Here is a 144,179-nt window from a genome sequence, read left to right on the forward strand (position 1 = left end):
TGGGTGCCTACAGTGTCCCTTTAAATGTGATGTATGGGCGTTTGGGCTGTGTATGAGTGTGTGAGTGTATGTATTGTGATGTATGGGCAGTTGGGCTGTGTGTGAGTGTATGTATTGTTATGTACGGGTATTGGGCAGTTGGGCTGTGTGTGAGTGTATGTATTGGGTATTGGGCAGTTGGGCTGTTGTTGACTGTGAATGATGCACTTCCTTTCTTTTGGTTCTTTACTTCCTGTTCCTGTTGGCAGTTGGTGGAATGTTCGAGGGATTTAAAAAAAATGGCGGCTGCAGAAACCCTGTGTAACAAGGCTGCAATATGAAGATCCTGTCATATATTTATTAAGCCATCCAATCAGGAATTATTGGCTGATTTGTACAAAACATCACAGTGGCGATGAGGCTGTAGAACCCTAACTGACATGGCAGCCATTGGCACTATAAAGGACTTTGATCCTGACTCGGATTTATGGGCATCTTGGGTTGAAAGGCTTGAACAATATTTCACAGCTAATGATATTCCTGACAATAAACAGGTCGCTGTTTTCCTAACAGTAATAGGAGCCAGAACGTATGATACGCTAAGGAGCCTCTTACACCCAGAGAAACCTGCCAGCAAGCCATTGGCAAGCCTGATTACTCTGTTAACTAGCCATTTCCAACCAAAACCACTAGAGATAGCAGAGAGATTTAAATTCTATAAAAGAAGACAAGAGCCTGGTGAACCAGTTTCAGAATATGCCATTGCGTTACGGAAACTCGCCAGCACCTGCTGTTTTGGGGACTACCTACCCACTGCTCTGCGAGACCAGTTTGTAATGGGCATTGCAAGTGATGCAGTGCTAAGGAGACTGCTTACAGAAGAAGATTTAACATTTAAAAAGGCAATGAACATGGCAAGCATTATAAAACAAGCCTCTAAGGATGCTAATCTATTACACAGCAGACTGGACAACACACAGGAGGCAGAGCTAGACGTTTTAAAATTAGATGCTAGAGCACGGAGTATACCACAGGGAAAGAGACTTTCAAAACAGGAACATTCACATTACAAATGTTATCGCTGCAGAGCTGCTACACATGTTGCAACTACATGCAGATTCAAGGATGCCAAATTGCCAAGTGTCATGCTTGTGGTAAAATGGGCCACCTACAAAGAGTGTGTAAATCCACAGCAGAGAGAGGCAGTAATCGCTTGAGAGACAGAGCAAAGAATGCCTATAGAGTACAAATGCAGGAGTCTTCTGAGGATTCGGATGAACAATTTCCTGTCTGAAATTTAAAAATATATAAAATAGGTTCTAATCTGGCTGCATTCACAGTTCAGGTTGTTGTAAATGGAAAGGAACTGACTATGGATTTGGACACAGGTGCAGCTGTATCAGTGATTTCTTTGACAGACTGGAAACGCCTTAAAATACATAGGCCAATAATTCAGACAACAGCGAGACTGCAGACATATTCTAAAGAGCTGTTAATACCAGTGGGTTGTGTGACAGTCACAGTTACATTCAACAAGTGTAAGAAGAAACTACCTCTCTATATCTTAGCGAATGGAGGACCTCCACTTTTTGGTAGGGAGTGGATAAGGGCTCTCGGGATGCCTCAAGTGCATAAGTATCCATGTCATGTGTTGAATGAAAATCAGACCAGACTTGACTGGATTAGGGAATTACAGGAAAAGTATGCACCAGTGTTTGATGGCCAATTAGGGACTGTAAAGGGACAACAAGTTTCCTTAGAATTAAAGGAAGGAGCAACACCGAAGTTTTTTAAAGCAAGAAGTGTGCCTTTTGCTCTAAGGGCTGGAGTGGAGGCAGAATTGAGGAGATTAGGAGCTGAATATCATCAGGGCCGGCGCTACCATTAAGGCAGACTAGGCAGCCGCCTAGGGCGCCCCTTGGGAAGGGGCGCCGCCAGGAGCGCCGGCCCCCCTAATGCTGCAGCCGCCCGAGCGCTCTGCAGAGAGCCTCAGGCGGCTGCAGCTTCGCCCGGGCTGGTGCGTCCATGAGGGCGCACCGCCCCGGGCGCAGCCAGAGGAGAGGGGCTGACAGGAGGCAAGCGCTCAGCGCTCCCTCCTGTCACTCCCTCACTGTAGCGTGGCCGAGCCCTGTATGATCCGCCGGTACAGGGAGCATTTGTCTCCTGTACCCGGCCGGACTAACAGGAAGTGAACACTGAGTGTTCACTTCCTTTTAGTCCGGCCGGGTACAGGAAACAAAAGCTCCCTGTACCCGCGGACAGTACAGAGCTCGGCCACGCTACAACATAGGTAGGGGAGGGTGGGGGGAATAAGGGGGGGCTGAAATAAATGGAGAGGGAGGGAGGGGGGAGAAATAAATGGAGAGGGAGGGAGGGGGGGAGAAATAAATGGAGAGGGAGGGAGGGGGGGAGAAATAAATGGAGAGGGAGGGAGGGAGGGGGGGAGAAATAAATGGAGAGGGAGGGAGGGGGGGAGAAATAAATGGAGAGGGAGGGAGGGGGGAGAAATAAATGGAGGGGGGGAAATAAATGGAGAGGGAGGGAGGGAGGGGAGGGCAGGAGAAATAAATGGAGAGGGAGGGCAGGAGAAATAAATGGAGGGAGAGGGAGGGAGGGGAGGGCAGGAGAAATAAATGGAGAGGGAGGGAGGGGAGGGCAGGAGAAATAAATGGAGGGAGAGGGAGGGGGGGAAAATAAATGGAGAGGGAGGGGGGGAGGAGAAATAAATGGAGAGAGAGCGGGGAGGAGAAATAAATGGAGAGGGGGGTAGAAATAAATGGAGAGGGAGGGGGGGGAGAAATAAATGGACAGGGAGGGGGGAGAAATAAATGGACAGGGGGAATAAATGGACAGGGAGGGGGGAGAAATAAATGGACAGGGAGAATAAATGGACAGGGAGGGGGGGAATAAATGGTATGGGGGGATAAATGGACAGGGAGGGGGGGAATAAATGGACAGGGAGGGGGGGAATAAGTGGACAGGGGGGGGATAAATGGACAGGGAGGGTGGGGGAATAAATGGACAGGCAGGGTGGGGGGAATAAATTGAAAGGGGGGGAAATAAATTGACAAGGTGGGGGGGAAGTAATTGACAGGGAGTGGAATTGACGGGGTTAGGAGGGGGAATCAGAGTGGGGAGGGGAGAAGAGAGTGACAAGGGAGGGGGGAGAAGAGAGGGACACGCAGGGGAGAAGAGAGTGACAAGGGAGGGGGGAGAAGAGAGGGACAAGAGGGGGGAGAAGAGAGGGACAAGGGGGGAGAAGAGAGGGACAAAGGGGGGACAGAAGAGAAGGACAAGGGGGGGACAGAAGAGAGGGACAAGGGGGGGAGAGAAGAGAGTGACGAGGGGGGGGGAGAGAAGAGAGTGACAAGGGAGGGAGAGGGGGAGAAGAGAGTGACAAGGGAGGAGGGAGAGATTGACATCCATCACACACACACAATGCACCCCTTGCACACAGAAAAACACACAATGCATTACACACACAGACACACACACACACACAAGCAATTCAACCCTTACATACAATGCATCCCTTACACACACAGAAACACAAAATGCATTCCTTACACACACTCAATGCACCCCTTACAGGCGCACACACTGCATCCCGTACATACACAGAAACACACATTGCAGCCCTTACACATACAAACACAGATTCACACACATATCAGGACATCCCCTACTCCTGTGAACAAACTATTTGGTGGAACATGAAGGTGGACCCTGGGGCCCAGACCTTGAGCTGTGTAAAGGGCCTTTAAAAAATGGAGCTGCTTTCCGTTCTCCCAGAACACAAACAGCCTCCAGAGATCCGGTTCTACACCAGACGAGTGGAGCCAGACTGCAGCTAGAGCCCATCACCATCCTCATCTGATTGTAAGTAGGCAATCTAGTATATTATTCGTGGCACTAATCTCTAATTTACCTCACATTAAAGGGACACTTTAGTCCCCAGAACCACTGCAGCTTAATGTAGTGGTTCTGGTGTCTATAGCCTGTCCCTGCAGGCCTTTTAATGTAAACACGGCAGCACTGCAGCACTTGCGTTAGTTAACATGGGGCATTGTGAGGGGTGGGGGGGCGGCAAACTTGACTTTTGCCTAGGGCGGCAAAAATCCTTGCACCGGCCCTGAATATCATCTCCCGGGTTCACAATAGTGAGTGGGCTTCGCCCATTGTTCCTGTGAGAAAACGAAGTGGGGAGATACGGATTTGTGGGGATTTCCACATGGCTCTTAACACAAAGCTTAAAATAGATAAGTATCCCCTTCCTAGGGTAGATGATATTTTTGCATCATTGGCAGGTGGCAAGCAATTCACCAAAATTGACTTGAAAAATGCATACCTACAGTTATTTGCACATCCAGATTCTCGACCACTACTTACGATTAATACCCAGCGGGGGCTATTCAGGTATAACCTTATGGTTTTTGGCATTTCACCTGCACCAGCTGTCTGGCAGCGAACAATGGACAAGCTGTTAGCTGGAATTCCTGGGACACAGTGCCTGTTAGATGACATGCTGGTGACGGGTAAATCAGAGGAGGAACATAAACAGAATGTAGAGGCAGTTTTGCAAAGACTTATGGAATATGGATTGAAAGTGAATTTGGATAAATGCCAATTCATGCAGGATCGTCTTGAATTTTGTGCTCATGTAATTGACAAACATGGGCTGCATAGAACAGATGTGAAGGTTAAGGCATTACAGGATGCTCCAACTCCACAAAATGTGACACAACTAAGGTCCTATCTTGGTCTGTTAAATTATTACAACCGTTTTTTGCCAAATTTAGCTCATGTCCTGTACCCTTTACATCGTCTTCTAGAGAGTAAATGACAATGGCGCTGGACAGTAGAATGTGCTTCAGCTTTCCATAAGTTTAAGCTTTCCACTAAAGACTCCAATACACCTCAAGTCATTCCAAACAAGAGCTCAGGAGTTATCAATTCGAGATGGCTGCTTAGTCTGGGGAGAAAGTGTGGTTATTCCTTTTGTGTTACAACAACAGATTCTTGAAACTTTACATGCAGGTCATCCTGGCATAGTCTGCATGAAGCAGAAGGCAATAGGTCATGTATGGTGGACAACCATTGATGAGGATATTGCCCGTTTTGTTTCAGGTTGCACTGGTTGTGCACAAGCACAGCGTGACTTGCCACATGGCAGGGGCGGACTGAGAACCCTCAGGGCCCCCGGGCAAAATAAATCAAGGGCCCCCTTACAGGCCCCACCCATACTCCGCAGCAAGCGCCACCCATGTCCCGCCTCCATGCACCGCCTCCAGCCACACCCTACACAATCTTTAGACACAAGGAACAAAAGTGCAATAATCCCTTCAAGGCCCCAGTAGAGACTACAATTGAGGGCTAATGGGCCATGGAGGGGGGTCTTTCTAGCAGAGGCTATCTCAGTGTCCTTTAGAGAGTCTAATAGGCTTGGAAGGGGTTCTTTCTAACAGAGGCCATCTCAGTGTCCCTGCTGGAAACAGTCGCCTCCAGGCCCCAGTAGAGACTACAATTGAGGGCTAATGGGCCATGGAGGGGGGGGGAGTATTCTAGCAGAGGCTATCTCAGTGTCCTTTAGAGAGTGTGTTAGAAATAATTTCTTCCAGGTCCCATTAGAGACTACAATGGAGTCTAATGGGGCCTGGAGGGGGGTCTCTCCAACACTCTGGTTCCTATTCACAATATAGCAACACAACATAGCTCGCTGATACCTAGGCCAAGTTGGCTCCTCTTACCTTAATTACTGTTGTTGGCTGGCAGTCTGTGGGCTTGCTGGAAGGCTGTGGGCTTACTGGCTCCGGCTGGCAGGCTGTGGGCTTGCTGGCAGGCTGTGGGCTTGACAACTTACCTGGGGTCTGCTGGGATATGAGGCTGTTGTAGGGTATAGGAGCAGTGGTGCAATGTGTAAGGGGTGCAGTGTGTGTGAGGGGGTGTAGTGTGTGTGAGGGGGTGTAGTGTGTGAATGTGTAGGGTGTGTGGGGCAATGAGTGTATGAGGGGGCTGTGTATGTGTGTGGCAATGTTAGTATGGGGGGCTGTGTGTGTATGGGTGGGCAGTGTGTGTGTGTGTGAGGCAATGTGTGTAAATGTGTATGGTGTGTGTGGGGGCAGTGTGTGTGTATGGGGGGCAGTGTGTGAATGTGTATGGTGTGTGGGGGTAGTGTGTTTATGGGGCTAGAGTTCACTCTCACCACTGCAACCACCACTGCAACCACCAGGAATCCCTGGTGGTCACAGTGTTGAGAGTGAACTCTAGCCCGTAGCTCCAGGGCTAGAGTTTACTTTCGCCAGAGCCGTAACGTTGCCGTGGTAACCGCGGCAATGATCTGTGCTCGTGCAAGAAGGACCCAGAGGAGCTGCAGGCTGAGCTCCCGGGTCCTCTCTTCCTCCCTCCCCTGCCGGCTGCCCGCACGGTGCCTGCGGACAGGGGAGGGGGCAATTGCCCTCCTCTTACTCCCCCCTACCCCTCTTCTCACCCCCCTCCCCCTATTCTTACTCCCACCTCTTCTTACTCCCCCCTCTTCTTACCCCCTCCCCCTTTTCTTACTCCCCCCTCCCCCTCTTCTCACTCCCCCCTCCCCCTCTTCTTACCCCTTCTTACTCCCACCCCCACTCTTCTTACCCCCCTCCCCCCTCTTCTTACCCCCCTTCCCTCTTCTTACTCTTCCCTCCCCCCTCTTCTTACTCCCCCCTTCCCCTCTTCTTACCCCCTTCTTACTCCCCCCTTCCCCTCTTCTTACTCCCCCCTCCTCTCCTTACCCCCCTCTCTCTCTTCTTACTCCCCCTCCCTCTCTTTTTACCCCCCTCCCTTTCTTTTTACCCCCTCCCTCTCTTCTTACTCCCACCCCCACTCTTCTTACCCCCCTCCCCCCTCTTCTTACCCCCCTCCCCTCTTCTTACTCTTCCCTCCCCCCTCTTCTTACTCCCCCCTTCCCCTCTTCTTACCCCCTTCTTACTCCCCCCTTCCCCTCTTCTTACTCCCCCCTCCTCTCCTTACCCCCCTCTCTCTCTTCTTACTCCCCCTCCCTCTCTTTTTACCCCCCTCCCTTTCTTTTTACCCCCTCCCTCTCTTCTTACCCCCCTCTCTTCTTACCCCCCCTCCCTCTCTCTTCTTACCCCCCTATTCTTACCCCCCTCCGTCTCTCTTCTTACCCCCCTCTCTCTTTTTACCCCCCCTTTCTTTTTACTCCCTCCCCTCCCTCTCTCTTTTTGCCCCCCCCTCCCCTCCCTTTCTCTTTTTGCCCCCCCTCCCCTTCTCTTTTTGCCCCCCTCCCCTCCCCTTCTCTTCTTGCCCCCCTCCCCTCCCCTCCTTTTCTCTTTTTGCCCCCCTCCCCTCCCTTTCTCTTTTTGCCCCCCTCCCCTCCCTTTCTCTTTTTGCCCCCTCCCCTCCTCTTTTTGCCCCCCCTCCCCTCCTCTTTTTGCACCCCTCCCCTTCTCTTTTTGCCCTGCCTCCCCTCCCCTTCTTGCCCCCCTCCCCTCCTTTTCTCTTTTTGCCCCCTCCCTCTCTCTTTTTGCCCCCCCCCCTCCTCCTCTTTTTGCCCCCTCCCCTCCTCTTTTTGCCCCCTCCCCTCCCTTTCTCTTTTTGCCCCCCCTCCCCTTCTCTTTTTGCCCCCCTCCCCTCCCCATTTTGCCCGCCCTCCCCTCCCCATTTTGCCCCCCTCCCCTTCTCTTTTTGCTCCCCTCCCCTTCTCTTTTTGCCCCCCTCCTCTTTTTGCCCCCCTCCCCTCCCCTTCTCTTTTTGCATTACAGAAACTATTTGCAACATTTGACTTGCCCAGAGTGCTTGTTTCAGATAATGGACCGCAGTTTGTTTCTGGACAATTTCAGACTTTTTTCAAGGAAAACGGTATTCGGCATCATCGCACAGCACCGTATTATCCTGCTACTAATGGTCAAGCAAAACGTTTTGTTCAAACGTTAAAGGGTTTTCTGAGAAGTCTGAAAGCAGAAGGAAAGAGACCTGAACATCATTTGTCTGAGTTCCTTCTACAGTATCGAAATACACCTCATCCAACCACTGGACAACCTCCAGCATGCCTTATGTTAGGCCGTGAACTCAGGATAAAGTTGGATCTGCTAAAACCAGAGATTCAACAAATGGTTATCCAGCAACAATCGAAGATGCAAGTCGGAAAAGCAGGCCGTTGTTACCAGACAGGGGATTCTGTTTGGATGCCATTATGGGGGTAATTCTCATTCTTGGGCTATCACACCGTCTCAAAGGTAACATTACTAATCTGGCAAATTTCTATTTGAAAATGGAACGTTCTATATTTGACCCTGTAACTTTCCAAAACACCATAAAACCTGTTAATGGGGGGTACTGTTGTACTCGTGAGACATCACTGATTAGAAATATGTGCATTTTTTTGCAGTAAAACCTAACAGTATTATGACATTTACAGCTAAAATGTGAGGCGGAACTACAAATTTAAAAAAAAAAAAAAAATTCTCACAATTTTTTAAATTTTATTCATAATAAATTATGTTTCATATTTAAATATTTGATATGAAATGAAAGCCCTGTTTCTCCTGAACAAAATGATATATAATAATGTGGTGGAATCTCAGTAAAAATAAATTTACTAGGACAAGATTGCCATGTGGCATATGTATAAATGGTGTATCAGTTAGTTAGTTACACGTAGCTAAGATACAATCAACACCGTATTGAGCAAATGCAGGAATGCAGAAACTGAAACACTTCCCCTCCTCCATTGTTCTGGGTGAGCCATGTGGTCTAACAAGTAAGGGAAGTTAGGCTTTGTTCAGATGATTGTGTAAAGAATATATGTGGGTAGAGTTAACTATAGGAGGAGCTACATGTCTATATCATGCATTTACACAGTCAGTTCTGGGCTCAGATCTTGTTGTATTTTGGTGACATAAGTCCCTCTGAGCCCCGGTCGGTGAATCGAATAAAGAATCTCTTCCTTCCTGAAGAAACCTGTGTCCACTTCTCTGTGCTTGGCTTCCGTCAGTTTCTCCGGTATCATTTGGTGCATTGGGCCGGGAAGCTCATCGTTCAACGGTAGCTGAGAAGCAGAGGCGTGAGACGGTCTATCTTTGCCCACGTTCTCTACGGCTGCACCCCTGAACTTCTGCGTGGACCTCCCTTCGTCTCGGCGCCACTGGTCTTTTGTCCAGGAGATCATCGGCCTCTACGTAGTAAGTGCTGGGGTGTCCCCGTCGATGAGTGTGAACCCAGGTTCAGGAACGAGGAGGTAAGACAACTGCTGTTCTAGACGGCAGACCCACTAGGGGTATACCGATTGTGCGGTAGGCCCATAAGGGGTTAAATCTGTGTATGGAATCTGCCCCCTCTGTCGGAGGGAAGGAGCGAAGGCGCACCGCTCAATCGAACGCTCTTTAGTAAGACCGTTTGATTTGGTTTGGAGTCAGGCGGGGTTCTGTGTAAATAGCCCTAGCCGGACACCGGTGTCTTGTCTAGACTAGCGTTCTAGGGTGTATATTACGTTCGCTAGGTCGGAGGGACCGGGAGACTAAGCGGCGTCTGTGTAAATTCGGTTCGCTAGCTCTCAACCTATCTTGGCTAAGTGGGAAGGCGTGTAAATTTGGAACCCACTAGATTTTTGATAGAGTAATAGACTAAGAGGCGTCTGTGTAAATTCGGTCCTCTAGTTCGCTATATGTGGTGCTTGGGCAGTGTGGCTAACCAAAACGGGTGTATATAGTTTTAGGTAGTCCATTCAAGGTACTGGCCAATAGTTTAGTTGGGATTGTAAATGTGTTAAAGATTGTTTAGTAAAGTGTATATCTTGTTAGATAGCGCGAGCTCAGCCGTCTAGCGAGAGTGTTAATAGTGTGTTGCTGTATCATAGTGCACGGTACCATAACCCTGTATATTTACTGACACTGTATATAAGTACTAATCATTGTCGTCTAATGCATGTTTAACACCATAACCACTAATAATTGTATTGTGACCTTAAATTGTGCTTTGACTTATGCTAACCGTACTGTAACCGCTATTTGTAAAAGACGATGTTACTGGGGTGTGTTATAGACGGGTAATTTATATATAGAGAATTATAGCGTGGGTGACTGTATAGTTTCGCCAAAGGGCATAATATTAGTTACTTAGTGACTGGTGTAACAGCTGTGTGTGTACGGGAATTCCCTGTATGTTTTGTTGTATGAGTTTGACCTAGTAACTGTGCCACATGGCGCTGTTGCCAGGGAAACGAGTGTGACTGTTGGAGGTGTGTTTGTTGTGTTTCTTTGAATTAGACGCTCCGTTGCTAAGTATGGCAGCGCCGGAATTTAAAGATTGTTGATCCCTTAGAATGTATGCTAAATAACTTTAAAAAGGGATATACTGTGTGTGATTTTGGGGACTACCTTATGTAGTAGAGAATGACCAGTTTCCATATTTTGACTGTTAACACAGTTTGTGTTACTAGATGGTTATCAAAACTGGTCTGTCCATCCCCAATGGAATCTGACCCATCTGACCATCCCTCAACTAAATTCTTTAGCAAAAACTGGTGCAGCTGGTATGTCCCCCTGTGCTCTAATTGTCTCTGGCTCTCAGATGCCTGTCCCCTCCTTTTTCTGTGCCTACCTACCCCCCCCAACTGGTTCTTTGTATTCAGTTTTATTATTAGCAGTCAAAATTGTGAGGAGAATTCTTAATAACAGTAACTGAATCCACTGAAATCAGATAATTCTCAGCAATTACAAAACACCATAACCACTGAAAATACCATAACCACTGAAAACACCATAACCACTGATAATACCATAACCACTGATAATACCATAACCACTAAAACACCATAATCACTGAAAACACCATAACCACTGATAATACCATAACCACTGATAATACCATAACCACTGAAAACACCATAACTACTGAAAACACCATAACCACTGATAATACCATAACCACTGATAATACCATAACCACTGAAAACACCATAACCACTGATAATACCATAATCACTGAAAACACCATAACCACTGACATAACACTATAATTACTGAGCCTTGTGTGCCTTTAGTAACAGTAAATTAGTTTTGAAATACAACTGGATGAAATGGTCAATGGTATAGGACGCTGGAATACACTTTTACCATTTTTGGTTACTGGTCAGGCTCCTCCTAGCCCTGTCCGAAACATTTTGTTAACCAAGTTACTGACCAGTAAAATTAATTTATCCATTTCCACCTACCTCACCACTCCCCGACCGGAACCTATGACTAAACAACCCTATCTAAGTCCCACCCTAACCTGACAAATGACCGGTGCCCTCCAACTTTGACATTTACAAATGCCACTGCAGCTTACCCCTGGTCCCCCACACATTGATATTAATGGTCAATTACAGTTGGCAGACCCTGTATTTGTTTATGTCCCTTTCACCATGACTGATCTGTTTAATTGGAAGACCCATAATTCCTTTACGAAAGCAGACGAGTCACCTAGTGCTTTCTATGAGAGATTGCTGGAGTCATATAGATTATATACTCCTTTTAATCCAGAGGCCCCTGAGAACTCTCGAATGAACAACTCAGCATTTGTCAGCCAGACCCAAGGTGATATCAAAAGAAAATTGCTAAAGTTAAAGGGATTTGTAGGAATGTCCATATCACAGTTAATGGAAATTGCAAGTCAGGTGTATATGAACAGGGAGGTGAATAGAGGAGTTGAGAATAGGCTGAGTAAGGGAGGAAGTAGGAATCACTGTGAGTATTGTAGAGAGGAAGGATATTGGAAAAGTGACTGCCCACAGAGGGAATATAAAGCAAGTTATAGATAAGACAAGAGAGAAGGTTACGAGATGGTTACAGAGGTGGCTATAGAGAACGTCTTGGAGGGAATGACAGTAGTAACAGAGGAGGTGTTCAGGGAAGTAGATACTATTCCCCTACCCAGAGATTAAGGGATAGAGAAGATAGAGATTTTGTCGGTCTGGCTGACACTGTCATGGAAGACTATTGATACCGACTGGGCTCCATCCCCCTTTAGCCGAGTGCAGCCTATGGTCGATGTATCAATAGAGGGAAAGAGGAGCTCTTTCATGATTGACACTGGTGCTGAGTACTCTGTGGTAACTAACCTAGTTGCTCCTCCTTCAGGAAGACTATAATTATGATAGGAGCTACTGGGAAAAGCGCTGCTAGACCAATTCTCAGGAGTCATACTTGTATTCTAGGAGGCCATTTTGTTAAGCACCAGTTCCTATATATGCTGGAGTGTCCAGTTCAGCTTCTAGGACGAGATCTATTATCAAAGCTTCAAGCCCAGATAACTTTTAAACCCAACGGATCAACGTCTCTGAAGTTTAATAGATCACCAGGCATAATATCAGTATCGGTGCAAAGGGAAGAAGAATGGCACTTCTACTCTATAATAACAAATACAGACCCTAAGAGTGATGAATCCTTATTTGACATTTCAAGAATATGGACAGAGAATAATCCTCCAGGACTTGCTCGCAATATTCCACCAATACACATTGAATTAAAGCTTGGAGCGTATCCTGTTAGCCTTAGTTAGTACCATATATTATAGAGGGCTAAGGAAAATATACAAACCTATGTGGATAAGTGTGTAAAGTACCTGTGAATATTTATCCACCTGTTCATTCTTACCATCCAGGGGATCAAGTGTGGATAAAAAAATGGAACACTGTTCCATTAGGTTCCAAGTGGAGAGGTCCCTATGTTGTTCTTTTATCTACCCCAACAGTTGTAAAGGTTGTAGAAGTGACTCCGTGGATTCATCACTCTAGGGTAAAAAAACCAGCGGCAGATTCCTGACAAGCTACCATAGATCCAGAGAATCCTTCCAAGATCCAGTTGAAGCGTGTGACCGAGTTGGATTAAAAGTGGTTTTTGCGAAGATAATATTGTTAAAAGGGAACATCAACAAAGATCTACAAGTGAGTGTTTTTGACGGCCATAATAACGCCTGTCCGCTCACCAACGTGTTATTAAAAGCCAGGAAAGTCTCGAAGGGACCCCTGTGAAGACGAGCAGAACTCCATTCCCTGCAGCCCTTACATCCTGGAAGCTGAGGTGCCATCGCACGGACGAAGACTGAGGATGAAGACGTCGAAAGAAGTGCTTTTGATAATGTATATTTTTGTGTCTTTTTATATTCAGGAAGGTAGAGGTACTGACACACCTAGCTGTGAGGTTTGCATTAAGACTACTATAACAGGTAACCATATATCCCAGACCCTAATTTGGCATTCACAATATGAGTGTAAAGGAGATGTATCAAGATGTAGATACCTAAATATAGAATATAGTGTGTGCCATTTAGGAGTAGGAGAACCTAGGTGCTTCAGTCCAGAGTATCAACCCCGTACAATTTGGTTGACTCTCAGGAATGGAGATCCTCGGGGACCCTAATTAATAAGACGGTATTAGAATTCGTATATTCTTCAGGTGTTCTGCTATTTGATGCGTGTAAAGCGATATCAAGTGGTAGAAAGCCGTGGAATGTATGTGGGGATCTTGGATGGGAGAGGACGTATGGGTCTAACGATAAATATATTTGTCCCAGTAGTAAAAATAAATATGTAAGTCCTAGATGCCCAAATAGAGATTATAACTTTTGCCCATATTGGTCTTGTGTGGGGTGGGCAACTTGGGGACAGACAGCAGACAAGGACATGATTGTGACTAAGTTGCCTACCAGTCCATACTGTAAGTCTATGGAATGCAATCCAATCCATATACTTATAAATAACCCCGACAAGTTCTTAGATAAATATGGTAATTTATTTGGGTTTCAAATATATGGGACGGGTTTAGACCCTGGGACAATATTGTTTATAGGGATAGAGACTGATACGGTAACCTCCCAAACTCATCAAGTATACCATTCTTTTTATGAAGAGATGAGTATAGATAATAAGATCCCCCATAATGCTAAAAACCTGTTCATAGATTTAGCCGAAAGTATTGCCGGTAGTCTTAATGTTACCAACTGCTATGTGTGTGGAGGTACTAACATTATTATTATTATTATTATTGCCATTTATATAGCGCCAACAGATTCCGTAGCGCTTTACAATATTTTGAGAGGGGGGGGATGTAACAATAAATAAGACAATTACAAGAAAACTTACAGGAATAATAGGTTGAAGAGGACCCTGCTCAAATGAGCTTACAGTCTATAGGAGGTGGGGTATTAGAAACATTAGGATAGGAAATATCAAGTAGGAGTGAAGCAGAGCTGGAGGAGAGAGCAAAGCACTATCCCATAGGGACAGGTATGTAAGGGAGAGATTACTCTGGGAGGCCATACGCTTTCCTGAAGAGATGGGATTTAAGGCCCTTCTTAAATGATTGAAGACTAGGGGAGAGTCTGATGGCAGTAGGCAAGTTATTCCATAGGAGAGGAGCCGCCCGTGAGAAGTCCTGCAAGCGTGAGTTGGCCGTACGGGTGCGAGCAGCGGTCAGGAGGTGGTCGCGGGCAGAGTGGAGGGTACGAGGAGGGGCATACCTCTGGATCAGTGAAGAGATATAAGAGGGGCTGGAATTGTTCAGTGCTTTAAATGTATGGGTTAGCACTTTGAATTGACTCCTATAGGATACAGGGAGCCAATGTAAGGACTGGCAGAGGGGCGAGGTGTGAGAGGACCGACTGGATAGGAAAATCAGTCTAGCTGCAGCATTCATTACAGACTGTAGCGGGGCAGTACGGCTTTTGGGGAGACCAATCAGGAGAGGGTTACAGTAATCCATGCGGGAAATTACTAGAGCATGGACAAGCTCCTTGGTAGCATCTTGCGTAAGAAAGGGGCGGATGCGGGCTATGTTTTTGAGTTGGAACCTACAGGACTTGGCAACAAACTGGATGTGAGACTCAAAGGTGAGACCAGAGTCAAGTATGACGCCAAGACAGCGCGCTTGTAGGGATGGACTTATGTGGATATCACTGACTTGAAGGGAGAGTGAGAGAGGAGGATCAGTATTAGGAGGAGGAAAGACAAGGAGTTCAGTTTTAGAGAGGTTAAGTTTGAGAAAGCGTGACGACATCCAGTCAGAGATGGAAGAGAGGCAAGCAGTGACACGTAACATGGGAGACCAATGGCCTTGGGAAGCAAAGGAGGTAATGTCCGGTTCTGAGGCAGTTGACCAATTAATATCTACACAAGCCGATTATCATATGAGTGTTAGAGGTAAATCTGAGTGGAGATTAAAGACCTCCATCATAGGTTATGTTTGCATAGCAAGGAAAAGAATAATGTTTAATACATCTGTAGGAGAATTGACTTGTCTAGGGCAAAAAGTTTATAATGATAGTACAAAAGATGCAACTTGGTGGTCGGCTTCAAATGTCTCAGAACCACCTAACCCGTTTGCAAGTTATGCCAATTTAAAGGATGTGTGGTTTGACCTATCTGCTACATCTAGTTGGAAAGCCCCAGCAAATTTGTACTGGATCTGTGGTAAGAAAGTATATTCGGAGTTACCACAGGACTGGGAAGGGGCATGTGTATTAGGTATGCTCAAACCATCCTTCTTCTTGTTGCCAATTGAAACAGCAGAGACCTTGAGAGTTAAAGTTTATGATGTGAATCATAAAAAGAAGCTAGCATCCTTGAATGTAGGTAGCTGGGAAGATAATGAGTGGCACTGGCTACCTTAGCGCTCTTTATTGCCAATAGGAGGGATGTAATATGTGAGGGAACTGGTTAACAGCCAAACTGTATGCCCATGAAGTGTTATTGTATTCTAATACAGGGATTCAAGCCTCATTCTACCATTAGGCAATTATGGATTCCTCTGTAAAGCACATAGCCTTCTTACCAGGTAAACCAGTTGGGCTGTTGATAAAGTCCTCCATTCACTTCCAGTGCAAATAGAAGGAGGTGTATGTGGAAAGTTCAATCTCAGCAACTGTTGTCTGCACATAGATGATGAAGGGCAGGCAGTGGCTGATCTCACAACCCACATGGCTAAACTGACGCATGTACCGACTTAAGCCTGGAACGGGTACAATTCTAGTAGTTGGTTTGGAAGTAGGTACGAGCAGCTTGGAGGGATCAAGACATTGGTAGGAGGCGTCATGTTGATTATAGTGTGTCTCTTTCTACCATGTTTGGTTCCACTGGTAATTAGGTCCATACAGAGTGTCATAGAGAGCACGACAGAAAGGAAACCAGCTGCGCATGTAATGGCTGTTTGCAAGTTTGAACCCTTAGCCCAGAGAGAATATATTCAGAATGAGGAGTGCTGAAGGAATTTGTAAGGATGCTAAGATGCTTATGAGGTCTGTTCTGATTCATGGCAACCTGAGGTGTAAGCAAACTATGGTTAAGTGATGCATCTGGAATTGTGAAATATCAGAAGCATCAAAGGGGGGAATGTGGTGGAATCTCAGTAAAAATAAATTTACTAGGACAAGATTGCCATGTGGCATATGTATAAATGGTGTATCAGTTAGTTAGTTACACGTAGCTAAGATACAATCAACACCGTATTGAGCAAATGCAGGAATGCAGAAACTGAAAACACTTCCCCTCCTCCATTGTTCTGGGTGAGCCATGTGGTCTAACAAGTAAGGGAAGTTAGGCTTTGTTCAGCTGATTGTGTAAAGAATATATGTGGGTAGAGTTAACTATAGGAGGAGCTACATGTCTATATCATGCATTTACACAGTCAGTTCTGGGCTCAGATCTTGTTGTATTTTGGTGACATAAGTCCCTCTGAGCCCCGGTCGGTGAATCGAATAAAGAATCTCTTCCTTCCTGAAGAAACCTGTGTCCACTTCTCTGTGCTTGGCTTCCGTCAGTTTCTCCGGTATCAATAAGTGTGGGTGCACTTAATATGAAAGAGGCTAATTACGGTTGAACAGACATATAGCGCAAATTCTAGTTTTTGTTTACGTTTTGTTTTGATCAGAACGTGTACTATTGACTCCGTCCTGAAGGGGTTAAGGATCTGTGCCACTGCAATTGACTTCTGTAAATTCCTCTGAAGAACATATGCCTGGATTTAGTGTGCTCTCATGCAAGATGTCAGCGGCTTTTATTCATTTGTGGAGTAATTGTCATTTTTTTTTATTCCACAATTATCAGAATGCTAGTTACAGGTGAATTTCTCATACATGAACTACCTACATTTCTTATAGAAATCCATGCGTGTGGTTTTATGGTTTCATGGATTAGGGTCTGTTTGTAAGGCTTTCTCAATCCCTCATGGACATGAAAGACCAGGAAGTGGAGCAAAGCTTCTTATATTTAATTCGTTTATTTATTTTTACATTTTTCATCATGCAGAAAGAAGAAAATCAGAATACTATGTCATGTACATGAATGTTTAACTGGTGCCTGTAGTGTTATTTTAATAATAGATGTCATCTAACCCCTCCTCTCTCTCTCCCTCTTGAATTTTAGAACTAGTTATAAAACACATTTATGATGATTTAAAACAGATACAAAAGAACAGTCAATCAAGGAGAATAGAATATTCCTCCCAAAGAACAGGCAAGGTGCAAGCTACCTGCCCTATTTATATATTTATTAAAATCGCCCTGGAAATATATAATACAGTCCAGACCCTTGAAACAAAAGGAACAGCATGAATGAACAATGGTATAGCTAAATGAACTCCCTAATGATCGATGATATGTCAAATGAGTAATTATATAATGGGATATGCAAACTCTCAGTAATCATAGGGTTAACAATTGTCTGTATAATAGCCAGCGAACAGATATTAAATGTGTCCAGTTTGAGAATGTTTGTAGCTGAGAATTCCTCATTAGAACAATATGTCAAAGATGCCTTAAAGTTCCGACAGATGTCAGGTAGTCCTTTCTCTCTGCAGGTGTGAGTCACTGGTACACTGAAGCTACACTCACCATTGCATCCTCCCTATCCAGAGAGATGGGGTGGGAAGCAGAATAAATTATCCATCTTTGGTACACTGATCCAGCAACATTTCAAGGCGCAAAAGAACTGCATGCAAAGTTGCTCAAAGCTAATATTATTAATCATCTTAACCGTTTTACATAATGCTCTTCTGTTTAATGTGTGTGGATGAGTTACTGATGTATTTAACCCATTTGTAACAGGAGAGTAGGCAAATCCCATTACATCACAACAGGCAAGTCACAATTATATCATGGAGGGGGTTACACAGAAGAAATAAATAGATTTAGAAAGAATGGATATGTATACAGAAAGAAAGAAGATAATTATATAGTCAAAGCCAATTTGATGACTGGCATATATTGAGTTAAGCCAGTTCTATAGTTAAAATAGCAGTTGGGGGAAGGGACCCCGTGATAGCACCCCACATCACCTCCCACACACCATACTATATAGGCTTTGCACGCATGTATAGAGATAGCTGTAGTTATATGTTTATAAATAGATACTAGGACTGAGATGCGTTTTATTTATATAGATGTATAAATGTAGTTCACAGGCTCCAGCCTGCAGACATTGCACTTTCCTGGCTGTTCCATTCTAAATGGATACTGTATCTCAGGTGATGGATTTAGCAGTCAGTGTACCTAGACCCCCCAGCACATTGTGCCCCTGTCAGTCTGGATAAGGGGGCACCCTGGGTTTTAGGATCCCTGAGACGGTGATTCAGAGGAACTGATGTCACAGTGTCACGGGGTATGCAGCCTGAATGGAAAGGAGAGGAGGAGGGCTCTGGGAAGAGGAGGAGGGTGCATGGTGATACAGCAGGACAATACCAGGCACAGAATAACATACCAAGGGGACACAGTGCGCTATCCTATTCATTGTTGAGAGACACTATGTCCGGCCCATAACCCCAGCTCCATCTCCAAGCTGGACTCAGGCCTCCAGCCTCCATCTGTGCCATAGAACCCTGCGGGGTGGGTGGCCCGGCCGGACAGCCTCACAAGTGTTTGCAGGAAGCTGAGATCCGCGGGGCACCCAGAGCTGCCGTCCCCGCCTCCGCAGGAACACTGCCGGCCGCAGCGGGCGCCCAGGGCACAGGGATCCAAGCCGGCCGGCTCCTCGCCCTGCTCGACCCCATGGACTCCGTGTTCGGCGATGATATCAGCATCATCGCCCAGGAGACACTGGCCCAGGGGGAGGAGGAGGAAGAGGAGGAGGACTGGGTGGACAGCCCAAACACTGACCAGTCTGGGGACATGTGCTCCGCATCGCACTTCGCCCTCATTACTGCATACGGCGATATCAAAGAACGTCTGAGTGTTCTGGAGCGAGAGAACGCGACGCTGCGGCGGAGACTTAAAGTGTATGAGATCAAGGTGAGTGTGAGTGAGGGCTGACAGCCATCCATAGCAGTCTTCATTCCTCTAGCAAGCAGGGATATTTAACCCTGCGCTAATGGTAAACAAGGTAACTTTTTATTAGTGATGTCATAGTATGACCTGTCAGATGACGTGTATGTGAGGTAGCTATGGCTTGATGGTCTGCTTTGCACTTGGGTACCAGAGTAGCGAAAGATACCGACCAGTTACAGGGCAATAAAACCGCAGAAATCACATTAAAGGGCGCTGACTGGTGGTAGGTTTAACTATAAAGTATTTTGACAGCTGAGGTGTGTTGGGTATACTGGTAATAAGGTTAATAGCACTGGAATGGTAATGTTTGTTTATATAAGACGTTCTATAATAAAACAGTGAGAAATACTTACAGGTACAATTAGTGGGATATCCTGTACTAGGGCAAGTTACAAGACTTCTCTTGCTGGATTAGAAGTACTGTAATAAGGCAACTAGACCAGGCTGTTTGAGTGTTAGAAGTCTTGTTATATATTTAAAAGTATTGGTATTGTACAGCGCTGCAGAATTCACTGGCACTTTATAAATAATAATATATTAGAGGGTATAACGTTACTGGACAATTAGAGGGTACAAGGTCCCGTAATAAAGTGGCAAGAGTTACTACTAGGCTATTAGATGGTTCAACATCATGTAAAAGAGCGGTCGTTGGTACTATACTATATAAAAAAAAAACATTCTGGTTCCAAAAAAAAAATATAGATTTTTTTTCATTTACATTTTAGCTCCTTATTAGTTTTGATTTTTAAATGAAAATCACTACAAATTTACTCTTGTTCTGTGTCAGTCTCCATGGAGTGGTTCCTCAATCAGTATTTATGACTTTAGTTCAAAACGATGCTCGTTCAAAAAAGCTTTCGGGACTTATCATGCATGTGTGACAATGGGATGCTTCTCATAGAGAAGCATGGAATCCTGTGAAAAGCATATACATAGTTTGTCGGTATCATGCCGTGTTTGACCTTTAATTTTTTAAAATTCTTATGGTGAAAACAGCCACTAAAGTCATGTCCTCTGACAATTGTAAACAACATTGTTATAGAACATCTTATATAACCAGACTTATTACGTGTATACTCAACACACTTCAGTATGCTATCACTTTACTTTATAGGTAAACCTACAACTAGCCAGCACCTTTTTATGTGATATCTGCTGTTTTATTACCCTGTAACTGGTCGGCATTTATTGCTTACTTTGTACCGAAGTGCAAAGCAGACCACCAAGCCATAGCTACCTCATAAGTCATGTGACAGGTCATACTATGACATCATTAATAAAAAGTTACCTTGTTTACAATTAGTGCAGTGTTAGGTATCTCCTGCCCTTGGCTCATGCCTGCTGGATGAATACATTTACAGACAATGGTTTGTATTGGCCCAGAATATATTTGTATAATATTATCATATTCTCTCTGAGGTGTGATTTTTTCTAAACTAAACACGCTTCAAATTGTTATCTTTTATTCATAACTAAAATCTTCCATTCCCTTTATTAATTTTGTAGGCCACCTCTGCACTTTTTCTAGTGTCATTATCCTTCTTTAGAACAGGTGCCCAATAGCAAACGCACCCTGTAGAGATGCATTGGCGATGGAGATGCTGATTGGTACAGTGTGGCAATGGCTGCGAATGCACACTTAGTTCCACAGCTCCTCCCTATGGGGAAGCATTGGATTGTGTGAGATGATCAGGATTTATAAACTCACGGAGGGAATAAACATAATTAAAACTGCGCAGGGCAGGTTTTATACCTTGTAACTATACGGTATCTCACTCTGCTGTGACACAGTGTATATTATGTATCCTATAACTTTCCTGTACCTCTCATTCTACTCGGAAACTGGGCTTCCTGTATCTTTCACTGCTCTAGCACAGCACACATTATACATTGTGTAATTGCACTGTATCTCTTGCTACTCTGATATAGAACATATTATATAATTTATAACTGTCCTGATACTATACATATCAATCGTAAAACTGTTGTATATATTTGCTGCTCAGATACAGCCTGTATTATAAATCTTATAACGGTCCTGGTTCACTCTTTGCTGACACAGTGCATATTGTAAACCCTATAACTTTGCTCTGGCTCTCCCTCCTCTGTTACTGCATATTTAAATTATAACTGTGTCTCCCAGCCATGTTATATTGCATTGAACACTCAGATTAAATCCTACAGCTCTTATAACACTAAAAATGCTGAGTACCCCCTACTGTTCTCATGTTTAGACATCCTGTAAAACATCAATGAGCCATATCCGGCAGCTATAAAGCATGAGCTACTATACAATGATAATGAGACATTCTAAGGACATTAGTGTTAGAAGCCTAGTAGTAGAACAGTGGTCATTATCAGAAAAGGATGGTTGCTAAATAAATTCTTATTTGTAACAGTGCTGTAATAAGCATGTGGCACCAACACAGCAGTTACATGGTCGGCGATAATTGTAGGATGTTTATAGGATGAGCAGTGTATCAGTAGTGTAGTCTACTGTTGTAGGCAGCTACAAAGTTGACAGTCTTGTAACATCATATTGATATGCGGAATCAGGTAAACAGGAAAATATAGTAGATTTATAATGTGTAGTAATGCAATATTGGAACAATAAATATGTAGGCTTGTGTAGATAAGCAAATGCTAATAAAGAACTTTAATACTATTGAAAATTGTCTAATAGGGCAAATCATGATATTTTATGGATGTAGGACAGGCAGGAAGGTCAATGACAAGTTCAAGGTCAGGATGATGTGGGCCTCATGTAATCAGTAAGTGATAGATGTAGGGCAGGTATAAGATGAGTTACACTATGTTAAAATAATAATAGGCATAGGGATAGAGCTATTTGATGGGGTATAACAGGGTAAAGAAATGTCAGATGTTGCAATAGATTGGTGGTCACACATTTTTAGATCTACAGAGGTTATAACATAAAGGAGTCCTATAACTGTTTGTAGGTTTAGGGTTAGAATAAATACAGTGAAATGACACAAATCAAAAGCAAGTGATAGTCCAGTACAGGCTAGGATGGCTGATAACAGAAGCAGCATGGGTTACAGGGCAGTTATAGGATAAAGGATTATGGAAGTATTGTGGGTTGCATGGCATTAAATAGTTTGCAATGGAAACCTGGCATAGAGTACCTGTAGACTCATTACAGAATAAAATGAATTTAATGTCATTACACATTGGCACTCAGTGTTGAATAGTCTTGAATGGTATCCAGAATATTGGGGTCAACTCTTCAACATTTTTCCTTACTCCATTTTCTGCAATAAATAAGGTGAAAAGGGGGTATGGGGGCTACTACCTACTTTGATAGATTAGAAAACATTGATCCTGATACTCGTTTTCAATCGGAAATGTAATCAAACCAGGTGCCTAAAATATTTTAAGTATAAAAAAGTGGGGAAAAAAAACGATTTATATACCTTATACTGCAGAATATCTAGCTCAACCACAACAAAAACCAAATTATACTCTCACTACATACACAAGACCCCCAAAAGTATAGTCACAAATTTCCATTGCCATGTAATATAACTGCAAATCAAAATACAAAAAAGAGAGAGATCTCTGTTTTCATTACTTTTAAAATGCACTCCAAGTATACAATCGAAATTTCCTTCTGGCAATTAAATCATACCATTAAGTCAGTTTGACTAAAAGTATGCAATCTGTCTAGGAAGTCTTCAATAAATGGGGTGTTTGCGAATGAAGTTAAGTAGAAAATAAAAGTATGGTGCTTTGTAAGGTTTTCTCTAATTGAAGTGTACCGTGATAAAAAAAGGTTGGGAACCACTGAGTCGAAGGGCAGTTTAATTACAATTGGCCATTGTTATGCAGTAACACATTTAGGAGTGACTGTGGTATGATGGAAAGTAATAGAGCAGTAATCATTATGATACTCTTTGCAAAATGCAATAGTGAGCAGTGCACATTATTTTGTGTAAGATTAAAGTAATGTTAAGAGCAGCTAGAAGTGAAAGACCTTTCTAGAATGTTGTGTTTGAATAGTAGAATGATGAGTATAGCATCAGGGATCATATTGTAATAGACAGCATTGGTGGTCATTGCCTTGCATGTTAAATGGACTCTGTAGGCACAGCAATTACTTCATCTCAGTGAAGTGGTTATAATGTTTGGAGTTGGTGTTGACCTTCCATTTACGCATGTTTTAATGGTTTAATGCTACAGGAGAGCCTCTAGCAGCCCATCCCATCCGTGCTGCTTGGGATGATGATGAGGAAGCATAAGCCTGGACCCCAATCAGGGCCAGATTAAGAGCCCAGTGGGCCTGGTGCTGACAATTATGATGGGCCTATTTACAGGATCTTATCAACCAAAAACACTAAAACAATCATACCTCCCAAGCATCATGTATCTGATGGAGATGGTGTTGGAGGGAAACTCAAAGGATGCAGCTATACAAAAACACATACTCTATGCTAATCTCTCTCTAATTTATGCTTTCATCTTTCAAGTAAATCCATATCCCCTAACAGCAATGTCCAGTGAAGCAGGAAGTCAATGTGCAGGGTAAAAAAGTATGCCACTGGCGCCAATCACGTGACCAGACCTGCCAAAAGGGATGAACATGCCCCAAAAGGGGGCATTGTTTGTCCAAAGAATTGGAAGGCCAGCCTGGCATGAATGCATGCCAGACTGCCTGCCAATGATGCAGGCTGTCCAACTAAGGGCATACTATGCAGGCAGCACCCTGAGATTGACATAAATGCATCAAATGATGCACCTACTCCACACTTTCTCAGGACTGTCCCCTAGCACTCACATGTCCACTTGTGTCCTTACCTTCTTACTAGCAGACCGAAGTTCCTGGTATATAGTCTGAGACAGAGAAAATGTGTATGTAGTGAGTGTAGAAGAAAGGGGACATGCCACAGTGTTAGAGAGATCAAAGTTTGCATTATCTAAACTTATTTTATTGTCAGCCAGTCCACACAGGTTTTGTTCTCATGCATCCCTCTTAAGCTTCCAAACTTAAAGGGACACTATAGTCACCAGAACAACTACAGCTTATTGTATTTGTTCTGGTAACTAGAATCATTCCCTCCAGGCTTTTTGCAGTAAACACTGTCTTTTCAGAGAAAATAACTCTGATGGGCACTCCTTAGATGGCTGCTAGAGGTGCCTCCTGGGGCAGTACTGCCTAGTGTGCAGCACCGCCATTCAGTGTCTCCACCCTCTGCATGCAGACGCTGAACTTTCCTTTATAGAGATGCATTGAATCAGTTTCTCTTCATGAGGAGATGCTGATTGGCCAGGGCTATGTTTGACTTGTGCTGGCTATGCCCCTGATCTGCCTAGTTGACAGTCTCAGCCAATCCTATGGGGAAGCATTGTAATTTGCGCACACCACCACTTCTGATGATGTCAGCAGACAGAGTCAGTTCAGAGGCAGACAGGGACAGAGCCAGCAGCTGCATACTTGAATACAAGTAAGTTAAGAGTTTACTATATTTAGGGAGGCAAGTGGGGGTCAGGGGGGGCTAAATTGTGGTTTTAACATAATAAGGTCAGAAATACATGATTGTGTTACTCACCCTCTAATGTTCCTTTAAGCAAGAGTATGTGAAGAGTAGTTAGGGTTGCCACCTTTCTTGGAAAAAAATACCAGCCTTATACAGTTGAATAATTAATTAGTTATGCGTGACATCACATGATGTAAATCACAAGGAGTGACATAAGAGACAATTCTGTAAAATCAACAACAAACTACTCACAGTTTGATTCTGCTGTATAGATGGATTGCTCCCAGTGTCTCCCTGTCTCCCAGTGTCTCTGTCTCGCAAGTCACCCAGTCTCTCAGTGTCCTTATGTATCACAGTGTCAGTGTCCCCATGTCACCCAGTCCCCTAGTATTCCAGTGTCTCAGTGTTCCCATTTCTCCCAGTGTCCCCATGTCTCACTGTGTCCCCATGTCACTGAGAGACCCAGGGACACTGCGACACTTGGGGACACTGGGAGACATGGGGCACAGAGACACTTGGGGACACTGGGAGACATGGAGACACTGAGTCACTAGGGACACTGGGAGACATGGGGGCACAGACTATGGGAGACTAGGGGACACTGAGACACTAGGGACACTGAGACATGGGGACACAGACACTGGGAGACTAGGGAACACTGGGAGACATGGGAACACTGTGTCTCTAGTGTCTCCGTGTCCCAATGTCCCTATGTCTCACAGTGTCCCCATGTGTCTCAGTGTCCCCATTTCTCTCAGTGTCCCTGTGTTTTTTTTTTTTAAATGGGCATATTCCATGGGCCTTGGCCTGGAGCTGCAGCTCCATCAGCCCCTATGTTAATCCGGCCCTGACCACAATGGTTGGCAGTGATTGGTTTTGTGCATTAGCTAACCACTTTCAGACTCTCACAGCAGCCCCTTGCTTTTATGACTTGGTATACCTAGAAGGAAGTGTGATCTCTGCCTCAGCCATACCTCTAACGGGGGCTGGATTGGACTCTGGGTAGCCAGAGGTATTCATTGTTAAAATGTTCAAAAACTATTTAGCACTGAATAGAGGGACAGCACCACGGGACTCCAAGCACTGTTACCAATTTAGTGAGATGAAATGGTTGAAGTGTCTAGAGTGTCCCTTCATTGAAAACAGTAGCTGTACAACTGTTTTTTTTTATTTATTACTTTTTTTGGTTTATTCCCAGTATCCTATTATCTCAGAGTTTGTGGATGATCAGAACTTTTCTCCATATGACTCCAAAGAAAATTCACTGCTAAGGACGGAGGACTCACAACATGAGGTGAGTAGAAAGTGGCCAGGTATGAAGTCCTTCCCCTATAAGCAACCCGCTAGGAAATAGATTTTATCACAAGATGCTTTAGACCTCCTTCACATGATATACAGTCCTATGCAAGCTAACATATACAGTATTTGTCTGAAAGCATCATAACTACACATTTTAATAATTACAGTTCACTCCAGTGTCAACTAGTAGTAGCAATGAAGTAGCAAATACAATGTTCCCTCCATAGTCAAAGTATGAAACATTTCTGAAAATAAATTTCTGTTAGAGGAACACTGCAGACTGTAACTGTTTAAATGCTTTATAATAAACAGTACATTAAAGGCATTCTATAGACATACCGAGCATTTAATCTCAGTGAAGATGTCTGGGTGCCATGCTTCAGTCTTTTTATCATCAATCAGGAAGGGTAGCGGGGAGGCGGAGCAGCAGCAGAGTCCCGCCGGAAGTAAGGAAAGAAAATCTTACTTATACACCTACATACGTTGGGGAACACTGAAGTTAGGAATTCATGTTTGCATTCCTAATGCAATAGTGTTTAAAAAAAAAAAAAAACATAGATAAGAATGCCTCTCATTTGTTTTTTTTTCAGCCAAACCTAATCCATTGTTTTCATTGGGCATGCTGTACACAAATCATTAAAACCCTCTGCCCGTCAAAGGCTTGGGGGCTATTCAGAGTATGTCCATTTATACCATGAATATAATTGCTTGACAAGCTAATAACCGCTTCCATTTTTCATGAATTAAACTACTTACTGCTGCTCATTCATTTGGCTGCCGTACATGTTCTGTCATAGTAAGCTGTGAAAGAACGTGTCACTAACAAGTTATTTAACATGTCACTAGCTTTTTTTAGGCGACATCATTGTGAACTTCTGCGATGTTCACAATGAATCGGATGAAGGGAGGCAAAGATGTAAAGCTTCTTGAATCAAAATCTGTGCAGAGAGTATAAGTGGCTATAGTGCTTGGCGTGTCTTTTAAAATTCATCCTGCCTGTAACAAGAAATGATCTATTAAATAATGCAAAAAAATAAATAGATGGATGTCAGTCGAAGAAAGTGACATTGGGATGACCCAATGTTGGGGCTCTCAACCTGCCCACCAAAGGGCAAATGAAAAATGTATAATCTTTCTTTCATCTTCATCTCTCCTTATACAAACACAACAATACGAAGGGCACACAGTGCAGAATGAGAGTGGTTTCAACTGCAAGAGTAACGTAGAGAGAGCATTGTGGTAAGGAGGCCAGGGTCCCAACATGCTTTGCTATGTGCACAGGTTGAAGAAATGGGCAAACGACTACCAGGTCCTCTCACCCATAAGTACAGCTGCCACATGGAAGCAGCTCAGCTCCATGCTGCCACACCACAGAGAGGAAACTGGGCTGAAGAAACAGATGGATGCATTATTTCCAGCTCCAGTGACAGCATCTGGTCAGATTAGAAAAGGCACAGCGGATTTCTCACAAAGGCAGTCAGGCAACGCTACAAGAGGCAGATAAAAGGATATCACTGACAACCTCATCGTCTCCTGAAATTAACTCTTTCTCAATCTTCTGTTGCTTTTTATTCTGTTTATTTAAATATTTATTTTTACTAGGTAGCTTGTAGATTCACTGCAGATAAGTCTGTATTTAACCCCCCACAGACTAAAATAAAAACTGTATCTTTCTCATAGAAAAAGTAAGAGTATTCTTTCCCTTTATGAACCTATAAACATTTTTTTCTTTTAATGGGCAAATCAAGAAAAGGACACTTACTACAGGTTTGTTGCCTGAGCTAGCCTTGCATGAGTTAAAAAACCAACACTTCAGGAAGGAGTTTGTAAGTGAGAAGATCAAAGACACTTTAACAACAACTGTGTGATGTTTCGCTGGATCTGAACACCGTGGCCTAGATTTGTCAATCTCTAACAGTAGGGCTCTTCTGAGACTGTAAACTTCTGACACTTCAGCTTCTTCCCACTTCAAATCCCATCAGGCTCAGGTAGCTGTTGAGGTTTGTAGTCCACAGCAGCTGGGATACTGATACCTGTCTATCCCTGCCCAGTGGCAAAATAATAGCACTCACAGTGTTTACAGGAGCATCAAGACCCGGTAGTAGTTGTGACTTTGCTCGATTGTTAGTTACTGAAGTAGTGGCTACAACAGATCTACAACAGATGTGTTTGCAAACAGTAGCTTCATTTCACCAGAACTCGAGGTATTGCACATATGTACACTCTCCCCTGCTACACCAGCTACAGAAATGAACAAGCAGGAGACACTAAAAATAGTTCCCTATAAGACACACATTTATCGGGGTCACTACTATCCTGTTCAAGGTCTTGTGGACAAATGTGGGTTAAATGTGCGCGCATAGTATCTTTTACAGATTAGATTTACTTTATGCGACACTATAATCACCAGAACAACTATAGCTAATGTATTTGTTCTTGTGAGTAGAAAATGCAGTGTTTACATTACAGCCTATGGATAACTCCACTGGCCACTCCTCAGATGGCTACTAGTGGTGTTTTTTGGTGCAGCCAGGTCCATTGACTTGAAACTCTCTTAAAAAAATAACACCATATATACAAAGTTACAAAGGCTGAAAAAGAACTTGCCCTTCTTATATATGTTACTTCTGTTGACCTGTCTAGTTTGGAACTCTACATCTTTGCAAATAATTCCACCAGATAGATCTCCATTTCCTGAAAATCCATACTTTCGTCTATGTAGTTACAAATTGCAGATCAATAACTGCTTCTGACAATTATTTTACAGCTTCAGGAGAACCAGGAGAAGGAGGAACAGTTGGGAGAGATGGTAAGAGCGTGTGAAAAAATGTGTGCTGAAAGAAGTGAGCTGCACGAGGAGCTAAGCGAAATGGTAAGTAATGATAAGCTGAGCTTGGGGATGGTGGCCGTTGTGGAGATACAGAAGAGCTGAATGGAGAAAGGGGATCTGAGAATGTGTGTAATAGATTACATGATAGCAAGTGTGGAAGAACAGAGTCGATCATGTTAGAGGAGTGGATGTGGCCTGCTGGTACATTTAAGTGTTGCTTGCAGGGTTATTCAACATGAATTTCAAATTTAAGGCCATAGTAGCCAATTTGGAAATATAGCTGACATGGAGATATTTTTTTTTTTACAGTTGGAATATTATGGCCATAAAGGAACATTACAGCATTAAGAATAAAAACGTATTCCTAACACTATAGTGTACTACTCCTAATTTAGATTTTGGGGATGTCTACAAAACGGCAGTAATTTACAGTGGAGGACTGTTTGGAAGGAGAGAAGTAGGGGTAGGTGATATACTGAATGTGTGATAGAAGAAATAGGAAACTGGTAAATGTGTAATAGGAATGGTGAGCTACTGAGTCAAAGTAAGAAGTCGAGAAGCTTTAGTTTTAGACTCAAACACAGGGGCCCTTTATATGCTGTTAATACATTGTTTACATTTGTTACAGAAGGGTCTCGTTCTGACCCATGTGGCACATATTCAGTCGCTGGAGCAGCAATTGCAGATGTGCAATGAGCCACATCCATTTCCGGGCTCTGCTTTGTCGGATCCTGACATGCAGTACTTGTCACTACATCGTGGACCAGACATGTCACATGGTGAGACACGGGAAGGGAAATCATGTAAGAGTTAATTAGACTTGGTTAGTGTGACTCTTGGATAAAAAAAGAAGCCATATATAAAATAGCAGAGGACACTTTAATGGCAAGTAAAGGAAGGACAAATTCAAACATTTCCATGAGGTGACATCACAATTTTCAGTAAGTAATTTTTCTTGCATACAATCTGATTCATGCCTTTGAAGTAAATTGGAAGATGTAACAGATTGTATTAATCCCTAGATTCCCTGTTCATTAAACCTTACTTAATTGAATACGGTAGGAGTTGTTTCATTTTATTATGACATTCAATTGGAAGGATTGCCATGTGACATTACATGACCACTGAATGAAGATACCGATACTAGAGTTTTAGCTGGAAACGTGTTATTTTACAGTTTTGTAAAATTATACCACTATTACAAGGGCAGCAGGATATGCTGATATTAGAAAGAATTCAAAACATAAACAGTCTCCATGGAGGCATTCTGATATAGAATCCCCCAATAGTTGCTTACGTTTATTTATATTTAATATAATTTTTTCCTTGTGCCAAATCTCCATACCTGGGGGCATCCATTTTGTCCTTCTATAGCCCTTCTTTTGAGTGATGGATTGTGGGTAAATTAGCTTAGTAACGGAAATAGAACTTTACTTGAAGAAAAACTGGCCCCTCAAAACTATGTTTTAATATAATAATCATTCCATCAAGTTATTAGAGGAAATAGATTTGTCCAACCTAAGGTGCATGCACATGGCTGAGGCATCCTGTCATATGCTAAAGGTAGAGATGAGGTTTTTTTTTTGTTTTGTTTTTTTATTGTTTTTTTACATTTACTTAAATTTAAAATAAATCTAATTTCAAAACTTGATGAAAGGATTAATCTGTTAAATATAGTTTTGAGATCACAGTCGTCGTTGAAGCTCAACCCATTGACAAAAGTTGTTGAACATCACGCTTCCCATGAGAAAAAGTAGATCCATAAGCAAAGTGGCAGAGCTCCTTTAAAAGCCATTATTTGGGGTGTTTGGGTAAAAAAAATATTTTTTTTTTGAAAGGACAAATGAAAGTGTCTTACAGGATTAATCGGAAGTTTGATATTACTGTCTGAGTATGATTATGGCAGTCATCAGTGTTACTATATTATGCACATATAGTTCTTAGCTTCCAGTTTTTTTCTCTAGCACTGTGAAATATAATGAGAAGAGAAGAGAAGATTAACCAGCACCCTATTGCTGTACTATATATGCTGCTCTAAGGCATTCAAGTGATCATTATCACAAATAGATACATCCTTTGAATAGTTAGGTTCTTTGGACAAATTATTTAATTCTATTCCGGATTTGTTTGTTACACCAGCCTAAATAATAGGCACTGAAATGGAAAGTTTGTATCCAATAAGGAAAACTTGAGCTTTAGATATGTGTCCGTAGAGGTTATTCTGCAAACAAGTTCATATACTTGTGTATGAATTTCTCTAACCCCAGTTCTAGAACACCAAATGAGCTGGCAAGCCCCCCGTAGTCTGGACCTGCAGCAAGACATTGGAGCCCAGCGGCGAGATGCAGAGCTTGAGGAGGCCAGGAGGGATCTACAGAACGCTCAGCGTAGAGAGAAACAACTAAAGGAAGATATCCTGCATCTTGAAGAAGAGCTGAAACAGCTACAGGAGGCACGGGAGCAGGTTAGAAAAGTTCCTTATTATTCATTTAACAGTCAAGTCTACATAAAGTTATGCATCGGATGAGGAGTGATTTGCACCTCCTGTCTTTCAGATGCAATATAGCAATTTGTTGTGTAGCAATTTTTGGACTATAACTACATGCTAGGATTTGTAGTCTGACAATGACTTGTCATGTCCGGGTCTTGTTTGCCATACATCCTGCTGTACGTCTCCATTGTTCTGGTGCGTCATTGTCCATTGCATGCGTATCATTTTAGCGCACCTTACACTACTCCTGCGCATGTTGCTCCGCGTGTTTGCAGAGTGTTCATTTCACTCTATATCCATGCTGAAACAAAGAAGAAAGCAATAGATATAACAATTTAAAATACGGTTATTTGTTTTCATGAGAAATTTGTTTACTAGGGAATCTCCTCATTTGATGGAACCATTGGTATGGCTTACTTGAAGTTTGTATTGTGCTACTTCACTATTGCAGTGCTATGTTTCTTTCCGCACTAAGCTTTTAAATAGCAAAACAAGGGACTTCATAATTCACAGCTTAGTAGACATGACCCACTAGTGAAAACCACATTTATTGAAAAGTATATAAACCTACAGACATTTTGGGACTCCTGTCCCCTAAGGGCATAATTGCATTGAAAAAGGGACAGGAGTCCCGAAACATCTGTTGGTTTATATGTTTTTCCATAGATGTGGGTTTTACTCGTGTTTTACATAGTTACATAGCTGAAAAGAGACTTGCGTCCATCAAGTTCAGCCTTCCTCACATATGTTTTTTGCTGTTGATCCAAAAGAAGGCAAAAAAAAAAACCAGTTTGAAGCACTTCCAATTTTGCAACAACCTAGGAAAAAAATTCCTTCTTGACCCCAGAATGGCAGTCAGATTTATCCTTGGATCAAGCAGTTATTACCCTACATTGAAAGATTATATCCTTGAATATTCTGTTTTTGCAAGTATGCATATAGTAGCTGTTTGGACATCTGTATGGACTCTGATAAAACCACTTCTTCAGGCAGAGAATTCCACATCCTGATTGTTCTTACAGTAAAAAAACCTTTCCTTTGCCTTAGACGAAATCTTCTTTCTTCTAGTCTAAATGCATGACCTAGTGTCCTAAGCTGTGCATTATGTTATCCCTTGTGTTGCTGTTTGATATCACTGCTGGTGGAGCTATAGAAGTGTTTTTACACATTTGTTGCTCTAGTTAAATTATGTATTCACTGTTTTGGCACTGCAGTGGCCACACTCATAAATAGTATTTCTAAGCTTTTAAATGGTCGGAATTCTTGTTGGAAGGCTCTGTGGCACGAGTCAGAACTGCATTTCTAAAGAAGTCCTTGCGGTGTAGCTGGATTGCAGCCTGAGAGAATACCTTTCCTGGCTATATAGCATACAGTGGTAGGTTAGCAATGCATTACAAATGTTAAGGTCCAGAGCAGGAAGATAAAATGCAATATTTAGACACAGCAAAAAAAGTCAAAAGGCGGTGGTCTAGGTAAACCATGAAATAGTTTGAGTCTGACAGGAAGGAAAATTGTATGATAAAGTTAAGCTAGGCAAAAATTTCCACATGGACCCTTGAATGAGCTGTTCAGCCTGTCCCAGTAATTTCCCGCGGTCCGTACTCTTACTAGGTTTATAGAAACACGGACTGACGGAGTAGAACTGAGTAAGAAGATCCAATCCAGGACGCTTTTACCCTACCATATGAGCTTTCTACTCCTGAGAAGAAAGGAACTCATTATTAGGTATGGGAAAAGATGCTTGTTGTTTGTTATAATGGGGGCGTTAAAGTCAGTACATGTGAAATGGTAATGTGTTCCGGTGGCATGTCTTAAATGTGGGCATCTGTCCTGTTAGTGGCTTGAGGCTGTGACATGCAGATGGTTGGGTATGATGTATAGATTTGCAGTTGTGGTGGACATCTTTGGTGAGCTCTGACACAAATATTGAGATCTTCCAGATGCCAACAGTATTCTGGCTCTTTTGATCAAGTTTTTTTATTTAGGATTCATGTGATAAATCAGCCAAACACACCTGAGATGTACACGTACAAGTACTGTAATAAAGGTTCCTGTAAGTAACTCATGATATGTCTAGAACGCTCTTGCTTTCAGTGCTACTCACATACAAAACTTAGACAGGAAACCAGATCCCATCCAAGGAACACCAAAACATGAATACCTGTCCAAGCAGTATTAGATGACATCTGGTTTCCAGTTTGTTCCATGAGATGGTTTAGATGGTTTAGATTTATGTAAACATCAGTATCACCTGTCAGATTTCTGACAGGTGTTAAATCAGCCTTTCATCATTTTGAGACTTGTAAAATTAGTACTGTTAAAGGGATACTGTAGACACCCAGACCACTTCAGTCCATTGAAGTGTTCTGGGTGCCAACTCCCATCACCCTTTACCCTGCAATTGTAACTATTGCAGTTTTTATAAACTGCATTACCTACCTTGCAGGGTTAAGTCCTCCTCTAGTGGCTGTCTACAAGACAGCCACTAGAGGAACTTCCGGGTTCTTAGACAACTTTTGGTTGTCTAATCCACTTAAGACGTTCTCACGCTTTGCATGAGAACCTCCAGCGTCGCTGGAATCTCCATACGAAAGCATCGAATAATGCTTTCCTATAGGGAAATCCTAATGCGAGCGCGGCTATTGGAGGAGCGTGGGCGGAGCGGTTTTAACCATTTCAGCGACGTCGGATGTGGGGTGGGAGGGGTTTGGAGCACTCCAGGATTCTACAGTGCCAGGAAAACGGGTTTGTTTTCCTGGCACTAGAGAATCCCTTTAATAGTCAATTGCTAATTTGGCTAAAATATTTAACTGAAGCTAAATTACTGTGTTATGTTTGCTTGTTTTTTCTTTTAGATTATACTTCCCTCACCCTCTTGCCTCTAGCCCTTTTCTTGTGTATAACTAAAAAAACTAAGATTAATTTCCAAATTATATAAACAAGGGGAAATAGCGGGGCAGTGCCACTTTAAGTAGAATAATATTGTATAAAATTAAATTACGGTACTTATATCTCCAAGCAGTAGGGCCTCAAACAAGTGCAAAGCCATTTGAAAACACAACTATTTCTATCAATTCAGTTTAGTATCAAATTGCAAGCAGATTGATATTGTCATTAGCATTGAGTTGCATCATATTTTTCGGATCATTGGCGACTGTTATTGATGTAAAACATGGCCACAGAGTGATATAGGCAGCCAATCAGAGATTGTGATTTGCAAATAATCTCCCAACATCCACTGTGCAAGAAGCAGGGAGTTGGTGTTTATTTTAACTCTGTGCTGGATGTTCCCAGTGTTTGTTTCAATTTTCTGATCATTTGCACTTTTGTGAAGAACAACAAATGATTGAATTCAACATGAATTTCACAATTTATAGCCAAAATGAAACCATAGCTGGCAGCACCACCAGATATGTCATTCAAACAGCAGGACTTTTGGTTCCAGTTTGATATTGATATAGGGCTTACAGTTTCAAGTTTATTAGACCAGGGTTTAGGCAACCATCAGCAGTTGTTGTGTTGGTGTTGTGATGCCCTATTAGCATTACGGCTGTAAGAGCATTATGGGAGATGTAGTCCACAACATCTGGAGTGCCAAAGGTTGGCCTACCTCTGCACTAGACCATCCCGTAAACAGCTAAAACAAGTGACAATAACAAAGTATAAGTTGGGTTACTCACTGAACAGTTTGCCAATTTCAGCATTTAATATACCATTCCTTAGTGAATTTTCAAGATTCCCAGTTAAGTTAAAGGGCCACTATAGTCACCAATTCAATTATATCTTAATGCAGCATTTTTGGTTTATAGATCATGCCCATGCAGTCTCACTCCTCAATTTTCTGCCATTTAGGATTTAAATCACTTTGTTTATGCAGCCATAGTTACACCTCCCTGCATGTGACCAACACACTCTTTCTAAACACTTCCTGTAAAGTCATCTAATGTTTAAACTTGTTTTATTGTAAATTCTGTTTAATTTAGAATTCCTTATCTCCTGCACTGTTAATAGCGTGCTAGACCTTGCCAGAGTCTCCTGTGTGTTAATAAAGTTCAATCTACAGAGAATGATATTAAAATTTTTAAAGAAAGTTAACATCTGATTAAAAAAATAAACAATTTTTCATGCATCCAGAAAGGTGTGACTAGGGCTACATAAACAGAAACAAATGTCATTCAACTCTTAAATGACAGATAATTGAGAACTGAAACTTCAGAGGCATGATCTATACATAAAACTACTTCATTAAGCTAAAGTTGTTTTGGTGACTATAGTTTCCCATTAATTACCCAAACAAGTACCAGTTTATTAAATAAACCAACCTCAGAAATACGATTTACACATAGAAACATTTGTGTAAAGTTTAAAATAAATGATTTAGTATGTAATAGCTATTAACAGATATACATGCCTTCCAACCATCTCTCATTTGGGAAAAAGCCTAAATTCTGAGTCCTTTCCTGCCATCCAGATCTTTACCTCTGGCGCACTACATTCTGCCCATACTAAAGCAACAGCAATTTGCGCATCAGCTGTTCCTTTTTTTATTCATAACCAGGAGCAAACAGAGAAACACCGGTGCACAAATAAATCACATGTAAGTGTGCAATTGACTATTGTCCCCACAGGCACAACTGTAAAATGGAAGCATTACACATTAACGAAAGATTATATGCTTCACATACATCCGAATATCAGTATTCTTAGTTATACCAGAATACAAGATTATAGCCTTCTAATCACATAACTAAGAACAAATTCTAAAGCTGGACAGAACAAATATATAGAAATATGTTAAAGGTTTCAGTATTTACTATAATACATAAATATTATAAAGAGCCATACCATTAATTCCATAATCATTTAGCAGGGACAAGTCAGCCATTTACACAGTACAATTTCCTGCTAGATTATAAATAACATCAACCTGCTAAGGCAAACAATAGGCAAATGTAGGTAATCAAATAGTACCTATTCAATCTATATTTCAGGAATGTGTAGCCTGCAAAGAATACAACACAGAGGCATAACCAAGACCCATTTTAACAAGCAGAAATACTTAGCACAAGATATGATTTAAGAGAAACCTGCAAATTATGACAAAAACAAGTTAACCCCTCCCCCATAAAAAACAGGTCAATCTGCAGGGCTCCAAAAATGATAAAAAATTATATATTCTGGTTCAACCCATTTGGTGAGAAAGTGTTTCAAATCTTGATCCAGGAAGTCTCCCGTTGCCACATGGGTGTGATCACCTCCCCTTCTAAGCAGTGGTATAAAACAATTGCAGTAAATTTCAGTGTTGTCAAAGGGTGAGTTCTCCATTTTGCCTACAGTCTTCTCAGACATTCCATCTCTAAATGCTGTATTTATAGCTGATCTGTGACCACGGATGCAGTCTCGAACAGTCAAGTACGCCTTTCCAACGTAATGAAGCCCACATGGGCAAGTTATTTTCTAAACGTCATATTCCGATAAACCGGTAATGTAGTGATTGATTTTACATTATTTATTTTTGTGTGGGTGTACAACATATTTGGCCTGAATCATGTGGCCGCAAATCATGCAGCCACTGCAACAATAACAACCAGTCTTATCAGATATATCACGTAGCCAGTTCTTCTCGAGTAGCTAATTTATGGAGGATGTTTAAAATGTATTTGGCAACATTCTACAGCTAGAAAGAATGTTCCAGTTTGATTTAATAAATTCAGTAGTGTATCTCATTTTAAAAACAGGTCTGCACACACAATTCTCTCCTTCTTTATGACATTTCCATTATGGTCCTCCTTATGAAATGTTTGTTTTGCTCATTGTACCTGTGTCTATAACAAGTGTGCTGTATATGCCCTTGTCAAAAACTGATCCATCATTTCTTCAAGTTGCTTATGTGCCGCAGATGCATCTGAATTGTTACGAGGTACACAAACAAATTGTGTAAAGGGGATTTAAACACTTTCGGAGAGTAAAAAGTTTTTCCTTGTAAAACACAATTTCTATCTGTTTTTTTTATTCTTTATTTTGGCAGGTGATATATGAAAATACAGCAGTTTCATTGTATCACAGTATATAAGCATGTGCAGTATTTGCAAACAATGATGTCTAGTGTGTTCACTTATTTTTTGTTTAAATGATAACTATCGGTAGATGAGTGGTGCCCAGGAGCCTGGTGGTGGGTAGTCGAAGGGTAGTCCTTCGTGTAGGCTAGGAAACATGAGACTATGTGTTCGTGGCATTAGTGTGTCTCCTGGGTGTTGTGTGGCCTCTAACCCATGAGGCTATGGGGGGGGGGGGGAAGGGTATTGTAAGCTTTAAACCCCCTATATCTTTTGTGGCATTTATAGCTATCTATCTATTGGGGTTGTGTTTGTGTCGCTATAGCAGCACTTGGTGGACCGCCATGTGGCGGTTGTATGGTTATCAGTGGTATCTAAGCATAGTTATGCACATGTAGGTAACATGGTCAAACGTAAGTAATGCGTAAAAGCAAAGGATGTAACTAAAACAAAAACAGTTGGTTCTTTTCCAGACTTTAGGTTTTTAAGTCAGTGAGTCCCGTTCGTTCCCTGGCACAAAGTGAGTGATTGTCCCATTGGTGATTGGAGCTCGTCGATGGGGTTGCTTCCCCTATGCCCAGGGACTGAAGGAAGACCTGATCCTTTGTGGGGCTTGTTACTCGCAGGGCCTTTCCCTCTCTGAGGGTTCTCGGGTAAGTCCAGCGGTAGGCTAGTCCTGCAGTTTGTAGAGCTGCAGTTATGGGTTTCATCGATTTTCTCCAAAATAGGGTGGGCCTGCTGAGGTCTTGAAAGAGGGTAATGTTGTGTGTTTCAAAGTGGAGCAGGGTTTTCCCTTTAAGTGCCGTGAGGAGCCTTTGTTTGTCTGCAACGGTTTGACAGCACAGGATTATGTCTCTAGGTGCCGTAGTGGGCGCTTGTGAGGATTTTGTGATGCGGTATGCACCATCGAAGGTGAATTGTTTGGCGGATTTCACAGTTAAGATGGTTGCTAACAAATGCCTTATGAAGTGGGGAATTTCTTCTAGGGGGAGCGAGTCTGCTACCCCTCAGATTTTTATGTTACGCTGCCTTCCTCTGTCATCCAAGTAGTCCACTCGTGTGGATAGTGAGGTATGTAATGCTCTTAGTTGCTGGACAGATTCATTCAGGGTAGTCATCCCTTGATTGAGATCCTGTATGTCCTCCTCAGTAGCCTGTACCCTGTCAGCCACTACCTGCACCTCTGTCTTGACCACATTCAGCTCTGCAGAAAACATGTTTTGGAAGTGCATGAGTAAATTGTGAATGCTCTGTGGATGGGGCCGTTCCGTTTGCTATGGCTGGGGCCTCAGGTATTACTATTCCCGCCGTGGGTGGCGTTGGAGTAGCCTCTAGCTGTGTAGCTGTGATATCTCTCGTGCGTGCAGGGGCCGCCAGCATCTGGCCGATGTCTTGCCTGTCTTTTGGAGTAGGTGGAGTGGGCTTTTTGCACACCATGTCTGGTTCTTTAGGGGTTTGTTGTCAGGTCCCGCGTTTTTGCCACTCGTAGGGAAAATGAATGGCATCTGCCTGCTCGGGGCTGCTTCCCCTGTATGATGGTGACGTTTTTTCGCCTGTTAGACTCTCAGTTACGGGGATTTTGTTGCTTTATTTGGTGGCGTGCTCGGAGCTCAGGGAAATGGCGTCTGGCTCAGTGTGCTGCTTAGCCACGCCCCCTGTTTTTTTTTTATTCTTTAGTTATCTTATTCCACATTTGAGTAATGCAAAATATTACAAAAGAAGCTATAATTTCAGCAGCCACAAGTATGAAACAAGAAGCATCATGCCATAGTACATACTTTCAATATGTAACAAAAGCAGCCGGAATATATTCAGGCCCAACAATGGGGGTGGGGGGGGGGGGGGGGGTAGGCGAGGACTAAAGATTATATTAACAATTTTCAACTGTCAATACTATAAAAAGCATAGATAATAAACTGTCAGATCAGGTATTACATACAGCCCTAAAAATACTAGAGAGATATCATATCATATATGGGGCAACATCTCTCATATCATAGAGATACTGAATATTATGTTACCCCATAAATATGAAAATGGAAAAAGGAAAAAATATTATAGCAATCATTGGTGGTGATATTTGATGGACCCCTGGAAGTTTGTTAAGCTTGTCGTGCCAGGATGCAATAATTGTGAGTGGTAATAAAAAAAAAACAGTCAGGTCACCGCTGAGGTGGATAAGTGGGGTGTGAACAATGGGATTTTCGAAGGATCGAAGTGGAACAGACCTGCCCCAACGACCTCTGGTGACTCATGGAGGACCAGCTTGCATAAGTTGTGGGTGTTTCCTTGGAGTAAATAAGAGCACTCTCTGTATACGCCATCTGTAGGGAATGTACCTGATGGAGAGGTGCTGTTAGATAGGCATCAGGGACTGGCACCATGTAAGTGAGTTCCTCGTTAGATTGGGAACAGCAGCAGTGTAGAGCCTTTAAAGTGATTCAGGGTTTTTCCCCTCACTGCAACAAGGAGTAGAGCCTTGTTATTAATCTAATAATGAGGTCTTAGGTTAGGTGGGTGGTGGTGTATTCACATGTTTGACTTGTCTGGGCGATAGTAACAACATTCAAAGTGGCCTAATAAAGTGCGATAGGTCGTCAAGACACAGTTTCTCCAGTAAGCCACTAGTCTTTAAAATGTTTTTTTTTAATTGTAACCTCTCCTCTGATCCTCCAGAGCATCCACCTTCGCAGTGGTTCTAAGTTGTTGCTGTTATTTTTTTGCACAATGCTGAGATCCAAGAAATGAATAATTTCAGTACTAATGTCATGTCTCACGAATAGGAAGTGAGTCCGTATTTTCCATAGCTTTGACAAAGGATGTCTCCTGACAACACCAAATTATAAAGCAGTCATCTATGTACCACCTGTAAAGTATAACATGGTCACCAAAGATTTTTTTTACATAGATTTTCTCGAAATCATGCATAAAAACATTAGCATAGGAAGGCGACATAGATGCCTCCATTGCAGTTCTAGTGTGCAGTACATAAATCCTATGTTCAAAGCGAAAATTGGTTATTTAATAGAATCAGTAACTTTTATTCTGCCTCCATGCTAAAGTCTTGGGGAGTTAACATATACAAGCTGGATACATCCATAGAAGCCAGGAGTATGCTGTCTTTAGGTAGTTCAACGTCTTTAAGGAGCTTATTAAGGGAATAACTACCCCTTAAACAAACGTATGTGTTCTTTATTGGTTCTTGTAAGAAAATGTGAATTGTTTAACAAATAATTATTTGTTGGATTGAGAGGCATCATCTCAATATCAATAAGTATCCCAGTAACTGATTCAAAATGTATAATTCATAACACAAATTCAACCACCTTTGTTCTCCAGGGGGACCACTATAGTGGGATATTAAGACAATTCTTGCAATGCTTTCTTCTGTTTATATGTTAAATTGTGTTCAACCAAAGACCTCGTAGCAAGGTATTCATTTGATTGAACCTATATCATTCTCTGAAAAGTTTCTGAAGAAGAATTAGAGTAACTTAAAGTTACTCTAAAGTAAAGTTCCCTTAAATTTGAAAGGCGTTTCAATAACTTCCTTTTTGTTTCTTTGATCCGTGAAAAAATTCTTTAACTCTCAACATTAGATTCAAGATGTATAGTTCTACTTGCCACTCAAAACATTTTACTGTATTAGTAGGTACAAAATTAAATCCCAATGATAATACTTCTTTCTCCATGTTTGTTATTTTATGAGTGGACAACTAAAAAATGGGGATAATTTTGTTGGTTATTGGTGGTTTTATTATTCACACTTCTTGATTTGCCATCTGTTGGATTATTTGCACATGTGGTGCACATACTTCTTGTGCTACAGTTGAAGTTGTATCCTTGTCTTAAAAAATCACACTGAGTTTGCTTGGTGTTTAAATCTCCCCCCTGATTCAACCTTAAAGGGTTACATTCAATTTCAGTGGCTTATAGAGATTCCACCAAACTCTGATCCATGGTATATTGTGTAGGCTTTTTAATCTTTCTGGAAGTCTGTCTCCAAGTGGGTTGAGAATGTGAAGTGTTGTTACCAGCGATACATCTCGCTCATAATCCTCAGCTACTTTAGCCAATTTTTGTTGCTTAAATAGCAATAAATCATTCTTTTTAACTATCAATGTTCCTGTAATTTGGATGTAATTGTAGTATCAAATGTAGCAATGATAGGTGCTTGCATCTCCTCACATTCTGCTATTTCTTTACAAATCAATCTTAATTCATCTTGAACATAATCTATAGCGATAATCATGAGATCCAAGGAGATTCAATACACCAATCCATTTCCGACGTAGAGCAGGTTTATGTTGCCCTAGGGTTGGGATATTGTCTATACGTAAATCTCGTGGACTCTTTCCTCTATAGTAGTCAGATCAAAAGTGACCATGTTGGTCTAAATCAATTTTCCTTTTATGAAGTCTCGCCAATTCATGTGAAACATCCCTCGCAGTAGTGGTAGATAGAATATGTACTATATATAATAACTTGCCCGTGTAGAATTCATTACATTTGAAAGAGGTGTTAGAGACTGCATCCATGGTCACAGATCAGCTCTAAATACAGGATTTCGTGATAGAATGTTGAAGATGCCTGTGGCCAAACATCTTTTTAGAAATCAAATACTGACAACACTGAAATGTAGTGCAACTGTTTTGTTACCACCACTTAGAATGAAAGATGATCACTCCAGTTTGTTGTTGCAAGGAGATACTTTCTGGATCAAGACTTTGAACTTACTCTCACCAAATGGGTTGAATGAGAATATATAATTTTTATAATTTTCGTAGCTAATACACTTTTTTTAGTGTCGATTTTTTTGTCGATGGACCTGTTTTTTTTCAACTTATATATGTCCTTTTTTAATGTTTCTGTTAATATTATATCTTGTAATAAGTATTTCTGCTTATGAGTGTTATCGTGGGTCTTTGCGAAATTAACATTGAATCAATGTTTTGACTCTTAATTAAATTTGTCTAATTGAATATTAATACCTTTAACATATTTTTCTTTATTCTGTACAGCTTCTGAATTTGTTATTTAGTAATATATTCACTATATTCACGGGAATAGTATTCACTATATTCACGGGAATATTCACTGGTGTTTGGGTGTATGGGAAGCATTGAATTCTTTGGTGATATGGTTCATCTCACAGTAGTTCCAGTGGGAACAATATTCAGAAGCACAATTGCATGCAATTCACATGTTCGTGTGTTCGTTCTTGGTTTGGGGGCATGGGACGCACACAGAGATATACAGTAAGAAAGTAATTGTTCAATTTGTTACCAGGTGTAATGGTTTGTATGGTATACACAGTATGTCCTAGATTTTTTGGCATATATTTTTTCTTGAGAAAGGACCCTATGAGGTTCAAAACATTGACTTACCTTTTGCGTATGGAAATGGAATAAAAACAGAGGTTAGATTCTTGCACCAAACCCTATGAGTCCCAATGTTCTTTAGAATATTTGGAGTTTTATATTCCTTATGTGAGGGCACCCAGGATATATATATATAAATGTTTGCATCTAAAAGCGGATTGGTGTCATTTTTTTCTGGCAGCATCATTTTGGTGTCATCAGAGTTCCGGGCTGGCTAATTTGGATGAACAGAATCTAATTCTAATTCTAATCTAAATTCTAATCATTGGTCAGTTGATTCTCTTGATCCAGTTGAATGACATCTGGCTTTGTAAATGCTGCTTCAGAGGACCCTTCATGGCTGGCATGATCAAATAAGAGGGCAAATCAACGTAAACTGGTATGCCCAATTACCAGGGAATGGTGCCAGGGTAGTCCTTTTATTACAGCCATTACAACGGGCTATTTGATTAAGGCAATGAGTCTTGTGTGATTATACACAAGTTTAAATCTAAGCTGTACTATTGATACCTAAAAGTTTAAAGTTGCTGTCTTCCTTTAACATTTTTTTTGTATACATGAATGATTCTCAAAGCGTGACCTTCACTAAGTGCTTTAATTCCAATATTATGATTTATAGTATCACTAAAGATTGTGCTGTAAGATTAGCTACTGCTTGAACTCCATTTCTAAGCATGAAATTTAACAGAGCACTGGTAAGATTGTAAGCAGGACTTACACGAGCAACATGCTTCTATTTGCATTTTATTATAATACCGCGCATGCTGTGTGTATGCATATGTCTGCCTGTCATTACTTAAGTGTGTTTTGTCACTCAGTAGGTTTCACGTGTATAGATGTGCGTACCATAATATAACTTTGTTATAGCTGTATGTTATCATATCATAAAGTATGTGTCTGTATGTCTGCATATAATGATTATTCATATGTCATATTAATGTATAACGCTATAGATTATAACACACTGTGCATTTATATATGTCTATGTTCTTATATAACATTGGATTTAATCTCACAGTGTGTGTGTATTGCTACATTTTATTGTATAGCTCCTCCGCATGCTATGTCATACTGTGTGTATTTATCAATCTGCATGTCTTATAGTTTAGTTAATTAATCCACTGCACTGCATAATGTTATTTGCCAAGTCAGAAAATGTGGAGAAGTGACAAGTAAATTGCAACTTTTATGCCAATATAGCCAAATTGGTAAAGAACAAAGAGTTGAAGAATGTTTTAAATTACATATATTGTTCTAAAATGCAATTCCCTTATCAATTCTCTGAAATTCTCAGTCCTATTTTGTCAATAAAAAAACAGTTACTAAGCATTTTTAATCCCAACATCCAGTACGTTATTTCAGTTTAAAGAAACCAAAAAACTTTCCCATGTTCAACCGCTGTCTGCATCTTCACACTACTCACATTTGCCTCCACTGGTACCCACTACCACTTAGGGATCCTTTTCTAGTTTGGTCTGTAAATATCAGCCGTAAACTGTTATTACCAATAGCCAGTTGATATTTATGGCAACAAAATACTGATAGGTTTCTAAGGTTCACCCCTGCCTTGAATGTCTACACCCTAGAAACATTTACCTGAGATGGTACCATCCATAGCATTGAATTTACTATTTTGAAAATGAAAAAAAAAAATTTGGTGATTGAGGAAAAATAATTGGCCTCTTGTACATTAAAGGAATTTATGTCAATCATTATTTTATTGTAGTTTTAATTGGAACAGTACAGAAAGCAAATGGCATTTAAGACATTGAGCGGTTTACAACAGTGCAAGCTTCACGTTCGAACATAGGTGGAGAGGTACTTTGCGCTTATTTGTTTTTTTTTCTCCTCCATATTCATTTTTTATAGGGGAGTAAACAGTGTACATTGTGAATACAAATATAACAGATAACATTTGCGTTTCGAATCGAAACCAGTGTGTTGTGTTCATGCGTGTGTCTGATTCTCAGTAATTAGTATAGCATACAAGTAGGCGTCGAGAATCTAAGTAGCAGCGCTAACCACATGAAGTGCTCTTTCCTTTTCTTATCTTATACCTTTCTTTTCCTTTCCCCCTTATCCTCCAAACTATATGTTTATAAACTTCTCCTCAACTGAGCCTCTGTATATCTTTCCTTGGGCTATGTCTCGTGTCCGTCTCGTTTTGGCGAACTGAGTCACTACCTGTCGGTTCATGTGTCAGCTTTCCCGTGTATGTCTGCCGTAGGGCTTAGGTTCCCTTACGTGGTAGGGCTTATGTCGGGTCCTACAGCCGTCTTTTTTGTTGATAGGCTAGGGTATTGCTTCTGTCTGTGGGATCTTGATATCCGTTATGCCTCTCGTGTTTAGCCTGTTCGCCCTATGCCCCCGGTCGGGCGGCCCTGTTATAGGGCTCATGATCCGCTGTAAGTGGGTGTAGCTCTGAGCCGGCAATCCGGTATAAGTGTTGTTTTCAGGTGCGGCACTGCGGCCTATGTCAGGTGTTGAGCAGTGGTATATTCAGTAAGTGAGGTGACTAATGTAGTATCCATGGAGGTGTGTAGTGTTTTGGTTGAGAAAGTTGGTAGAGTATAAAGCAGTGGGGAATAGGTGGGGGGAATAGGGTAGGTCAGGTTGGTATCGCTGCCTCTGGTGCTGAGGCGCCCCCACGCATCCCCCCAGAGTCCGGCCCGCCGCGCCCGTAGTCTAGAGGCCCGTCTCTGCAATCGCCAGCCCCGCCTCAGTCTGCGTTTCATGTCCGGTCCTGGCCGTGTGTCTTAATGGTTCAGACTGGTCTCCAGAGATAAACGTGAGCCATGGGGTCCAGGTCTGTAGGTAGCGTTCTGTTGTTCCACGGAGTTGTTCCCTTCCGCGGATCTCCTCAGCCTTGTCTAGCCAGTGTTGGAGGGTGGGCACTCGGGTAGTCCGCCATCGAAGTGGGATAAGCGTTTTGGCTGCATTTAACAGGTGCTTGGTGAGTGATTTTTTGTATTTCGAGAGGGGCATCGGGGTGTGGTGGAGAAGCATCTGTAGGGGCTGGAACGGGAGGTCCGTGTCTAGGATTTCCTTGATCTGGGTGTGGATTTGCCGCCAGTACGGGGCTATTTCGCTACATGACCACCATATATGGAGGTCTGTTCCCACTTCACCTTCGCACCGCCAGCAGATCGCTGGGGCATCCGGGATCATTCTGTGTATTCTTTCCGGCGCCCTGTACCAGTTGGTCAGCAGTTTATAATTTAGTTCCTGTTGTTTGGTGCACATAGAGCTTTGGTGTGTTAGCATATGGATTTTCGTCCATTGGGGGGCCGACAGCGTGACTCCCGTGGCCTCTTCCCAGCGCGCTATGTGCTTCAAGGGTTCAGGTGGAGTTGAGGTCAGGAGCATTGCATAGAGGGTTGATATACCCTTGATCATGTGTGTGCGTTTCGTGCAGAGTTTTTCGAATTCTGTCAGGGGTCTATGGAATAAATGTCTTCCACGTTGGGATTGGTAGAAGGTTTTGACCTGGAAGTATCTGAATCTCTCCAAGCCCGTCGGTGTCTTGTCAGGCAGCAGGTCTAGTTGCTTCAGCGAGTGTTCTGTACACCACTGGTGCATGTGTGTCCAATCCGAGTCTCCAAAGGCCTTGATATCTCGGGGTGTAAGACCCCCGGCTAGGTCTGGGTTATACGTAATCGGGGTCAGAGGGCCAGGGTTGGTAGATAATGTTAGCTTAGTCCTGGCTGAGTGCCATATTCTTAGGGTTGCTCCAATGAGCGGGTGGTTTCGGATTCGAGCGCCCGTCGGCGGGTCCCCCAGCCACACCGCCGCCAGGATCGACCCCTCCATCTGGCTTCGTTCTATGTGTATCCAGCTTTTACAGGTTTTAGGCACATGCAAGTCTACTATTCGGTGTAGATGCGTTGCTCTGTAGTAGTCCGTGATGGACGGGAGACCCACTCCACCTTGGGCCTTAGGTAGTCGGAGGTGTGATCTTTTCAGCCTGGGTGCTTTAGATTGCCATATGAATCTAGCGATGGCCGTGTCCATGGTTCGGAAGAAGATCCCCGGTATGTTTATTGGGATAGTCTGGAAGAGATAAAGGAGTCGGGGTAACAGATTCATTTTGATTGCATTCATTCTCCCAAACCATGAGACACAGGCTAGCCCATCTCGCTAGGTCCGCCCCCAACTTTAGTAACATCGGTGCGAAGTTGTGTGCGTACAGCTGGTTTAGGTCTGCCGAGAGCCAGATGCCTAGATATTTGAGTTTGGCTTGACACCACGTAAAGGCGTATTGCTTTTTGAGATGTGTGGTCATCGCCTCTCCTGTAGAGATAGGGAGCGCTTCAGATTTATCTGTGTTTTAGTTGGAGACCTGCCCATATTCAGCAAAGGCCCTTAGCAGATTCGGGAGGGAGACGATTGGTTCGCTGACGAAAAATAGCATGTCGTCCGCGTAAGCGGCTACCTTGTGGGCCTGTCCGTGTAGGGTAAATCCCCCCACTCCGCCGTCCCGTCTGACCGCCCCCAGGAAAGGTTCCAGGGAGAGGGCAAACAGGGACAGCGGACACCCTTGCCTCGTCCCTTTGCATATTTGTACCGGGTCCGAGAGTGCCCCGTTGATCCTGATTCTGGCCGATGGATTCGTGTATAGTGAGGAAATCCATGCCATTAGATGTGGGCCGAACCCCATGGCCTGTAGAGTCGCCTTCATGTATCTCCAGTCCACCCGATCAAAGGCCTTCTCTGCGTCGGTGGAGAGCAAGAGAATCCTTTGCGTGGAGCGCTTCGCTGCATGGATGACATTTAGGGCGCGTATGGTGTTATCCCGTGCCTCCCGACCTGGGATAAACCCCACTTGGTCGGGGTGGACTAATTCTGGTAGGACTCCTCCTATGCGTGTTGCAAGTACCTTCGTAAAAAGTTTTAGATCCGCATTCAGGAGTGAGATTGGCCTATAGCTCGCACATTTGGTAGGATCTTTGCCTTCCTTAGGAATGACAGTGATCGTCACTGATAGGGCATCTCTTGGGAATGCGCCTCCGTCAAACAGGGAGTTCAGACCATTCAGGAGTTTGGGTAGAAGCACCTCACCGAACACCTTGATGTATCTCACCGGTAGTCCATCTGGGCTGGGGCCTTGTTTAGCTTAGATGTCTTCAGTGCCGCTTGAAGTTCTTCCAGTGTGATGGGGGCTTCTAGTCTGTCTGCTTCTTCTTGGTTTAGAGTTTTCGTGATGTGTTGTTGTAGATAGGTCGCTGTTCGTACGTATTTTCGGCAACCAGCGTCTGTTGCATCTTCGGATGGTAGGTTGAACAACTCCTTGTAGAAACCAAGGAATGCGTCTGTAATTTGGTCCGGGAGCTGTGTAGTTGTTTGTGTCCTGGTCGTGATTTTAGTAATGTGGCACATTCGGCGTCTTTTTTGGAGTGTTCGGGCCAGTAGTCGGCCGCATTTACCCGAGTATTTGTAAAAAAAGCGGTGGGCTTTGCGGATGGTGTATTGTAGCTTGCGGTGAAGGATGTCTCTCAGGGCCCGCCTGGCCTCCAAAAGTGCTTTGTAGCTGTTGTCTGACAGAGTGGCTTTGTGCTTATCTTCCAGATCCGCGATCCGTGCGGTCAAGTCCGTTACCTGTCTTCGCTGTTCCTTCTGCCTGTGTGTGCACATTTTAATTAGCTGCCCTCTGATTATTCATTTGTGTGTTTCCCACACCATGAGGGCTGAGGTCTCTGGGGATTCGTTTTCCTCGAAGAAGGTGGTCAGCGTCGTTCGGAGTTCCACGACCGATTCAATCGCCATTGACGGCCTCTCGTGCGATACAGGGGGGATCTAATCCGGGTCAAAACCGGGGAGTGGTCGGACCAGCCCATTGGGCGGATCTCCGTTGATAGCAGCATGGGCAGAAGCTCCAGGCCCATGAATATGTCGTCCAACCTGCTATAGGATTGGTGTATCGGGGAGTAGTAGGTGAAGTCCCTGCCACAAGGGTGGAGTACTCTCCAGCTATCTATTAGGCCCGCGCCCCGCAGTTCTTTCCGGATGTCTCGTAGGCCGCGGGGCGGGAAGGAGCTACATTTAGGTCCCCTGCCACTATCAGGAAGCCCTCTCGGAACCCCTCGAGCTTATGCAGCGTCTTCCTGAGGAATCTGCTTTGTCGCGTGTTGGGTGCATAGATGCTGGCAAAGGTGTAAGTGCAGCCCGCTATAGGGCCTTTGACAAAGAGGTAGTCTATCAGGGTGTCTGCACATTCAAACGAGACTGTATTCGCGAACAGTATCGCTACGCCCGCCCTCTTGGCCATCCTGTGATTCGCGAAGAACCTCGTTGGGTATCGCATGTCCCGCAGCGTTGGGCCCTCAGCGCCTCTGAAGTGGGTTTCCTGTATAAATGCGACGGAGACCCTCTCAGCCCAGAGTGAGCGTAGCAAATGCGATCTCCGTTCGGGCACATTCAGCCCCCGGGCGTTACTTGACCAGAGGTGAAGAGGCGCGGGGGCAATCCCCATCCCTGCAGTCTGCATGTTGGGGGAGGGGAGGTGATGGGGAGACGAGTAGGGAGGGTGGGGTGAGGATAGAGTAATGTGTCAAGCCCTATGTGGGCTTGCGGTGATTCGACACCTGTGGTGGGGGCGTCGTGTGGACACCCTATCAGGGTAGTCCACACCCCCCCTACCAGAGCTAGTGAGGTGCCCGTCTAGGGGTACCCGGCCCGGGGAGCGGTAGCGCAACGCGCAACCGTTGTGTGTACCGGGTGATATGGCGCGTATCGCCGGTGTGAGTATAGCAATGTTTTTGTGATGAGGCACCTGTAACAATGTGCAAAGTCCCGTTTTGTTTTTGGGGTCAGTATAGGTGACTAGTTTTCTCTGTTATCAACATCCCAACCCCCTGGCCGATAATGCCAAGGCTTTACGGGAGGCATAAGGTTCTCGGTAGGTCGTCTGCGGTTAGTCGCTACGGGGTTGCGTGCTTGTCTGTGGTCCTTGCCAGGGACCCGCTCCCACCCAGGGAGTCCCAAGATCCTAAAGGTGCACCCCCACAGGAACATGTGAGGGCGGGGGGGCGCCCTTTCGTCTGTGTGTCCCCTCTCGCGCTAAGCCTGCTATGGCCGTTGTGTACCCTCGCTCATTGTCCGCTGTGTCTGGTGCTGGGGGTCAGTCGGGTTCCCTTAACGTCTCGTCAGGCTGTGTAATTCTGCATTATATTACTCAGAAGATTATAATAATTCAGTGGGGAATATATATTAATTTGCAAATTGACAGTTAAAAGATAAATGTAATCAAAAGGAGCTACATAGCCAACAGGCGGATTTACTAATAAATATCCACAACAAAACACTTACTCATTTATTGAAAGTGAATGTTTCCTAATCCACTTACTCTTATTTACATGATGCAAAGATTTACTCCAGTATGCCCATAATTACCTACAGGCATATCTCTGAGAAATGGGCTTTAGACCACAGGCAATGAGTATGATGTATATATTTAAATAATTTTCAGAAATCCTTTAAGAAATGCTTTACCAAAATGTGCTGAATTATGTTTTATTTTAAAACTAATACTCAATTAGTATGCTGTTACGTGCAGCAGCATATAGTTCCCAATCGACTTCAACATCTATATTGAATGTTGTTATATTATCTCACTTAGACTTCAATTGTTATTTCCTTGGTACAGCTCCGTGAATTCCTGTTTGAGGTTGCTTTACTTTGAACATAGGGTTGGAATTAATGTTCCGTTAGAATGTCATAATCATTACATGCAGTGTCACATTTGCAGGGTGCAGTGTAGCATAACAGTAGATACACATTATGGTAAATTAGGGAGGCTTAGTGTTAATGTAAGGGTTCCCATCCCACTCCTCAACGGACCATTAGTGGATCTTCAAGAGTTGGATGGGAACCACTAAGGCAGACTTTGGAAATCCAAATGTCGTGGACTACATCTCCCTTGATGCATTGCCAGCATTATGGCTGTAAGAGCATTATGAGACATGTATTCCACAACATATGGCTTCACCAGCCCTAACCCTATTCCACTAATATGCCTTTACTTGATTTGAATCCGTCTTTTTATTTCTTTCAGGATTTTTTGTTGTTGTTGCAGTTTTTCTTATAATAATGCTTCTGTTGAATGAAACATTGTGTTAATGTTGCTGTACGTAACAGACATTTTATAGAAGAGATTGTACATATATATGCAACATGGGTGGGAGTAAGGTCATAATGGTTAGAATGTGGGTGGAAGTTAGTGAGGCTTACATTAAGCTACTCCAATTTGCTTTCTACGGCTCCATTAAAGGTATCATTCAGACAAAATGACTAATCTAATAGGAAATTCGCCATTACTGACTAACCATGGATTGCCATGGATTTTGTCTGCTTTACTATACAGACAGAAAATAAATTGCCCTTTTTTTTGGCTGTAAACATTTTTATCTTCTATCATCTGTAAATTGTGATTGATTGATTTATTTCAGAATTATTTGCACTGCAACTTGAGTTGTCCTGATCAGAGGTGTAGTACGCGTCAAATATGCATTAGTTCAAGCACATGGTTACAAGCTAATGCTTGGATCAGTATCCTTTTGTTGTCTACACTCACTGATCTGTGCTTGTGCTCTGAAACTACAATGTCTAGGAGTGACATTAAATACTGTATATTGTGATGATACTGCATTGCGTAACATACGTAAATATAGAGTTCTCAATGTAGTTTTGGTACAAAAGAGTAGCCTTTGTATAAAGTAGTGCAAGGTGTAATTACAATTTGCTGTTTAGATTTGTTACTCTTGGTTATATTGACAGCTTCATATTGGACTAGGTCCATTTCATATTTCACTCTGAGGCCCAATGTTCTGTGGAGTGTGGGGTGTGTGTGGAGGGGTGTCATTGCTTGGTTTTGCCTCTCCTGGAGGGTAGTTGCGTTGTGTTGGGTGGTGTTGTCCTAGTCCTCCGTTGTCGCGTGGTCTGGGGAGTGGTGTGGGTTGGGTGTGTAGGTCTCTGTTTAATGGTGTTTAGTCGTGATCCGGTGGTGTGTTGTTGGGGGATGGGCGTCGGTCTGGCTCTTTGTCTTTGTTGGTCGGTGGTCCCTTGATGCATTTCGGGAACTTTGTGGTTAGGTTGGTATGCGTAAGGTCGTGTGGTGGGGTTATGTGTAGGCTCCACCGAGGTCCGTCGTGGATGGCGTGTTGTGGGGTGGTTCGAGGAGGGTGGGAGGTGTAGTTGTGTAAGTGTGTGGTGGGTGGTTGTAGTTGGGGGTGTTCGGGGAGGGTGCGAAGGTGGACGTTGGGGAGAGAAGGGGGAGGAAGGGTCGAGGAAAGATTGTAATTATATTTTTTTTAAATCATGTATATTGATTTTCTTTACAAGTTTTTGAGAAAAGGCCACTTTTTTATCTGCCTGTGCAGTCGTGCTGTGTCAGACTCTACTGTTATCTGACCAACTGATGCTCAACCTAATTTGCGTGCTGCTGTGACAGCTCTGTGTGAAACTGCAGGTATGTTTTTTTTTTATTATTAAGCAATTTTATTCACATACATGCATGACCGTTACAATGAGTAGAGTCGGATGAGTTGCGACCTCTTAACAGAAAAAAAACAGCAGTTATAAGGTATCATAACACAATATCTTTGACCGAAGTCACATCATTTCACAATTACTATTAGTTACATGTAGTGAGGTTTTTGTAAAACTTGAGAGGGTAAACATTGGGGGGGTGGGTGGGAAGGGGGAGTGGGTGGGCGGGTAGCGTCCCGGGTCGCATTATTCTGAAAGCATTGGTCTACACTGTGTCTTGGGAGTGATGACTTTGCATTTGTTTGTCATGTACTTGGGGTTACACCATTGGCGTCACTTCCTACCGCCATATTGCCCACCTTGTGGGTGCTTGATGATTGGATTGTTTTGGCACATTTGGGGTGGAGTAGTGGCCGGGGTTGGTTTGAGCATTATACCCTTCTGTTTAAAGGGACACTCCAGGCACCCAGACCACTTCTGCTCATTGGAGTGGTCTGGGTGCCAACTCCCACTACCCTTAACCCTGCAAGTGTAATTATTGCAGTTTTTCATGAACTGCAATATTTACATTGCAGGGTTAACTCCACCTCTAGTGGCTGTCTATTAGGCAGCCACTAGAGGTCACTTCCTGGGTTCTAGCACAGGTTTCCTGTGCTAGAGCGTCGCTGGACGTCCTCACGCTGTGTGAGGACCTCCAGCGTCGCTCAAAACCCCATAGGAAAGCATTGAAATGATTTTTCAATGCTTTCCTATGGGGAGACGTAATGCGCATGCGCGGCATTTCCGCGCATGCGCATTAGGTCTCCTCGGCCGGTGAGCGAGATTAGTCTCGTCCACTGGCCGACGTAATCACTAGGAGGAGCGTCGCGGAGGCGGAGACAGCGGCGAGGGACATCGCCGCTGTCCCAGGTAAGTGACTGAAGGGGTTTTCACCCCTTCAGTAACCGGGGATTGGTGGGTGGGAGGGAGAGGGACCCTCCAGTGCCAGAAAAACGGATCGTTTTTCTGGCACTGGAGTTTCCCTTTAAGGAGCTGTCTTAACAAGTTTCACATATGTGAGCGCGGCTGTCGGCGTTTGGCTGGGCCCAAATCCTTGGTGGGGGACTTGTCAGTGGCCATTATTTCATTCCATTTCTCCCAAGCTATTCTCCAGACTTTGGATTGTTGGTTTGCTGCTTGTCGGGCTGCGCACTCATAGATTTTGTTTTGATTCACTAGATTTATGCATTCTTGTATTGTTGGGGGTTCTGTATTGTGCCATTTCCTGCTTAACAGCATCAAAGCTGTTACATTTATTTGATAGGTTAGGTAGGCCATTGGTTTTGTGAGTTTTGCTGGATACATATGTAGTAAGAACGTTTTTGGGTTATGGGGTAAAGTAAATCCTGTAGCCAGGGTCACTAAGTCGGCCACTTGTTGCCAGTAACATGTTAGTTTAGGACAACCCCACCAGGTGTGGATCATGTCTCCTAAGTTGTTGAGGCATCTCCAGCATCTGTCAGAAACCGTAGGGTGTATCTTATGTAACCTCTTTGGTACTAGGTACCAGCGGTAGAGCAATTTTTTTGAAAGTTCTATGTGGGATGAGCAGAGTGTCAGTTTTTTGTTGGTGACAAATAATTTTTCCCAAGTTTTGTCAGGGATGTTGAGGTGTAGCTCACGTTCCCAGGATCGTATAAATGGTAAAGTTTTTATGTTCTCTTCTTTATTTAAGCTTGTATATAGTAGTGATATCGTTTTTTTTGCAGGCATTTGTGTAGTCATAACCCTTTCAAAGGCCGTCAGCCGCAGCTCACTCACATTTTTTATTGATGGTACATAGTGTTTGAGCAACCATGCTCGTATTTGAAAGTATGAGAATTCTGCTATGCTTGGTAGGCCATATTCATTTTGTAAGTGAGAGAAGGGTACAATTTTTTTTCCCTGTGTCAATTGCGTGATACATTTGATGTGGTGTCTTTCCCATATGCGTGCATTAAAATTGGGGATTTGCATTTGCAGGGTGTTGATCGTCATGGCAGGAGAGCATGTCTTTGCCCCGCATATAGTCTTCCTGTGTGTGTCCCAAATGCGTTTCGTTAGGGCCGTTGTTGGTAACAACGCCATGTGTTTGGGTCTTAGAGGGGAGGGGGGCCACATGATGGAGAGGAACTGTTGTTCTGGTTTCGTGCCGGATTCTAGTGCTACCCATTGTGGGATTCTATCTTGTGTTTGTACCGTTATCATAGGGTTTATGTTGGCTGCAATGTAATATCGTTGGATGTTAGGCAAGTTCATGCCTCCCTTGGCGTGGGTTTTATACATCGTGGTTATGGCTACTCTGGGTCTTTTATTCGCCCATATGAATTGGTTCAGTACTTTTTGGTTTTCCCTAAAGAAGGAGAGTTGGACTCTTATGGGGAGGGTTCTGAATAAATACTGGTATTTAGGGAGGATCACCATTTTCACTGCGGCTATTCGGCCTGACCATGAAATAAACTTTTTGTGCCAACCCTGAAGAAGCGCTTTTACCTGAGTTTGTAGTGCTATATAGTTCGCTTTAAAGAGCTGGTTGGTCGCTGTTGTGAGTTTGATGCCTAGAAAGGTAAGGTGATCTGTTCTCCAGTCATATGGGAATTGAGACTTTAGGGTTTTCATCCTATCAGTATGGGTGTTTATGCACATGGCCTGTGTTTTGGTGATATTTAGTTTATAGTAAGAGCATTTACTGTAGGCGTCTAAAGTGGTTGCGAACTGTTTTAGGGAGGTTTCGGGATTGGTTAACGTGAGCAGTACATCATCCGCGAATAGCGTAAGTTTGTATTCTGTTTGCTTTACTTGTATGCCTTGTATCTGTGGGTGGTTGCGGACTAGGGTAGTTAGAGTTTCCAGTGCTAGTATGTACAGTAGGGGGCATCCCTGTCGTGATCCATTAGTTATGGTTAGCGGGTCAGAGATAAATCCGCTTGTGGTGACCCTAGCGGAGGCGTTACTGTATAGTGTGGATACTGCTGCTAGGAACTGTGGTGGGAAGTGGAACTTGCGTAGGACCTCCGCAAGGAAGGCCCAGTTCAGCCTGTCGAAGGCCTTTTCTGCATCCAGGGAGAGGAACACACTGCTTTCCCCTCCCCGGATGCAGTGCATCAGGTCCAGCACCTTTCTGGTTCCATCCGCCCCTTGTCTGCCCTTCACAAATCCCACTTGGTCGTCGTGTACTATGGATGGTATTATGTTTGCCAACCTGTTTGCAAAGATTTTCGCGAACAACTTTATGTCAGTGTTTAATAACGATATGGGTCTTAAGTTTTGTCCTTTAGTAGGAGGCTTGCCCGGCTTTGGTAATGCTGTTATGTGTGCAAGTAGCATCTCTTGGGGTGTGTTGCCTGTCTTTAGCATTGTTTGGTAGGCTCTCAACAGGTAGGGCCCTAACGTATTGTGGTAGGTTTTGTAATATATGTTTGAGAGCCCATCTGGGCCTGGTGACTTCCCCATGGGAAGAGCAAGAATCGTGGTTGTAATTTCCTCTACTGTGATGGGTGTTTGTAAAGAGTTGTATTGTTCTGGGGCTAGAGTTGGTAACTGTACTAGTTGCAAGAAGTTTGTGATATCTGCCTTACTTGGCTGGTGGATGGAGTTGTCCATGTTGAGATTGTAAAGTCCTGAGTAGTATTTTGCTAGCTCATCAGCTATATGTTGGGGGTTATATATTTTCGTGCCATCTGATCGTGTGAGGAAGGGGATTTTGGCTGTTTGTCGTTGTTGTCTGAGTCTAGATGCAAGCAGTTTCCCTGCTTTGTTACCCTGGGCGTATTCTCTAGTTTTTAGTTTCTGCATCATATGTACAGTTTTTTTGAGGTGCCACTCATTAATTTGTGCTTGCGTTTGGTCTATTGTGGACTGCAGGTCAGGAGATGGAGAAAGGAAATGCCGGCTGGTGGTGTCTCTTAGTTGTCTCAGTAGCGTCATGAGCTTGGCGTGGGTGGTGCGTTTTATGTGGGCTGCTCTGCTAATGAGCAACCCCCTGATTACTGATTTGTGGGCCAGCCATTGTGTCAGTGCTGTGCTGTCTGGGGTGTCGTTTATTACAAAATATTTTTGCAGTTCCCTGCGTAGGTCCAGTTTGAATTGCTCATCCACTAGTAGGGATTCGTTGAGTTTCCAAGGAGTTCTGCCTCTGGTTTGGAACGTGTTTGTGAGTGTTAGGGTTAGGGGGGCATGATCCGACCACAGTATATCCCCGGTTTCGCATTGCGTTGCTCGGAGGAGTGTCGGGGCTGAGATCAGTATGTGGTCAATTCTCGAGTGTGTTTTATGTACTTGGGAGTAGTGAGTGTATGATCGTTCCCCTGGATGTAGCGTACGCCACGCATCATAGAGGCCAAATTCAGAGAGTAGTTTTGTCATGGCTTTACATTGTGTTGGCCAAGTTTGACGTCTGTGTGTTTGTGGGGTGGCTGAGGTATCTACCTCTGGGTCAAAGATATGGTTGAGATCTCCACATAGTAATATTTGTGCAGTTTGTGGATTGTCTAATTTTGAGAGTACTTTATGGAGGAAATTCCTCTGATTTGCATTAGGGCTGTACACATTGGCTATCGTGTATAAGGTATCATTAATTTTGCAAATCAGTATGACATATCTGCCTTGGCTATCCGTGTGAAGTCTGAGCAGTTCAAATGATTGTGATTTATGGATTAGGATGGACACACCTCTAGCTTTGGATGTATGTGCAGCATGGTATTGCGTGGGATAGTCTGTGGTGCCAAAGGATAGGATCTTGGTTTTAACGAAGTGTGTCTCTTGGATACAAAGAATGTCGGCTTGTGCTTGTTTTGCATCTCTCAGTAGCATCCTGTGTTTGTGAGGGGCATTCAATCCCCTCACGTTATGCGAATATATATTTAACATTTGGGAGTTTGGGGTTAGGCCTATAGCCTGTCTGCACCGTCTTCCCGTGGGGGTATCTGGAAATGTGCAGGTTTTGTGTTGCCTGTCCTAAGCTATATGTTTGGGTGCGATTTGCCCCCTTTATGCTAGTTCTGCTCTGTTTTGGGAGTGCCTTGTGGCGTGGTGTATGTTTCGCTATTTTTGTCAGTATGGTAGTGCGACCCATGTCGGAGCTTTGCATGTTGTTTCCAGGTTGCATGTCCCGGAGGGGGGGAAGAGAGGTGAACTGTGGTGGGGGTGCGGGAGGGAGAACTAGGGCTATGTACAGATCATTCCCCTTGCGGGGCGCAGTGTCAACCTCTTGCACTGCGGGGTTAGGAAACAGTGTTCCCTATGGGTGGCTAGTGAGCTATTTAACTCCTGATTATTATTTTATGGGCATACAAAATTTTATCTTTAGTCTGGTCGGGGATCAAACAATAGGCTCAATCAGGTATCAGCCTCCTGTCCATGCTGAAAGACTGTCGCGCCTTTGGTTTTGGAGGCAGTTAGGTCAGAGAGTCTTCCCCGTTTGGTTCTTGTACTAATTTTCCTTATCTAATCCTGTCATCCTCATGCATCTACTCCCGTTATTCTCTCTTTTATTTTCCCTATCTGTGTTTTAATGTCCCAGTGGTTCTTTCCATGACTTTCTTGTATAGTATAGCAGGCATGTTTAGATAGGGGATTGGTGTTGGTTTTCCGTTAAGATTTTTTTTTTTCGGGTGGTCTCCGATGTGGAGTATCCCCCCCCTTTTTTTTTTTTTTTTCAGCTCATTATCAGCTGGGGACTTATCAATTTCACCCGTGTAAGGACCTAGGGGGGGTGAAGGGGTCGGGGATTTGATTCTATTGTATACTTGTCTGCCCCGCTCCCTGGGTGTGTGGTCACACCTGTGGGTTCCTTAGAGGTGACCTCGCATTATATCTCTGGGGGTGTTGGTCTATTGGTATGGATAGTACGGATCAAACACTTTCTTTTACATATATCGTACATATACAATAAGCAAGTAGTATACACACATAGAGTACTAATACAGTGGTGGTACCTTGTCATTCAATAGTAGAAATAACATTATTTTATATTCTATGCATGCTTTCAATATGTGTCCCCCATCATTCCCATATAGTAGTGTTGTAAATCCTCTTTTTTTTTTGGAGTACCTTAGTTGTTACTATTATTTCCCCCGCTTGTAATAGCTGGTGTAGGCTAGGTCAGGGTAGGACCTGTTATGGTTGGTGGGTAGAGGGCATTTGACGAATCCCCGTGCTGATTCAGGGTGCCTTGAGTGGTACCAGGTTCAGAATTCTGGGGTTAGTGAGTCTATCTGGCATCCACTAAATCCCAGGTTTATTTCGTTATAAGTGAACTCACAGTGAATTGGGGGCTACTTGTGTGGTTTAAACCATGGTGTTTAGTTACTTAATCTGCACGGTATATGCATTTATTTGCTTCTGCCCCTTGGAAACCTGCTGTTTAACCCTCAATAGGTGGAGGCTATTTATAATTGCGGAGGGGGCATGGTCTCCCTAGGCCCTCGGCACATGAGGCGTTATTGGATTTCGTGCCTGATTGCCGTTATTTGTTTTCACCTTTGTGGGGTACACTGTATATATAGATATATAGTATTTATTTATATTAATTTTTTTTATTTTTTATTAATTTGTTTGTTTGTTTGTTTTTTTATTTTATTTTAAAACTATGGGTATCGTATTCGGTAGGGGGTCCCCTTTATCCCTGCATTTATGCCCGCTTCAATGTTATTATGACAATATGCTAATATTTATATACTTTTACATCATGCATAATTCGTATCACAGGTGTCATTTGAGAACCTCTAGGGGCGGCTATACAATAAGTAAGCTGAAGAGATACTTGCGGTACCAGGAGTTTGCACGCTCGAGGAGCAGTCTCTAATGTCTATTTTTTGTGAGACTTTTTCTTGTGCCAGTCCAATTGCAGCTTTTTGGGTTGGGAGCCGGTATTCTCGTCCGGTAGATTCTCTATGCCCCAGGATTTCAGCTGGCGGAGGCCTTCTTCCGGAGAGGTGATGGAAATCAATGTCCCTTCTTTGTGTATCAGCATTTTGACGGGGAATCCCCAGCGGTACCTTATCCCGTTAGATCTGAGGGTTTCTGCAATCGGGGCAAATTCTCGTCGCTTGCGGAGTGTAGCCGTGGAGAGGTCCGTGAAGAGCTGTACCTTCGGGTAGTCATCCGGTGGTGATTCCTTATTTCTACTTGCTCTGAGGATATGCTCTTTTATGTGGTAATAATGAGCTTTTAGCAGGACGTCTCGTGGGGTAGTGTCCGGCAGGTGTTTAGGCCATGGGACCTGGTGCATTCTGTCCACCAGGAGCATATCAGTGGGGACATCGGGGGCGTATGCGTGGAGGAGGCCTCTAATGTAGGCCGGTAGGTCTGCTGGCGAGACGCTCTCGGGCACTCCTCTCACGCGGATGTTGTTGCGCCTCGCCCGGTCTTCCAGGTCCGCGAGCTTCGCTTCAGTTCGTTCTAATCTCGCTCCCAGGTCTTCCACATGGCCAGCCAGATCGTTGTGCGCGGAGGTAAATTCTTCCATTTTGTTTTCTGTATTAGCCGTGCGTTGGCCCAGTTCTTTTACATCCCTGTGGAGGGAAGCCATGGAGGTTTGCCAGGATGTAATCAATTTTCTGGACAAATCTTCCAGTGCCTTCGTGAGATAGCTTTTAGTGAGGGTCCCCTGTGGGTCTGGTAAATCCCCACCGTGTTGCAGGGTTTCTGTTCCCTCCATGCCGTCGCCATCTTTGTCTGAGGCCTGTTGTTCTGTCTGGTCCGGCATCGGTTTTTGGTTGAAAAAAATGATTTTGTCTGCCTTGGTAGTAGACTTCTTCGTCTTGTGTTGAGACATTTTCAATAATTAGTCTTTTTTCGCTTTTTGTACGCCCGGATGGGTTCGGATTCTAAGCTCTGAAGCCGGAGCTGTGGTTTATGCGTCCACCATGCTCGGCAGCTAGCCACGCCCCCAAACTGCAGGTATGTTGAGCAGTAGCCGGTCATTTAATAGAAGAGTGTGACCCAACATGGCTGCTCAGCCAGATACAATGTGACATTTTCTCAAAAATCAATATACTTCATTTAAAAAAAAAAAAAGTTTAAATGTAATAAATATTTAAAAGCTGAGAAGTTACAATTTGATGGCAGTTGTCCTTTATGCTCACTGTGTCCCTTGTAGCCTGAAGAGCTGTCTGACATACTTGCATACAAATCATTATTGTAGTCCTTGTAAGTGACTATTAGCTATGTTTGCATCCACAGTACATCCGCTACCTTTATTATGTGTCAGGATCCTTCAGCCATATACAAGCACCATTTTCAAACATTGTCTGATCCATGGCGCTTGATTCCAAAGGAATCTAGGGATGAGTTTTTCCTAATTTTTTTTTTTTTTTACATATACTTTATTTAAAAATACAATCTTTACCTTTCGCAACTTGATGAATGGAGGTGACCTTTCAGCAGGCCTTTAATTGCTGACAATTTAGACATTGAACAAGGAGGTATTTGTTATGGCTTCTATAATTGTAAACACTACATGCATTGGCCTTGATTTTTATATATTTTTTGGATTAGCTTTTTAAATTATTTAATATTTTTTAAAAAAAATATTAAAATCTAGAACAAAATGCATATAAATTAATATATAACAAACTAGTAAAATATTATTCAATATATTAAATCATTTTAAACGTTTATCCAAAAACATTAAATCTGGATCAATATTAGTTAAGGCTCAGGTTCACCTCATTTATAAAAATCACTGGAAAAACAACTGGAGAAGTTCAATCTGCTCTACGTGGACATATGAAAACCAACATTTTTCTAAATTCAATGTTTTAGTCGCCTTCTTGGCTCTGTCTTTCTGGACTTCTATAAGTTTGTTATGCTGTCAGGCGATACATGAATAGTGCTGACCACAAATATGTTGAATTCATATGCTACCAGAGGAAATCGATTTGTAAATCATGCCGTACTTGTTACTGTGTGGGAATCATGACCAAGTGTCAGCTTTATGTTTTAGGGTTTCTTTATTTGTAGAACTTTGCATGTAACTTCATACACTTATAGACACTTTGTGTATCATCGGCTACTGCTTTGCAAACCATTCTAAGCATGATTTGTTGTTTTGCTGTTTCTGTGTGTGATGGTGTGTCGCTCTGACTGTGATCGTAGTCCCTTGTGAGTTGTTACATAACTCGGCATGCAATTCCCATATGTTACTATGTCACATTCCTTATGCTATGCTATCACTCAGCATGCTTGATACTGTGTCATTCTGCGTGTTATTATATCACTGAAAGTTATACTTCACAGTGCGTGTTATTAAATCCTTGTGCTGTTCCATGACTGGTTGGTTTCCTGACGTGTCCATGTGTCACTATGACTCCAGGAGCTGGTGACAGGACAGACGCAGCGTGAGATGGCTTGGCTAAAGGAGGTTGGAGATGACCAGTAAGTGAAACCTTATTTTGTTTTTCTTGAGTACAGAGCTGTATTCTGTATTTACATATATCTATATAACCTGGGTAAATCCTTTATGAAGACCCTAGCAAGATAGTGCCATCCATAAAATGTGAGATTATGTAACTATTTATCGTAAACGGACACTTCTACTATGTAAAACATTGCCATTTCAGAGAGACACATTATTTACATTTGGCCAAAAAACACACCTAAGAGCTAAAAGAGGCATTCCTTTTTACATCCTTCGATCTTTGAAGCACTTCATGTTTGACCTCATCACGCACAGCATTCTCATGCCAAACATGTAATGCTTCTCATAGAGAAGCATTGAACTGGCAGAGTGCATAATTGCTGCACGTTTGACATATGTCCACAATACTTCTTTTAGAAGCATCTGATTTCAGAGCAAGTCTGTGTCTGTGCTGGATTACATGTCATTTTAATTGCATTTTAGAATTTTTTGTGTGGCTCCATAATCTAATCTAAAAAAAGCCGCACATCTGACTTAAAATATATTTATTTCTAACATTAGAACGTTCTTTTCAGAGGCTGAATTTAACTTCATAATTCATGTTTACAACATTATGCTTGTAAATAATTCCCTGTAATTTAATAGCTTTTTCTGTCACTATATATGACACAGATGTAATTTTTTAATAAAGTTTATTTGTGCCACACCACCTATCTCAGACCTCCTGGCATTAGCAAAATCAGTTAGCCAGAAGGTATGATTGATACTTTTACCTACCTTTGTGACAAATTAGTAACTATTTGCCCACATGACTTAAATTCCAATGTGTCAGCCTGCTAGTCAATGTTTGACTGACTGTGTTCATCATAATTCAGTGCTTTTGGTGCAAACATACCATCTCTTTACTTGGACAAGGTACAATATGCTGAGAAATGGCACTGTTTACATTTGTCAGAGAATAGGACTCTAATTAGACAAGCAACCACTAGAGGCCCTATCTCCTTAGCACCTCCTTGACAGCTTTTCATGTACAGCATCAGCATTCCTAGCATGATGATGATGATAAATGTTGTTAGGTCCCAAGGTCCCAAAAGCTCTGTGAGAAGCATTGGACTGGACAGAGATCATCAAGGATGATCTCAGTGGAGGTGGAGTGGCTCTTGAGAGGAGACTGTCCTGAGAATTGGTTACAGGTAAATGTAATGCCTATATATATATATATATATATATATATATATATATATATATATATATAATGCATTCATTGTTTACACATTTTATTTCATTTTTACAACAATCTTTGATTTTTAAAAACTTGGAAAATTTATTAAAATAAAAAACTGAAATTTCACATAAGTATTCAAACTCTAAGCTATGACACTTAAGACATCAGATTTATATGGATTATTCAATTGATTGTACATGATTTGGAAAGGCACACACCTGTCTATATAATGTCACACAGCTGTAAATGCATGGCATAGCCCCCCAAAAAATAAAAATAAAATAAAAAAAGACATGAGGTCAAAGGAACTTCCTGCATAGTTCAGTGAGAGGAATATGTCTAGGCACAGATCTGGAGAAGGATACAAAACATTTCAGCTACATTGAAGGTTCCCAAGAGCACAGTAGTCTCCATAATTCTTAAATGGAAGAAGTCTGACCAAGGAACTGATGGTCACTCTGGTTGAGCTCCAGGGGAGATAATGTGTGGGGTTTCCAAAGGACAACCATCACTGCAACACTCAACCGATATGGCAGACTGGCCCGATGGAAGCCTCCCCTCATTGCAAGACACATGAAAGCCTGCTTGGAATTTGCAGAAAGCTCCTAAATGATTCATGTACTGTGAACAACAAATTAGTTTGGTCCATAGTGAGTGTGATAGGTCCCCATTTGATGTACAAAGAGTCTCCCCTGCCAATACCTCTCAGGAGTATCACAGACAAAGCAGACACAAACTCAATTTCGAATTACAAGGCCAAGAAGGGCTGTATGTAGAGCTAGTAAACAATGAGTCCTGAGTGAGTTGGGGGAGCTGAGACAGGGGAACCCTTGGAAGGATTAAGCATTCCTGGCAGGCAATAGGCACTGCAGAAAGAAAAGATAGACGGAAAGGAGTGGCAGGCCGCTGGCCTCAGAGCAAGGCATGGCAGTCAAAAGAGAAGAATAGTGTGAGAGAAGAAGAGAGGCGTAGAGAAGGGAAAATAAAAATGAGCGAGGGAGAGCAGTGATCTTTCATATCAGTTTTACTCAGTCAGTGCAGCAGAAGCACCTCCAGTGGCAGCTTTACTGAGAGGACTTAATCCTGCAATGTACCATTGCTGTTGTTCAAAAATAATTGGTCTAGGTGCAGTGTCCCAGTCCCCTTAACCCTGCACTTTATTGAGATGAAGTGGTCTGGGTTACTGCAGTGTTCCTTTAAGTCCCTTTATAAGATTATGTTTTACTTTACATTAACTATAGACTGGATAGAAGCTATTGTTTTTACTAATTAGTGGTTAGATTAGTATCCATTAGTATGAATAAATTCATATAAGTTCTAGATGGGAAATACCTAATTTTAGGATATTCACTTTATAACTTTTAGTTATGTAAACTAATAACTGTACATAATTTTTTTGATAGCATATCTTCAATTTTTTTGTTTGTAAATATATTTTTATTGAAGAATACAGATTGTAAAAATAAACAAAATTCATCAAATTATACCACAAAGAAAAATACTAAGAAACTGAGATCAAAGTGGGATACGCAGAATCCAAAATCAAGATCATTAAAACACTGAGACTCGCAGGACTCTAATATTTTTTAAATAATAAATGAATGGTTCGCTTTTAATGTACCTCCTGTAAGCCAGCTTAAAGGGAGACTCCAGTGCCAGGAAAACAATCCGTTTTCCTGGCACTGGAGGTACCCTCTCCCTCCCATGCGCATTAGGTCGCCCCATATGAAAGCACTGAAAATGAATTTCAATGCTTTCCTATGGGGAAATGAGCGATGCTGGAGGTCCTCACACAGCGTGTGCTAGAAATCAGGAAGTTACCTCTAGTGGCTGTCTAGTAGACAGCCACTAGAGGTGGAGTTAACCCTGCAATGTAATTATTGCAGTTTATAAAAAAAACTGCAATAATTACAGTTGCAGGGTTAGGAGTAGTGGGAGTTGGCACCCAGACCTCTCCAATGGGCAGAAGTGGTCTGGGTGCCTGGAGTGTCCCTTTAACTCATTACCTCAAGCGATTACCCGTTCCCTTCTGTATGTATCACAAGTAGGTATCATCTATGCTATGTGGATAAACCCTAACAATCAGTCCTTGTGCTAGATGTCCCAAAATGTGCTACCTGGTCTTCTCCGCACTCCACAGCATCTTCCCATTACCAAACAATTTGGGCAAGGCGTCCTTAGCTTTGCGTTAAGTGAGATTCCTTGTGCTACATGGTCAGGGTCCGTGCACAGTGTTTCAATTGAGGTGAATTCACAGAGCAATAAAGGGTGGTGTGGAATAAAGGTGAGAAAGGAGTTGAGAAACTCAGTCAGTTATGTGTACCTGAATTGCATCATAAAGGTGGATGTTCTATCTCCAATTAGGGTGGCTAAAGATTTTATTCCCTCCCTTTGTATTACATGGTGCACCTTGGGTAATGTGCGACCCAGGAGTTGTTGGAAAGCACTAGCCTCTAGTCCTAGCCTGAAAGACGGGTTATATACCAGGGGCAGCAGTGGTGATCGGAATGTCATGAGCTCCCATTGGAAGGCCACACTTTGCAGTACCTGTAAGGTGGTCAAGATAAGTGGGTGAGGAGCCTCACATTTTAAACTGTGCATAACAAGGCCACTAACGGTCTGCCTACTTGCGTTTTCTCCACCTCCTTCCACAGTTTATGTACCTAATAGTTTCTGAATCACAGTTGCAGTGGAACGGCAACCACTTGTAAACACAACCTTCCCAGGTGCCTGAGAGTGATACAGGAACCTGGGAGATCTATGAGGGCATGGGTGCCTTTATTTACAGAGGAAGTAAAGAAGCCAGAAAGGAGCAGGCAGGAAGTGGAGTCAGGCGGTTCGATGGTCAGGGTTGGCAGCAAAGGAGCGAGGTCAAGAGTCAAGCCAAATAACAGAAGACCCTGAATAGAGAGCAGGACGTCAGAAGCCAGGGGTCAGAGACAAGAAGCGTGGTCAGGGTCCAGCGGAGCGCTATCCTAGCCCAAAGCCAGGACTGAGACAATGGCTAGAAGGTCAGCCGGCATTTGGAGAAATTCTATCAGAGGCGGGGTCAGTCTGAGTATGTGGGCATTCAGGTGTTTCTTGTGGCCCTGAGACCTAAGATTTCTCCCCCACGTTGTGTCCCTGGAGCTGATAAAAACGCTGGATGGCTGGTTGTTGGGACAGCTCTTAACTTAAGCGGCCATCTTATATATCATATATATATTGGCTGTCAGTATGGCAGCCACTAGAGGCGCTTCTGCTCCACTGACCGAATACTTGGATATGGATATATATATATATATAATAAATAGATATATGTGTAATAAATAAACATAATGATTTTCTCACCCCTCCTGGGTGGTATATTTATTCCTCTTTCTCGGGTCCTCTACCAAAGGCCTGGGAGTGTGAGAGTTCTTGTTCCTAATACTGCACTCTTCTGGACAGCGATCTCAGATGTTCCGCCTGGAATCTGTTGAAGCCACACCACACTGACCCGAGTGCTCCTATCACAACTGGGACTACTACTGCCTTCACTTTCCACATGCTTTCTAGCTCTTATTTCACTCCTTGGTATTTGTCCTTCTTCCTGATGTTATATATACATATATGCACACACAATATACATTAGTGTCCCTCCTGTGGCAAGCATTAGTGATTAGCGTTTGTATATACATGTGAATGTGTTGTGAGGGAAAGCTGTTATTCACTCTTTTAACCAGTAGATGGTACTGTGTGAAAGGAGTGATGCATTTTCTTTGTTATTACATGGAATGTCTAGGTTACAAAATGCATATTAAAAAAACAAAAAAATAAATATGTATTTACTAGTTTTTCAAAATTACATTCTTAAATGCTAAAGTCATCTCTTTTTTTTGCTATAAAACTTGTTTTCAATGTCCTTGCCATTCTGTGCAATGACCAGTCACATGCGTCTCAGCGACATCATAATATAACATACTATTATATTAAAAACACTTACTCAAACAACATCAATGGTTGGGGAATTATTTGTAAGGTTGTTAGTGGATTATATTAAGATTTTGAACAACAGTTTCCTTAGTGGTAATCACCCTAGTTTATGAAAGGCATATCATGCCATAATTGATTTCTTTGAAGAAGACAGATGTTACAGTGAATGTGATCTATTTGGATTTTGTGAGGTCATTTTGTTTAGTTCATTAAAACAGGCTACTGCTGAAAATGAAAGCAATTAGAGAGTAGAAAGTAGTTTTTAATAGAAACATTTGGACAAACGTTAAATCCCTCTGGGTTTTGTCCAGGGCCCAATGCTCTTAAATCTGTTTATTAAATCGTAACCCCTTAGAACCGAAGGGCGTACTATTACGCCCTATTCTAAGCGGCTCTAAACGCTGCAGGGCGTAATAGTACGCCCTCCTTTTTTTTTTACTTACACGGTCGCCGGTGATCCCATGCCGGCGATTGCGGTTGGGGGGACTCCCATGGAGTCCCCCGCGGCAGATCCTGCCTCCTGCAGCCCCCCCGCCATGTGAGAGTGAGGTCCTTGCGAGGACCTCACAATCACATGGCCGGGTTAGCTGACTGCTGCATTGCCAGCAGGGGGACTGCCTGTAATGACAGGGAGTCCCCCTGCTGGCTGGAAATAAAATAAAATTAAAAAAGTGTAAAAAAAAATATATATACTTAGATCATATATATAGGTGTATTTTACTATTAATATATATATATATAATTATATATATATATATATATATATATATATATTAATATCAAATCACACGTAGACTGATACTGGTTAAATATATATATAATTATTGTTATATATTCATATATAATATAAAAAAATATGTAAATACGTTAAAAAAATAAAATTAAAAAAATAATTAAAAATAAATAATTAAAAAATATATAGATGTGTTATTATATAGATGTGTTATTTCGTTCTAACTGTATTGTGATATTAATATATATATATTTATATCAAAATACACGTAGAACAAAATAATATATATATCTATATACATAAATATATATGTATATATCACGTATATATCACCATACCTATATATAAATACAAATATTTTTTTAAAATTACATACGTGTATATATACATATATTAATTCTACACATATATTTATGTAATATTTTTACATAATTAGGTATCCTAATTAATTACAATTAGCGGGACCTGCCTGACAACCCATGCCGAAAGTATAGGGAATTTAATTTGCTAGCATTATATTTAACCCTATAACTTTCCAAGACACCATAAAACCTGTACATGGGGGGTTTTACTCGGGAGACTTCGCTGAACACAAATATTAGTGTTTCAAAACAGTAAAATGTATTACAACGATGATATCGGCTGTAAAAGTGACGTGTTTTGCATTTTTCACGCACAAACATCACTTACACTGACAATATTATTGCTGTGATACTTGTTACTGTTTTGAAACACAAATATTTGTGTTCAGCGAAGTCTCTCGAGTACAACAGTACCCCTCATGTACAGGTTTTATGGTGTTTTCAAAAGTTACAGCGTCAAATATAAGGTTTGTGTTTAATTTTTTTCACATAAAAATTTGCCAGATTGCTTACGTTGCCTTTGAGACCCTATGGTAGCCCAAGAATGAAAATTACCTCTATGATGGCATACCATTTGCAATAGAAGACAACCCAATGTATTGCAAATGGGGTATGTCCAGTCTTTTTTAGTAGCCACTTAGTCACAAACACTGCATTTTTTCACACACAAATACTAACGCTAACTTTGGCCAGTGTTTGTGACCAAATGGCTACTAAAAAAAGACTGGACATACCCCATTTGCAATACCTTGGGTTGTCTACTATTGCAAATGGTATGCCATTATGGGTGTAAATTTAATTCCTGGGCTACTATACAGTCTCAAAGGCAACGTAACCAATCTGGCGAATTTCAATTTCAAATGTAACGTGCTATATTTGACCCTGTAACTTCCCAAAACACCATAAAACCTGTACATAGGGGGTACTGTTTTACACGTGAGACTTTGCTGAATACAAATATGTGTATAAATAAAATATGTGTATTTTATTGCAGTAAAAGCAAACAGTATTATGACATTGACGGTTAAAATGTCATGTAGAACTAAAAAAATTAAAAAAAAATCTTATTTTCTCCCATTATTTTCATATTAAATTATGTTTCATAGCTAAATATATGATATTAAATGAAAGCCCTGTTTCCCCTGAATAAAATGATATATAATAAGTGTGGGTGCATATAATATGAAAGAGGTGAATTACGGTTGGACAGACATATAGCGCAAATGCCACGTTTTGTTTATGTTTTGTTTTGTTCACGTGTACATTTGGCTCAGTCCTTAAGGGGTTAAAATGGGTACGAAAAGTCAGTGTTGGTAAATGACACCAAATTAGATAATGTCTGATAATACTTCTCTTCAGATGGATTTGGATAAATTAGGTGACTAGAGGGCTTGAAAGTAGCAGATTAGAATCGGTATAGAAAGTCATGCATTTTGGGATTAGGAACCCCCTTTCACTGTCATTATGCACTTAGCAACAAGGGACATACACTGTTCGTCCAAACTGATTTTAAAAAGCTGGTCTAAGCAACATAAGAAATGTGCTAATAAACTGTGGGCTATTACTGGGTGTCTCACAAAAAGCAAAACATTCTGGAACTGTGATCTTCAGGACAACCATCATTGGTCCCTCCAGTTTTAACAATACATGCCACAATGTACCATTCATTACTGATTGGATCAGCACCCAAGCTATAGTGCAAGGATCACTGACCTTTAACTGGGCTTCCTGATCACCCTGGGAGCCAACAATTAAACAGTGTATTGTTAGGGCTAAATTGGGTCATAGTGTTTTGAGGCTAAAAAGGACATCTTCTTTATTAGTCTGAACAACACAGCTGAGTACTCTCGTTTAGCATTTTAAACCATTAAACACTGTTTAAATTGAATAGAAGGACAGCACCATGGGACTCAAGAAACTATAACCACATCAATGTGATAAAGCTGTTACAGTGCCTACACTGTACCTTTAAATGGAATCCTAGAACTACTGGGCATTTTAATAATCAAGCTTTAGAATTTAATCTATTTTGAGTTTATTTTCTATAGTTACACTAGTTTTGTAGAAATTATTATAGCAAAACAGTGAAAACCTTTTGGATCCTCCTTTCCAATTTTTTTTTAAATAGTCCTACTTAAAGCAGATCTGCTCCACTAAAACAAAGTAGCCCCTGTATTGTCTTATGGTATCGTTGGATTGTGTTGGAATTTCAATGACATCTCAATGCAGTCAACATGAGTATGCCATATATTTTAATGTGATTAAATCCATTCCATAGTAGGTTTCCAATACCCATGTCATTCTGCAGAGAGCTACAGAAACACTTCAAAAGGGAAAAGGCTAACTTACTGCTTTTTCGTGTTATACTCATTTTGAAACACTCAAACACTATGGCTCTCTTCTTTTGAATGCTGATACAGAGAATTACAAAGAAATTAAACTCTCAGCTACTTGTAAAGAACACTTCAAACTCACAGGTTGTAATGTCATTGTTACTTTTGTGGTCTTGTGGCTGAGAAGTGTGTAGATCTGCATATGCCTAAAAGCTTTCTTCAATGGTGCATGATCACCTCGAAAGACCAATGTTTTTGGATTTACGGCTTGTTTTGTAAAGCAGTGCTTATTTATATGTGTGTGTATAGGAAAAAAGGTATTTGGGGGCACACACAGAACATGCATTTCTTACTAGTAATGCGGTAAAAGAAAAATATATGCAAAATACAGACTAAAGGAACTGTGCACGCAAAACCGTCTTAAATCTTCCAAAGCTACCTAAATATCACAGATTTTTTTAAAAATATGATTATTTACTAGCATAATTTATTTTTAAGAAGCCTTGTAAGATTGAATACTGTATTTGTGTGTGTATATTTATGTGTATATATATATATATATAAAAACACACTCTGTTCATCACCTTTTTTCATAGTTCTGTGTAATTTATATATGTAATACTATTATATGTTTGAATAGTAATATATAGAATTATATAAGTAATACTTTAAAATGATATAGCAAATATAGTATAATATAAAACAATACATGTGTAGCTATTAGCACATTTCTATGTTGCTTAGCCAGTATGTCATGTATGTCTGACGCCTCTGCAGTGTCGGGATTAGCCACCACGGATATAGATCAATATGTAGGCAGAGTTGCTTCAGCTAACATTCTGCAAGATCTTGTTGTTGTCCTGTATTTCCCCACAGGACACAATTATCATTGCAAAGCATTATGATCACAGGTGCAGACACACAATGGCCTACATGTTCCAATATCGCATTCTCAGGTTACTCAGAAGACTCATATGAAGAAATACTATAAAATACTACTTTATTTTTAAACATTTCAAAAAATCAAATGTGCGTTATATGACATAAAACACATTTCTAAAGACTTTAGATAGAGATTTCCTGACAACTTCACCTATATGACATTAATAGCTTAAGTGATAAATTGGGGAGGGGAGTGTGAAAATAGGTGTGATATTATACATTAGACATGATTTATACAAGTGAAACATAGAGGGATTTTTTTTTAAAATCCGATATAAACCGTGAAGCTTTCATTCAGAAAGGAGTGACAGAGCGAATACTGAAGCGAAGTGTCCTTTCGTATGATGTGTAAGTACATTCTGGGGCAGATATGAGTAGGTAGCAAGTACAAAGTTATACACCGTCAAAATGGTGACTGTGTGTGTGAAGCTTGAAAATTTAATGTTCATAAAATACTGTACATGCAAATTATGCATACATATATGTTTTTGGAACTAAGAATTTGGTTATGCGAATAGATCACACTTTCTGGTAACTAATAGAATTTGAGAGTTTATGTTTTTATTAAAGCGGAAAATGTATCTGAGCAGAAATATACACAGCTAATATATAGCTCTGCACATCCTCTTGTCTGGCGTCTGAGTCTGCTAAGTATATATATATATATATATATATATATACATATACACATGTGTGTGTAAAACGAAGTCCTATGCTGTTAGTAAGGCCTTCAAAGTTAGTCACCAGGGCTGAAGGCACATTTTTACTCACCAATGGCTAGTAGCCCTCTATGTGTATGTAGGTATAATAGTATGAAACATCTCTAAACTGCAAAACCTGCAAAATATATATTAATTATTGTATTACTTTTAATGCTGTTTAAAAAAAAATAGTAGAAATATAATACCCTGGGACATATGCCTCTGATGTTTAAGTTAAAAGTGTTTTCATTTACTAGGATTTTGCAAGTATTGTGTGATAAATGTTAGTTAGTACATACAAATAGATATCTAATAAAATAAATAGGGATTGAGGCACTTCTCATCAAAACAAATATATATATACACACTTACCCAGGTTTGTTTCTAGTACATTATTTAATAAAGTTAAACGCTACCATCCATGCTCACATAATTTAATAAATGTGATTTATTGGTGAAAATGTCAGCTGAATGAATGAATCTTTATTTCAGTCCTGTTTTGAATCTGTATTAAAATGATAAAACAGGGACCAAAACATAGATTCCGGTTTATCCACTTTTGCAACAACAAACCACATTTATTAAAAGAAGCCTACGAGTGTTCATTGCTTCTTATATTCTGTATGTAATGTGTGTGCACATATTCATGATTATACATTTTCGATATGGAACAACATGCACACAGTGCTTACATAGTTTGTGGCGAATGAATTCTCAGAGTAACAATCTGTCTGTGGCTGTTTTTGTGAGTTGTATCTGCCCAATGCTCCTCCATAAACCTTTATCTTAATTCACTTTGCTGTGGTTGAAAGCAAAATCAAAGGAGCATAGCTAATTCTGCTGATATCTAGTAAAAAAAAAAAAAAAATCTGACATTATAATTTATGTCATTACACTGGAATTATTTTAATGTGGACTATCAGAAAAAAATATATTATACAGGCCTACATAGGCCAAAATATTTTTTTAGAAATATTTATGCACATAAAGGGGCACTGTCCTTTTTTTTCCTTTCGGTATTCTTCTCTGTGTGCCTTTTGTAGCTTAATAAATATAAGTAAATATAAGTAAGCTCATTGAGCAGGGGCTTTAACCCCACTGTTCCTGTGCGTCCATCTTGTCTGGTTTCAATTACTTGTCTGTCAGTCCACCCATTGTACAGCGCTGTGGAATCTGTTGGTGTTTTATAAAAATCAATGATAAATAAAGGCACGTGGTATCTTTTTCTTCCTTGTGCCAGGCATCACAGTTTTGCTCTCCACTGTCCATGATGTCTGCAGTTTGCCCTTCCGTGGGATTGATTTTACTGATGGATTGTGGGTAAATTAGCTTAGCAATGAGAATTGAGATTGCATACTTGTATAAATCTGCATTTGCTTTATTACTAACATGTTTATTACTATGTAAAATGTAATCTTTTGCTCAGTTTATTTTATATATGCAGGCAAAAATAAGAGCGTCTCTCTAAAAAAAAAAAAAACATTCCATCTTTATCAAGCTAGTAGCATCCCAACCAGAAATATATATAAAAAAAAACAAAAAAAAAAACTGACAATATTGATTGTAATCTTGTAGCCATGTTAAACAAAGCAACTGTTGAATTTTTCAATTGTGGCTAGTACAATTAAAACTTTATTATGAGATGCTGCAATACTCCTGTTATCTTACATCTGCATCAGAGGACTGCTATGCTAAATGATTTATATATGCAATTTAGCATATATATATATATATATATATATATATATATATATATATATATATATACACACGTTATTTGCAAAACTTTACATTAGAGTGTGTATTCAGAGATAAATATACTTTACAAAAAAAAAATTATAAACTGACTTACTGAAAAACAATTCACGTTATATTGATAACCAGTTGATAACCCAAACTCTCCCAAACTTGTTTACAGAGAATAGGAGGACGATTTACCAGTGCGCACACTTTATATATATATATATATATATATATATATTTACTTTTTTGAGCAAGTTCCTCGTCACAATTGCTAGAATTCACCTAGACTTGCTTATAATCATTGTTATGTATCTATTGTTTGCTCATGGCAAAGAACCACAGGATGTGTTCTATCCTTATAACTTAAAATAAAATAAAAATAATGCAAAACCTTCAGGGCCGGCTTTAGGTGTGTGCGAGCTGTGCGACTCACAGGCCGGCCCGAGTCATGTGCAGGGGATTAGTAGAATGGGAGCAGGGGTTTAGTAGAATGGGAGCAGGGGTTTAGTAGAATGGGAGCAGGGATTTAGTAGAAGGAGAGCAGAGGTTTATGTAGAATGAGTACAGAGCTTTTGTAGAGGGTGGCAGTGGTTTTGGTGGAGGGGGAAGGTTTTTAGTGATATTATGTGTACATTGCTGTATAGTTGATATATATAATGATAGCATGTGTTTTGTTAAAGGGGGAGAAAAAACTTTGTAGAAGGGTGGGCAGGGGTTGTATTAAAGGGAGAGCAGGGGTTTTGTAGACGGGGCAGGTGTTTTGGAAAAAGGAGGGCAGGGTTTTTGTAGAAAGGGAGGCGGGGGTTTTGTGGAAGGGTTTTGTAGTAGGCGGAACAGGGCTATTGTAGAAGGGGCAGGGGTTTTGCTGAAGGGGGGGGGCGCCATATGTGGGACTCACACAGGGCGTCTGATCACCTAAGGCCGGCCCTGAAAACCTTAATGTTGGCCACACCATGAAATGTCTTAATTATACATAAAAAACAACTAATTTCTAAACTGTATAGGCAGGCATAAAGACCCATAATATATAATTATATGGAGTTATAGTCTGAATGTATTTACCTGAAATACATACAGTGTGTGTTAGTTATAACACTGAATGGCATATATAACTTGCCTATTTATATTATTCTATTGAGAATATATAAGCAAAATAACAGATTCTGTAATATTTTTTTTGGCCTGGTGCACTGCGCAGCAAAACCATACACACTTTGAGAGAACCACGTAGCATAGGATATCAGCCTTTATAGATTAATATCTTAAATCCTTGTCCTGGGAAAGTTTGAAATAAACTGAAACGCCCACCTAATATTTGAGCTAGCCCCTAGAGTGCTGTTCTCTCGATGTGTGTGTGTATATATATATATATATATATATATATATATATATACTAGGCTTTGAAGCTAGTTTATATTTGAGAGATTGTGTGTGTGTGTATATAAATATATATATTTATTTGTCTGTTAATGTATAAAGTGTACCATCTTCTGTACTGTCTGCTTGTTTTTTTTTTCTCTCTCCCCCCTCACTCTGATCTTCAGAAAGATATTTACAACCCTCTGCAAGAATGTTGTCTATTTTCTATCAAACCTGTGTCTTATCTGCACTCATGTCGCTTTAACCCTGTATCACAACTCAACTTTGAATTCTATGTGTCGTCTTGCTCAGAAATACTTCAGACTTGAAAAAGGGAGGTTCTCCTGAAAGCATGTCATTAAAGAATTATGTTAGTCCAATAAAAAAGGAATTACAAGGTATACAAATTGTATCTGTTTTTTTTACATGTGTGTATATATATATATATATATAGTAAGAAGTGTAATGGCACTCACCCTTGCTGGTAATACAATGTTGAGTTTTATGCCCTGGTGCACTTCCACGCTGGTTATATACAATGAAAATAGAAAAAAGGTTGCACTCTTGGGTCTTTCAAATAATATACAAAGTGTTTAATCCATCAAAGGGTATACAGAAAAAATGACAGACGTTTGAGGACCTTGAGGAAGACCCGAACAGGTCGAAACGTCGGTCATTTTTTCTGTATACCCTTTGATGGATTAAACACTTTGTAAGAGTGCAACCTTTTTTTCTATTTTCATTGTGTATATATATATATATATATATATATATATATATATATATATATATATATATATATATACACACAATCTTTCAATAAACTATAAACTAGCTTCAAAGCTCACAAAGTAATGTTTCAGTACCCCGACCCCCCCAACTCCGATTAATTTCCCTGATTTAAAAAATAATATAATTATATCTTGCAATTTGATGTTTGTTGACAAAAAAAAACTTTTATAACATTATAGAATAATTCTACAACTATACTAGAATTTCAGAATAAAAGTAAATATATCCAACTGTGCAATGTGATATAGTAATCAATACATTAATGTTTGATACATATAAAATGCATCATGTGTATGATTCTGTCTGTCTGTCTGTCTATCTATCTATCACACTCAGATCTTCCCATTATTGTTATTGCAACACCCCTACCATTGGTAATAGGCAGTCTGCCCACGTAATTTATTTTAATGGTCTTTTAATAATATCCCCTTTCTATGACTCTACTGTCAAAGTTCCCCCCATTAGTCATATCCCCCCATTAGTCATGCTGCCCACCTTTGTCAGTCCCACGGATCTCCCTCCCCCACACTGTGGGTTTGCTCGGCACTGCGCAGCTGGTTTCCTGAGCTGCAGTTGCAGTATTTATTTCTGTGTCCCTGGCTGTGTGACAGCAACAGGAGCACATCTCAGCAAGAACAAACTTACTTATACACGTCTAGTGCTCGCTGACTTGGTAACTCAAAGCCAGACTTAGGGACAACTATAGAGCTTAGTAACGCTTATGCTCTTATGATGATAAATTGTACAATGATTAATATGCAAGGTAAAAATTATTATTTATTTTTTTTTACAAAAAAACAAATAGCAAGCAAAATTATGCCCAGGTCCACCCACTGATATCACAAAAACATTGCCTTTAAATCAGACAAGCTGTTCTTATTAACAAGGCCTTGCTTCACTGTCTAATAGAAACAGCCCACTTATGCATGTTCTTTTAAACTGTGACCAGCCTTTTATTGTTGGAAACAAAAGTGAGAAACGCTTGCTCAAAACATTGGAAACCACTGCCAGCTTCTTATTTACCTGTGATCACGAGTTTTATTAAAGGGACACCATTGTCAACAGAACAACTACAGGTTAATCTATAGCCTGTCCCTGCAGGCAAATTAATGTAAACCCTACCCTTTCAGGAAAAAGGCAGTGTTTACATTACTGCCTAGAAACATCTCTAGTTACTGTCACTCAAACGGCCACTATAGGTGCTTCCTGGGTCAGTGCTGCACAACATGCTGCACTGATGTTCAGCATCTACATGCTATGCATGTAGGTGCTGAACTTTACCCATAGAGATGCATTGAGTAAATGCACAGAAAGGTCAATGCACAGATGGGGTACTTACCTGATCAGTGCTTTGTGGGTGCTCAGCCTCTTCCAACGTCATCCGATGTGGGGAACTAATACATATGCACCATGAGTGCATTGGTCCCTCCATAAAGGAAAGCCTTGCCTCAGTGCTTTCCTATGGATATTTTAATGACGCTGGATGTGAGGATGTCCAGCGTCCAGGATGTGGTGTGAGGACGTCCAGCTTCAGGCATCTTAAAATCTGGTAAGATCCCGGAAGCGCCTCTAGTGGCTCTCTGGTAGAAAGCCACTAGAAGCTGTCTTAGTACTGTAACGTTACATTGCAGTTTCTCAAAAACTGCAGTGTTTTACATTGCAGGATAAGTGGGACAGACACACTGCACCCAGACCACTTCAATGAGCTGAAGTGGGCTTGGTACCTATAGTGTCCCTTTAAACTGTTCAAAAATAGTTTAAGAACACTGAATGGAGGGACAGCGCCAGGGGACTCCAGGCACTATAAACAAGTTAATGATCTGATATTTAAATATATTAACTATAGTTCTAGTGTCTTTTTTAACTTTGAAAATTGGCAGATTTTACATATTTGTGTTTTAATTGAAGGCCTTGTTTTACATACTGGGAAATTCAGCCCTACAACTATGACTACAGCAATGACCTGTGAAGAACATACTGGTTTCCTGGCAGCCCTGTCTTTACTACCTGTTTGCCCTGACAGTACACAGTCTTACTAAAGGGTACGCTTATGCGAAATTGGTATTCTAGCTCAGCTTATTCTTTATAACCATTCATATAACTAAGGTAAACGTGTAATATCTGCTGTATCATTAGCATCCCTTTAAAGTGAACCTGTTGTGGAAAAATTCACTTACCTGAAATCACTCCCATATACTTTGAATAAACCATATATCACAAAGATACATGATGTATTCATCGTAGAATATATTGTTTTATTCAATTTTCCATCTTTCCAGTGCCGCTTACTTGGTGCTATTCTTCATGTAACAACCACCTCCGAGACGTTCTTTGCTCAGCCTAGCAGTCTTCTTTGATTTGCCCTGCTTGGGGATGTATTATACCCAAGCAGGGCAAACCTTCTCAGTGACACTTTGTTGCCAGCGTGCCAATGTCAGAACAGATTGACATCATGTCACTCCATTCCTATACTCTCTAGCTGACTTTAGATGCGCCGGCTAGGGAGTTTCTATAGGAACCACAGCGCATATGCTCTGGTTGCAATTGGTGGACAGCAGAGGGACCTGGAGGTCTTTTCTGCCCTCCCTTGTCAGTCAATGCCTCGACATGCCTATTGTTACATGGTTTTTTCTTCTAATTTATACATGTGCTAGCACAATGTATAGATAGAATTTCATGCTTAATCTAATGAGCATACAGTATATATTCGAGTATAAGCCGACCCGAATATAAGCCGAGGCCCCTAATTTTACCCCAAAAAACTGGGAAAACTTATTGACTCGAGTATAAGACTAGGGTGGGAAATGCAGCAGCTACTGGTAAATTTCTAATTAAAATTAGATCCTAAAAAAATTATATTAATTGAATATTTATTTACAGTGTGTGTATATAATGAATGCAGTGTGTGTATGAGAATGCAGTGTGTGCGTGTATGAGTGCAGTGTGTGCGTATGAGTGCAGTGTGTGTTTGTGTATGAATGCAGTGTGTGTGTGTATGAGTGCAGTGTGTGTGTGAGTGCAGTGTGTGTGTGAGTGCAGTGTGTGTGTGTATGAATGCAGTGTATGTATGAATGCAGTGTGTGTGTATGAGTGCAGTGTGTGTATGAGTGAAATGTGTATGTATGAGTGCAGTGTGTGTGTATGAGTGCAGTGTGTGTGTATGAGTGCAGTGTGTGTGTGTATGAATGCAGTGTGTGTGTGTGATGCAGAGCCTTGATGGGGGGTTGGCATTTTTATTATTTTTTTATTATTATTTTAATATTAATAGTTTTTTTTGTTTTATTCATTTTTTTATTATTATTTTTTATTTTAGTATTATTTTGTAAAATATTATTTTATTATCATTTATATACATGGCAGGGAGGGGGGCTCTCACTCCCTGGTAGTCCAGTGGCATTGGCAGTTCAGTGGAGGGGGGCTGGCAGAGAGCGTTTACTTACCTCTCCTGCAGTTTCTGTCAGCTCCCTGCTCCTCCGCGCCGGTCCGGTCTGCTTCCTCTGCAAGTCCCAGTGTAAGTCTCGCGGCCGCGCTATGACCCCGCGGCTCTCGCGAGACTTACAGTGGGAGCTGACCGGACCGGCGCAGAGGAGGAGGGAGCTGACAGGAGCTGCAGGAGAGGTAAGTAAATGCTCTCTGCCAGCCCCCCTCCTACACAGCCCCCAGTCTGTATTATGGCAATGTAAATTGCCATAATACAGACATTGACTCGAGTATAAGTCGAGTTGGGGTTTTTCAGCACAAAAAATGTGCCGAAAAACTCGACTTATACTCGAGTATATACGGTAAGTTGTTTGGGACAAGACAGGATCACTTTGAATGCGTCAGTAGACTCTATGTGGTTCAAGTTATCATTCTATATATTTGATTGAAACATTGACATAAACAAAGTATCATTTGTTGATTATTGCTGGAGAATAGAACTGCAAATATAGGCACTCTCCTTCCAGATCCTTACTCTCATACTATTAGGTGTTTCTATGTAACAAGAATAACACGTGAAGTTGTAAAGCACTGTAAAAGTAAGTATTCTTCATTAATAGTAATATTGAGCCTCTGTTTATTATTATGTACTCCTACTATATAAATAGGAGTAAAGGTGTGTGTGTGTGTGTGTGAATTTGTGTGTGTGGGGGTGAGGGGTTTGTAGCAGTGTGTCTGTGAATTAGAGTGGTTTGTTTGTGTGACGCTTGTGATTCTAGTGTTGTTTCAGCCAAAATAGTACAGTGCACGGATTTTGACAACTCTGTCATTTTCAACTTAATTTTGAAAGATAGTTTTCCAGATTTCCTAACCCACTGTTTAGTGCACGGTGACTGGAATACAGTTTATTAATAATAATCTATATTCATAAATTAATCATTTATACTGAATGTGACTGGGAAAACGGATTGCAAGGAAACGGATTCTTCATTGAAAGGAAACGGATTGTAAAAAAAAAAAAAGTTTGCTAAGAATTTATAAATTTCTCTGAAATAAAAAAAAATAGATATTTATAGATGTATGTATATCCTGCACTATACATACAGAATAGAGGAGGGTGGGTATACCACTAGCCACGTCCATTGTATATGTGTGTAACCCACAGATAATGAGGCAGATACACATTTAACCACAATAGCTTTAGAAAAAGATGCAAATGTTTTAAGCTTTGTATGTATATGTGGATATATATATATATATATATATATATATATATATATTATAATTGAAATGTATCCATTAGCCCCAGAACTACCCTGTGAAAATCAACTCATCAAGCACTTACTACAAATATGATTAATTAAGGAACCATAATCACTACAGCACTGCATCCCCACCCCCATTTATGTAATTAAATAGTTTTAGAACTGTTTTACTTCTTACGTGAGGTCCACCACTCATTGCTCCCTGCCTCTACTACAGCCTTTAGAGAGCTTTCTCAACTTTCTTCCGTGGCGTCTCTAGGATTCATTTACAGGGGGGGCACATGGTGGGCCAGGGACAAAAGTAGGAGGGCACATTTAACCCCGCCCTCTCCGCAGTTTGACCCTGCCCCTGCCGCATGTTAAGCCCCGCCCCCGACGCAAAGTGTTGTTTTTTTTTGTTTTTTTTTTATAATCCCTGGTGGATAATTTATTATTTTCCACCAAGGATTATTAAAAAACAAACACATTTCCCTTGATACAGTCCATACACACACACACAGACTGCTGAGTCCTTACACACACAGAGACACAGACTGCTGACCATACACACACACACACACTGCTGAGTCCATACACACATACAGACTGCTGAGTCCATACACACACACACACACACACAGACTGCTGAGTCCATACACACATACATACTGCTGAGTCCATACACACATACAGACTGCTGAGTCCATACACACATACAGACTGCTGAGTCCATACACACATACAGACTGCTGAGTCCATACACACATACAGACTGCTGAGTCCATACACACATACAGACTGCTGAGTCCATACACAAACACACACACTGCTGAGTCCATACACAAACACACCAACTGCTGAGTCCATACACACACACAGACTGCTGAGTCCATACACACACACACACTGCTGAGTCCACACACAGACTGCTGAGTCCATACACACACACATACAGACTGCTGAGTCCATACACACACACAGACTGCTGAGTCCATACACACACACACTGCTGAGTCCACACACAGACTACTGAGTCCACACACACACACACACACACTGCTGAGTCCATACACACACACACTGCTGAGTCCACACACAGACTACTGAGTCCATACACACACACACACACAGACTACTGAGTCCATACACACACACACACAAGCTTCCTCACTAGCAGACAGACAGACAGAGACACACACACACAAGCACATTAAGCCTACCTGTCACTGGAGCCTGTTGCTGGGGGTCAGGCAGCCATCTTCTATCTTTTCCAGCAGCAGCACTTACTACAAATATGATTAATTAAGGAACCATAATCACTACAGTACTGCATCCCCACCCCCATTTATGTAATTAAATAGTTTTAGAACTGTTTTACTTCTTACGTGAGGTCCACCACTCATTGCTCCCTGCCTCTACTACAGCCTTTAGAGAGCTTTCTCAACTTTCTTCCGTGGCGTCTCTAGGATTCATTTTTAGGGGGGGCACATGGTGGGCCAGGGACAAAAGTAGGAGGGCACATTTAACCCCGCCCTCTCCGCAGTTTGACCCTGCCCCTGCCGCATGTTAAGCCCCGCCACCGACACAAAGTGTTGTTTTTTTTTTTTATAATCCCTGGTGGATAATTTATTATTTTCCACCAAGGATTATTAAAAAACAAACACATTTCCCTTGATACAGTCCATACACACACACACACAGACTGCTGAGTCCATACACACAAACAGACTGCTGAGTCCATACACACACACACACACAGACACACAGACTGCTGAGTCCATACACACAAACAGACTGCTGAGTCCATACACACACACACACACACACACACACAGACTGCTGAGTCCATACACACATACATACTGCTGAGTCCATACACACACTGCTGAGTCCATACACACATACAGACTGCTGAGTCCATACACACATACAGACTGCTGAGTCCATACACACTTACAGACTGCTGAGTCCATACACAAACACACACACTGCTGAGTCCATACACAAACACACCAACTGCTGAGTCCATACACACACACAGACTGCTGAGTCCATACACACACACACACACTGCTGAGTCCACACACAGACTGCTGAGTCCATACACACACAGACTGCTGAGTCCACACACACACACACACACAGACTGCTGAGTCCATACACACACACACAGACTGCTGAGTCCATACACACACACACACACACACACTGCTGAGTCCATACACACACACACACTGCTGAGTCCATACACACACACACTGCTGAGTCCATACACACACACACACACACACACACAGACTGCTGAGTCCATACACACACACACTGCTTAGTCCATACACACACACACACACTGCTGAGTCCATACACACACACAGACTGCTGAGTCCATACACACACACACACTGCTGAGTCCATACACACACACACAGATTACTGAGTCCATACACAGACTGCTGAGTCCACACACACACACACACACAGACTGCTGAGTCCATACACACACACACACTGCTGAGTCCATACACACACAGACTACTGAGTCCATACACACACACACAGACTACTGAGTCCATACACACACACACACACACAAACTTCCTCACTAGCAGACAGACAGACAGACACACACACACACAAGCACATTAAGCCTACCTGTCACTGGAGCCTGTTGCTGGGGGTCAGGCAGCCATCTTCTATCTTTTCCAGCAGCAGCATGGGCTGCTGCTTAACGGCGGGGGTGGGGCTTCTGTGCAGGAGGCGGGGCTTCGTTTGGGGGCGGGGCTTGTGCCGGGGAAGATGCTGGGTGCTGAAAACACCCAGCACTGTTCCAGCTGCTCAGTCCTGCATTCCCTCTGGCTGTCACACACTGTTACAGCCCGAGGGAATAGAATTGAAGCACATGGCCAGCAAGTTGCTGGCATTTGGGGGGCCCAAGGGGGGACACAGCAAGATGTGGGGGGGGCCATGGCCCCCCCATAGCGACGCCACTGACTTTCTTGGCTGTTCAGAGAAGGCTGAAAGTTGCACTTGGTGGATCTCAGGTAATAAGTCAAACAATGAAACTACTCAGTGTGCAGCACTGGTGTTCAGCGTCTCCAAGCTCTGCATGGAGGCAGTGAACGTTCCCTATCTCTATGAGGAGATGCTGCTTGGCACAGTGCAGTGTTTTGCTGCATGTGCAATAGTTTTACAATGCTTTCTCATAGAAATGCACTGGATTTGCTGAGACCATCAAGTTTCATGGTCTCAGCCATGGAAGTTGGACAGTTGCAGCGTGGGGAAAAGTTGAGTAAAATCACCTTTTCAGCACGATCGTAGTGGGGCCAGTCACCTAAACAGCCACACAGGACTACATGTTTGTATATCGGACTATATGTTTGTATATAGTGTTCTTTTAAGTGTAGCTAACTTGCACATTATACAATACATGGCAGTGAGAAACCTAAAGAAAGCTTTACATAGATTAAATATTGTTAAAGGTTTACTATAAAGGGAGTATAAACACTATAGTTTGCTATAGAGATTATGCTGCTTAGAGTGTAGCACCGATTGGCTGAGAGGCCCAGGTTTTGGTTAGCCCAGATCAAATTTATATTTATTGAACACATTTTTTGAAAGCAGCCAAGGAGGGGGCAATCTCCAGGAGTGGAGAAGATTGCTAGCTTATATAAAACCATTGCTGAACAGTTTTAGATAAAACTGAGGGACTGCACCTGGAAGTTCTAGGCAGTACAACCATTACGGAGAGCAACAGCAATGTTGCTTAGACTTCTCAACTAAATGTTCTCGTAGCTGCCATTTTGTTCAGCATTTGACCACCATATTTGCTTCTCTGTTACTTTATCAGCAAAGTTTCACACATAAAACCTATGTATCAGTTGTCTATTGCCCCAGCCGTTAATTGCATCTTCCATGCATGCAAGTTTATTTTACATTACAATCTATTGTGCTTTGTGTGAAAATATATATATATATTATGTCCGCCTTTACTTCACCAGGTGAGGCCTGACATAAAAATGGCCACATTTCACAGTAAAAGCTAATGAATATACAAACTATATTCTCCTGGGATTTTTTTTTTTATAGTTACGTACTTAAAAACTGAGCTTTTTAAAGATTGCTTTTTTAACCCCTTAAGGACACATGACATGTGTGACATGTCATGATTCCCTTTTATTCCAGAAGTTTGGTCCTTAAGGGGTTAAACTTGTAGTACAGCTACAACAAAATAGTGTAATCTGTAGGTAGGTTGCAGTAATAGGATCAGTCTTTGGTATAAGCAAAATCAATTTAAGCATTGTGTGTTGTGTAAGAGTATTGTCTGCAGTGCTTTAACTTTTACAACAAAAATGCAGATGACAAAATGAGATTGCAACTGCTTCGTAACATCTAACATCTGATATCTGTCTAAAGATCAAGGCAGAGACAACAGCAACAAAAAATCTTGAAACAAAAATGTAAATATAATACAAGCAAAAATGAATATTTCTAAATAGTTATGTAATGGGGAAATACAGGGGGAGTATTACAGTATCTGTTCTGGGCAGATATGCTTCTTTGTTGATTTGTAAAGATAATATACTAAGTCTGGGCCAATATTTAATTGGGCATGAGAAAAAAAGTACATCTAAACAACAAGTACATCTTCGTAGGGATATTAGCGCAAACAATTAGAGTTAGGTGTTGCTAGGTATCCATCAACTAATGAATTTACGTAGCATAACAGTCCCAATGAAATGTAAAATTTCCAATATTTAAAACAAGGGGTAAAGAGATAGAGTTCTAAAAATAAGTAAATAAGTAAGTCAAACATGTATTTGTAACGCTATGGTGTTAGCCTACCTATATAGATTATCGGGTCTTCCAAGAACTGAAAAAAACAAACTTTTTAACTTTTACCTTATTAACCGACCATGTACGGCAAATCATATCAAGCTGCACTAGTTTGCATCTCCTCTTAGAAATGCATTTAGTCACTGTAATTATTGAGAGTGTTCAGCTTCTCCATGCAGAACATGGAGATGGTGACTGTCGGTCCTGCAGTCAGGATGCAATCAGCCAGGGTGCACTTCTAGTGGCTGTCATAGTAACATCCACTAGAGGTGCTGTTAGGCAGCAGTGTAAACACTGCTTGTTCTCAGGAAAAGGCAAAGTTTACACTGCTGAGGCTGCAGGGACAGGCTGTATGTCTCAGAACCACTACATTAAAGGGTTTCCAACCCCTTTTCAAATTTGTTAGAATAATGGCTCTTTGGCATTATTCTATAGGAACCCCCTATAAAAACACTGGAAGAGTGTTGTAAAAGAATGTTAACTCTCGGCAATCCTTGGCCCCCTCTCATCTGACGTCACAGGAGCCGCATAGAGAAGCTTTTGATTGCACATACTCTGAGCCAGCGAAGGGAGTGTGAGAGGGACGTGTGGGATCAAAAAGTATATTACGGAGATGATAGGGAGGAGGGAAGGCTTCACTCAGTATGGGGAGGGGAGACAAGCTCTTCTCCATTCCTGGCTCTGCATGAAAGGGAAAAGTAGTCTGTAAGCAATGTGCACTGACGACAGACGTAAAATATGCACAGAGTCTACATTAGGCCGCCCAGAACTCGCCCCTGGCACATAAGTGCCAATAACTCAGGATGGGCAGTGTTTAAAGCAGAAACACTACACATCCAGACTCCTACCACAATGACCACTTCAAAACAACTTAATTGATGTGTTGTTTTAAGGAAAGATAATACTTTAATTCTTTGCTTTTATTTTGATCCAAATAATCATATCTAATCAATGTGCTGAAAAATACGTAGAGCCCTTTCTGATCATATAAACTTCTTAGTGGCTGAAAAATATGTAGAACCCTTTCTGATGAGCCAAACTCTGTAAAATATGTTCTCAGCCTGTTATTGATTCAACATATTAAACAGATAGAGATATTTTCTATTCTTTTCTGGTTGTTTACTTTTTGACATTTTTGGTGCATAGATAATTTCCAGAAGCCCCAGCCCTTTGTGACTTTATCTTGTCACAATGATACTACCCCTACATGTAGAACTTAGGCCAAAGTACAAGAAAAATAGGATAGAACATAGTACAGGATATTACATATTATAGTTATATTAACCCCTTAAGGACACACGACATGTGTGACACGTCATGATTCCCTTTTATTCCAGAAGTTTGGTCCTTAAGGGGTTAAAGTATAGCGTGGCCGTTCATTAATGCATTTTTTTTGCCATAAATAGACGTGTGCTTTAAAGCGGGCAGTGTCTAACATGCTGCCAGAGGAATCCTAGAGGCCTCTCCCTCCTTATCAACACAACGCAGCATAAACAAGAACAGCAGAATGCCTCGCCTATTGGGTAGATATTGTTACACATCTTCAACAATCTACAAGAATAGTACATCGAGGGAAGACAATACAAAACCGGGCCACATGGTGCTCAAGTCAAAAGCTTACATGATGTAAAGTATAAAGGTGTTCATGTTTAGTGTCATGACAATCTCCTACATTTTCTGGCAGAGAGACATAACACTATATGAGCTACCTGTTTATAACCTCCCCTTAATCTATCATAGTCCATAGATTGTCCTAAGAATGAGATGAGACTGAAAATAGGTCCTTTTTCTTTATAATTTCACTCCAGTTTAAGTGCGCACTATTATTCTGTGATCAGCACAGGCTGTCACATTAACGTACAGAGCTGACATAACTGAGATATGGGGTTAGGGTTTTAGAGGTGAGGTTGGGGTTTTGTCATTTATCTGAGGTCTAGGTTTGATCAGAGCTCTAATGAGGTCAAGGCTGAATAAACAGAGTGATGTATAATAAACTCAGTGCTAACACTAGAAGCAACATTTTCTGACACGTGGAAAATATCAGAACAGAACTGAAAAACGAATATCACTATTTTCGTTTACCATCTCTAGGATGCAAGTAGACACTCGTAGCTTATATAAATTGTCTGTAAGGTAAAACAAGGTTGAATGGCCAATGTGAATAATATGGAGGGCTGTCTATTATTTTCATTAGTCAGATATATTTGGAAAATTAGTTCCTAAGTAGTGGTGCCAATGGAAATCTAGAGGTGTATTCTTTGGTGATACACGGGACCACAGACTCTCTCAGATGCACTCATTCAGATAAAATATCCATGTATACAAACACGTTGATAGATACATATGACAAATGAAACTCTATGTGACTCCCCTACGTATGGATCTTAGATGACTACCCACTGGTTTTCATTCAAATGCTCCTAGTGCTACTGAGCTGTTCTCCCCATAGATAAACATGAAAAGCTATCATGATATTATAATCATGGCATTTGCACATGTGACATCAACATTGCCTTGTGCACATACACATGCTCTCTGTTGTATGCTCAACTCAGTGATTCTCCAATACAATTATACAGGAGACCATTGATTTGCCGACAGTCAGGCAACTATCTCTTTGTAGCTTCTGTATTCATAACAAGACATTATCTACATAATGCAATAAATGCACGGGGCCACGTATCCTTGAAGGATCCTTCTAAGAGGATCTGGCAAATTCCAAACTACAACATGCATAAATGCACAATATAGTATTAACATGAGTATTTATAAAGAGTGATTATAAAGAGACCTCTATTGCCCTTTTGAACATAGTAATACATACATAGTGGTGATATTGTAAAAACAAATACCAACATTTGATAACTCTCTTACGTTTAAATAAAGTAACTTTCACTTCATTTTAAAAACGCTACTCATCAGTTATAGTTTCTGTGCCTTGGTGAGAGTTTCTGGTGAAACCAATTTGCTAAACATAAATAGCCAAGTTGGCAAAAAAAAAAAAATCCCCAGTTCCCAAGCTCGACTGAATTAGAACTTTTTTTCCAACATTGCAGTGTGTACATTATGAATGTTGGTTGCCCTCTACAAAATTAGTAAGGTGAATCAAAAATTTTAGTAATGAAGAAAGAAACTAAGTTTGTTCTAGGAAAAAAGCATCACAGAGGGGATGTAACAAAATTATACAAAAATATTTTGGCCCAGTAAAAACTGCTTTCTGATTACCTGTTTATTAATCGAACACTATAGTGTTAGGAATACAAACCTGTAAACCCTTTTCTTTTTTACTTACCTCTTTCCCGTGCTGAGGCCCCCTTCTCCCGCGATGTCACAGTGATGGTGGGACCTAATGTGCATGCATGCTGCTCACTGCACGCACATTATAGCTTCAACATTGAAAAGCATTGAATCAATCAATGCTTTCCTATTGGGAAATTAGAAGATCTTAGATGTCCTCGTGCAAAGTGTAAAACTCCAGTAGGGGCCTGAAAGCGCCTGCCAGAGGTGAGTTAAAGGGACTGTCAGGGCTCCGCGGGCAGCGGTGAGGGGAGGCTGCAATCCTCTCGCAGCACTCACCCTCGGTCCGTCGCTACCCGCGGTCCCCTCTCCCCTTACCGGTCAGCGAGCGGCATCCTCTCTTCTTGACACGCCACTCGCGTCCTCCTCTCCTCCTCCCAGCGGCAGCATGTCTAACGCTGCACGCTGGGAGCCGGCACTGTTATCAGAACGCCGGGGTCACTCACGTGACCCGCCGTTAAAGCGACAGTGCAACAATCACAGTGGGGGGTATAGATATCCCCCACGTGTGTTTGTTAATTCTGATTGGAAGTTATCCAATCAGAATTAAGATAAGGTTATAAATACTTACCTTTCCTGTCTCTCAGTGCCCTGTTGTGGTCTTTGCTTTATAGTATTGATTCTGAACGTGTGCTTTCTGGTTACGTACTCTCTGGCTTGTTATACTGACTTTGTGACTTTCTCCTACCCTTTGACCTCGGCTTGTTTCTCGTTATTCTGTTTTCTGGTTCCCCTTACTCGGCTTGTCTCCTGACTATTCTGTGTGTGCTTAGCCCGGCCACTCTAAGGACCGGTACTGCACACTTTCTGTGTGTGTGTCTGTGTGTGTGTTAGCGTGTTGGGGACACTATAGTCACCAGAACAACTACAGCTTATTGTATTTGTTCTGGTGAGTAGAAGAATTCCCTTCAGGCCTTTTGCAATAAACAATGTCTTTTCAGATAAAATGTGGTGTTTACATTACAGCCTAGTGATAACTCCACTGACCACTCCTCAGATGGCTGCTAGAGGTACTTTCTGGTGCAGTGCTGCACACTGTGCAGTACTGCTATTCAGTGTCTCCACCCTCTACATGCAGACACTGAACTTTCCACATAGAGATGCATTGATTCAATGCATCTCTATGAGGAGATGCTGATTGGCCTGGACTGTGTTTGACTTGTGGTGGCTCTGCCTCTGATTTGCCTCTTCGACAGTCTCAGCCAATCCTACGTGAAAGCATTATGATTGGCTCACAGAATCACTTCTGATTATGTCAGCAGACAGCAGGCAGGCCAATGACAGAGCCAGCAGCTGCAGACTTGAATACAAGTAATATTTTACTATATTTATGGAGGGTTGGAAGGTGGGGTGGAGGGTTGATGGTGATTTTAACATGTTAAATACATGTTTGTGTTCCTGACCCTATAGTGTTCTTTCAACCCTGCAATGTAATCATTGCGATTTCTTAGAAACAGCAATGTTTTACATTGCAGGGTTAAATAGACAAGGACACTGCGCCAAGGCACACTATAAGCATCTAGTTGATTGCCAATAAATATTACTAGATAAACATGGCATGATTTAGTTTATTTAGTTAATAGTGAATTTAACACACACTGTATTTACATTTCAAAGTAAAAATTTTCTACTTGCAGTATCTTTCTTCCTATGTATATTTAAATGCTGTATGTATCAATACACATTTTATTTTATATATATTTATATATATATATATGTATATATATATATATATATTATTGTTTTCAGTATTTTAGTTAATGTGTGCTGTAACAGCTGCTTTATCGAAGGAGAAATCTAATTGCAATTTGTAGTCCAGGAGATTTTTATTTCTTTATTCTTAAAGTCACTTAAAATTGGGTTTTGTAAGCTGTCCATGATTTAATTCCTAGTGAAGAGACCCCAGAGATTCCAATTGGCAATCAATCCTTATTGCTTATCCTTTTTGCAGCCTAGTGATCATAGAACAACCATAGCAGCCAGTACCATTGTCTCTATATACAAGTCTAAATATAAAGGAGGCACTGATACAAAATAGTTTATCTGATTGTGGTCAGTGAAACATAATGTATGAACTTTTAGCTGGCAGTCTACTAGCTGTTTATCACACTAAATCCAGAATGCTAGAATATGGTGTGATTCATATAGTTAGTGCCTGAAAGATTGACATTATATACATATATAAACATCTCTAGACTGTAAGCTCATTTGAACAGGGTCCTCATCAACCTATTGTTCTTGTAACATTTTGTAATTGTCTCATTTATTGCTAAATGTCCCCATTTTATCATATTCTAAAGCGCTACAGAATATACTGGCGCTGTATAAATACCAAAAATAATAATAATATATATTATTATTATTATTTTATTTTTATTTTATTTTCTAAAGTTAGTTATTTTTTTTCAATTATCAAACATATGTTACAAAGGGCTATGTATATATTTTCCCCAATATATAAAAACATGTTAATGATGATAGAGCCCATTTTGACTTACCACTCCTGATTTTACTTGAATTTACCTGAATTTCCACTTTACACGCTTTTGTTAACCTTTTTTTTTGTTTTTTTGCTTTTGTTAACCTTTTTTTTTGTTTTTTTTAACAAGATGCTCCATTCTCATTAAAATTTTGTTACAGATTTATCAAATTACATTATAATCATTATGTTAATCATAATAATCATACAAAGCTAAGCCAGGGAAAATATTTTTAATGGGGGTTATAAATAAAGACATAGGCCATTATTATATAAAATGTGTTGTGTTCTGAAAAGTGGTCGTAAGTATTAAAAGTCGGGCAGTAACTGCGGAAACCACGTTGCAGGCTCGTTGCATTGGGGGCTTTGTTCCTCTTCCCCGTTCGCAACACTTTTCAACACACGACATGGTTCATGAGTCACCAATGGGATGTGACTGCTTGTTTCCATGGAGATTGCCCCCACTTTTAACACTTTTGAAAACTATTTTAAAACAGAACACAAATCTCTCCCACCGTTTCATTTTTCATTTCACTGCATGCTTTCTCTATGCTAACTGCCAGGTGCAAAAGGGCTAACAAGCATTGAAAGGAAACTAAGATGGAGGCACCCAGTTGCAGGATAAAGAGGTGTGGATTTTTGCATTTAAAGAACATTATAGTCACCCAGATCACTTTATCTCAATAAAGTGACTTTGGTGCAGTGGTCCTGTCCTTTTAATACTGTAATGTAAAACATTGCAGTTTTTAGAAACTGAAATGTTTACATTGCAGGGTTAAATCCACCTCTAGTGGCTGTCATACTTACAGGTACCAGAGGCGCTTCTGCATTGATTGAGTAAAATTCAGTCATGTGACGTGGAAGCCAATAGGAAAGCATTGAATACAATGAACCAACAGCGCTGCTCTTCTTCTGGGCCGAGGCCAGGATGGACACTATGCCCATCAGCCACCCACAATCCTGTGGCACTGTCAGTGGAGCTGGAGTCTCGCAGGACTTTTACCAAACCACTGGAGACAGACAGTTGGTGGAACACATGCTCATACGCCAGCCTGGGCTTGGGTTTCCTTGAAGCTGTCATACTCCTGTATTGACCCTGGCGATCCAGGGAATTTCCTCATGTGGGCAGAGGACGACGGAGGAGCCTTGTGGAAATTTTCACCTGGACACAAAACTGTCTCCCATCCGAAACTCATCAGTGTTATTGGCTGAATCATGGCCAATGACTCTTGTCAAACCTATTAAGCGCAACTATAGTTTACTTGTTTCCCATTAGTTAGGAAACGTTAATTTAGTTTTTGCTTTGTTTACAGAATCAAATGCCGCTTCCTCTACCTAATAATAGGATGCCCTGCCTCTATCTATATAACTTACATAGCATTGACTTTTACCTGGTGGTATTTCTCAGACTGTCTACCTAGACACAGAACCTGCTTATGTTATATTAGACAGTTACTACTAATCATACTGTCAGTTAGCATAGCCGGATTTATTTACTGTTTCCTATTATCTTCCTGCTGTGCAGTACATGGTATATTTCTTTACAATTTTAAAACGAAGGCTGACTTCGCTAGGAGGTCATTCCTATGTTTTTGTCCATGCTAAACTCTCAACCATAATGGCATTTATGTTGTAACTCATTTTAATTGTCATGTACCTTTCAATAAAAAAAGATACCATAAGACAGTAGAGATTATTTTGTCTTATGTATTTTTCCTGGCAGATGAAATACTAGGAGCTGAAGAGAATGCAGTTGATCAAGATAGCCACAGCCGCGTGGGGACAGGTATCCGATAGGGGCAAATGTAGTTAAAAATGACAGGATTTGGTGAAAGGCTGGATATAGAGCATAACAGTGAGTCCAGAGTCAAAGATAACACAATGAAAAAGGTTCAGGAAGGAGAGTGTGATCAACAGTGTAAAAAACAATAGAGCGGTCTAAACGTATTAGTAGTGTTATTCATAGTTGGCTAGACCATTAGTCAAAACTTCAAGAGGGTGGGGTAATGAGGAGAGAGTCATAGTTGATATAATGGGTCAGGATTGTTAAAAACAAATTGGGAAAATTGATCAGGATAGGTACAAACAAGTAGTTTAAGAAGGTTTAAGGAAATGGGGATATAAGATAGTAATTAGATGGAGCAGTTGGGTTGAGAGATTGCTTTCTTTTAGGATAAATAGGATAGTATAAATAGGCTTGACAATGGCATGTTTAAAGGAAATGAGGACATCGCCTCGAAAAGGAGAGCAAATGTGTTAAGCATGGCACAAGGGAGAAAGTTTTGATAAAGTGCAAGGGAAGGGGATTTATGGAACAGGTGGTGGGGCAAGAGGAAAGGAAACATGCATACATCTGCTCAGTAACTGGGGCAAAGGTCTGAAGAGAAAGAGAAGCAGAGCTGAAGTCAGGTTGAGGGGGGTGGGGAATAAAGCGGAGGGAATTATTTTGTTTCAAGTGAAATTTTCAAATACATTGATATAAACTAAAATTTAAACAGAAGTCTTTCGAATAAAAAGTACTAGAAAAATACATTAATTGTGAAGATATAACATGAGGACTAATATGATTTTTTTTTATAGAAAGAGTAGTAGATACGGTACATGGAATAACCTTTCCAGTGGAAGTAGTAAATGCTAACAGATTATTGTTGTTTTTTCCCCCTCTAAATAATTAATCTCTAACAACAACTTTGGAGTGTCAAAATATATAGAAGTAGAATATATAGGTGCATTATAGTCTATTATATTCAAAATATAAATATAAAATATACCCGGCATAAAAATACAAATGGCAAAAAAAGCGAGCACTAGAAGAAGGCTTATTGCCAAAACGCGTTTGCTGAATTTAGTTGTTATATATTTGTTCTTTATTTTATTGACTCCTGGTAACTAACTATAGTGGTGAGTGGAACTCCAGCTTTTTTTGCCATTTGTATTTTTATGCCGGGTTCCACCCCCATAGTACCTTGAGCTGTTTTATATTTCATATTATATTTTCAATAAACCTTTTTAACCTATTTGAAGTCCCATTGCCATCCTCTACCACTGCCAGTGGAATTGTTAGCCTGTATTGGCACCCAAGCTTGCTATACAGAGCCTGGTACGGCTCTGGGAAATGTAAGTGGTAGTCCTACGCCTGTACACATTTTTGCTATATATACAGTTCACACTATGTTGTGTTTTATGTTTATATTTTAGGTAACATCTTATTGTACTTCATATGGTAGTATTATTTATATTTCTACTCTCACTGAGTTGGCTGTGTACACTGATATAGTGTATATATTGTTTGGTTTCTTTGTTTATTGGTTTTTGGGAAGCACAATTATATCAGTCACACTGCCTATTAGCTGTTGTAGCTATAATAAGGATTTGTTTTTTTTTAAATCAAAATTGTGAAGCGCCTACACACTATTTGTTTACATTATACTCTCTCACAGAGTTGTTTGAAAAGTTCAACCTCGTCGACTTAAGCCTTTTTAGTGTACATTTTACTATGTAACTCTGTAATCAGTTTTCTGTTTTTTGTATGATTGTTTTACAAACACATTTATATTTACATGTATTTAATATTCATTTTATTTGTGTTGCTGGTAACAGAACTTTGTGGTCCCATCCTGTTATGGTAGACTAAGACTGTGTGGCTCTAAGATTTCCTGGTAGGTAGTACGTGACTATCCTCCGTTTCCAGGAAGCAGTCCGAGGTGGGCATGTAATATAGAGGGCAAAATCAGGAGGTTATCTTCAGAACTTTGTATTATGATTCATTTCTGGAGAATATGCACATCAATTAATTTTTTTTACAAAGGAATTTAGTAGTGAACTAAATAAAAGACCCCCTCCTTCTCTCATTTCCCTCCTTCTCTCATTTATAATAACATTCAGCTCATTGAACCTTCGTCTCCCACTCCATCCTAGGCCAACTCATGATGAAAAGATAGTATCATACATGTTCCAGCCTCCCCCGGGCAGAGATTCAATGTAAAGATAAAAACAGTAGTAGTTTATTCCATTCAATCTAAAGGCGTTTAGTCTGGTTAATGCCAGGTCTGTGCCAGGGTAATAAAGTGGAGAATGATTTTGTTAAGACATATTAAAGATACTGATCATTTTATGTATCACCATTTTAGAGATAGGTCAGTTTGCAGGTACCAATCCAAACCTATAAAAGGAAAAAGGAGGGAGGAAACAAATACCAAAGTTACATTCTTAACTCAAGTTAATGAGTGTATATGTCAACATCTCTCCACTTGGATTTGCATTTAAGCTTTTGGATCCAATGAGCTCTCCACAAATAAAGGATGATTTATCACATCCTGGCCCCGCAGACTGGTTCTCGTGCCACTTGCAAATATACATATGTGCTCAGGACTAGATTTACTTGCTGCCAATTTCCCTCCCCCATCCCACACACAAGCCACCCCTCTCCTATATAAAAAAATATATATCTATCTATATACATACACACAAACACACACACACACACACACACACACACAGATGCCATTAGAAACCACAGGGTCCCCTATAAAAATTGTCTGCCCCCACCCCCATTTAGATACATACCCCTTGTCAAACACACAATCTTCAAGAATACACAGAGAAACACATGGCTGGACACCCATACACATGTATGTGAAAGCTGCTTGTGGTGTTGCAAATGTGGGGAGAAACTGCTTGTGGTGTTGTGTGTTTGTGGGGTTGCATGTGTGTGTGTGGCTGCTTGTGGGGCAGTGTGCACAAATACATAAGACATGCACCAATAGACAAATACAGACACACAGTCATATATCCACATGCATATAAAGACACACACAAATGCAAACATCCACTCAGTTACATGTGCACTCACAGGTGCACACACACAAATACACACTCACAGATACATAGGTGGAATAAAGTGAGAATGAAATGTGTGCTTTACAAATAAAATTAGCTCCAAAACCTCATCCTCTAATAACCCATCTTTAGCACCTGCAAGATGTGGTTGTAGGTAATGCAGGGATACTGTGTTCATGGTTCCCTGAAATGATCATAGCTTCTTTGCACAGCAACCTTTATACTCTACTGGCATGGGGGCAATATATTTTAAAAGATACTAGAAGGTGCCATCCAGAGATCTTCTCCTGCTTCCCTGCCCCACATTACACACCCAATGCTAACTCCCTGTAAAGAGAATAACCTATATCTATCTGTTTTGTAGTCTCACTCCCGCATGGGTCCAAGTAAAGGTGTGTGCTTCAAGGTCCTTCCGGGGAGGAATACATGGTCTCAGGCTTGAGGTTACTTTACAAATATTGAGGCAGTAGCAGTCCACTAATTGTTGGAGGGTCAGCAACCAGAAGCCCCTCCCTCTACTGTAAGGACAGAGGGAGAGAAGGTAGGGCAACGGCTCTAAAGCCCTGCAGCCTACAGGGTTTCGTCATCTCTTTGCATTTCATGCTACAGCTTGAAACCACTCCCACATAAAGGCCATTGGTCACCATTGTGCTCTATGGCCTGTCAGGGCTTGCGCCCCACGGCATGATAATCGGCTGATCAGTGAGGGAGATCCCCCCATCACTCATACTGCCCCAAGGCCGTGGCTTCAGTGGCCTTGTGGGAAATCCAACCCTGTATGTAATATATGTACAGTTTGCACTCAGACTCCTGCCGTTTTTTTGGTATATTATGTGACTCCTCTGGGTTCCAGTTTTAATCTAAAATGTGCATAATAAACAAAAAATAACATATAAATGCTACCCACTCGAAAAGGATCAATAGCATATAGGATTATCATATATTTAATCACCTTTAGAAAAGTATCGGATCTTTCAAATGGAAATGCAAAAAAAATTATTAGGGATGTGCATGGGCAAAACCTTTGGTTCGGTTCGGCACTTCCGAAATTCGGGACTTTGGCAATTAGCATTCCTTAACCCTACTCCTAACCATACCCCTAACACTAACCCCTAAACCTACCCCTAACCCCACACCTAACTCCATCCCTAACCCTATCTCTAATCCTAACCCTACCCTAACCCCACCGATAACCTAACCCTAGCCCAACAATAACTCTAACCCCAACCCTAGCACTACCCCAACCTTAGGGCTAGGGTTAGATTCCTGTCATCATTCCCTTAATTTTCCCTCCCTCTCCTGTTTTGCCAGTACTTCCGAAATTTGGGACTTCGGTAATTCGGTTCGGTTCAGCACTTCCGAAATTCGCCACTTTGGAAATTCGGCAATTCAGCAATTCGGACATTCGTAAGCATCTTTAAAATCGGACAAAAACGAATTGCACATGTCTAAAAATTATTATAAAACCTGATCTATACAGTTTTAGCCATTGTGTCACTTTCTTTAAGTCCATTGACTGCAGATCCTGCAACCTTTGGCATCTTCACATTCTGCATCAAAACAGCAAACATTAAGCTAATGCATCTCAATTGTCGCGCATGCGCAATAGCCCCTCTCAATGCTACCCTATAATGATCTCAAGGGGGGCAAGTAGTGATAAACAAGTGAAGTCTAAAAAAAAAAATATATTGTCAGTCCGTAAATAGTGTATGTAGCATATCTTTATAAATGTGAATTTTTTTATTGTGATTGCCCCTTAAGCATTGATCATCAAAGGTCCTTGGTTAGGACAGCTAAGTTCCTTCCCTCTCTAGGACAATGCTTAGAATGTCAGTCTTGCTTTGTTTCACCCACACACAAATATTGACTTTAAAACAATCTTTGGACTAGTCACTATGAGCCAGAACTTTATAGGGTTATTTAGGTACACAACTATTTTATGCTATTTGTACATAAAAGCATTTCTGAATCAACAATGCACATGATTACTATAATATGCTTTAGATGTAACCACACAATAGCAAACCACAAGTCGCATTCGTTGTTTCTCACAGATCGCAAATCTTCTACAACGCTACACCTAACAACCAAAATAAACCGAGCCTCTCTGCCCCTAATTATTTCTTTTTGGGGGGTTGGGTAAGGTTGGTATCAATCGTGTGTATTTTTTTTTTTTTTTTTTTTTGAATTTTTTATTTTTGCAGTGCATAAGATGTTACAGCGTTTCACGGGGTACCCCAAAGGCATTCCTCGTGTTATTCATACAATAATTACATTGGGGTATACGTTTGTACTTGCACAATTTTATGTTAAGGTTGCGTACTGACAAAAAGATATACAACGTTATTTAGTTAGTTTGCTAAGACAAAAATCGCTTGTTCAGGATTGCTCCTAAGTAGCTCACCCGGGGAGGCAGGGTACGTGTTTTAATTACAGGCAGCGTGTGGGAACAGTAGACATTATGGCTTAAATCATGGCTATTACAGGCAGGGTATGAGAGCGGGCTGCGTAATGGTTTCAGCAATGGTAAGGTGTCTTGAGTGTTAGCATGGTGTGAGTTTTGTGAGTAGAATGTAAACGTTATGCTGTGGTCAGAAATGCAGTATGTTAGCTGAAGCCTATTAAATCCAGGCAATTATTTACTGCTATAGTATATCATAATCATAATATCACCCAGTCCGTTTGAAAGTTCATACAGCAACATGCGCTTCAGGGGTCCGGTGCTGCAAGGGTGGCAGTGGATCTATGGTTAGCCCATGCGATCTTCAGCCCGACGCGGTGTTAGTGTCCCTGTAGGCTACGGTACCTCTTCAGATGTGTCGTGTAAGCTTGCCTCTGTGAAATGTCGAGAGGAGCAGTCTCCGCGGTCGGCATTGAGGGTTGCCTCTTCTGGCATGTGGCTCCCTTCGGTTGGCGGCAGAGTCGTAAGTATAGAGCTGAGTCTCTGCGGGTTGGTGTCTCCGCCGCTCCGTGTCCGGTAAGCCTCCCTTGCTGCCTGTCTTCTCATCTGTGTATTGCTCTGGCAGGTGAGAGGTCGCTTGGCGAACTGTGAGAGAGTGGGGCCGCCGTCTTCTCATGTTTCCTGAGCCCATGCTTGTGTGTTACCTTACGTGCACGTGGCAGTCGCCATCTTGTGCGATGTGGTCGGGCCCTCAAGTGCATTTGTGGCGCCTGTGTGCTCGAGCTGCTATGCCCCCGGGCGGGGACCGGGATCACCCCCCCGGTCCATAGGGGGGGGAACAGGGCCGGGTCCACTCAGGTTCGAGCCCCAGGCTGGGTGCTGTGTGGCAGGATAGTGATGCGTCGGCCGTCCGCACCACTCACCGCGGGAGAAGGCCGGGTATCGCAAACCTCTCCTCCAGGGGACTGTAGCTTGAGAAGCCAGCCTCTCCCTGGCTCCAGCAGGTCCTCTGCTTAGGGCACTACAGTGGTCGGTCAGTTCCAGGCTTAAGTTTGAGTCTTTCTCGGCTTTTTGATGCTAAAGCAGCAGGAGCTCCTTCTGCCTGCGACCGTCCAGCTCGGCGGTCCGGCCCCGCCCCCCAATCGTGTGTATTTTGACCATCTAGTATTTAAGTATGGTTTTACATTTTCAACCAATTTAATGTGTCTTAACTTCTCCTGACATTTTGCTTATGTTCTGTTATACTCACAGCCAAGTCGTGTGCGATGGAATATACTTTACCTATGTTCTGTACCGTGGCTACTCTATTCCAAGAGTTCAAGCTATGTGGTTCTCCACAACGAGAAACAGAAAATGTTTTGAAGGTTCATTAACGACTGAAACATCTCAATAATTTTTACCACGTGGCTTAGTCATAGGACCAGCGGGATCATTACATACTGAAATATCTTATGCATTTCACCCAGCTGGATTAATAACATATGGGTGCGCTAAGCATATACAATATTACTGCCCCTCGTGACCTTTATATACATTTTCTATCTGTAATAAACTTTGGAATCCTGAGTATAAGTGTAAGTAATATTACAATTGTCATTTCTTTAATCAGGGTGAACCTGGCATTGGCCTATACTGAGCTGACAGAGGAACTGTACCGTCTAAGAGACTTGACAGCCCTACAAAGCCGGATTCTACGGGAATTGTTGGAGGATCAGGCAGGTAAGCAAACATGAACTCGGTTTATAATGTGTTGGATGTCAAATACTATTAATGGTCTGCACACAGAAATTATGTTTTTTTTTAGCATTGCTGTTTGAATTTTTATTTTTTTTTTTAAACTGTGACACACAGCCAATCTTTACGTAGCCGTTTCACTATTTAACAAGGACACAAAATGAAATAATCATTTGTTGAAACTTTTTAAAAATGCTGCCAGGAACTATTTTCTTCCTCTTCTTATGGGACATGAACAAAAATGTCTTTGTGACTCCCAAATATAAGTAGTGGGACGTTTTAAAAAGTGATTAAAAGAAGATAAGGAAAAGAAATGTTTGGGGAAAAGCCTTGTTGGCTGAGGGTGGAGATAAAGTCTCTGCTAGCTGGACTCCCTTTGATGTTCTGCCTCAAAGATCAGACAATTAGCTGCCATACCTGGATCCTACATGTAACATTTGGAGAGTTATTAGATATAAAAATAATGTTTACAGATGCAGGGTCCTGTCTATGTATAAAATGCATACATTGCATAGAAGTAGTACACAACATATTATAGTGGGGATATTCAACTTTGAAAAACAAACATGTGCTAAATACCTAGGATACATGTCAGGACTATACAATAGTATGACAAGGAGCCAAATATGAAGGGTGTTAATGAAAATACCATACAACTAACTGATGCATACACATTTATAAGTAATGCAAATTATGTTGATCATATAAGACCACATAGGGTTCCACACAATTATATTCCTTCATATTATTAATCAACCTAATGGATATATAAAATGGGTTTTAAGTTAACATATATTATTTGATATATACGTGGAATGAGTGAAATGTATTTTCAGAATTCTTTATTTTCCCTTTTCAGGTCAAAGACAATCTCCTCCTCTCCGTCATTCCCCTTGCCCACTTCGCCACTCTCCCTCTTCTCTCCGTCACTCTCCATCTTCACAGCGACGTTCCCCTGTTCCTCAGTGCCCATCCCCAGTCCTCCAGAGGAGGTCCCCTGTGCCCCAGTCACCAGCCCACCAGCGTCTTTCTCCAGTGCCCCCTTCTTCTCCTTCTCGACGATCCCCGGTTCCCACTTCCTGCCCTTCTCCAGGTATTGCTGAGGCCTCATACCCTAAGCCACCCACCCACCAGGCAAAAGCATCCTTCCAAGCACGCAGAAGTTATTCTGAGATTAGCGAGACCACCCTTTACCCACGTGCACCACGCTCCCTCTGGATGCCAATAGGCACTGCCACCCTTCCCAAGCAGCGCTCCTACAATGAGGGATATGCTGGCAGCCCTCCTACTGTACCTTGCTTTCAAGACCCCCCGCAGCAATCCTCTGACGAGGATGAGTGGAGTCCCCCATCACCCCCAAGTCCGGAGCCTGGAGCTGTGCGCTGTGCATCGTTTTGTGCTGGGTTTCCCATCCCTGATACGACCAACAGGAGAATGTCAGCATCGTATTCCCGTGCAGAACATGCACAGTCCTGGCCCTCCATCAATGTGAGAATTATTTGGGAAGAGGGAAGAATTATGAAGGGTATAATACATTGAATGGAGATTCACATTAGAGAAGATAAGGATCATGGAGGAACTATGTAGATATTGTCAAAATTTTTGGATCTGTTTTTGTTTCTTTCCATTTTATCAGTGTATATAACCTATTGGCTGTCTTTTATCTCTGTCTCTCTATATTTTCCAAGTGATGTCTGTCTCAGTATTTTCACAATTCTATCATTGCCTCTTTCTTCCATTGATCGTTATGTCTACTCTTTATCGTCTCTCAGTCCTTTCTAACTTCACTTTCTCCAACAACAAAAAAAATGTTTTATTAATACACTGTTTTTGGTCAGAGTAACCTTTACTGGCATGGTTTCCCTTACCCCTCCATAGAAAAGAAAAAAAAGAATAAAGCATATACGTGTCTTGACATTGCCTAGGCCAAGTTGTTGTAGGCCGATCTTCCTCTGGTGATGTAATTTCCCTTCTCTGCAGGGGAAAGGGTATCAGGGAGGACTGGTTTAGGGACTTGACCATCTGTCACCAGCATACTATACCTGTTGACAACGTATGGAAACTATGCACAGAATTACATTAGAACAAGAGTTCCAGACTTGGCTACATCTCAAGCAGCAAAGGGCTTTAACGCTGCAGGTGTGGCATTTCTCAGTGAAACTCTACTCATAAAGACTCCAAGCACCATGACCACTTCAAATCACCGAAGGGGTCAAGCTACTTGAAGTATTGCGATAAAGTGACCCTGTAGGCAACATCCAGACCACTTCATCTCATTGAAGTAGTTTGAGTGAAGTGCCCCTGTACCCTTAATTCTGCAATGTAAAACATTGTAGTGTTGGACAAATGGCAATGTTCACATGAATAGGAGTGAATAGTGGTATAAGAAATGTGCTAAAACATTCTGAGATCGTTTGTGTTCTGTTTGGTTATCACATGTATCACACTGTAGTGGAATAACCATGTATCCTTTTCTGCAGCTGCTGATGGAAACCATGGACTCGGAGGTTAGGAGTTGTCCTCTCTGCCAGCTTGCCTTCCCCGTCGGCTACCCAGACGACGTTCTCATCAAACACATTGATTCCCACTTGGAAAACAGCAAAATCTAAAATGTAGTCAACAGGTAACTCTCTAGGCATTGTGGAACTATGTCTTCCATGATACTTTGTCATCCTTTGGCAAAGCATCACTGGAGATGTACACGGAGAGAAACATATTTTCCAATCCTTGGTGTAGATCCTTTCTCTTGATTTGAGATGCCCCACCTAAATATGCAGACTCTTCTTCCTGGGATGTGAGCAGCTACAATTACACTAGCACAGACACTGACCACAATAATGCTACACAGTATAGCCTGATTATGTATACAATGATGTTGAGTACAACACTCTATAGTGATCCTGTGTATGTGCACTAATCTTGAACACACATTGCTGTAATATACCAAGTACCAACATACGGATAACTACCATGCCACGCTTTACTGTGATCGAGTACCTCTGTACACTGTACACATGTTGCTATATAATGATTCTGAGTATCTCTATATTATGATAGTGAAACTATTGTAGGGTATATTGATACTGAAAATCTACATATACTGTTAAAAAAACTGCATTAATGACTCAGAGTGCCTCTTAACAATAATGCACACAGTGCACTGTACAGTGATTTTGAGTATCTCTATACACGAACAATGAAAGTGCTGTGCTGTTTAAGTATGTGGAGAATCTCTGTACACTGATCATGAATGCCCTGCACTGTATGAGTGTCTTGTAGCTCGATGCATCCTCCATGCTCTCAAATGTATTCTCTTTTTTTCATTCACACTATCCTAAATCTTGGGAAGGAAAAGGGTCTATCCTGTGCCTGCCTCACTGTTCCTTAGCTTCTAATTTTTAAGGGGTGGGATAACAGACATCTCAGAGTGGCAATCTATGGCAATCATGTGACCTCGGGGAGCCTGACCTTCCAATTCCATAAATTGGACTCAGTTGATTCCACCACTTCCTACTTTTGTGGCGGCCATTTTGAAAGCAGAATGAGGATGCACCTGGACAAAAATTGGTGGACAGTAGAGACAAATGCGATGAAAAGACTTTATAACAAAATAGTGAATGTGCAATTAAAAGGACTAACTGCACCCTGCACCTGTTACCCCCTCGATGCCAGACCAACCTGCAGTGCATTGCTGAGAAAGTATTCCATAGCATGCAGTAAATGTCTTCACTGGGTTCTGGTATGCAGGGGGTTAAACAAAAAGCTTCCTGATGGGAGTCACCTCTCTAATGTGTTATACCTCAGCCCCTAACTCATGTCTATTATATTCCTATATACATACATATATGTTTAAATATATATGTGTGTATATACACTGAAACTGCATAATAATGTCTGTATTCTTGGCTCTGCTGGTCTAATGTCTTCCCACAATGTATGTTCCAGAGCCGCTGTGAGCCCGAGCGGCCTGCAGAGTAATGCTCTGAGCAATGTGTTCTTTGCATGAAACAGACCTGATATTCTGCATGACACAGATGTTCTGCTCTGCTCTGCAGTGCACTACTTGCTGTTCTCCCTTGCAGTTATTTGTGTTACGTATTGCCTTGTGATATACCACATAATACTCCATTTGTGTGACACAGAAATGCTGATCTGTAGGACATGTTGCTGTTTACTGCTGTCACATGCTACCGAGCACACTATAAAGTTCAGCTGCGCCAAGTAACATGCTGCTCTGCAGGTCATGGTATTGTGCAAAGCATAACATGCAGCATATTAGAAAACTGTTCTCTGAGTCCATGTGACATATCTGCAGAGCTTTGTATGATATGCAGCTGAGCATAAAGTACTGATCTGCAATACAATGTGACATGTTATTCTGTGGTTCAGTATAACATGGTGCTCGGCATTACTTTGTGATGAGCTTCTCAGAACGCTATGTTGCTGTGCAGTATGATACAAAACTATAAAGTGTTCCTAAGTGCTATGAAACAAAAATATAACATTCTATGTTAAAGTGTTGTGTGACCTGCACGGTATACACCGCCTTGTAAATCAATGTGACGCACTGCTCTGCACAATACACTGCTCTGTATTCCTATGTGACATGGTGCTCTGCATAATACACAACACTGCTGTGCTGTGTAGTATCCTGATGTGTGAAGTATGCTACTTTGTAGTCCTGTGAGATCGGCTGTTCTGCTGTCTTACAGGACATGCTGCTCTGCAGACCCATAAAACATGCTGCTCTGCAGGCCGCTCATTTCCTCTCACAGGTCTTTGCATATTTCTGTCCAGTGTAAATTAATAAAAAGTGCTTTTTTTATACTACAAAGTGTGTTGCTCATTTCCTGCTGATCCCTGTGTCTCGGGGTATTTTACCCACTCCACGTAGTAGATCTCTTTTGTTTTGTGGGCACTCTTATCTATATTTACTAAAGCTCTATTATAATAGCAATAAAACCACAGCCGGAGCAGAGTGAGGCTTCTGCGAGGATCATGGGGTGCAGAGGCAAGATAGGTGGAAAGGAAATGGGCAGAAGAGTTGAGATGTAGTCTTTTGTTTATTATTTGTTTGGCTAGCGGGGGGTAGGTGGGAGGAGGATGTGGGACCATGACTGGTTTTGCTTGAGAAATTGTGGTATATCTTTGTTTATCTGGGGAAAATTAGAAGGTTTTGAAAATGTGTCAGGTGTTTAACAATGGGAGATATAAAGCAGGGTTAAAAAACTGTTTTCAGGAATAAGGGATGGGGTAGAATATTGAAGGGATATCGCAATTATAGAGTGTGGTATATGCAAAGGGAGGGGGTCAGAAAAAAAGCGACAGAGATGACAGCGTGTGGTAGGCTTGTGGTGTATGTTTCCTCAACTAGAGACTCAGAAATGAAGGGTATATCAGTAATACATTTTAACTCTTTCCCTTCAACAGTGTATAGATTGGATGTACAGATATATTTGAAAGATTGCATTTTTTTTTTTTCATTTCTCTCCCTCTTTCTTTTTTTTTTATTGGACATTTATTAATTCTGCCTTTTGTCAGCCAGGGTTTGTAAGTTGTTCCCACCTGTATGTGGTATTCACGTGCTAGCATTGTGAAATCAATCGAGCTTCTAGACGTGGTTAGATTTCACAGTGGGAGCTCATGAATATCACATACAGCTGGTGGACACACACTGTTGTGTATAGAAAGCACCAGACATTATATTGTATTTATATACTGCCAGAATTAAATCAATCAATACCACAGGAAACAGGGTGATTAATAATTGATTTAATTCCTGCAACACAATATGCATATAGAATAATGTCTGTAGTGCTTTTCATGCACAGTCCCACAGCATGACACATTCCCATGATCCCACAACAGTGGTGCTATCTGTCAATCTTCCTAACATTTCCTAGTTCTGGGGCAGACAACCTTCGGCATTCCAGATGTTATGGACTACATCTCCCTTAATGCTGTTAGCAAAGATAATGCTGGCAAAGCATTAGGGGACATATAGTCCACAACATCTGGAGTGCTGAAGGTTGCCTACCCCTGTCCTAGTGAATAATTAGGCGACATTAAGCATTTTAGAGATACATTATGTGGTGCATGCAGAACATAAATGACAAATATTCTTAACGTCATTAAAACAATAGACTGATAAATACTAAAGGTTCCATCAAGTGTTCAACGTAAAGCCAAACACACATACAACCTACATTTAACCTACACATTCACATGTTTATTCACTAACCTCCGAAGTGCAGCAAATCATATCTGAATGTCACAAATAGTTAGTTAGTCTGCTAACTATAGCTGATTTGGAGATTTTTTTTCCAGTGACCTTAGTTTACATTGAAACAAGTAACATTTCAGTTCTCTGCAATTCCAAGTTTAGTCAATAAATCTAACCATAATTCAAAGTGAATTTAAGGCCAAAATAACAGAACTAAAAACATAGATTGACTTGGAGAATTTTCACCATTTGGCTACTTTGCCCTAAAATTTAAAATTCACGACAAAATTTGAAGTGTTAAAGGACCACTCTAGGCACCCAGACCACTTCAGCTTAATGAAGTGGTCTGGGTGCCAGGTCCTTCTAGGGTTAACTAATTTTTTTATAAACATAGCAGTTTCAGAGAAACTGCTATGTTTATCAATTAGTTAAGCCTTCCCCTATTTCCTCTAGTGGCTGTCTCACTGACAGCCGCTAGAGGCGCTTGCGTGATTCTCACTGTGAAAATCACAGTGAGAGCACGCAAGCGTCCATAGGAAAGCATTATGAATGCTTTCCTATGTGACCGGCTGAATGCGCGCGCAGCTCTTGCCGCGCGTGCGCATTCAGCCGACGGGGAGGAACGGAGGCGGAGAGGAGGAGGAGAGCTCCCCGCCCAGCGCTGGAAAAAGGTAAGTTTTAACCCTTTTCCCCTTTCCAGAGCTGGGCGGGAGGGGGTCCCTGAGGGTGGGGGCACCCTCAGGGCACTCTAGTGCCAGGAAAAAGAGTATGCTTTCCTGGCACTAGAGTGGTCCTTTAAACGTTCACACTGCATATATTTATTGATCATCCACTAAATTGTAGTGAATTGTGAACCACATTGCAAAATGTAGGTACATATTTTATATTTATGCTCTTCAAATTTCAGTTCACTAGAATTTATTGTTTAGCAAATAACCCTAATTTTATTTACTAAATTGTGCATTGCCGAGTTATTTTCATATCTTCAGTCAAATTAGCAAAGTTGAAACACAGTTGAGCTAAGGAATGTATCCAATCCGGCAATTATAACTTTAAAAAAACCTTCAATTCTTGGTAGAGTTAATTGGTTTTACGAATAGTGAATACTGCTGTTCAAAGAGGATATGCTTGTTTTGTGCATGTTTTGGATTAGAAAATATTTTACATTTTAAACGTCGGGTGTTAAATCTATATGTCTTAATCCCTGGGTTAGGACCCAGAATTTGGTCCCTTTTTTATTTCAGTGGGACCGCAGTCCTTGGAAAAGGCACATAATAATCATGAGGACCCAGGCATCCTCCCAAAATAGATTTGTTATTGCACTGCCTTTCCAATTGCAATGGATATCCCTCTGACACTGTGAAAGGTCTAATAAATATGTTTAATAGAATTATTTTATACTACATAAAAGTTGAAGAATGGGTCACTGAGGTTATTTCAAATTGAAGAGTGCTTTGTTGAAGTAATAATGCCTTGTATATAATTTGCTTCTCTCAAAAAAATGTAAGAACCAATGGGTTAAAAAAAAATGCAATACAGAGGCATGTGCACCACTTGGGGACTCAAAGAGTTAAATGCCTGTACGTGTTTTATGAATGTGAAGTATATTCTACGTTACCCGTTTAAGTGTTATCATGAGTGTGTGCAAATTGTGTAGGTGCAATGTGCACATGCTTAACCTGTTCTTTGCCAGGGCATGCCCCAGTAATTTCCCTGTAATTTCTGGGACGGGTGCCAGAAGTAGGATCTTTTGTTATGTGACATCAGTTTTCTCCTATTTACTGTGCCTGCTTGTTGAAATCACGTGATAAATATGAAATCGAGCTTGGACTCCTTACTCATCTCGGGGGCCTGTGTGGTTTTTGCTTCCACCGTGGGAGGTGATGTCATCATGTAGCGGCTGTTTCCAGTCTCAGATTGCGATGACAGAAATGGAATGAGGCACCGTGTCACTTTCTACAATACACAGGGTTATTCATTGAAGTGAGAATTCGCAGTGAATTCAAAGTGAACTAAAAATTTAAGACTAAATTAGCCTGGAAGCATAGCTGATTTTAACATTTTGGTTATCGTTGCCTTAAACATAAAATTCACACTTTAGTAAAAAAACACTCATAGTGTAAGACATTTATACATTAATCACACATTTATATATATATATATATACCGTATTTTTCGCTCCATAAGACGCACTTTTTTTCCCCTCAAAAGTGAGGGGAAATGTCTGTGCGTCTTATGGAGCGAATATGAAGCTTTACTTACCTGTCTTGCAGCGTTGGCCGGCAGCACAGGGCGCACCGCGGTAGTGGAACTTGAATTTCATGTTCCGGTTTCCGGCGGGACTGAAAGGAAGTGCGCACTCAGCTTGTGCGCACTTCCTTTCAGTCCCGCCGGAAACCGGAACATGAAATTCAAGTTCCACTACCGCGGTGCGCCCTGTGCTGCCGGCCAACGCTGCAAGACAGGTAAGTAATTATGGGACACGGGGAGGGGGACAGTATGGGAGAGAAGTCTATGGGGGGGGTGGATGAAGTCTATGGGGGGGGGTGGATGAAGTCTATGGGGGGGGTGGATGAAGTCTATGGGGGGGTGGATGAAGTCTATGGGGGGGTGGATGAAGTCTATGGGGGGGGTGGATGAAGTCTATGGGGGGGTGGATGAAGTCTATGGGGGGGTGGGGGGTGGATGAAGTCTATGGGGGGGTGGGGGGTGGATGAAGTCTATGGGGGGTGGATGAAGTCTATGGGGGGTGGATGAAGTCTATGGGGGCTGGATGAAGTCTATGGGGGCTGGATGAAGTCTATAGGGAGGGGGGGATGAAGTCTATGGGGAGGGGGGGATGAAGTCTATGGGGAGGGGGGGGATGAAGTCTATGGGGAGGGGGGGGATGAAGTCTATGGGGAGGGGGGGATGAAGTCTATGGGGAGGGGGGGGATGAAGTCTATGGGGAGGGGGGGAATGAAGTCTATGGGGAGGGGGGGGATGAAGTCTATGGGGAGGGGGGGGATGAAGTCTATGGGGAGGGGGGATGAAGTCTATGGTGAGGGGGGGATGAAGTCTATGGGGAGGGGGGAGATGAAGTCTATGGGGAGGGGGGGATGAAGTCTATGGGGAGGGGGGGATGAAGTCTATGGGGAGGGGGGGATGAAGTCTATGGGGAGGGGGGAGATGAAGTCTATGGGGAGGGGGGGATGAAGTCTATGGGGAGGGGGGGATGAAGTCTATGGGGAGGGGGGATGAAGTCTATGGGGAGGGGGGAGATGAAGACTATAGGGAGGGGGTGGATGAAGACTATGGGGAGGGGGTGGATGAAGACTATGGGGAGGGGGTGGATGAAGACTATGGGGAGGGGGTGGATGAAGACTATGGGGAGGGGGTGGATGAAGACTATGGGGAGGGGGTGGATGAAGACTATGGGGAGGGGGTGGGTGAAGACTATGGGGAGGGGTGGGTGAAGTCTATGGGGAGGGGGTGGGTGAAGACTATGGGAGAGAGGAGAAGACTATGGGAGGGGGGGACACTATGGGACAGGGGAGAAAAAAAATATTCTGTACAAACTGTCCCATAGTAAGAAACACTATGGGACAGTTTGTTCAGAATATTTTTTTTCTGGGTTTCTTCCTCTAAAAACTAGGTGCGTCTTATGGTGAGGTGCGTCTTATGGAGCGAAAAATACGGTATATATAAAACATAACATCGTGTTACCATTATTTAAAGCAGAACTGTCACTTTGCTGTTAGTCTGGGCTTGAAAAGGATTTTTTCCTCGTTTGCAGCAAAAACAGATGAGAGAAAGGCAGAACTTGATGGACACATGTCTTTTTCAGCCTATATATAGAGAAATGATGCTGGATTAACACATTGCCTGGCTATAATAGAGCTGGGTTATTACATTGCCATTGGCCACTTAAATGAACATTATAGCTTTAGGAACATCATCTCTAGATTGTAAACTCTTTTGAGCCGGGTTCTCATTAACCTATTGTTCCGGTAATATCTTGTAATTATCTTATTTATTGTTACATTTCCCCCTTTATAATATTGGAAAACGTTGTGGAATAGCTTGGTGATATATAAATGGCGATAATAATAATAATGTATATTCATAACGCTATAGTGTCATAGTTACTGTTTAGGCTATTGCTCCCCCCCCACAAGTGTTATCAAGTAACTTACATTTGACCCCACACTGTGCTGCTCTTTCCATGGCTGGCCCGCCTCCTTGGCTGAGATCATCAAGGTTTATGATCTTAACCAATCCAATACTTTCCCATTTGAAAGCACTGGGAAGCAATCATGGCTAAACACCGCACTGCACCAATCAGATGTTGTCTATGGGACCATCTGTTTGAAATAGCAGAGTTTTACTTGGTTATTTCATAGTTACAGCTACCAGAGGTACTTAAAGGGACACTAAAGTCACCCAGACCACTTTAGCTCAAGGAAGTGGTCAGGGTGCCAGGTCCCTCTAGGGTTAACCCTTCCTGATGTAAACATAGCCGTTTCAGAGAAACAGCTATGTTTACATTTGGGGTTAAGCCAGCCTCTAGTGGCTGTCTTCTGGACAGCCACTAGAGGCGCATCTGCAATGATTGAGGCATATTATGCCTCAATCATGCAGAGCGTTCACAGGAAAGCATTGAAAAATGCTTTTCTATGGACACTTTGAATGCGCGCGCGTCACTGCCGCGCATGCGTATTCGGCTTCTGTGACGTCAGACGAGGATGCTGACGTTGGCGGGGGGAGGCGAGGTAAGGGAGCCTGGTGCTGGAATTAGGTGAGCTACTGAAGGGGTTTTAGCACCCTCAGGGTACTATAGTGTCAGGAAAACCGATTTGTGAAAATATTGCTGTTCCTACAAAATGGTAATGTTTTACACTGCAGGGTTAAAATGGCATCACTTAGTTGAGATGATGTTTTCTAAGAGCCTATAGTGTCCCTTTAATTGCATTGTGGTAGGGAGTTTTTCCAAATTTAAAGGGACAGTAAAGGCACACCGACTACCGTTTTGTAGGAACAGCAATGTTTTTCACTGCAGCATTAAAGGGAACCTGTCACAAATTAAACTACTTTAGCTCTTTTTAAAGAGTTTAACATTCCATCTATACATTATTCTAGCAGTCTAGCTAGCAAATGTATAGATTAGAAGAAAAACTTACTTAAAATAGTTTATTCCATCTGTCTCTCAATTCCTCAGCAGACACTCAATATGGAGGATGTGAGATGCAGGGAGAGCAGATAAGACCTTCAACAGATAAGGTCCCTTTGCTCTTCACCTACAGCAACCACAGCAGGGTGAGGAGTGGAGGGCCAGGTAAGAGGTGACAGTTTCCCTTTAAACACACCTATAGTGAAGGTCCTCTTGATGTGGTGTGAACGCAAAGAGAATAGTGCAGCGAGGGAAGAAAGGTAAGTAAATCTTACCTTTTTACTTCATTGGGGGACACACACACAACTATGCTTTCTATTTGGCTCTTACTCTGGCCTTAAAATGTTAAATCTCACTTTAGGAAATAACTCTGTAAATTTTAATGTTAACCAATTTACTCTTTTTATTAATCAAACCCTAGAACAATGGAAAGCTGAATAGACGCATTGCTTAAGTAAAATATTCCAATCCGTGGATTATTGCATTGCTTTGGGTTCTGCACTTTGTTTAATATACTGCTATTGGTATAATATACCAGCACTATTGCCTTTATTACATTTCTCTGAACATAATATACTTTATTCATAGCAAAATAAAAATTGCTGGATTAATTGATCATTGAAGCAATGTGATAAACAATCATCATAATACACTGGATGCATACAATAGGTCTAATCATATACAACAAACTTACTAAAGTTTAAAAAAACTACAGATATCACGTTGGACTCCCATCAGCCTGAGCCACCACTGGACCCCAGCTAAAGGTATGTATGTCTGTCTGTATGTCTTGCTGTGTGTGTGTGTGTGTGTGTCTGTCTGTATGTCTGTGTATGTATGTCTGTATGTAAGTGTATGTATGTATTTGTGTGTGTATGTCTGTCTGTGTGTCTGTATGTGAGTGTATGTCTGTATGTCTTGCTGTGTGTCTGTATGTCTGCATGTGAGTGTATGTCTGTCTGTATGTCTTGCTGTGTGTCTGTATGTCTGTGTGTGTGTGTGTGTGTGTGTGCGTGTGCATGTGTTCATGTCTGTCTGTGCGTCTGTATATGTGTGTATGTCTGTCTGTGTGTCTGTATGCGAGTGAGTGGGTGTATGTTTGTGTGTGTGTATGTCTGTATGTGAGTGAGTGTGTATGTGTGTCTGTATGTATGTGAGTGTGTATGTCTGTCTGTATGTCTGTGTGTATGTATGTGTCTCTGTGTGTGTGTATGTGCCTGTATGTGTGTGTCTACATGTGTATCTGTTTGCATGGTAGGGGGAGGGGGTAACGTATGGGAGGGGGACGATAGATGTGTGGGAGGAGGAGGGGGGTGTAGATGTACAGGGGGGGGGGGGGGGGGGGGGGAAGCCGTTTTCACACCAGGGCCCCATGGTTTCTAGTTACACCTCTGGTCAGACTCTCTCTCTTCTCCCTCTATGAAGATGTAGGAAGGTGAAGAGATCTTCCAACTGCACATGTGTAAATCTGTCAGACATGCCCAATTTACGTTTCCAGCATTCCTGGGAATAGGACACTGATTGGTTGTACTATGCATCTTTATAGGGTACCAGAAGAAAGTATCCCATATGTATGGGTACACTTACAGAGAAATCATTAAATTATGATTCCACAAGCACATAGCGAAAGTGCAAAAAAGCCAAAGTCACAAACACAGAGATTTTCAGAAAAGGCTCAGTCATTAAAGGGTTATGGGGTGGAGAAAAATATAGCATGAGGATAAGGCCAAAACCGATTAAATGCACTTAAGCTGTGTTGGTGCCTGTAGTTTCCCTCTAATATCTTGGTTGGCATTGGCATGAGTCTAAATGCTATCAGATAATGTTCAGGTGGTTAAAGCACCCAGGCTTTACAGTTGAGCCCTGGACAGACTCCTAATCATCACAAGCTGTGGTTCTGGTAACTGTTGCGTTGTGGATATTGTTACACTCAGGAGATGTTGCTGTATACAGTTGAGGCACAAATTAGTGGCACACATGAGGTTTAAAAAAAATAATAAGCAACATAAATACCAATTATGTAATTTTTAAAAAAAAAATTCCAAGTGGCAGCTCAAAATATATCACGTGAGTCTTCATAATGCCTATATTTGCAAATCATGTATATTTATGGGGCAATTAAAATGTGTGAGCTACTAAAATACGCCAAAGTGCCCCACAGGCCCATTGTCACTTTATCATTTTTGCATAACTGCAGTGTCAGGGTATTAATTAAGCCTGGTAATTTTGCAAAAACTTGATAAGGGTGTGGAAAGAGGGTGATTCTGTACTTAGGAGATATAGCTGAGCACAATTTAGTGATCTTTATTACAATAGCAGGCCTCCCAAACATCCTGCTTTTGGCGAGACAGTCCAAATTTCGTGATCCTGTCCCAATTCACTTTCCTGGTGTTCCTCATCTGGGGACGCCAGGGAACTGTCCTAGGGCAGCACAGCATGAGCTCATTGTTATTAGATGCGTTCATGCTGTGAAATGGGCAATCGAACCATGCACTCCAGCAGTGCTCCCTGCATGGTGCTGAAGGTTGGGGGCTGGTGAAGGAGCAGGCTCACCTCTTTTATGGGCTTCGCTATTGATAGTTGTGCAACTGGCAATACCCCCATATACCCCGCCGACCCTGTCCCAATTATCCCTCCAAATTCTTGAGCGGTGTGTATAGGGATATAACGGCACAAATCACTTTTACAAAACAAACCACCAAATTGCAATGTGCAGATAAAACCATAAACTTTCAAAGACTGGTGAAAAAAATGACTGTACAATAAGGCTCAAAATAAAACATGACATACTGAGTGGTGTGCAGTTTTGCATTTATGGGGCTAACTGTACTGTCAAAATGCTGAAATACTCCAAAATGAGGAATAGACCAGTGTTTCCCAACCCAGTCCTCAAGGCACACCTACCAGTCCAGGATTTAAGGATTACCCAGTTTTGTCTAAGGTGTTTTTTCTTTTTTTTCTAAAAACACCTTAGACAAAACTGGGTAATCCTTAAATCCTGGACTGGTAGGTGTGCATTGAGGACTGAGTTGGGAAACACTGGAATAGACCCATCAAATCCATCTATCAAAAGTCAAACTGTAAAAACTTAAATATTCATGTATTTTATCTGGCACTGTCATCTTATCACAGGGCTTGACAAATGTGTTTGGGATCTAGGAGCCAGCTAAAAAAGTTAGGAGCCAGTTTTCTTTTTTGTTTTTTTTTAAACTAGCAAAATTTCATTTACGAGAAATATACAATTCTTAAAGGGACACTATAGTCACCAGAACCACTACAACTTAATGTACTTGTTCTGGTGCCTACAGCCTGTCCCTGTAGCCTTTTCAATGCCAATGCTGCCTTTTCAGAAAAAGGCAGTGTTTACATTGCTGCCTAGTAACACCTCTAGTGACAGTCACTCAGACGCCACTAGAGAGTCCTGTGTCAGTGCTGCACTGTGTGCAGCACCTTTGTTCAGCGTCTCCACGCTCTGCATGGAGGTGCTGACTGTTACCCATAGAAAACATACACAATATCTTCCCACTGTTTTCTTATAGGAAATAATTGATTTAGCAGAGCTCTTAAAGATTGATTATCTCAGCCATGAAGGCAGGACAAGATTCGGAAATCTGGCATGGCATGGGAAAGAAGGTGAGTAAAAACACCTCTTTCGTGATCGGAGGGGTGCAGGTACATAAACACACACACACTGACAAAGAGACATACACACACACACAAATTGACATTTTCTATTTTAATCCACCCAGCCTCCCTACCTTTGGGAGAGCTCAGTGGGTCCTTCCCTGGGGTCCAGTGGGGCTGCTCTCTTCCTGTGTGTGAGGGAGCAGTAATCTACCTGCAGCTCCTCTCTGCTCCCTGTAGTGATGCCAGGGCCGTAATAACATTCAATTCCGGCTCCCGGCATCACTATACAGTGCGAGGGAGCAGAGAGGAGCTACAGGAAGATTACTGCTCCCTCATGTGCTTCCCCAGCCTGCCGTCTCCATGCAGCCCAGGGTGGCCGCCTTCACGATCCCCAGTGTGGCCGCCTACACACATGGCAACCGGGCACCTGGGATTTGTCGAGCCCTGACTTAACAAAATAGTGGGGGGTAGAAGAGTTACTGACGCATATTTTGGAGGGTTTGATCATAATTGCACATATCTGATTTACAAAATACAATGTGTGTGTAAAGTGGAAAAGTAAATTACTACAAACTGTGACATAACCTAGAGGAAAATGGCAGCATGATAAGGCACAATATACACCATGTGAGATACAATGGAGTGTCTATTTTTACAAACAGAGGTGTACCAAGGTCATGAGATTTTCAGCGGCGGGGGGGGGGGGGGGGGACATTTATTCTGACTCATTGGGTTACTAAAGTATATAAGAGGATCCTGTAGACATATACATTCACCTTGGGCCAGACGGTGTTTGAAAACCAACAGTTAGTTTCTGTGGTCTTCCCAACTTTACTCCCTGCACAGAAGATGGTGAAACCATAGAGACTGTCGGTTTTCACTGTCTGCATCTATATGGCTGTCACATAATATGCACACACACACACACACACACACACATATATATATATATATATATATACACACCTAGTAGAGAGCACTCTGGAGTCTTGGTAAAGTAAATTCAAACTGCTGCTTTATTAAAGGACCACTCTAGGCACCCAGACCACTTCAGCTTAATGAAGTGGTCTGGGTGCCTGGTCCAGCTTTATTCCAGCTAGGTTTAACCCTTTTTTATATAAACATAGCAGTTTCAGAGAAACTGCTATGTTTATATAAGGGTTAAGCCAGCCTCTAAATCCTCTAGTGCCTGTCTCACTGACAGCCGCTAGAGGCGCTTGCGTGATTCTCACTGTGAAAATCACAGTGAGAGCACGCAAGCGTCCATAGGAAAGCATTGTAAATGCTTTCCTATGCGACCGTCTGAATGCGCGCGCAGCTCTTGCCGCGCGTGCGCATTCAGCCGAAAGGGAGGATCGGAGGCGGAGAGGAGGAGGAGAGCTCCCCGCCCGGCACTGGAATAAAGGTAAGTTTTTACCCTTTACTCTCTATCCAGCCCGGCGGGAGGGGGTCCCTCAGGGCACTATAGTACCAGGAAAACGAGTATGTTTTCCTGGCACTATAGTGGTCATTTAAGCAAACACAGTGATAAACACAATAGTCGACGTTTCAGTCTATGCAGACTTTTTTCAAGACCTTTCATGGACAGACTGGAGCTGGCACACTCTGACACACATTTATTGACACCCAAAGACAGACTCATACACACAAAAACACAGACCTTTACATACATACTTACTGGTCCATACACACACACAGACATTCATTTAAAAAAAACATTTAGTCAGAAACCACATCTTTAAGAAACTTGTGAGCAAATTTAGGCAATGCTTTTTAGATTTGCAGTGCATTCAATTTGCACTCGGATAATCTTCCTGAACAGAAAGCAAAATAATTTGTGTCCATCCAAATCTTCCATTACTGGCTACCATTTCAGAACAATATTTTTTTTTTTAAATCATATATATGGTAAATATCAGAAAAAGACCACTCACTCATCCATACCTCCCAACATTTCAAATGGACAGAGGGACACCTTCATTTTAGGGATGTGACTGGGGTATGTGGCGGGATGCTCTGAGAATTTTTAACTGACATACTAATAACAAGTTATGCAACTAAAATATAATTTAGAAGAAAAACAATGTATCTTATTTAGACAGACTGATTTATAAACACATTTATTGTAGTTTAAAGATGCATTACTGTGGGTATTATTGCTGTGGAGAGTAGTAGTACACTCAGAGGCATTAGGATAGAAAAGAGGAACAGAGGGATTTGAACCCACAAGAGGGAATATCCCTCCAAAATAGGGACTGTTGGGAGGTATGTTTACCTGTTTTACTCTCATAATGACAGATTCATTTAGAAAGGTACTGTGACGTGACTATTATTACAAAATAATACAGTCCTGTGTAATAGTGCTGTTCATTTTATCTATGCTTCAAGCTAGCTAATTAACAGCAAAAGTGATAGAAAGTCATTTTAACACATCGACTTACTGATGCTATGATGTCTTTGTCACAATTTAAGCTAGCCTTTAAAAAGGGAAATGAGAAAGTATGCACATAGATGCCTGCTCTAAAATGACACCATGCATTATGCACGCCTCTATGTTGTCTTGATTTTGGCGGGACTGTCCCGATATTGGTGTTCTATCTGGCCATCCTGCTTTAGTTCCCTGGGGACCAACATCTAAAAACCACCAAGCAACTGTCCCCAGGCAGCACAATGTGAGTGCATCATTAAATACGCTCTCACTGTGAAGTGGGCACTAGGAAACGGCAGTGAGGGCTTCAGAAGCACGGCCTGCATGGTACTGATAACTTGGGGGCGGCCAGACGGCCTGTCAGGTGGCAGGCCTGCCCCATAGTTGGTCTGGTCTGCCCTCCTTTTGCAAGAAACGGTCCATTTAGACGTAACTAGTGACATGGCTTGCATCACTGGTGATGCCCCCTCAGGATTCCACCCATGTGTCCCCGACTTGCAGATGCAAGAAGTTATGATGTATGCATTACGAGATACCAGGTACATTATTTTACTCAAACCCTTTGTTACTAGCATCCTTTTTTGGGAGCCTCTTGGAGTGAGGAGTTGAGATCTTCATGCCATACATTTAGTGTAGAGAATTTAACACATATTAAACTCATATTATATTTTTCCCTATGAGAGCAATTTTCTAGAGAAAGCAGAATCTGAATATTAAAGGACGATTGCCACTATATAAATATTAGGACCAATGATTAAAATGAAGGACAATGATTAAATTGTAATCATTAGCCTCTTAGTATTAGGGATTTTTCTTTTAACATTAGAAATCATTACATCCCAAAAACTTGATTTGCCATTATCATTACAGTTTTACTGAGCAGTTCAATTACACAGTGCATGCTAATAGCAGGAAAGCCCTGCTGGTTAACGTTGTCATAGTACAATTAGAATTATTTGTATAGCGCCAACATATTACACAGCGCTGACCAATAGGTAAACAAAACAGACACTACATTTTTAATATGATTGACATACTGGAACATTAGGTGAAGAGGACCCTGCCCAAACAAGCTTACAATCTAAAAGGATGAGGGAACAAAACACAAAGGGAGTTACGTGATCAGTATGTACCTGCTTGATTCAGCAGCTAGATAGCTTTCTGACTTTGCATGTGCAGTAGACAAGTATTCATTGCGACCTCACACATGCAGTAGGCAGGTATTGTGACCTCACAAGATGAAGAAGAGAACTAAAACACAAGCACATGTATTAACTTGGTATTTCCTTAGAACTTCCACCATAAGCAGTGGATATAGAAGTGGTCAAATCATCTAGGTCAGCCATAGTATATGATACTCCATTCTGAAGGATTAGGAAGGATTGGGAAGAAGGAATACAGTAGACGGGGAATAATAAATAAAGGAAATAATGAATGAGGAGTTAATGGGAGAGCTGGTAGATTTCTCTAAAGTAATGTTAAGGACTGCATAGACTGGGAGAGTTGAATGTGCTGTGGAAGGGCATTCCATTAGAAGGGGGTAACTGAAGAAGTTTCGTAGAGGAGAGAATGGGATGTGGATGCAAGAACAGTAACAGGTCAACGGCGGAGTGAAGAGGCCGGGCTGGAATATATCTGCTAATGAAAGCTAGGTTATGGAGAGCTTTGCAAGTGAGTATGATAATTTTGCGCCATATCCTAAATGGAACAGGAAGTCGATGTAGACTGACCTGAAGGAAATTGCTGGATGTAAGATGAATGAATGTGACAAAACCATTTATTACTGACCATAGAGGGGCGTTCTGGGCACTTTTCAGGCAAACAAGTTGAGGGTCATAATAATCAAAGTGGGAAATAACAAGAGCATGCACAAGCGTCTTAGTGGCCAATGTGAGAAAAGTTTATAATGTAAAAGTGATAGGATTTGATGATAGATTTTAGGTAATGAGAAAAGGAGAGATTAGAGTCAAAGAGTACACCAAGGCATTGTGCCTGCCAGGTATAGGTTATGATAGCTCTATTGACCTTAAGGAAAAGAGACATGTTTGTCCCTGACAAAATATTTTTAGCGGTAAAGGAAAACTGTTATCTTTTAATATTCTGGAAAATCCAAGCTATATAATGTAATAGACCGTGATGGCATATTATTTTGTAATAAATACGATAATACTTCTTACCCATACTGGGTGGAGGTAGCTATCTTTAAGTCCTGTTTGATCAGAACCATCACTTGTGTGTAAAGATCATGCAAGATTATTGTGCATTTTTTCATTTTGCCTAGTGCTTGGCCATGTGAAAGCAAACCAGCTCTTGTTTACCAGCACGGTCTTTAGTCTCTGACTAAAGAGACCTTAATGATGCCTGCACTTAAAGAGCAAGGATAAGGTTTATCTACACAAAAAATTGGTACCCATGTTGTGCATTACAGAAGCTATAGTACATATAATACTTTACACACAGAGGCTATAGTACATATAATACTTTATTTAAATAATAATAAAACAATGAAAGATTTTCTATTTACAGAAATTTTTCCCACTGTGGAATAGGCATGCCGTCCACATAGAAAATGGGATGTACGGTAATTCTCAAGTGAAATCTCTGTAATAGACTTGTACATATGTAAAGGAAGACTTAGAATAAATCACATGGTTCAAATAAAACAGTGCCAGCCTCTGGAGGATGAAATTGAAGCAAGAAGGGTACTTCCTATTGGCATATTATTTGCATGCAACTGCCTTAATTTGGTAGACTGTTCATGCAGGTATTGGATAGTTTTGGTCAAAGTCTTGATTTGGTGGCAAAACTGTAATACAGCGTTTGCCTTCTGGGAATAACTACATACACTGGACACTAACGTTTGTTAATATATTGAGAAATGCAGTGCATGATGTCCTAATTATCACTTTTATTCTGATCTGCTAAAGTATTCAGAATATTTTTAGCTGAACTTACTCTGCAATGTCCTGCTTGACATCAGAAATGACTACAGAAATAGTCATTCTCAACAGGGACTCGAAAAAACAAAAAGAGCTTTTGGTTTCATTTCATCATTAGTTCGCAAGAGTGCTCATCTGAATTCTGCTAATGAGACCTGGGAACATAGAATTGCAAATTCAGTTACATGAGCACATTTCATTTAAGAATAAAACAGTCAAAACATAAAATTGCATGCAAATCTAGACCTCTCTGAAACAGAAAGTGGTGTTACACTGCTTAGAGGTGTGTTTGAATGTAATTTTTTTTTTAATTTTACATTATCTTTGTTTTGCTTTCTGAATGAGTTGAGAGTGATGGCCTTCAAAATAATAACCTTTGAAATACTAAATACCAACTGAAAAATGGTTAAAATATCTTGCATCTCCAAAATGTGCCGACCAAACTGCCACATATTGGAAAGTCCTGAAAATGCTTGTAGACGCTGTTGTGGCCCTACACGCCTGTTGTTACCGTATGCACAAGAAAAATAAAGAATTTAAAAAAAATATATATATATCTTGCATCTCAACACATTAACTGCAAAAGATTACTTAAAGTATTTAAAAAAAAATTTTTTTAAAAATGCTCTGCTGGGCATTTCTCATTGGGTCCCTCTCCCCCTATAAAGCTGCAAGTGAAATGGTAAACTTACCTGTAATCAAGTGACATCATAGAGAAGCATTTGATTGGACAATTTCACACACTCAGAGTGCATGCTGGGTTGTCGAGGGATATATATATATATGTATAGATATGTGCCTCCCTCCAGTAAAAGCTTATAAATATATATATATAGTTTTTACTGGAGGGAGGCGGGGTAGCGCCAGGAGGAAGGAGACTCATGCCTGCAATGATGAAGCTCATTATATCTGTTGTAAGCGAGCTGTGTGCTGATGACAGGTGTAATTTTAACACAGAATTAACATTAGGCAGCCCCCATAGCAAAAGTACAGATTTCTCTGAACGTGCAGTGTTTCCAGCAGAGACACTGCACATAAAGACTTCTACCACCATGACCACTTCTAAAAGCATAAGTGGTCATGGTGGCTGGAGTAACCATTTAACAAACAGATTCTCTATAGTATGAACGCAGTACATAATAATATCCAACCCTCCGAAACTGTGTTCACCCTAAACCCTGATGTCTTTTACTTACATCTTTGTGTTATTACCAGGTATGCTGATCCAGCTGCACCGGTTATTCATAGCTATCCTATTACCAAGCAACTCTATGACCTACAAGTCTTTATTACAAGACCTTCCAATCCGATCATCAGGCGCAGCTCACTTCACACTTGTTCCGCATTTTTCTATTTCTATTCTGTTTTAATACTTGTTTTGTCTGTAAAAAGAAATAATGTAATGCCATTATGGGTTTTATGGATAAACACCGTGTACAGTCATAAATAACCATAAACTTTAATTTAAATGTGCCACCTTTATGTATTCTGCAAATGACCCAAAATAATTCCTTTTAGTGAAAGCTAGTTTCAGTGCAAAACATATATGGTCAAAAATCTGTTCCCTGCTCAATGTAATGGAATAATCTGGAATAATTACACAATAGCATTATTGGTTACCTGTTGGTAATGATCAGCAGCTATCTGCGTGTGAAGGAGCCTTTAATAATAATATTTGTAACTTGATGCAGCAGCTAGATAGCTTTCTGACTCTGCATGTGCAGTAGACAAGTATTCATTGCGACCTCACACATGCAGTAGGCAGGTATTGTGACCTCACAAGATGAAGAAGAGAACTAAAACACGAGCACATTTATTAACTCGGTATGTCCTTAGAACTTCCACCATAAGCAGTGGATATAGAAGTGGTCAAATCATCTAGGTCAGCCATAGTACATGATACTCCATAGTTTCTGCTTTTACTTCCGTGTAAATTACATCAAGACGGATGGCTTGTCCAATGAGATGCTTCTCTAAGAGAAGCATTGAGGACACGGCACATGCAAGACATTCACTGTGATTCATCAATCCAATGCTTCTACACACTGTCCCAGTGTCAGCATACTCTGCAAACAGATGTGGTAATTCACAACCTCCAGGAGATGTGTAAATTGCAAAATGTAAACAATGCAGTTGCATAGAAACTGTAGTGTTTTCATTTGAAAGGCTACAAGGGCAGCATATAACCCGAAAATCACCTGAGTAAAATGAAGTGATTCTGGTACTTTGAGTGTTCATTTAATATATATATATTTATGTGTGTAATAGAACATCAATAGAGCATCACATACAGCACAGTATTCAATATTGTAATATTGTTTGGCATTACAAATAGAGCAAAACTGACCCATTCTATTCAATGTTGCAACATTACAGAGCTTCTTTAAATCACTGCAACATTTTTAACTCATAGTTTCTCAGATCAATCTTAAAGGGACACTATAGTCACCAGAACAACTACAGCCTGAGCCTAGATGATCATAAATAAGAAGTAAAAAACACTCTCCAGGAGGTAGGCATATTATTATCCAAGTCTACCATAAAGACGTCACGCAAACAAATGCAGAGGGTTCACCACAAACCATTTACAAGCCTAAAAATAGAAACACCAGATTAGACTGCCAAAAAAACATCTAAAAAAGCCAGCCCAGTTCTGGAACAGCATTCTTTGGACATATGAAACAGATCAACCTATACTAGAATGATGGGGGGGGGGGGGGAGAAGTATTGAGCAGGTTTGCAACGGCTCATGATCCAAACCATACCACATCATCATTAAAACATTGGGGGGGGGGGGGGGGGGTGGAGCCTGACCGCCATGCTGACAGGCTGCACATGGAGAGAGCTCTGTAAAAAATACTGCAAAATCGGGAATTTAAGCAAATTACCTGCTCACACGGACGGTGCAGGGGACGCCCAGCACTAAGCATAGCCGACATCCACAGTTTTCTTGCCACTGAAACAAGAAGTCTCTAGCCAAGAAGCCTCTGCGGCCTAAGAGAGCATCAAGGTGTGGGAGTCTCGGCCGACCTCTTGATATCTTGGATTAAAATTAAGAAGGCAGGAGGATCTCTGTCATCCCCCTGCCGGCGGGGGTTACCCCGGCATTTAACCGTGCGACTTTACTTACCTACTGCTGGAGGGGCCACAACTCTGCCAGCACCTAAGCCGCACCAAACCCGTGACTCTGAACCAGCTAAAATGGTGGCCGCCTCCCATGCACATACCGCACAGGAATAGTGGACGACCAGCATGGCACGGCTAGACAAGATTTTCGCCGACTTCTGGCTAAAGCTAACTCTTACACAGATGCAAGCCGGGGAGCTCAGAAGGCGCTATCACACGCTGCATACCTCGCTTATAGGCGCATAGCGCACCATACTTGCAGCACTCAGAAGAGCCGCCATCTCGCACACACACCCGATAAAGTAGGTGATGATACCACGACCTGCTCCACTGAGAAGAGACCAAAGACTACGGAGCAAGCCAAAGAGAGGACCCACCTCTAACAAAGCATACCTCACCTACTCATCCAGAACAGAGGCCAGGAGGGGCTTTCCCCCCGACAGTGACCACACCGGCGGAAACCCAGGGCCCGATATGGGCCGGATACCACCCAGGACTTTTGTTGCTCCTCTCAGGGGATGGACTTGGCCTTGATCAGAATCAAAGTCTGTGGCACAGAGGTGACGGCCCAGATACGGGCCTGGGATAGGCTGAAGGTACTCCTACGCTGTCACCCTCGGCAAGTACCACCTGCACAATATGAACTTACCTGTCTCTTGAATAGGCTAACAACATGAATACAACACCCAGCGGCCTTGGACCACAGATCCCTCGCACGATTCAGAGGGCAGCGTGTGCAGCAGTGCTGTGTGTATTTGTGGCACAATAGGGTTTCATTTCCTATCTGTTTACTCAACTGTGTATCTCTTTTATTAGTTCAAGCAGCAAACCTATAAGCCCCCTTCTTCCAGTGGGAGGCTACCATTATATTTCACCCCATATGTTCCCCACCTCTACTCAGGTTAACGTTTTAGAATTTGGAACATATACCTGATGAGCGCATGTTTAGCCTGATTTCACCTAATAATCTTAATTATACTAGACTAGACAGTCTTTCCTTGTGTAACAATATGATATACTGCCAATCTAGATGCATATCCATAGCCTGTTACTTAGCCCGTGATATATACTAAACAATAAAAAGAGATGTCTTTCTTGTTTGGAGCACCAAATGCCTAACCTTCAATGTTGATCCTGTTGCCAAGCTGGTTTGCTCTGAATCACTATTGTTCACATCTGTATACTGCTATCTTCTCAATAGAAGGCCTAGCATTTTCTCTGCACAGATGCATGTGTCCAGCTCTTAACACAAGTTATAATTATTATGCAAGCTACTACCATGCTATTAGAAAATAGTTCTCACGTGTTACCTGCATGTTTTACTTAAATCGACTCGCTACAATCAAGCTACTTACATCTGAGACATGTCAGGCTAGTTAAATCTGTACCTATAAAACAAAAATGTGCACATTTTTCATGCCACTGTTTAGCCTATATATTTACGTTTCTGTATGAGTTTACGCTGTTGTGGCATTTGACTTTGCCTTTTACTCACCTACACAACAAAAATTTAAAAACAAAACAAAAAACATGGTGGAGGCAATATGGTAGCATGGGCATGCATGGCACTGGGTCAAAAGTGTTTATTGATGATATGACAGAAGCAGCCGGATTAATTCTGAAGTGCATAGGGATATATTGTCTGCTCAGATTCAACCAAATTCAGTGTAGTTGATTGGATGGCGCTTCACTTTACAGATGGAAAATGACCCAAAACATACTGCGAAAGCAACCCAGGAGTTTTTTAAGACAAAGAAGTGGAATATTCTACAGTGCAGTGGTGTATCCTGGTTTTGTGCTGCCCTAGGCAGGACAAAACTCAGGCGCCCCCCTCCCACCCACGCCACCCTCACCCAACCCTCCCCCCCCCACCCGCGCCACCCCCACCGAACCCTTCCCCCGTCCCGCCTTCTAAATACACACACACACACATTCACTGACAAATACGCATACACTAGGTAACAGAAACACACTCACTAGCAGACACACACACAGTCTAACAGACACACACTTACAGACACACACTGACATACACACACACAGACCCACACACATACAGACATACACACACACACATACAGACACACACACACACACACACACACATACAGACACACACACACACACACACATACAGACACACACACACACACACATACAGACATACACACACACACATACAGACACACACACACACACACATACAGACACACACACACACACACACATACAGACATACACACACACACTAACAGACACACACACAGACACACTAACAGACATACACACACTAACATACATACACACACTAACAGACATACACACACACAAACTAACAGACACACACACAGACCCACTAACAGACATACACACACTTACAGACATACACTTACAGACATACACACACACACACACACTAACAGACATACACACACACACTAACAGACATACACAGACATACAAACACACTCAATCACTCACATATTTAATACATTTTTTTTTTAATTTAACCCCCCCAGCCTCCTTACCTTTGGGAAAGCTGGGGGGGGGATATCTGTCTCCCTGGTGGTCCAGTGGCTGCTGGGAAGTGCGGGTAGGTGGGCGGCCGGCGAGGGAGCACTTCCTCTGAGCGGTCTGCTCAGCTCCCTCGCGCGCCGCAGAGTGATGCTGGGAGGCGGAGCCGGAATATGACGTCATATTCCGGCTCCCAGCCTCACTCTGCGGCGCGCGAGGGAGCTGAGCAGACCGCTCAGAGGAAGTGCTCCCTCGCCGGCCGCCCACCTACCCGCACTTCCCAGCAGCCCGCCGGCCGCCCAGCATGCCTTGTTAGCCGCAAGGCTAACAAGGCATTTGCCCTGGGCATTTCGGGGCGGCTTTTTTTGCCGCCCCCTGAAAAATGCCGCCCAAGGCAAATGCCTTGTTTGCCTCGCGGCAAATACACCCCTGCTACAGTGGCCAAGTCAATCACCTGATCTTAACTCGATAATGCATGCATTTGACTTGCTGAAGACAAAACTTGAGGCGTAAAGACTCACAAACAAATAACAAGTGAAGACAGCTGCTGTAAATTCCTGGCAAAGCATCACAAAGGAGGAAACACAGCGTTTGGTGATGTCCATGCATTCCAGACTTCAAGCAGTCATTGCCTGCAAAGGATTCTTGACAAAATATTAAAAATTAACATTTTATTTATGATTGTGTCAATATGTCCTATTACATTTGAGTCCCTAAGATAAGGGGACTGTGTATTAAAATGATTGCAACTCATAAACGTTTCATAAAATATTTTTGTTCAACCCCTTGAATTAAAGCTGAAAGTCTGCACTTCAGTTGCATCTCAGTTGTTTAATTTTAAATCCATTGTGGTGGTGTACAGAGACAAAATTGTGAAAATCGTGTCAGTGTGCAAATATTTACAGACCTTACTGTATATATACATACACACACACAGTCTGGCTTCTGCCCCCTCCACTCCACTGAGACTGCTTTTATTAAAATTCCTAACGACATTATCGCAGCTAAATCCAAAGTTCACTACTCCATACTAATTCTTCTTGACCTCTCTGCTGCCATTGACACTGTTGATCATGTTTTCCTTCTCCAAACTCTTCAATCACTTGGTCTCTGTGACACTGTCCTCTCGTGGTTTTCCTACTATCTCTCTCAACTCATTCAGTGTCTCCTTTTCTAATGATACCTCCTCCCTTGGACCTGTCTCAGTTGGAGTCCCCGAAGGCTGTGTTCTTGGTTCCCTTCTATTTTCTCTTTATAATGCCTCTCTTGTCAAACGTATTACCTAATTTGGATTCCAATACCACCTATACACTGATGACACTCAGATATACCTCTCCTCCCAGGACCCCTCCCCTGCCGTCCTGCTACATGTCACTTCTTGCCTTTCTTCCATCTCTGATTGGATGTTCTCCCACTTTCTGAAACTTAATCTCTCCAAAAGTTCCTCGTCTTTCCTCCTCCTAATATTGATCCTCCTCTCTTGCTCTCCCTTCAAGTTGGTGGTATCTACATCAGCCCATCCTTTCAAGCACATTGTCTTGGTGTTATACTTCATTCTGGTCTCACCTTTGAGTCTCACATCCAGTCTGTTGCCAAATCATGTCGATTCCACCTTAAAACCATTGTCTGCATCCGCCCCTTTCTTACGTGAGACGCTTCTAAGGAGCTTGTCTATGCCCTAGTAATCTATTGCATTGACTATTGTAACTCTCTCCTTATTGGTCTTCCCAGAAGCCATACTGCCCCACTACAGGCTGTAATGAATGCTGCCGCCAGACTGATTTTCCTCTTCTGTCGCTCTTCTGCAGTCAGTCTGACAGTCCTTACATTGGCTTCCTGTTTCCTATAGGAGTCAATTCAAAGTACTAATCCATACCTATAAAGCACTGAACAATTCGAGCCCCTTCTATATCTCTTCACTGATCTGTAGATATGCGCCTTCTCTGTCTCTCTGCTCTGTCCGCTGCTTGCACTCATACGGCCAACTCACGGATGGCTCCTTTACCTTGGAGTAGTCCACCATCAGACTCTCCCCTAGTCTTCAATCATTTAAGAAGTGACTCAAATCCCATCTCTTCAGGAAAGCTTATGGCCTCCCAGAGTAACCTCTATCTCACATACCTGTCCCTTGCTGTCTCCTCTTGGTAAAGCGCTACGGAATGAGCTGGAGCAATAAAATTACCAATAAAAATAAACCTTTGCCATCCATTGGATTATGGTTGGAATAGTAGTCTGCCTCGACAGAACTCACATGTTAGCTCTAGCTGCATTAATCAGGTGCCTAGTCAAGCTTTCTTATATTTTGAAAGCAGCTGAGTGGTGAAAAGTAGCGGATGGGAGTGTACATATGGTAAACATGTTGAGGATAACCAGGGAAATGCTAGAAGGTTTTTTTTTTTTTTTAAAAAGGCCCCAGAGGCTGCAACACCTAAGCAAGAGGCACCACTAACTAAACACTGCCACGAAGACCAAGGAACTCTCCAAACAAGTAAGGGACAATGTTGTTGAGAAGTACAAGTCAGGGTTAGGTTATAAAAAAATATCCAAACCTTTGATGATCCCCAGGAGCACCATCAAATCTATCATAACCAAATGGAAAGAACATGGCACAACAGCAAACCTGCCAAGAGATGGCCGCTCACCAACACTCACAGACCGGGCAAGGAAGGCATTAATCAGAGAGGCAGCACATAGACCCTGGAGGAGCTGCAGAGTTCCACAGCAGTGACTGGAGTATCTGTTCATAGGACGACAATAACCTGTACGCTCCATAGAGTTGGGCTTTATGGCTGAGTGGCCAGAAGAAAGCTTAACCCCTTAAGGACACATGACATGTGAGACATGTCATGATTCCCTTTTATTCCAAAAGTTTGGTCCTTACGGGGTTAAAGGCATGTGGGAGACTCCCAAAATGTATGGAGGAAGGTGCTCTGGTCTGATGAGACTAAAATTGAACTTTTCGTCCATCAAAGAAAACGCTATGTCTGGCGCAAACCCAACACATCACATCACCCAAAGAACACCATCCCCACAGTGAAACATGGTGGTGGCAGCATCATGCTGTGGGGATGTTTTTCAGCAGCCAGGACTGGGAAACTGGTCAGAGTTGAAGGAAAGATGGATGGTGCTAAATACAGGGAAAATTCTTAAGCAAAACCTGTACCACTCTGTGCATGATTTGAGGCTAGGACAGAGGTTCACCTTCCAGCAGGAAAATTACCCCAAACACTTGTGTGGTTTAAGGAGAAACATGTAAATGTGTTGGAATGGCCTAGTCAAAGCCCAGACCTCAATCCAATAGAAAATCTGTGGTCAGACTTATGGATTGCTGTTCACAAGCACAAACCATCCAACTTGAAGGAGCTGGAGCAGTTTTGCAAGGAGGAATGGGCAAAAGTCCTAGTGGTAAGATGTGGCAAGCTCTTAGAGACATATCCAAAGCAACATGGAGCTGTGATTGCCGCAAAAGGTGCCTCTACAAAGTATTGACTGTAGGGGGGTGAATAGTTATGCACATTGACTTTTTCTGTTATTTTGTCACAATAAAAAAAAAATCTTCAAAGTTGTGGGCATGTTCTGTAAATTAAATGATGCAAATCCTTAAACAATCCATGTTAATTCCAGGTTGTGAGGCAACAAAACACGAAAAATGCCAAGGGGGATGAATAATTTTGCAAGGCACTGTAAACTACCAGGTACGTTCTGAACATAGTGGTGTTACGATTCAGGTCAAATTATATCGCATTTTAGTCATTTATAGTACATAGTTCCTGCACCCAATGTGCAGTGCCAATAACATTCTTACTTATATGACCTCTAAGTTTGAGGAACAGATGATATTTTACATGCAGTAAAAATAAGATTGGAGCACCTGTTATATTTTCACTTTGGCAACCACCAATTTTGAGTACTGCCAACATTTTCATCTAAGAGACTCCCAGCTAGCATTTCTAATGCCTAACCTAGTGACCCACTACCCATACATTGACTGAAGATCAAGTTGATGCCATCTATTATAGCTTTGTCTGCATGCACTGATGCATCATTAGGAACTTCATAAATAGATTTTCCTGTTCTTTACATTCATGGCAGACATATCAACAATAATGATATAAACCCAGAAAATACATTAATTAATTTGATACTGTAGCCTGTGACCAATGGTGATACTGTCCAAACAAATTATACTGATTTTGTAATGCAAGACTGAAAAATAGACCAGGTGGACACTTGACACAGCTTTAGGTTTGGCTATGCCTTGTAAAATGATGTCATAAAAGTATGGGTCAAAATTAGAATGTTGACTTTAGAGCCAGGATAAATTATTATTATTGATGTCGCAAACATAAAATTTTCCGTTCGCGAACGGCGAACGTGAACTTCCGCAAATGTTCGCGGACCAGGCGAACCGCCATAGACTTCAATAAGCAGGCGAATTTTAAAACCCACAGGGACTCTTTCTGGCCACAATAGTGATGGAAAAGTTGTTTCAAGGGGACTAACACCTGGACTGTGGCATGCCGGAGGGGGATCCATGGCAAAACTCCAATGGAAAATTACATAGTTGATGCAGATTCTGGTTTTAATCCATAAAGGGCATAAATCACCTAACATTCCTAAATTGTTTGCAATAACGTGCTTTAAAACATCAGGTATGATGTTGTATCGATCAGGTAGTGTAAGGGTTACGCCCGCTTCACAGTGACAGACCAAACTCCCTGTTTAACGCACCGCAAACAACCGCAAACAGTCCATTTGCACAACCGCAAACTCCCCATTTGCACAAGGTTGGATACCGATCGATGGTTCAATATTCTGAGCCCTCTCTGATTTACTGTACACGACTATTCGATATTCCCACAAATTTTATATAGCATTTTATGTATGTTTGAGACCACCTTAAAAATATTGGATATCGCTAAAAATCATGATCACTATATACTTTCTCTACAAACCTCTAAAACGAACCAAACTACTCATCCATCCGCTATACCACTTTATCCCATCTAGAACTAGTGCCCAGTTAAAATACTTGACTCTTACTTACCCACACTCAGTCATGCCACACACATTTCACCGCTACTCTCACTGAATCCCTCTGACTACGGCTAAATTCATCTTCTACATCAGAATACTACTCCTAAGATTGGGTTGTATCCATGTCTCTGGTCTTTCATTTAGAATAGGGGCAGCTTCGGTCTCCTTCAACACTGACACTCCAGTGCATATTATTAAAAGATTGGGCAGATGGAAATCCTCAGTCTACAACCGATATATTTCTCATCCCGAGAAAGAAATAAGGAAAGCTTTTAAAAGTTTGGCTTTGTAAATTTGATGCAATAAGTGTGTTTTTCTTTAATACCTTTTTACCCTCTTTGCATGAACCCGATTTACATATATTACTAATATGTTTCTGAACATATATATTATATTATTCACTCACTCACTCACTCACTCTCTGGGCCGGCCTAAGACATTATGCTGCCTAGGTCCAAAGATAAATGACTATGAGGGATAATGTATAATAAACACAGGTTACTGGCTATGGGGGGATAATGTATAATAAACACAGGTTACTGGCTATGGGAGGGATAATGTATAATAAACACAGGTTACTGGCTATGGGAGGATAATGTATAATAAGCACAGGTTACTGGATATGGGGGATAATGTATAATAAGCACAGGTTACTGGTTGTGGGGGGGATAATGTATAATAAACACAGGTTACTGGCTATGGGGAGGATAATGTATAATAAACACAGGTTACTGGCTATGGGGGATAATGTATAATAAGCACAGGTTACTGGCTATGGGGGATAATGTATAATAAGCACAGGTTACTGGTTGTGGGGGGGATAATGTATAATAAACACAGGTTACTGGCTATGGGGAGGATAATGTATAATAAACACAGGTTACTGGCTATGGGGGATAATGTACAATAAACACAGGTTACTGGCTATGAAGGGATAATGCATAATAAACACAGGTTACTGGCTATGGGAGGATAATGTATAATAAACACAGGTTACTGGCTATGGGGGATAATGTATAATAAACACAGGTTACTGGCTATGGGGGGATAATGTATAATAAACACAGGTTACTGGCTATGGGGGATAATGTATAATAAACACAGGTTACTGGCTATGGGGGATAATGTATAATAAACACAGGTTACTGGCTATGGAGGATAATGTATAATAAGCACAGGTTACTGGCTACGGGGTATAATGTATAATAAACACAGGTTACTGGCTATGGGGGGATTATGTATAATAAACACAGGTTACTGGCTATGGGGGATAATGTATAATAAACACAGGTTACTGGCTATGGGGGATAATGTATAATAAACACAGGTTATTGGCTATGGAGGATAATGTATAATAAACACAGGTTACTGGCTATGGGGTATAATGTATAATAAACGCAGGTTACTGGCTATGGGGAGATAATGTATGATAAACACAGGTTACTGGCTATGGGGGATAATGTATAATAAACACAGGTTACTGGCTATGGGGGATAATGTATAATAAACACAGGTTACTGGCTATGGAGGATAATGTATAATAAACACACAAAAAAAACCCAAAAATAATAATAGAAAAAAAAAATGCAGCTTCAGAAATATTCTAAATTGTATGCTGTCTAGGAGGTGGGAGGGTCTGCTGCTGATTGGCTGGAATGTGTCTGCTGACTGTGAGGTACAGGGTCAAAGTTTACTCAATGATGACGAATAGGGGGCGGACCGAACATCGCATATGTTCGCCGTCCGTGGTGAACGCGAACATGCAATGTTCGCCAGGAACTATTCGCCAGCGAAACGTTCGGGACATCACTAATTATTATTATTACTGGCATTTATAAAGCGCAAGCAAATTCCGCAGCACTGTGCATTTGGGAAAAGACTCAAACCAATACAAAAGTTAAAAAGGGCCCTGCCCATAAACGGAGTTCACGCCATTAAAGGGATCCTCTGGGCACCAACAACTGCTTTAAATGAAATTGTTATGGTGCCAAGATGTCCCTGGCTCTGGCTTACCACTAGGGTTTAAAATGTTCATGAACAGTTTAACCCCAACGTCTCCTCTACGGTGCTGAATTGCTCTGCCCTCTACAACATCCACTTGCTGAAAAGCTTGAAAAGGGAAACCTTGGATTGCCGTGGGCAGGAGTGCCGCTGATTGGCTTTGTAGTGGTCAGCTGATGCTATCAGCTAATCAGTGGTTCCCCATTCACAAACCAGCCTGAGAAAGTTACGTATTTTTCTCAAGCTGTTTTTTGAATGGGCAGCCACTAATTGGCTGAGAGCATCAGATGACTTCTCTAAGACAATCAACAGCGCACCTGCCTGAAGCAGTTCTAATTTTCCATTTTCAAAATGTTCTGCAAGCAGATGTTAGAAGGAGCAGATCTATCTAGCACTGGAGAGGAGACTTTGGGATTAAACCAATCATGAACAGTTTATTCTCTAAAGACAAGTTAGTGCCATGGACCTCCTGGCATCACGTCAGCTTTATTTTCATGAAGCTGAAACTATTCCTTTAAAATTATTTTATACATAGTACTTAGCTAGCCCCAAAATATTACATCCAGAGAAATTATTTTTGCTTGGCATAAAGTTACTAGATGTAATGTGGTTCTGAGTTTTTTTGTTTTTTTTTAATATTCCAAAACTCTGAAGTAGTATCTGGGTAAATCTAGGTCAAGGTAAATGGACAGATTACCAGGATTACAAACTGCATTTTACATAGATTTATCAAGACCTGAAAGTTGACATTTTCATTAGGTTCTAATAAGTTTAGAAGTAGAATAATAGGACATTGTTGTTAAATAGAATCTATGTGATATGACATCAGTACATTTATATTTTTTTGCCAGCACAAGAGCAGTTTATCTAGAAAATTACCAGGTGAGTTTATTTCGTTGAGCTAGGGAAAAAGTCCAAAAACAGAGCTGTGCATTGCAGGGTTAATGCGTGGCCTGTGGTTTGATAAATGCGGCTCTCTCTATGACTCAAGCCTCTTTCATTATGCTTGTAAAATGCTAGATTTCTGGGGGCGGGAGAAGGTTGCTTGAAGTAAATGCTTCACAGTTTGAGTATTGGGCACGTATCAATTCAAAGCATAATATGTGAGTGGATACATATATATGCAGGGATACAGAAAATATCACTAAACAAACAATGGCAGCATCAATACACAGCTTCTGTGAGCTGGAATATCAATTCAAAGTTTTATCTGGATTTTATCGTTCTATGTTTATTAATGGTTCTGCACCTGCGTATGTGTGTACTAAAGTAGAACATGATGCTGTGTACAAACAGGGATACATTTGTGTAATATTCATATGTTGTCCATTATTGCTGTCTGTGGGGACAATCATTGTTTAATCAATCAATTGATGGTCAGCATGTTTCATGTATCAAATATACAGTGTCTGTATTCTGAATAGTTAAGATGGCAACAAATAGATTGGGTTACAAAGATTGCATGCAAAGAAATCCGTTTCCTGCAATAAGGAATTAACAGGTCAAGGCATATATAGGCCGGTGATATAGTTCAGTGGGCTAATGCATCAGCAAGAATCTCTTCTAACCCTTCGGTCGCAGGATCAAATCCTGGCAGGGTTGACTCAGCCCTTCATCCTTCCAAGGTAGATAAAATGAGTACCATTAAATTGGGTGATAGTAACAACCCCTGGATGTTGGGCTAAGGTAACATCCCTAGGATGTACTTGGAAACCAAAGTAATCTGAATGTACCTTTCCTGGTTAAATACTTTGTTATTATTATATATAAACAGATACTAAAAGGACCATTATACAGCAAAAAGGTGGAAATTAAAATGTATTGGGCACTTCAAGCTGGAACTAACCTATTCCTTTTTTTAATGCATTATATAGAATAAAAATCTAAAAATATCCATGCAAAAACAATGCAATTCAAAATAAAACATAAAAATATGCTCATATTTAGATGTTAAGTCCTTGTGTTTGTTATACCTCCCTAGGTAATGCCCTGTAGATAATGGACATCCATAACATTCTTTATCCAGTTTATCCCGTAACTCCCTGTAAAGCAGTGTCTTGTGGTGACAGCAGCAAAATCTAGAAGCATGTTTTTAGCTTTCTACACAATACTATGTGACTCAGGTAGAACCAAGTAATCTGTTGGTAATGGCAAAGGGATAGGGCAGGCGTATAGCTATAGACATTTCAGGGGGGTTATGTATATAAAAAAAAAACAAAATACATTGCATTTACTTTTTATACATTTGTCCCTGGTGCCTTTTCTATTTGCAACAATTTACTCTTATATTAGTCTTAGATGTATGGCAAAAAAATCTTACTGTGCCTTTCTATCATTTTATATTTGTTTTGGTTAACATTTGCTTTTTTTTTTCCTTTCATTAATTAGTTACTTACAAAGTATTAAAGAAAAATGCAAAAATGTGCCATTTCTTTCAGCATATTTCCCAGTACTTTTAGATTAGTTGTTTTTTTGTGTGACAGGTGAGCAATTTTTACATCCCTCCTTATTTGCATGTACACTACTGTGCATGGTTTAGGCAGGTGTTAAAATGCTTTAAACTAGGAAGAATGCTTTCAGAAATAGAAACGTTAAGGGTTTCTCCAACCCTTATTTTTTAGAAAATGCTAGACTTGATGCCGGGTTAGGGTTTCAGGCAGGACCTGCTGGAGATATCATCGCTGCTCGGGCCCCAGAGAAGCCGTTACCGGTCAAGACATGAGAGCGCTCCGATGGAAACACATAGGAGGTGGTAGGGAAGAACCAGGGAAGTGATAATAGTCTTTTGTGAATAGTATAACAGAGTACTGCACCAGTTGTCCTAGGAAATATGCAGGCTCTGCCACAGGCTTCATCCAGTGTGGGAGGAACAATACATGCCTCCCCTTGCACAGAATAGACATTTGGCAGCCCAGAACAGAGTTCTAAGCTGTCTAAGTTATGTGTGCCAAGGGTGTAACTGTCACGACCTGTTCCGTTCTGTTCAGATGTCTGACCTTGGCTTCTGGTATCCAGTACTCTTTTTACAATTCTTGTTTTTCTGGTTTTCTATTCTCTGTCTGGTTTTCTTTATGCTGGGTTTTCTGGGTTCATTCCTTTATTCCGTTCCTGGAATTCCCAGTCTCCTGGATTCCTTTAAATGTTTATTTTCTGTTGCCACATCCATTCCTTTGCCATTAATCCTTTTTATTTCAGTCTGTTCCTGCAGGCAGTGGTTTCATTTCCTCTGCTCCTTTCTTTGCAGGTAAGTACTGTGTGTGTTTTATTGTTTATTTAGACATGCATTTCTAGGCAGTTAGGACCCACCGTAATTGGAGTACTTTTGCGCAGTGGTGGGCTGCACACATCTTGGCCAGTTATGTATGTCTAAATCTCCAATGTTTATTACATATATAGTACTTAGTTATGTCTCCTCTTGTTTTGCCTTGTATCTCTTGTCTCGTTTTATTTGTCTTGTATTCCCAGTTCATTTACAGTCCTGTCCTGTCCATGTCCTGTTCATGTTTCCCTCATGTATTGTGTACATGTTCTGGGTTCTGCTTTCTGTCCTGCTCCGGTTCTGGGTTCTTCTAGTCTTGTCTTGTTTTCTTGTTTGGTGCCTGTTCTAGTTTTACCTTGTTTCTAGTACTGGATACTTATCTGCTTAATATCAGCTCCTGGCTTCTGCTAGCTGCATCAGGGCCCTGGTATGTGGCTTAGGCCCTGATTGTCCACTTCCACGCTGAGACTCCTATCATCTACATCAGGCACACAGGGGTCCCTGTCTTCGGACCGCCACCCGTGACAGTAACTAGCTCCTGGCACCAAAAAATAACTCTGGCTTCAAGCTGAAACACTGCACACCCAGACCCCTTCCTACCAACATGACCGCTTGGTAACCCTTTATGCGATTTGAACATAAGAAAAATCAAAATCAAGTTAATATTTGATTTGACCACTAGATTTGTGCATAAATCCCTTTCAGCTGCGTTGAACGAATCAAATGCTTGTCAAACCATGGACGGGTTTATTCAGGATTTGCCTAATGAATCAATTTTTTTCATCCATAGTTTAACAGGAATTAGATTTATTCAGGACATCTGAAAGGTATTTGTGTACAAGTCTAGTGACCACCCATTGCCTTCACAACAGCATCAGTCCTTCTAGGTACACTTGCACAAAGTCAGTTATAGTGTAAGCTTATAGCCAGATGCACAATTAAACAAATAAACCAAAGAGTAGACTGGCTGTTTCTCACCCAGTTATATTTCTCGTACACAGCTTGTAAGCCCTTCTTTGGTAGACTTTTGCACAAATTCTTTTCAGCTGGTCTGAACAAATCAAATTCATTTTAATGTACACCTGGATGGGTAGATCTGTCCAGGATTTACCTGTGGAATCTTATGTAGTGTATACAAGGATGTGTCTTCTGCGAGGCAAGCAAGGCATCTGCCTTGGGTGGCACTTTGCATGGGGCGGCAAAAAAAGCCGCCCCCCAAACGCCCAGACAGATCCCTTGCTTGCCTTGCGTCTTGGGGGCTTCAAGAGCTGGCCGGCTGGCCCCTTTTGTGCCTCCCCCCGTGGCGGTTAGCGGTCAGGGAAGGAGCATACTCACCTGAGCTCTTCCTGCTCAGCTCCCTCCGCGCCTAATGAAGCCGGAAGCCGTAATATGATGTCAGACTGGCTCCTGGCATCACTAAGCAGCGCCCGAGGGAGCTGAGCAGGAAGATTAAAGCTCCCTTGCCACCTACGCAGCCTGTGCACCCCCTGCCTACCCTCTCAGCAGCTCCACTGGACTGCAGGTAAGCAATCCACTCCAGCTCTCCTAGGGAGGCTGGGTGAATTTAAAATAAAATAAAAATAATAACTTGTGAGTGTTGGGAGAAATGTGCATGTGTCTGTAAGTGTGTGTGTGTGTGTCTGTAAGTGTGTGTGTGTCTGTGTGTCTGTAAGTGTGTGTGTCTATGTGAGTGAATGTGTGTGTGTCTGTGAGTGAGTGTGTGTCGGTCAGTGAGTGCGTGTCTGTCAGTGTGTGTGCGTCTGTCAGTGTGTGTCCAAGTAATAGTGTGTGTGTATGCAGTGGTGTATCCTAGTTTTGTGCTGCCCTAGGCAGGACAAAACTCAGACACCCCCCTCCCCCTGCGCCACCCCCACCCAACCCTTCCCCCCGCCCCGCCTTCTAAATACACACACACACTGACAGATACGCATACACTAACAGACACTCACTAACAGACACACACACACTAACAGACACACACACACACACACACACACACACACTAACAGACACACACACACTAACAGACACACACTAACAGACACACTCACACACTAACAGACACACACACACACACACTAACAGACACACACACACACTCACACACACACACACACTAAGAGACACACACACTAACAGAACACACACACACTAACAGACACACACACACTCACTCACATTAACACTTTTTTACTTTAACCCTCCCCCATCCTCCTTACCTTTGGGAATGCTGGAGGGGAGGGGGGTGTCATCTTTCTCCCTGGTGGTCCAGTGGCTGCTGGGCGGTCGGGCGGCGCTGGCGGGCGGCTGGAGAGGGAGCACTTCCTCTGAGCACTCTGCTCAGCTCCCTCGCGCGCCACAGAATGAGGCTGGGAGCCGGAATATGACGTCATATTCTGGCTCCCAGCCTCACTCTGCGGCGCGCAAGGGAGCTGAGCAGACAGCTCAGAGGAAGTGCTCCCTCGCCAGCCGCCCGCCAGCCGCCCGCCAGCGCCGCCCGACCGCCCAGCACCCCGCCGGCATGTCAGTTAGCCGCAAGGCTAACAAGACATTTGCCTTGGGCATTTGGGGGTGGCTTTTTTTGCCGCCCCCTGGAAAATGGCACCCAAGGCAAATGCCTTGTTTGCCTCGCGGCTAAAACGTCCCTGTGTGTATGTCATTGTTTGGCAGTGTATATGAGAGTGTGTGTGTGTCAATGAGTGTATGGGTCTGTCAGTGAGTGTGCGTCTGTCAGTGAGTTAGCATCTGTCAAAGTGCAGCCTTGACTGGAAGGGGTGGGGAAAATTTAAATTGGCGGGATGGAGGGGGAGGGCAGAAAAATATAGTCAGACAGAGTTTTCCTGTAGCCCCATGTAGCTAGAGCGCAGCTAAGCGGAAAAAGGCCTTGACAGGGGTTAGGAGGCGGGCTTAGGAGGAAGTAAGCAAGGATTGGAGTTATGGGTAAGTAGGATTGGCTATTTAAATGGGCAGCCATTTTAGGTGAGTCATTCTAACTTTCTACCTGGTTGAGTTTGTCCCACCCACCCTCCCTATGTTTGTTATGTGTCAATTTATCCCGTTTCTTTCACAGCGGCGGGACGGGGAGCTGAAGGAGAGGAAATAGGCTCCCCAGGATGAACGTGAGGTGGAACAAACAAGTTGTGGTCATCGGTGGTTGATAGGTTTCGAGTCCTGGAGGTGGCTCAGAACCTGGTGGGGCAGGGGTATCTGGGTATACCCCTGCCGTGGTTAATGGATGGTTGGCACTGTTACAATTGGTGGATTGGAATAATGTTGGTGTATGTTATATGTATGTATATGTGTTATTGTATGGTAGCAGAAGGAACAGGATGCGAGGGCGGAGTATGGGGGGCAATGACCCATGTTTACCTGTTATTTAATTTATTATTATCGTTATTATTATTATTATTATTATTATTATTATTATTGGTTAATAAAGCTGTGGACAAATTTTCCCATATTCCTTAGTGTCTGTGTGTTATTGGGTTAGGATATGGGTTTGGTTGTCCTGGATTCCGACTGCCCAAATGGCGACTATACACCTGTCAAGACATGCTGTCCAAGCTCATCTGAAGAAACACAAGGAAACAAGTAACAGTAAGGACTGTGTATATAGTGGTCAGGGTCAAGGAAATTAAGTGCAGCAGGTGAAAAACGCATCATCCTCTGGTTGCAAAGGCTTAGATAGATAGACAGATAGATAGATTAAACTGGCACACAATGATACACACGTTCTTACTGGCTCACACACTGTTACACATAGACAAACGATGTTACAAATACAAACACACACACGGTTGCTTATATAAGCAATCATACACTCAAAAATACACATAATTACATATATAGACTCATACACTCAGATATACATAAACTGTTACACATACACACATACAGATACAAACACAGTTACACATAAACACACACACTATTACATTTACACAGGGCCGCCATCAGGGGGTGACAACCATGACGGTTGTCACGGGCCCGGCGGCCATGGGGTGCCCGGCTGCCCAGGCCCCACATGTAGCGGCGAAACTGCCGCCGGTGCAGTTGCACCAGGCCCGCGTGCTGGTGGGGCCTATCGGGTGGCCCATGCACTTAGGGCCACCCGATGGGCCCTATATCTTCAGGGGCCCGGTCAGCGCTGTGGCCCTGTAATAGCGCGACCGGGCCCCTTTAAAAAAAAAAAAAAACGCAGCCACAGCAAGTGCTGCTGGGAGTAAGTGGACCCCTACACTCAGATTCCCACTACGTTATGTTTTCCACGCAGGGTATCCAGCATAAAGTTATGGATACATATGCGGCAATTCTCAACTGATATGTTCTTTCATTATGAGTTTATAGAATCCCCGACCTGCTTGTGGCAATCTTGGAACTGTTAGGACTAGTCAGCAATATGGGCAACTCAATACTGGGGCATTAGGCCCGAATCTGCAATGTATCAGCAGTAAAAGCCGAAGTCAGCCACTGTGCCCAAATTTCAGTATAGGAATATATCATATCTTGTATTAAAGGGTTCTTATAAAACAAGCAGGTGTACATAACATTCTGTTTATGGCACAAAAAAAAGGATCTGAGTAAATTAAATTTTCTCTTTGTTCCATGGCAGAGTGGCAAAGGAGAAAGAGAGGTGTGTCCTTCCTGGTACTGAGGTAGGATATATACTGTGGTGTTATGTGTTTTGATCAAATTGTACTCATTGCACTTTCTGTATGTGTCCTCGCTTCCTCCTCCCTTGTAATATTTTCCCTTTACACTCCTTGCACTGCTCTTCATAGAACTGGCATCAATTATAAGAAATGGTACAAAATATTTTTGTTGTACCTAGTTTTGACTTTATTTATGAAAATGTAATGTTTCCAATAGATACATTTTTTTTAAATTCTTTATTTTTGCTGTCCATGAGATAAAAAAGAGCTTGCAATGCCACGGCAGCAAAAGCAGGCACAATATTAATATCAAGCAGAGTAATACAGAAGCATGACATTGAAATAACAGCACCATTTTTTTAAAGGTAATAACAGGCTAATCAGGCTAAACGCTGTACCAGACAAAGTAAAATGAGTGCAGAGAAGGTGAGGTTCGCCATTATCAGAGGGCTCAGCCAACCCCATAGGTGGCAAAACTATAGCACAGTCAGGGAAGTCCTGCTTGGGACTGGTCGCAGACTGGTGTTGAAGGTGCAGCTCCTCTAGTCCCAAACCCACATAAGAGCCAACTTCACCACTCCTTGGACTCGGCAGTTTTCACCTGACACGACCTACCCCTCCTGCTGGTAGTTGACAGCTGTAGTGATAGTTTGCTGCTGACTATGGTGGATTTTCCACACCCGAAAGCATATTGTAAGACCTCCGCCAGGCCTTGGTTTATACCGGTGGGCAGGTGGTCAAGTAGATGGCTGCTTGGAGGGGACTTCCGCCTTCGGCGTCTCTCAGCTCCCTCCTGAGGTACATTCCGGACCTCCTGTTCACGCATGTGTACCTGTATCCAGAAGCATCGAAATATCTCTTACAATCATAACAGGCATTGAGCAGTAGAACTGTGGAGAGCTTTTTGAGAGAGACTCAGCTCCTGTGCACTCGAAGGGATTGTGTCCACCATCCTATGTTGCTGAGTGTTGTCCTTGGAACAGCAAAGAGTGAGTGCTGCTAAAGCAATTAATGGCAATCGAGTGGGGACTGGGATAACCCCCACCGGTCTGGGCAATTGGGGTGTTAGGAGAGCAGCATGACCGTTAGGTGAGTTAAGGAGTAGGAAAAGTGACGAACCAAGTAGGCCGCAATGCAGTGCTACAGGCCTCTGGCAGCCATAGTCTCGAGTGAGGTGTCTGTCGACCAGGCAGTGCACCCCTAACATGAGTAGAGCACCTGGATGAGAATGTTGGTGTGTGGCAGGTAGGTGATATTACTCCAATATTGAAGTAGTCAGACGGGAGCTTGTGCTGCACGCGTCTGAACGAGTCAAAGGTCGGGCTCCACCCCACGTTTCCAATATATTTACTCATGGAGATTTATTAAGGTGTTCTAATAAAAAAAGTTTTTTGGGCGGGAGAGGTTTTTAAAAAATAAATAAATTTGCATTTTTTATTTTTGCATAAAGTAATTACATACACGCCTGAGGTACCCCAACGGCAATCCTCTGGCCCCATAACAAGCGTTACATTTGGGGTATTAGAATGAGGTTGCACTTTTTTTTTTATATTGTGAAAAAACACGAGTGCATACAACAAACATTCTGAACTTTGCTTAAACTTAAATATAGGTGTGTCAATCAAGAATTTGTTAATGAGATTTGTTTAAACGTGGTTTGACATAGCCTCCTATAAGTAGTGTAAAACTCGTTAATATTTAAACATCTGGTACATATTAGAACCTTATACATGCTGAACCTGGACATAGGTATATCTCTACGTTTAAGGGTGTGTTAGCCCGAGTCTTCCAGACCAGGCGTGTCTGGAATGGGGTTCTTATGGTTAGGCTGTGGCAAGTTAGGTTAGACATACACAGCCCGTGCAGAAGCAAGACAAAAACCTTGTTTAGTGGCATGTTATATACAGTATAATGTATGAGTGCTATCTAGGCAGGTCCTCTTGGCTGCTATTTAAGGCACAGGCTAGTTATAATAATTATATTTTGTGTCAGCACCATGTCAAGCGACTGATCTGCAAAACATTATAGGCCAGTTATCAAAGGAGACTTAACTTGTCTACATTAGTTCGGTATATAAAACACCATAAATACACACATTAAGCTAGTCAGCGTTTGTTGCCACTAGTAGGTGGAGAGAGAGTCCTCACTGTGTGAGCCGGGTCAAAAGCTGTGGGCCACATAATGAGACAGTCCATGCCGTTTCAGCCAATGCCCACTCTGGAGGTCTTGTTGGCGTGCCTGGAAAATGCCCCTACAGCTGCGCCCTGATATCCTGTGCCTCTGCTTGAGCTTCACAGCGCAGTGCCGGTGAAGCACCCCTCCTGCTCGGGGACTTTCTGTGAGCCTTTACCACTAGTCCACGGACTTCCCCATGTGTGGGGCTGCATATTTCTGCTGGCGTCGCGCTCTCCTTTGCAGGTGTGGGTGGTAATAGGGGGTTGCCCCCCGGGTGGCTCTAGTCCCCGATGGGCCATCATGGTGAGAGTAGGTAGCTCCGTTGGATGCTTTGCCCGGTCGGTGCACCTCCGGCTGCGCCTCGGTCTTTAGCCATACTGAGGACAGCTTCTTGGCTGGCTGTTGTACCTGTGTTGCTCTGGTCATAAAGCAGACCTGTGTTTGGGCTGGTGGCTGGCACCTGTTCTCCAAGCGTTCCCAGAATCGCTGGCATACAGCGTCAAATCGTGCTTGGAAAGCTGTTGCCCAGTCGCTGGGTGTGCATTGCATCGTGTTGGAAGTGGTGCCATCGGCCATCTTTGTTCGGCCTCGTGGCTTCCACCTATCTGATATGTGCCCAGGAGTCGTTTGTCGGTGAGTGCTCTCCTCCAAAAGGCAGACCGGGATGACCCCCACCGATCCAAAGGGGGGGGAACGAGGGCCCAGGCGCAGAGATCCATGCTGTTTTGGCAGCGGGAGAGCGGCCGCCTCTCCCGCGCCTGCCCTGCTTGTAGGCCTCAGTCTCCTGTTGGGCGAGGGTTGCCCCCACTGCTGCTCGGGTGGTATCATTTTATGCAGCTTGAAGTCACCCCTCATTTGATGATCTTTCTGCTTTGCTGAATTGTCATTAGGGTAGTTAAATTCTACAGTAATCATTGTACTCAGGAAGAGCTGCTGAGGTTTGCTTCCTCTCAGCTCTGCAGTCAGGCCCCGCCC

General features: G+C 41.9%; 1 protein-coding gene across 1 annotated transcript; it reads left to right on the forward strand.

The window, feature by feature from the left end:
- The first annotated feature begins 18,644 nt into the window (after positions 1-18,644).
- On the forward strand, positions 18,645-104,883 carry TBKBP1 (TBK1 binding protein 1). Its single transcript, XM_063458841.1, has 9 exons — positions 18,645-19,233; positions 25,963-26,058; positions 28,831-28,935; positions 29,522-29,672; positions 31,161-31,357; positions 61,639-61,700; positions 99,950-100,059; positions 100,934-101,562; positions 102,555-104,883. The coding sequence occupies exons 1-9, from the start codon at positions 18,994-18,996 to the stop codon at positions 102,681-102,683; spliced, it is 1,719 nt and encodes a 572-aa protein (XP_063314911.1). The 5' UTR covers positions 18,645-18,993; the 3' UTR covers positions 102,684-104,883.
- Positions 104,884-144,179: the final 39,296 nt, after the last annotated feature.

Source organism: Pelobates fuscus, chromosome 6, assembly GCF_036172605.1.
Source record: "Pelobates fuscus isolate aPelFus1 chromosome 6, aPelFus1.pri, whole genome shotgun sequence".
Lineage (NCBI taxonomy): Eukaryota > Metazoa > Chordata > Amphibia > Anura > Pelobatidae > Pelobates > Pelobates fuscus.

Bases quoted from the DNA above. Each gene is read 5' to 3' on its own strand.
- TBKBP1 (XM_063458841.1), top strand. From the start codon at position 18,994: ATGGACTCCGTGTTCGGCGATGATATCAGCATCATCGCCCAGGAGACA. The intron at 31,358-61,638 runs GTTAGAAAAGTT...CTATGACTCCAG, and splicing joins TACAGGAGGCACGGGAGCAG to GAGCTGGTGACAGGACAGAC. The intron at 100,060-100,933 runs GTAAGCAAACAT...TTCCCTTTTCAG, and splicing joins ATTGTTGGAGGATCAGGCAG to GTCAAAGACAATCTCCTCCT.